The sequence below is a fragment of the Telopea speciosissima genome, chromosome 5 (genome assembly GCF_018873765.1).
Source record: "Telopea speciosissima isolate NSW1024214 ecotype Mountain lineage chromosome 5, Tspe_v1, whole genome shotgun sequence".
NCBI lineage: Eukaryota > Viridiplantae > Streptophyta > Magnoliopsida > Proteales > Proteaceae > Telopea > Telopea speciosissima.
In genome coordinates, this window is record NC_057920.1 from 69,749,242 (window position 1) to 69,893,420 (window position 144,179).

The following is a 144,179-nucleotide window of genomic DNA, read 5'->3' on the forward strand; positions in this document are numbered from 1 at the left end:
CCAACAAATATTGTCAATTCCACAAGGACACCGGCCACGACACCGAGGATTGTTATCAGCTGAAAAGAGAAATCGAAGAGCTGATAAAAGCGGGCCACTTGAAGCGATATGTCAAAGGAGGCCGTGAAGAGCATGGGGGTCGACGACCTAAAGAGCGCGATCAGAGAAAAGCCGAGCCAAGGCCCAAAAATAGGCGAATCGAGCGAGATGAAGATAAAGCCTGAGCTGAGAAGAAAGAGGACGGGTCCGGGCCGAGCAGTGACAAGGGAGCGCCCATATACACTATCCTCAGAGGGCCCGGGCAAGAGACTACTCGAAAGGCTAAGGCAAACGCACGGTTCATCAGAGTTACCAAGATGCCCACCAAGAAGCTCAAGCCAGCAGTGACGATCTCCTTCACCGAGGCCGACCTCGAAGGTATAAGTTTACCTCATGATGATGCTTTCGTGGTGCAGGTAGAAATTGTGAAGAGACCTATCCACCGTGTATTGGTCGATACCGGCGCATCCGTGGACCTTATGTCACTAGACACGTACCGATAATTTGGCTTCGGCGACAAAGACCTCAAACCGGAATGCACCTCACTTCATGGGTTCTCAGGAGCTGCCGTGACCATCAAAGGCTCAATCGACCTACTGGTCACGATTGGGCAAGCTCCATACCAGGTGACGATCCAGGTCAAATTTATGGCAGTACGGTCGGTAGTGGCTTTCAACGCCATACTCGACCGTCCTTCATTGATCGCTCTCCAAGCCATCATCTCCCCGACGCACTTGAAGATGAAGTTCCCCACTGAGAACGGTGTCAACGAGGTCCGAGGCGACCAGAAGAAGGCCCGGGAGTGCTATGCTACTTTTGTCAAGCAAAACAAAGGCAATGTCCGAGGAATGGCAATGTGCGTCGAACACCTCCCCGAGGATCAGCGGGATGAGCTTATCGAGAGGAGAGGACGACCCGTGGAAGACCTGACCCCATTTCATCTCAGCGAAGATGACCCAGCAAAGGTGGTCCAGCTCGGATCATTACTGAATGAAGATCAAAGGAATCAGCTCGGAGCTTTCTTAAAGGCGAACGCCGATATCTTTGCCTGGTCCGCTGTTGACATGTCGAGCATACCAAGGCATATAGCCAAGCACCGACTCCACGTAGATCCAAGCCGAAAACCAATTCGGCAGAAGAGAAGGAACTATGCCCTTGATCAACAAACAACGATCAAAGAAGAGGTGGAGAAGCTTCGCCGATCAGGGTTCATCCGAGAAGAAAAATTCCCGACCTGGTTGGCTAACGTCGTCATGGTCCCCAAGCCGAACGAGAAGTGGAGAATGTGTGTCGACTACACCGACCTCAATAAGGCTTGTCCAAAAGATGAGTACCCGCTACCTCGAATCAACCTCTTGATCGACGCCACGACAGGTCATGAGATGTTGAGTTTCATGGATGCGTATTCCGGCTACAACCAAATCATGATGCATGAGGAGGACGAGTCATACACGGCATTCCAAACTGACCAAGAAAATTTTTGCTACAAGGTCATGCCGTTCGAATTGAAAAACGTCGGAGCGACATACCAGCGGCTCGTGAGCTATATATTCTGCGAGCAGATCGGAAGAAACATAGAAGTCTACGTGGATGACATGTTAGTGAAGAGCTTGAAGGCCGAACACCACTTGGCTGACTTGGAAGAAGCCTTTGCCGTATTGAGGAAGAACCAAATGAAGTTGAACCCCGCCAAGTGTGCATTCAGCGTGAACTCGGGAAAGTTCCTCGGCTTCATGGTCCCTGTCAGAGGCATCGAAGCCAATCCGGCAAAAATCAGGGTCATCCAAGAGATGAGCCCTCCAAGGACGATCCAAGAAGTGCAGAGGCTAAACGGATGAGTGGCGGCATTGGCACAATTCATGTCGAGATCGGGCAACAAGTGCCTACCGTTCTTTAAGGCCCTCAAGAATATCCGAAACCCGAAGGACTTTATCTGGTCGGACGAATGCCAGCAAGGTTTTGAAGAGCTGAAGAAATATTTGGAGAACCTGCCTCTTCTCAGCCGACCCGAGCCAAAAGAGGAGCTTTAAGTTTACTTAGCCGCTACCCCCATAGCAGTCAGTGCGGTGTTGATTAGGGAAGAAAGTCGAACTCAAAGACCCATATACTACATCAGCCACGTTCTTGTCGACACCGAGACAAGATACTACGGGTTCGAGAAAATAGCATTCGCTCTTGTTACGGCCGTAAGGAAACTAAGGCCGTACTTCCAAGCTCATCCGATCGCGGTACTGACCAATCAACCACTCAAGAAGGTATTGCACAAACCCGACGTTTCAGGATGGCTGATCACCTGGGCGGTTGAGCTGAGTGAATACGATATAAACTATCATCTGAGGACGACGATAAAAGGACAAGCCCTTGCCAACTTCATCGTCGAATGCACAAGGCCTGACCTTGAAGTCGGGGAAGAAAAGACAGTAAAAGAGGTCGGGGCTACGGCTGACCCGACTTAGACCATGAATGTCGACGGCTCAAGCACCTTCGGAGGAAGCGGTGCCGGCCTGATCCTGGTGAGCCCCGAGGGGTTTCTGATCCAATATGCCCTGAGGTTCAAGTTTCCCGCCTCGAACAATGAGGCCGAGTATGAAGCCCTCCTAGCCGGACTTCGAGTCAGCAAGGCAATGGGCGTAAAGCGGTTGAAGGTGCGAGGAGACTCCCAACTCGTGGTCAACCAGGTCAATGGAGACTATGAGGCGAAAGACGAAAGGATGATAGCTTACCTGAGCTGAGCACGAGATCTAATTTTTGAACTTGAGCACTTCGAGATTACTCAAATACCTAGAAAAGAGAATGCCGCGGCTGACTCCTTGTCAAAGTTGGCCGAGGCCGACCTCCAATATCTGAGCCGATCAGTGTACATAGAAATCTTGGAGAAGCCTTCCTTATAAGAAGAATGTATAAAGCACATTGAAGAGGATGGGCCGACCTGGTTGGACCCCATTGTCAACTACTTGGAGAATGACCTGCTCCCGGAGAGTCGAGACGAAGCAAGGAAGGTCAAGATTCGAGCTTCCAAGTACACCATGATCGACGGAGTGCTCTACAAAAGAGCAATCTCGGCCCCTCTTCTCTGATGCCTTGGACCGAAGGGAGCTGAGTATGCCTTGGCCGAGGTGCATGAGGGAATATGCGGGAGTCACATGGGGGGCCGGGCTCTTGCATACAAGATACTTCGGCAAGGATTCTATTGGCCAAGAATGCAAGAAGAGGCCATGAGGTATGTGAAGACATGCGAGAAGTGCCAGCTGTTTACACCAATCCTAAGCCGACCAGCAACAAAACTGACCTCAATGCTGAGCCCAATCCCTTTCGCTATGTGGGGAATGGATATTCTCGGAGATTTCACCCCGGCAATGGGAAATAGGAAGTACGTGGTAGTGGCGATCGATTACTTCACTAAATGGGTCGAGGCTGAGCCCCTTGCAACCATCACCGAGAAGAACATGGAGAAATTCTTCCAAGATAAGGTCATCTACCGGTTCGTACTATCAAAAGTGCTCATCACAGATAATGGCACGTAATTCAACAACCTGGCCTTCCGAGAGTTCTGCTAACACTTCTACATTAACTTCTGACCCATCTCAGTAGCTCATCCACAAGCAAATGGACAAGTAGAAGTGTCCAACCGAACATTACTCGCCGGCATTAAGAGAAGGTTAGATGAGGCCAAAGGAAGATAGGTAGAAGAGCTCCCAAGTGTCCTATGGGCATATAGGACGACAGTAAGAACACCAACCGGGGAGAGCCCTTTTCGCCTCGCTTATGGGACCGAAGCCCTCGCCCTGGTCAAAATTATGGCATCGTCATACCGAGTGCTCAACTTTGATGAAAAGACCTATGAAGATGGATTGAGAGCCAACCTGGACTTCCTCGACGAAGTTTGAGAAAATGCATTACTCCGAAACATGGCCTACCAATAGAGGACGGCAAAGTACTATGACTCAAGAGTAAAAGAGCGGCACTTCCGTCAAGGGGACCTTGTCCTCAGAAAGCTTAGTGCATCCCAGCCAAGCCAGCAAGGGAAGTTAGCACCAAACTGGGAAGGCCCGTACATAGTCTCTAAGCAAATTCACCCCGGGACGTATCGCTTGCAGACTCTGGGGGGCAAGAAGGTACCGAGACCTTGGAACTCAGAAAATTTGAAGAAATTTTTTCAATAACTGAGCATGCTTGTATTCGGCTTCAGCCCCGACGTTTGATTCAATTAAATAAAGTCTTTCTCCACCACGTAACGTATTTGCAAGCTCCTAAATCAAAGTCGTAAGACCGGTCCTCATAGACCTGGCCGACCTCAAAGACCGGCCCTCATAGGTCGGCAACCAAGTTATAAGACCGGCCCTCATAGGTCGGCAACCAAGTTGTAAGACCGGCCCACATAGACCTGGCCGACCTCAAAGACCGGCCCTCATAGGTCGGCAACCAAGTCGTAAGACCGGTCCTCATAGACCTGGCCGACCTTAAAGACCGGCCCTCATAGGTCGGCAACCAAGTCGTAAGACCGGTCCTCATAGACCTGGCAGACCTCAAAGACCGGCCCTCATAGATCGGCAAGCAAGTCGTAAGACCGGTCCTCATGGACCTGGCCGACCTCTCAAGAGCAAACTCCCCCCTTGGCCGAGCCTAACAAAGTTTGAAACTAAGCTAAGGCATTACACTCGGCCAGGAAGGCTGCTCGGCCACGCGTCCACTTATATGATAGTCGGTCCAATCGAACCGATGGGAATGGCAAATTAACTAACCAAAGCGAAAATCACCTTGACCTCGGCCATAACCTCAAATGGAACAACATACACAAGGAAAAGAAGGCTAAGAATGCCGAGCTAAAACACTTGGATAAATTTTGGCAAAAATAGATTTTTTATTCAGTACAGGCCGACTGCTCGGCATGGTTACAATGAGGACAGTTCGGCCCAAAAAAAAAAAAAAAAAAAGAAGATAATTTTTTACATCTCAATCTCCTCGGCGATGGACTTAGAGGCGACCTCGGCGACATCCACGGTGATAGGCTCGGCAAGGGGGTCTTGGGGTTCAGCGTCAAGGGCGAAGAGGTTGGTCTGCGTAGGTTCCTCAAGGGGCAGAGCTTGGGTGACCTCGGCTCCCTCCTCATCTCCCAACTCCCCGGCAAAGGTAGTCGCGTCATCATCAAAACGTGAGAGATTGAGATTGGGGTAGACCGCCTTGATCTCGGCTAAGAGATCAGCCCGGCCTGCCTCAAAACCTTCGGCGTAGGGAGGCTTTCTGATCTCATAGCACACATCAGCGTACTCCTTCGATTGGAGATAGTTGCTGATCGCCTCGTCCCGAGCCATGGCCAGGTCCTCCTTGGCCTTCTCCCTCGCCTTGGCAAGCTGTGAGCCTGCAGAGCCTGGACCTTCTCTTTCTGCCTGATCACCTCGGCCTGAGAGCTCTCCACTTCGGCCTCAGCGGTAGTAAGCTTCTCTTGGGTCTCCCGACACCTTTGAACGGCATCCTGGTAGGCCTTCTTGCACTGGACGCCCAAGGAGTGGTTCTCGGTCAAGAGCTGCTCAAAACGAAGCATGGTCTCCACTACCTTGGCGAAGCCCTGCAAAAAAGTATGAGAACAAAAGTCAGGACAGACTACACAGGTCGGACCTAATCACAAGAGCCGACCAGGAAACTCACCATGTTGAAGTCCTGAAACAGTGTAGAGAGGAGCTCAGGGTCAGACAGTGCCTCGAGCTTCTCCCTGTCAGCCGGCAACCGACCTGCATGCAGCCATTCCTTGGCATGTGCGGCCGACGTCAATGCCGAGTCCCCTGGGAAGAGGCGCCAGGTCGGCCTCACAGGAACGTTGTTGGCCGAGACCCTCCCCAAGACATATCGGGAGATGTTGGGGGGTGAAGCCACGGGCGGAAGGATACCACTCGTCAGATTGACCGAGAGCTTCTGACGCTTGGTATCTTTCGGCGGGCTCCTCTCACCTTTTCGGCCCTTCCCTTTCCTCGGAGACGCCGCGGGGCCCATACTCTTCTCAGCCTCAAGGCCGACCACAGCGTCTAGCGGGCTCGACAACATGGCCTTGCCCTTGGGGGCCTTTGAGGACTCGCCCCGGGACTTCTCAGCATTTTTCTTCCTTTGGTCCGCTAGGGTCTCGGCCTTTAGCCGAGTTGTATCCATAGGGGGAATGTGGCCGACCACTGCAAGAGAAACCAAACGTAAAAAATATATTAAAAAAAAAAGAAATGAAAACTGAATAAGGAGGACAGCTCGGGAATAGAAACGGGCTCAGCTAGGGCTCCTACCCGGGGTCATGTGCCACCTTTTAAGAAACCCCTCATCCTGAAGCCGAAGGACGTCAAAGGGCGAACGCTGGGGGATTAAGTCAAGTGAGGTCAACTCATTCTCGGTTAGGGGCAGTACCCTATTGACGTAGTTCAAGTTCATCTCCTTCCACTCGGTTCGGAGAGGGCTGTTTGGAATGGAAGCGAAGAAAAAATGAGGCTTCCAATACTTATTGAAGGTCGACGTGCCGACCAGAAATTTGTGGCTGCCCAGGGTCGCACTCTTCCCAGATCGGCGGCTGAAATAGTACCACCCCTTCTTTGGAGACTTCTTCAAGAAAAAGAGCCGAGAGAAAAGCGCCATGCTTGCACCTCGGCCCATCTCGCAAAATAGGGCGTAGAAGCCGTACACGGCCAGACAAGAGTTCAGCACCAGCTGACCAGGGGACAGGTGGAAGTGGTCCAAGATCTGGTCCACCAAGTCGAGGACGGGGAGGCTGAACGCGTACTTGAAAGGCATCTCGTACAAAGCCACCTCACCGGGCCTGATGAAGCAGGCCATCTCCCCGGGGTTAGGAGCTCGGAGCTGAATGTCCTTGGGGATGGCATAGGTCATCCTTAGACAGTCGAGGTCGGCATCCGTGATCGTGTTTGGAATGGTGCCGATACTCCCTTCTTCAAGCTCAGGGGCGTCAGTGGATAAGCTGACCGAGCCAACCCCCACTTCGGACGAATCTCCCTTACTTGACTCCTCATCGGATGAGGACGACCTAGAGTTCTTGGCTCGGTCTATGGCGATTGGTTGGGCCGCGTGGTCGAACTCCAGGAGCAACGAAGGCTCGGCCACCTCGGCCTGACAAGGCTCCACTACATCGGGCTCATCCGAAGTTGAGCCCAACAAGTCTATGGTAGGAGAATGAGCGGGGAGCTCTCGGCTCGGACTCGCGCCCTCTGCCGCCCCGACGAACAGCTCGCCCATGGGACTACTACCAACTGACATACTGGGCGGAGAAGACTTACTGGTTGAAGAAGAGCTAAGGATGAGCTGAGCGCGAATGAAGCAAAGGCCGAGCTGATCACGAACCAGAAAGCACCGAGCGCTACCGAGCTGAAGAATCTGAGCTTGCCGAGAAGTCAATAACTTGGAGCAGTGAAGAATGAATAGTTAGGAGTCGCCTATTTATAACTCTTGGGTTGAACTGATCCAACGGCCTTGCAGAGCTCAGCATAATTCAACGGCCCAGATCAAAGGACGTTTCGGATTCCCGAGCCTGCCATAATGATTCTGCTAACGTGGCACTGATGCCCAACCGTCAGTGAATCCAAGCCCGCCCTAAGCCCAGACAGGGCTTAATTGGGATGGGATTTTCATGCCCAAGAACTGGGGCTGGGCCTGGGCCTGGGTTGAAGCCTTGGGTTGAGTTCGGTCCAGCCTAGCTCGATCTTAATATTATATAACTATATATTAATTATTACATATTACTCTTTAGGCTTTAAGTCGAGGTCAATCAGTGTCAATCTAGCTCTAACAAAAATCAAAGTCAATCATGGTCAACCCTACCTAATCAAGGTCAATCAGGACTAGACTGGGTAGGATGAGCCCGATAAGATTGGGCCTAGGTTGAGATATCTCAACCCGACCTCAAAACCAGGTTGGGTTTCAGCTGGGCTAAGAGGACTTAGGGTTCAATTTGAGTTTAAAAAACCTGGTCTGTTTCACCCCTATTATAAGTAAAGGATGCCAATAAGAAAATCTCTTACAAATAATCGAAAATGGCTTTTAACATTACAAACTTTCCCACCACATGTCATGCCATGAGCTTAGGAGTGGTGCATGCACTGCTTTCAATTACACCACATGATATGGAGCCAAGCTGAAGGCAGTTTACAAAGCTCTCTTAGATTTAACCAACCTATCTTTAATCTGTCCAAATAATTGGAGATGACTTGTTACAAAACCCCAAGTTGAATGACGAAAAGAAATATTTTGGCTTCTGCCAAGAGAATTTGGGAGGGGGGAGGGGGTTAAAAAAAAAAAGAAAATCTTATTAACTCTTGAATTGCAATTCTGGGGCTCACTTGCACTCTCCAAGGAATGCTTAAGAACATGAGGGGAAGTCCTTTGAGAGAGATTCTCAGCCTATAAATGATGTGGAGGATCAAATCTCACAAAAATCGTCAGATTTTAAGTAAGATTAAAGTGGTTTCATTGTCTATGGTAAAAAATGGAAAAACCAAATGATCCACTTAGAATAACTGTGGTCTTTTCGGATTAAAATTCAAGCTTGGACTTCTATAAATTTATGTTGCGTTAGGAAATCGCCGATGGGTCATTCGGGTGCCACAACCTGCAAAAGGACGTCAGTGACAAAAAAGAACCGGTGTGGTTCCGGCCTTAAACTCTCCGATGCCTAAGTTAGATCTCTCTCAGCAACAGATGAATTACTGGAATTCAAGATGGTTAATGGGGTAGAATACCTGAGTATTTATAGTTGAGTGTGGCGGTGTGGAGAGTCCTAGTGGGTGATGAGTGTGCTACGCTGGGTAGATTATCACGCAGTAGAGTCCTCTTTGGAAGTGTTCCTTGTGAGACGTAGAGTCCTAGTAGGGAAGAGGTTCCCTAAGCGTGTTCTTCACGTGTTGGGCAACGACCCTTGATGTTTGAGTTTGATTAGAATTATATCTCTTCAGGATAACGTCCATCTGGTACATATCCATGCTCCGACCTTTTAGTGATAAGATGACATGGACTTTGGTGGTGACGTCACAGTTGGACCTCGTTGGCTGGCGTGGAAGACTTGGTCCCTGGATGACCTTTTGAGGTCTATTCCTCGAATGGGCCTTGATGTAGCCTAGCCTGTGGATGATGACCTTTTGGGGTCTATTCCTCAAATGGGTCTTGACGTAGCCCGGCTTGTGGATGACCTTTTGGGGGTTTATTCCTCGTGTTAGGACACGTGGCATCTCGGGTTTGGCCCATGTATTTTTGGTTTATCAATGTATTTGAACGTTTTATGGGAAATTTGGAGCTTACCAAAGGGTTATGAGCAATGATATATGCAGATGGAAGAATCTAACTAGCAATTAAAACCCAAACTTTGACGTCGAATGGCCTCAGCTTGAAGTCTAAAACATGAACATCAACATCGAACAAGCATTAGATGCGCAATGGAAGTTGACACGAGCTGTTCAGTTAGTTTATAAGTGATTTCATGACTTGAAACTCTTATCCTCTCCGTTTCGATTTAATGATATGTTGTAATGTTTTCCTTCCTTTCGAAGATTACCAGAAATTATCATAAGATGTTCAATATCTTTTAATTGACGATGGTAGTTAGGCTTAGACAGAGTTGGGTGGGCTTATGTACTTTCTTTTGGTCTCAATGGATAATGGTATTTAGGGTCGTCACACGAATCAAAGATATAGAGATTGTTTCAAGGAATGCAAGGAGCAAAGGAGCAAGGTTGGCCAACTCTCACATTTTGGATGGACCAAAAAGGGCTTACTTAGTGCACAAGGCTCCCGCCATTGCGGGGTCTAGGGAGGGTCATAATGTATGCAGCTTTACCTCTGCTTTCATAGAGAGGCTGTTGGGATGGACCACCAACAACAAATCATGTGGCTAACCTAAGGAATGGAGGAAGGGTGGCCTTGCGAAGTGTTTAACTTATTATTAGTTTGAAAAATTACATGCACACCCCCCCGGTACTTTGCTTTAAGTGCAAATCGACCCAAGGTTTCAAAACGTGTACAACCCTTGAAATTTTGAAAACATGTTAAACTAACAGTCCATTAACCATACCACGTTAAGTGAAGACTTGGTGTTTATGGTGGACATGAAAATACCTTTTTACCCTTAGATACCCACTAACCTAAGCAGTTGGTGAAGAGATTTCCCTTCTTCCATCCTCTTTCCCACAACCCTAATTTGTGATTTTTCGAGTAACACAACCCTAATCTCTCGAATATACTATTAGGTTTCGATTGTTCAGGAATGATTTCTCTCTCTCTATATGATCGAGCATTTAAAAGATTTCATGGTGATTAAGCAAATTCCACTATTCGTGATTTCAAGTTTCTCTTTTTCACTGCTTACTTGCCTATTTGGATTGCCTTTGAGGAGTCCGGAGTTAGGAGTTCAGGACTTTGGACTCTGCTCTCATCTTCTTGGGTTGGTAACTGTTTTGAATCCTTCGAATTCTTGCCTCGCATAGCTAGTAATCATTATTGTTTCTCTTTGTATTTCTAATTCCATTGATTTCCAAATCCTTCTCTGAGACTGAAAATACATAGTAGTTGTAAGTTGTGACTATTGGACAGGTGGGGGAGGTGTTGGCACGGGGAAGGGGTAGGGAGCATGGTATGGTGGAGTAAGGTTGCAGGAGAGGGCAAGGCAGGGTTGCAGGGATGAAGGGCGATGGTGATAATTGGAGTTAGGGTTGAAAAAGGAAAGGGAAGTGATGTTGGGAGTAGGATTGAGAGGGATAAATTTGAAAATATATTTAATTTGGAGTATAAATAAACCAATAAGACACTCAAAACGTCCTTTTTAAAAGAATGGATACCTCAAAAGTTCTTTTAACAAAGATTGAGCACCTCATGTGTATTTTAGCCAAAAACCAATTTAGAAGACATCCCAAACGTCAATTTTGAAATCTAAGGTACCTTCTATATCCTTTTGTTAAAGATTAGGCACCTCAAATATTATTTACCAGTTTTATAAAATGGAGAAATTTAGAGAGGCAGAGCAGTCATTTCGTGCTACAATGTCTGAGTGAGCGCAGGGGCAATATAACGCTCTCTTTCCCAAAAATTAATTTGTCTTTCTCCCGCGAAAAAAGACGTCGAAATTTCCCTCCCACCGGTGTGACAATCATCCCACTCCATTACCTCCTTCGCCATGGGAGAAGGGAAACCGCCTCCCACTTTCTATCGCAACATCAAACAAAAAACCTCATAATTCTCAAATGATGGGAGGTGCATGGAAGGAGACCTCCATCTCATCGAGTTACTTAGATCACCAAAGGACCGTTTTTGTTTCTTTAGCGTGTAAACGGTGGACTTCCTGCTCTGGTAGCACTCCTCCTCCTCCTGCCCCTCTGAGCCAACCCTCTCTTTCTGCCTGTCTATCTCTTGCTTTGCACTTGTTCTTGTGGGATTCAATAATAGGTAGAGAAGGACAGAACAGCCATCACATTTTCTGGGTTCCATAGATCCAGCCCTTCTGACATTTTCCCTGTTGCTGGTGAGTCTCTCTCTTTCTATCTGGGTTGGCTACTTTGATGGTCGATAATAATCTCAAAGGTTCAAATTTTTTTTTTGGTCTTACTGAATTTCTGTTGTTCATTTGCGTCCTTAGGATTGATCATGATTTGGGGTTTTCTTGTTTTGTAGTTTTATTGCGTTTCTGTTAGTTTTAATTAATTGAGTTCTTGCGTTCTCTTGATTCTAGGCTAGAAGCCATGCACTTCTTTTCTGGGTTTCATGTTTCTTGAAGGGAAAAAAACAAGAAACTGTGATTTTAATGAATATTCGTTTGGTTGTGATTTTACAGTTTAGTTTTGATGAACTGGAGTCTGAATAGTGAACGGAATAAAAGCTGTGCAAACTTTTTGGTGTAGATCGGGCGGACTTGTGGAACTAGACGGGTATTATTAGACACCCAGAGTCTGTAGTGGCACAGCCTTGTGCTTGACTGGAGGAAGACTAGGCTTTCATTTGCTGCTAATCACTCAGTGCAAGCTGCTAAGGGTATTTTTTAGTTAGTATTACTAATCCTATTTGTTCTCTTGTATGGGAAGCTTGAAGAAGTGAGCTATTTTTTTTGTAGTCATCAACGCAATGGGAGGGATTTGCTCGAGGAGTTCCACTGTAGATAATGCTCCCAGTAGGAGTTCCCCTCTTGCCAATGGTCATCTTATTGAGCATGTGCCTCGTATGGCTTATCAGTCCCGTGAGTTGTTGTTGAAGGAGAATAACAATTTGACTCCCTCATCCAGTAGGGAAGGCATGGAGAAGCAGTTACGAGAATTTTCGTTTCCGGAACCGACGTCCAGTCCTTGTCATTATGAAAGCAATCTGGATGATATATTTGATGATGGGATATCACACAAATATAGATTAACCAAATCCAAGCAGGTGGCAGTTGCGAAGGTAGGCTCAAGACAAATCCTTTCACACAATTCTTCCCATTGACTTATCACTTTTTATGGCTTGAGCTAGCTGTTATATTTTGGATGAGCTTCAATAGTTTTACTAGAAGTAGCCTGTTTGCATTAGGCAGATCTTGCTCAGTTTGGTTTTACTACTGTGACCATCTATCTAAGCTTTTCTAGACAGAATACTTAATGTCATGAGAACGAGATTCAGATGCTACCATAAAAGCTTAGCTAATGCCAGTAGTTGCTTTAAGTTTAGCATTTTTGATTGTTAAAATAAGTTACACTATACTGAAAGATGTCGAAATGAGAACATAAATAACCCAATCTCTGTACAAAACCCATGTTACCAAGACAGCAGCCTTAGAAACAAACTGCTACATGAGAGACCACTACTTGAACGCGATGGACAGTAGCTTCCGAATCTGTAGATAAGATGAGGAAGTCCTTTTGAACTTCTTCAGAGGCAAAGATTGGTAAAATGCTTAAAATATCTCCCCACAGGTTGAGGAAGTTGTCTGTAGATAATGATAATATTGTTGTAAGGCTTATTTAGGATAGAGCATCCAATTCATAGACCATGGTTAAATCCTCTACATTCTTTACCAGTATTGACAAGGAAGAGTTGGGCTCCAAATGAGTTGCAAGAAATTGAGGTATTAGGCACCGAAGCAAATATTCAGCAAGCAGTGCATGATTAGGGTGGATAAGCATTGTTTTGGGGCTGTCCTTTATTGGTAGAGGAACATCCAACTAATTTTTTTTGGAGGCTTCAGAAACAGGTTCTTCAATAGGGAGGATGGTAAGCTTAAGAGTGACAGGAGTCAGATATATATATTTTTGATATGGATAACAGAAAATATGTTAAATCTGAGAATAAACAAGTGAGAGGAGAGACATCTAGAAATGGAAAAGAAGGGAAGAAGCGAAGCAAGAAACAGAGGGTAAAGGAATTGGTTCACCCTCTTACGTAGCAGAAAATGTACTACAAACGCATATATACCAATATCCTGCTATAAACAAGTAACCTCTAGAAGGAACCCTTCATGATTCCTGCTCTCCGCACGCCTCCCAACCTTCCCCTCATCTCATACCTTCTGACTAGATGATTTACTTTGGCTTTTCTCTCTTCTTCCTATTCCCAACCTCTACATCTTCTTGCAGCTCTCCCCTAGCCTTTGAATCTTTGTCAGTGTGATAGTTCCTTAGCCTCTCCAAGTCTCTAGAAAGATCAACATTGAAAATAATGGTTCGTGAAGGTTTGACCTTCTCCATGGTCTTAATATGGATTATGGATCTGGAATTCAGATAGGGTCTAATCCTTTTCCTTAACTCTCAGAAAGATTTTAGGGAAGGTTGCTTTTTCCAGGAAGTAAAAGGAGAAATAAAAAAGCAAAGAAAAAAATGTGTTGTTTGGCTGTTTTGTGGAAACAAAAAAGAAAATTGCAGGTGGCAGTATTGCATTTATTTCATCCCATCACTTCTTTCACTCTCCCACTTGCCTGTCTCCTCCCACAATTTCATATGCAAGGTTAGAAGTTACAACACTAAAGTTGGGATGACATTTCTCGAAAACTTGAACCTCTTTCCTCACTTTGATTTTCCAACCAAACATTTTCTCAAGTTAAAAATCACAATTACTGAATAAGTAATGGAAGAGTTTGTAAAAACTTGAACCTCTTTCCTCACTTGAACCTTTTTCACTTTTTTGTAAATTAAAAATCATAATTACTGAATAAGTAATGGAGAATTTTCCAAAAAATAGTAATGTTAACAGAAGTGGAAATGACGAGAACAAATTTTTTGAGATCCTGATCCTACCTAACTACAGATGGACTACGATGAGTCTCCTACATCAATTCACTTGGGCTGGAAGAACTTGAGCTACGATAGAAGAACTGCACCAATACTTTCCAAACTTGGTGGCTCTGCCCATTGTCAATCACCATCCTTACAGTCCTCTTATGCATTGTCACAGAGGGTAATGGAAAGATGCAATCTTTTGTTATTAAAGAAGTATTCATTTCAACCCGTAAGCTGTTCATAACTGAAGCAATAGGAATTGGGGTAAACAAAAGTCTGCATCTTTATTCCTGCACCCTCTCTTTGTCCGAAGACATTTTTATTTCATTTGGTTCCATGATGCGTGGTTTTATCTGCAATCATGAAAAGGTTGGTAGACCTTTCTGTTGCTTTTAAATGTTTCTGCATTGTTGATAAGCCTTCACAATCTAGCATGAGTGTTTCAGATATAATTTCAAGTGGTTGATGTGATGCAGTTAAGCGTAGGACTAATTGGGGATTTATGTAATATGATTTTTTATTTTTATTTTTATATATTTCTCTTTATTTTAGAGTCGTTAATAGCTAGTAGTGTTAGAGTCAAAGTTTGTTTCAGTTTCAGGTTAGGATTAGGATTTATTTACTTCTATATAACAATATGTATGCAGCGATTTTTTCAGTTGGATTTGATGAATTGAATTTATTTGAGTTGTTTATCGTTACTAGGTACGAGAGCAATACGTTGCGAGATCTGTCTTCTTCTTCCTTCCCGTAGCTGTTCTGTGCTACAACCAAACCCTCTTTGGCTATCGTTCTCTGCTCCCTTCTTTCTTCTTCACCCTTTATCAACTACTATCAGTCCTCTCCGATCTAACCCCCTTCATTCTTTAATTCTAGGCATTGGTTTCCTATTTATAGGGGATCTAGTACCTTCAATCTCAAGCCCTAAGATCCCTTAAACAGTGAGATTCAAAACTGCAACTTCTTGTTTCTGTTACACTTCTGGTAGTTGCAGGGTTTTTTGAAACAACCCATTTGGTTACTGGTTCGACTTGATCTTGGAGGAGTTATAAGGAAGCCCTCCTACGATACTTCAACCAAGAGTCCAAGGCCATGCCTGAGAGTTCTAATCAAATTCTTTCCATAGTTGTCAAGGTGGCAAGGCGACCCAAGGAGGTGGGCCACGCAAAAGGAGGGTGGGTGCATGTTAAGCTCTGGTGGCGCAGGCTAGGGTTTTGGCGTTTTGCGAAGTGACTGGCCATGGAGGGTCCTCCATCTCGGGAGGAGCACCCCCCTGATCCCTCTCCTTGTGAGGTCCCAGCGGGTGGCCCTGCTCCTTCGTTTGCAGCTGTGGTCTCGCGTTCTTTAGCCCCTGTTTTCTCTATAGGGCCTCGCGCAGTGATCCCCACGAAGAAGCCTTCATCCTTTTACGGTGGCCCTGCGGTGTTTTCTCCAAAGAGGAGATCGAGATGTCAGAGCAGGCCTTTGCGACCTCGCTGATCGCTAAATGCAGCCATGGAAGGCCCTCCCTGCACGCAATCAAGACTTATCTTCAGAAGTCCCTCTTCGTGCAAAGCGATGTGATCGTCTCGACGCTAGACCCGCGACACGTCATTCTGCGATTCTCGACACCGTCGGATTTCGTCAAGGTCTGGCTGAAAGAACAGGTGTATAATCAGGGTTTCCTGCTACGATTTCTTAAATGGTCCTCTGATTTCGTCTTAGGGTGGGAGTCCCCCCTCGCCCCGGTGTGGGTCTTACTGCCAGGGCTGCCGGTGAATTTTTACCAAGGAAACTTTCTGATTTCGATCGCCGGAGCGATAGGCAGGTTCCTGAAGGTGGATGGCGCCACCGCTGCAGCTACGCATACTGTGGAAGCTAGGTTCTGTGTGGAGGTTGATCTTAGGCGTGATTTACCATCGAAGATTTGGATAGGATGTGGGGCAGAGGGTTTTTACCAGAGGATAGTCTACGAAAGGCTCCTAGTGTATTGTACATGTTGTTCGAAACTGAGCCACGCAAAGGAGAGTTGCAGGAAGTCGAGAACTTCAAGCGCATCCAAGCCGAAGGAGCATCGTGAAGGGGAAGCTGTGCAGCCAAGTCTTAATGCCGACAGAGATGACAATGGAGTTTACATTCCTGCTGGGGAGGGATCTTCGCGAGGAATGGCTGGGAGGTTGGCTTTGACTATTCAGCGACAGGAGGGCACTCGCCGGGGGGGTCGTTGGATGCTAACTGGGCAGAAGGCGAGGGGTAATGCTGTGGAAGGGCCTACGGGAGGCTCAGGGGAGGAGGTTAGAGAAAGGGAGCACCAAGTACCAGTGGCAGCTCCAAGCTACAACGACCAGAGGTTAATTGAGGGGGTAAGGGATGATGGTGTAGTCCTGCCTGAGACGGAGAGGGGTTCGGAGACTCTGGTTTTAGAAGAGGGGGAAATTCCACATGTTGACGCTGTTCTCGACCGAGGAGAGGAGGATGTGGACCGTGACTTTACGTTGGTGGCGCAGGCTCAGGAGGGGCTGGAGTTGTGTTCTGAAATAGTAGCAGGGGATCTTCGACCCAGCTGCACTAGCGTGGATGGTTCGCAGTCAATGAGGGAGAGCTCGACACCTTTCTTCCGACAGAGGGACCAATCAAGGCGTACCAGGGACGACTCATAGGTGGCGGAAATGGCTGCACCCACTTTGGACCGTGAGGCTCTCTTGGAGAGCTTTAGAAGTTTTAACTCCATTCTCGCGAGAAGGGTCATGCGAACAGTTGATAGGCTGGGGGAGGTGGAAAGGGCGCCAGTGCCTGTGAGGGCGCGACCAGGAAGACGGTCCAGACAGGTTGCGGCTCGCGCTTTGTTGCTTAGTGCGGAGAAGTTCTACAAGAGGAAGAAGCTCAAAAAGGCCAGACGGGGAAGGACTGCCAGGGAGGGGCCTAGCCAGCGCATCACGAGATCCATGGGATCGGTAGAGGCTTCACAAACTATTCCTAGATGAATTGCTTATTTTGGAACGCAAGGGAGATAGGCAATAAGCCTACTTCAAGGCGATTGAAAGCCATAGTGAGTCAGCACAAGATTGACATTGTTGCAATTGCGGAGCCTAAGGCGCAGGCCACAAAGGGTCGGAGGATCATGCGAAGGGTTGGGTTAGACTCGATGCATATCCAGGACAGGTTGTGGATTTTTTGGAGGGGCTCGGTGTAGGTATCGGTTGTGGAGGAGCATCACCAGTTTGTCACCCTGGGGTGTGTGGATGCAGGAGTGGGGACTTTTTTTATTACATTTGTGCATGGCCTGTGCTCGGCCTTGGAGAGGAGGGAGATGTGGGAGAAGTTGGAGGCGTTTTCCAGATCAGTAGACTGTCCGTGGGCGGTGGGGGGAGACTTCAATGTTGTGGCTGCCCCAATGGAAAAGGCGGGGGCCCGGCTTGCTTGCTCTTGCTCTTGCTCATTAGAGGAGTTTGGCAACTTTGTGAATGGGGCTGGTCTCTTAGATGTTGGGTACACTAGCAGTGTCTTCACCTGGTTAAACAACCAGGAAGGTGCTAGGCGGGTTCTGGCCAGGTTGGACCGTTTATTGGTCAATGCGGAGTGGGCGGGTGCGTTTTCGAGGTCTAATGTTACACACTTTAGCCGGACCTGCTCGGACCATGCTCCCATTTGGATGTCCTTTGCTGTCAATCGCGACCGGTTTTTTTCTCCATTTAAATTCCAGCAGATGTGGCTTCTACATCCGGGGTTTATGGACTTTGTTAAGGGACAGTGGGGTAAGCCAGTTGTGGGCTCGCCTCTTTATGTTTTGTTCCTCAAGCTTAAAGCTCTTCGTGGTGCGCTACGTTTATGGAACAAGGAGGTTTTTGGTAACATCCATCAGAGGGTGAAGGAAGCGGAGGACACTGTCAGCAAGGCAGAAGCGGAGGTAGACCGCTGTAACAGTAGGGAATCCAGGGAGGCTCTTGCTGAGGCCAAGGATGCCCTACAAGGGGTTCTCCTTCAGGAGGAAATTTTTTGGAGGCAGATGTTAAGGGTAACATGGTTGAAGGAGGGGGACCGGAACACGAAATTTTTCCACTCCATGGTGAAAGTCAGGCGTAGGACGGCAAGCATTAACAAAATCAAGGGTGCAGATGGCGAGTGGATCTCTGATAATGATGCGATTTAGTCTGAGGCAGTGCAACACTTTTCAGGGATATTTGCTTCTCAGAGCTACGTGGTGGATGAGGGGCTGTTGTCACTAATTCCCAAAATTATTTCTGACTCTGACAACTCCGCTCTTATAGCTGTCCCAACCTTGGAGGAAGTGCGGAAGGCTGTGTTTGACTTGTCAGGAGACAGTGCCCCAGGTCCAGACAACTTCTTAGGGATTTTTTTCACGGCCTGCTGGGAGCTGGTGGGCCATGATGTTTGGGCAGCGGTGCAAGAGTTCTTCACAGGAGGGGTACTCCCAAGAAGCTTCACGTCTGCCAACTTGGTGCTCATCCCTAAGAAGGACAACCCCGAGGTAATGGCAGATTTCCGGCCTATTAGTTTGTGTAATTTCTCATATAAGATCCTGGCAAAGATTATTACTTCAAGATTGGCAGGACTCCTTCCATCCTTAGTGGCGGAAGAGCAAGGTGCTTTTGTGCAGGGTAGGTGTATTCATGACAACATTGCCATTGCCCAAGAGATGGTGCAAGAGTTGAATCGGAAGACAAGGGGTGGAAATGTTGTACTCAAGCTGGATATGGCCAAAGCCTATGACCGGCTGGAATGGGAGTTCCTCTGGTTGGTTCTGGATAGGTTTGGTTTTGGTGAGGCATGGATTTCTTTGATCAGGAAGACGGTGGAGAACTGCTGGTTTTCTATTGTGTTGGGGGGCAGGTAGTCTGGTTTCTTTAAATCCACTAGGGGAGTGCGACAGGGGGACCCCCTATCTCCGGCCCTGTTTATCTTGGCTGAGGAAGTGCTTAGCAGGGGTTTAAAAAGGCTTTTCGCAGAAGGGCAGGTAGCTTACTACAGACTTCCGAGGGGATGCCCAGGAATCTCACATTGCCTGTTTGTAGACGACACCTTATTTTTGCCAGAGGCTTGAAGAACTCCCTCAAGCAAATCATGGGCTTCATCACCAGGTATGAAGGTTTTTCAGGGCAGCTTGTCAATAGGCAGAAAAGCTGCTATGTGCTAGGGGATAAAGCCGCGATGGCTACAGCTTGCATGGTGGGGGTGGTCACAGGCTTTCCCAGGAAGGCCCTCCCCATCACCTACCTCGGAACTCCACTACATTCGGGCAGGATGAAGATTTATTTCTTTGATGGGCTAATTGAAAGGATTAGAAGTAAGGTGGCAGGATGGAAGGGAAGGCTCCTGTCTTCTAGCGGTCGCGTGACGCTCTTGAGGCATGTTCTCTCATCCATGCCGATCCATGTCCTGGCCACATTGGATCCGCCAAAGGTTGTCTTTCGCAGACTGTACAGGGTTTTTGCTGACTTTCTTTGGGGCAGCTCTAAATGGGGCAACTGCAGGCACTGGGTGAATTGGCAGAAAGTTTGTAGGCCTCTGGAGGAAGGGGGGCTAGGCGTTCGACTTCTTGAGGATGTGGGTCTCTCCCTCAGACTGAAAGGGCTGTGGAAAGTATTGTCAGGGCACTCTTTGTGGGGCAACTTTTTCAGGGCCAAGTACTTCAAAAACATTCATGAGTCTCTGACTGGGCCAGTTGGAATTGGTTCTAAATCATGGTGCAACACTTTGGAGTTCAAGGGGTTCGTGATGGAGAGATCAAGATGACTACTTGGGGCTGGCAATATCTCCTTCTGGCTAGACAATTGGGTGGGGGTTGGCCCATTGATTGACTTTGTGGACAATGGGCTTCTAGTGAATCTGAATCTGTGTGTCAAGGATGCGGTCGATGAGATAGGGAATTGGAGGGAGGACATTTTAGACCTTATCGATTCTGAGGTAGTAAGGACAGCATCACTCACGGGAATTTTGTGCTTTCAGACAGTGATGATGTTCTGGTCTGGACTCCGGCGAGTGATGGCCGATTCTCTTCTAGATCGGCTTGGAACCAGGTTCGGCACAGGGCACCTGGAATGGCCTTTGCGAAATGGATTTGGAACCAAACGGTGCCCCTGAAAGTAGCCTTTTCTCGTTGCAGCTGTTGATGGGCAGGATCCCCACTGATGATTCTCTGATGGCCCTAGGCATCCCTTTGGCCTCTAGATGCAATTGTTGTGGTCAGCCATAGAGGGAAACGATAAATCATTGCTTGGGCTCTGGCAACATGGCTTCTAAGGTTTGGGAATTTTTTTCACAGCTTCTCGACATACCCTTTCTGCCCTCTGAGGATGTCAGAAGCCGGATGGTGCTCTGGCAAGAGTTAGGGAGCTGCAAAAATCTTAGCGATTACATCATTGGAATCATGCCTAGTTTGATTGTTTGGGAGCTCTGGAAAGAGAGGAACAACAGAAGGCATGGGGAGAGGTGTCACAGTGCTTCTACCATTATTGAGCGCATCAAAGGTTGGGTTTGTGAGCTTGGCAGGCTGGAGTCCCCTAGGAATACTTTGATCCTATAATGCTTTGGAATGAAGGCCCCAGCTGCAAAGCTGAAACAGCCTCTTCCTATCTATTAGTGTCCCCCTTTCCATTCTGTTAAGCTTAATATGGATGGGGCCAGCAAGGGGAACCCCGGACTTGGTGGTGGGGGAGGGGTGATCAGGAATCAGAACGGAGAGGTGCTGGCAGCCTTTGCAAATTTCTATGGGGAATGCACTAACTCCATAGCTGAACTCAGGGCGCTCAGGGATGGCTTGAGTCTTTGCAAGGAGCTTGGTCTTGCAGAGGTAATAGTAAACTCAAATTCGGCGACAACGGTTAGTATGGTCAACCTACAGAGATGTAACTTATGGAAGGGATGGTACTGGTTCCGAGAGTTCTTGGGACTTATTGCTTGTAAGCTTGACCAGTTTCTCATCAACGAAGCCTGGCTCACCTCTTTTCCCCATTCCAATGCCAATTTCCTTCTCCAGGGGCTTTCTGACCATAGTCCCTGTCATCTCCTCATTTAGCAGTATTCCTCTTTCGGGCCAAAACCTTTTAAATTCTTTGACATGTGGACCTCCCACCCTCTCTATCTCCCTACCATTCTTAAAGCTTGGAACTCCCTCGTCCATTGCCACTCCCTCCCTCTCATTGCTTTTACTCGTAAGTTCAGACTCACCAAATCTGGGCTTAAAACCTGGAGCTCTGCCACCTTTAGCAACCTCCCCTCCAGAGTCTCTTCCTGCCGCTCTGATCTGGCCTCGGTGCAATTCCGGCTCCAGTTGGATCCGCTCAACCCCTTGCTGGCTGAGGTCGAAAGAAAGCTTACCGATGAGCTCTTCTCCCTCTCCTCTCTGGAAGAAAGCTTCCTTCGCCAGAAAGCCCGCATCAAGTGGCTTGAGCTTAGTGATTCCAACTTGGCTTTCTTCCATCACTCTCTGAAAGCCGGATTGAATTTCAACTCCATCACCCTGCTCATCGCCCGGGATGGCTCCCCTCTTACCACCGTCCCTGGCATTAAGGCTGAGGCGGCTTCTTTTTTCACCTCTCTCTTCAATCCCCCCTCCCCCTCCCTCTCCCATCCCTCCTGGCCTTATCAATAAATTTGTCCCCTCCTCCCTGTCTAACTTTCTTCTTGCCATCCCCTCTGATGATGAGATTACCAAGGCCATCTTGTCCCATAAGACCAATAAGGCCCCTGGCCCTGACGGATTCAGCATGGGGTTCTTCCTTAGTTGCTGGGATCACATCAAGGGCGATCTCATCAAAGCCATCCGCAACTTTTTCTTTAATCCCAGCCAGCTCGCCCAGGTCAATCAGACTTTCCTCTGCCTCATCCCTAAAAAAGATGGAGCATCCTCTCTCTCTGATTTTAGACCTATCTCCCTCTGCAACCTCCTTGTTAGCATTATTTGGAGTTCTTTTTTCTTTAGTTCAAGCTGGATCTTCTTTCTTTACTTATTTGTATAATCCAGCTTGAGGGGGAGTGTTGGAATATGTAATCCAGAATACCGTGGGGGGTATTCTGGTCATTTTGGGGTTAGTTTATTTATTATGTTATTAGGTACAGTCGGCAACATGGGTTTTAGTCCCACATCGCCTAGTTTAGTCTATTTGTAATTCCCCCTCTATTATAAATAGATGGGCTTACCTATCAATTAATTAATTCAAGTATTTTACAATTTCCATTTTCTCTTCTCTCTTTTCTTCTCTCTAGAGTTACTGGTTACAGGTCCTAGGTTTTCTACACTCCTATACAAGTTCATTGCCAAAATTTTGGCAAACTGAATCCAGCTTGTCATTCCCTCCTTGGTCAGCCCCAATCAATCTGCTTTCATCTCGGGCAGAAGCATTGCGGATAACATTATCCTCTGCTCTGAAATTGTTCGTGGCTTTGACCGTAAATCTCACTCTCCTGCTGTCCTAATGAAAATTGATCTCTACAAACCTTTTGACTCCCTCCGATGGGATTTCATGTGCAATGTGCTCTCGCAGATGGGCTTTCCCCCTCCTTTCATCCGTTGGATTTTTGCTTGCATCTCTACCCCCTCCTTCTCGGTTATTGTCAATGGCTCCCCCGCCGGTTTTTTCCATTCTAAAGCTGGAATTCGTCAGGGATGCCCTCTCTCCCCCTTTCTCTTTTCCTTGGCTTTGGAAGTCCTTTCTAGGAGCATCCAAGCCAAAATTGACCTTCATCTTATCTCCGCCCTCCCCAAGTGCAAGCAGCTCAACCTCACCCACCTGGCCTTTGCGGATGATCTTATGATCTTCTCCAAAGCCTCACCCTCCTCCATCTCTGCCATCATGGCCTCTCTTAACCTCTTCGAGAGTTTTTCTGGCCTCGCCGCAGGTGTATTCTTCCATTCGCTCGAGAGTGGCTTTGCATGGTCATAACTTTTCCTGGATGCACCACCTGCGATACCATTGGCAAGCTTGTGTTCGGCGCTACTATTTATCACATTTGGATGGAGAGGAACCTTAGGAGATGGACTTCCAAATCTCGTTCTTTTGACTTGATTTGGAAAGCCATCTCTTGGGATGTCTCCTCTAAGCTTAGTCTTTTGCCTCACAAGGCCTTTTTGGATTCCCCAAGGAACAGGCACATTGTTGTATCCTGGGGTCTAGATAGAGCTCTGTTACGCCCCCTTCCCCCCCTCTTTCCCCCCCTTTGTACATTCCCCCCCCCCCCAACGTTTTCTCCCTCTCGCCCCTCTCGGGCTTTGGTAATATAATTTTTTATTCACAAAAAAAAAAAGTTATCAAAAATCAAAATTAAGCCACATCAAGTCCTCACAAATAAACATTAAATCACATCAAGTCATAAAAAATCAATATTATGCCACATCAAGTCATCAAAAATCAATATTAAAACACATCGTCATAAAAAATTAACATAGAACTAGAAGACAGCAGAACTGAAGAAGCAAGCTATTGGAATTTGGAAGTGTGAAACAATCAAAACATACATTAGGTTTATACTGTTCTTGGACTTGGTCATTCTCTTGTTATACCTAGTCTCACATTTGGTTTATACTGTTCTTAGAAAATATAATCTTATCTATAAGTAATTACACTGCTCTCGATTTAGAGAAATGTTCTTGTTCTCCAATAAGTTTGATTAGTCAAATGAATTTATTTTTACATTAGACTTTTTGAATTAGGTAGAGCACAAGACCAGCTTTCCAACAAAACCAAGATTGCTTAAGTCTGATTTATATTGAAGGAGTTATGTTCCGGTCAAACCTTATTTGGTGTGTGCGAATGCTGTCAAAAATCGCTTTGAATGAAAATATTTTTTTTAGATATCCAAACAAATGAATATTTACTGCTCTTTTGGTTTTTAGCAATGTTTTACCATATTAATATTTATATCTGATCCGTACTTTCTTGCCCGAGTGGAGCTGGTATACTTGGACCACATCGAGTGGTACCTGGGTGAGAGAGTGTTACGGCAGTTTTGGATTGATCAGTCGGTTCCTGATTCGCCACCCCAATCCTTACATGCGTCGCGGACAGGTGGAGCTACTACATATAGCTTACTGGCCGCTATAACAAAGCGAGAGCGCCATACCGTAACCAAGGTTCGAAAACTCGGGTCTCGGTGCCAACTCGGACCCTTGAAAAACCGAGTCGAGTCGAGATCTCGGCGAGATCTCGCCGAGTTGTTGCACTTTTTTTTTTCTAGACTCGAAGCCTCATCTCGGTGGGTTTTAGACCTAGTTTGGGTCTGAAACTTGGTATTCAATCTATTTTAGGCCATTTAAACACAATGGCACTATCAGATTTTGCAAAAACTAAGTCCAAATAGGAGTTTCATTAGTAGGAAAGCGGGATGACACTTACTTATGCTAGAAACCGGAGCAGACAGACAAACACACTCATTTATGCCTAATATCATTTAAGTAAATGATATTGCATTTACTTAAGATATTATTCATAAATAAGCAAATACCCCCCTATTTGAATCCAATAAAAATAGTTAAAAAATAAAATTCCAAAAGGAAAAAAAGTCAACCCCCCAGTTCAAGAACAAAAACTGGATTTTCGGCGGTAGGTGCAATTTTCAAACTTTCTAACGCAACTGGATTTTGACAGCATTCGTGCACACCGAATTAAGTTTGACCGGTACATAACTCTTTCAATATAAATCAGATTTTAGCAATCTTGGACTTGTTGGAAAGCTTTGTTTTGAAAGCTTTCCAACAAGTCCAAGATTGCTAAAATCTGATTTATATTGAAAGAGTTATGTACCGGTCAAACTTAATTCGTGTCTTGCGAATCTGTCAAAATCGCTCGAATGGAAATAATTTTTGGACATCAAAACAAATGAATATTTTACCGCACTTTTGGTTTTTAGCAATGTTTTACCATAATAAGATTTATGGAATTTTTAGATTTGAGAAAAACCCCACCATTAGAAAGTTGAAAATTGCACCTACCATCAAAAATCCAGTTTTTGTTCTTGAACTGGGGGGTTATTTTTTTTCCTTTTGGAATTTTATTTTTTAACTATTTTTATTGGATTCAAATGGGGGGGGGTATTTTCTTATTTATGAATAATATCTTAAGTAAATGAAATACAAATACAAAAGCATTTACTTAAATGATATTAGGCATAAATAAGTGTCTGTCTTGGTTCCTGGCATAGATAGGTGTCTGTATACCAAGAATTTCCAGCAAGATCTCGAGATCTGGCACTTATGTAAAGGACCTAGATGGGCATTTTCCTATGTCAAACCGAGATCTCAGAGATCTCACCGAGAAAATGCATTTTTAGAATGCGTATGTGATCTCGACTCGAGATTTTGAAAAACCGAGAAACTCGGCGAGATCTCGCGAGTTCTCGAACCTTGACCGTAACAAGGCACCCAATGCCACCAAATCTTCAGAAACCAAGGCCACAGTCAAGAAAAAGGAAAAAACAAATAGGGTTTACAGGAAAAAAAAACCCTTCTCCATCTGATATACCAAGTGTGTAGGATTCTTCAATCTGACTGTGGTCTTTTTCAGTTCAAAATTTTAGATTTGAGAAAAACCCCCAGCAATAGGAAGTTGAAAATTTTACCTATTGCCGAAAATCCAGTTTTTGTTCTTCAACTAGGGGGTTGACATTTATCCTTTTGGAATTTTTTAATTATTTTGATTGGATTCAAATAGGGGTTATTTGCTTATTTATGAATAATATCTTAAGTAAATGTTATATTATTTCATTTACTTAAATGATATTTGGCATAAATAAAGGAAAAACTTGGTTAGATACCACTAAGGCGACAGTCGCCTAGGCCCCAAAAATCCTCCTGGATGCCTAGGCAGCGCCTAAGCAATGCCTTGACAACTATGATTTTTTCCTTTCATTGACGCTGGTTTGTGTTTGTGACAGAACCACAAACCACCAACCAGAAACTGAAGAAGTGAATACACACACAGGAATTGTGCTGAACCACAATGGACTCAGCTTGTGTTGTTTATCGTGATGCTCACCTTTATTTATAATATTCGGTCAACAGCTAACAGACTCCAAGTAGGAATCCTACTCCGAGCACAATCCTAGTTACAAACTAATAAGAAAAAAATAAAGAAACACAACCACATCACAATAGGGACACTCCCCCTATTGTGAGCACCAACTAATCCTAATAGTAATAGAGTACCAGTTACAAACTAATAAGAAAAAAATAAACACAACCACATCACAATAGGGACACTCCCCCTATCATGAGCACCAACTAATCCTAATAGTAATAGAGTACCACAACTTAACAATGTTGTCTTGAGGTAGGAGATGACTCCTCCTCTCTTCCCCTTCTCAAGGTTTTAGGTCTCGGTTTCGCCAGGCCACGAAACTGAGTTCTGATTCTCGGCGAGTTGGTGTATTTTTCCCCGTCTTAACTTGGTGGTGGGTTTCGGTGGCCATTTGGCCAAGATAGATCCTGAAACTTAACATCCATATTTTAGGCCTTCTAAACACATTGAAAACATTAGTTTTACAAATTCAAATACAAAAGGGTACTTTGATTTCGGACCCTAGGTTGGTAGTCTACGACGTAGGTGAGCTCTACCCTAGGCTATTCCACACAATATTTAGAACACATATAATTAAAGTAGAGGTGTAAAACAACTTAATTAAGAATCAAGAATTAAAAAAACGTTAAACCATAAACCATTTAAGCATTAGGCATCATATACATAATCATACATGGTTATTATGAATATGATCAAGCTGTCTGATACTCGTTTGTTAATAATTGTTAGAAACTTGGAAAGAGACATAGATTAAACAAATACAAGTGTAAGTGTGTAATAAGTCCTACCATTTGAGAGTAGCTGGTATTGAAACGAGTGTCGGGCCAGATCATCAAAACGACCATGTTGTTGTTGTTATTGTTGTCGAATCAAGCTCGTGACATGTCCTACCGTTTAGTTATTTTTCTACCTAAAACTGTTTTTGAGATGCAATGCAGCTCCCTCCCTTGATGTTGAAGTTTCAATCTTGAATCTCGAAGCTTTAATCTTCAGTTGATGTGAGATTTGCCAAAAAAAAGCACCAAAACCCTCACTTGGAGGTGTTTTTCCTTCACAGCAGAGCGAGAGAGGCGAGATTTCGAGTTGAGGTCGAAATCTCAACTCGAAATCTCGCCGAAACAATGCCTTTTTATATAGCCTTTGTATGGTCTGGTTTGACTCGAGATCAAGATATAGCCCGAGATCTTGCACAAAACTTGTATCACCTACCGTCTCGTCTCCAGACTTCTCGAAACCGAAAATTTACGAATCTCGCTGAGATCTTGTACTATGCCCTTTTTACGATCGGTTGGTTTCTTATTTTATTTCAATAGGTTTCCATTAATACCCCTCACATCTTCCTTTATTCTAGTTTTTCCACATTTTACGAACTCTTTCAAGTTAGTCCCTGAACAGTAAATACCAATCCCTATCATATCCTCTCATCTTTACTTACCTAACAACCCCTTGAAAATTCTGGTATATTATGAGATTGCCACTGGTAATTAGATTTGAGCTATTTGTTGATTGGGTGGGCCCATAAGCGATCCGAGCTGGGTTTCAGAACCCCGGATCCGCATTATGATGGTGTTCACAATATTGAACCTTTTATCTTTTAGAGAATGGGAAATACACCATGCGATTGGTTGACTTGGACTAAAATGCGTACCCAGTGCATGAGGCTCCAGCCACTGCGGGGTTTGGGGAGGGTCATAGTGTATGCAGCCTTACCCCTGCTTTCGCAGAGATGCTGTTTCCAAACTTGAACCTGTGACCACTTGGTCACAATGGAGCAACCTTACCGTTGCACCAAGACTCGATTGGTTGACTTGGACTGCTTTGTTGAAATCTTATTGTGCATATATTTTTAATAATTTGCTGTGCAACAGGTTTCAGAAGTGAACTCACTTTTGGATAGAGCTGGTACTGTCGGGCTTGGCAAGGCAGTGGAGCTCTTGGACACCCTTGGAGCTGCCATGACTAGTTTGAACCCAAGGAGTGGATTTATCTCTGGGGTGGCAACCGAAGGCAAAAAAATCTCTATTTTAGCTTTTGAGATTGCAATCACAATTTTTAAGGGTGCCAATCTTATGCAATCACTTTCAATGGAAAACATAAAACATTTGAAAGAAGTGGTACTTCCTTCAGAAGGCGTTCAAAATTTAGTATCGACAGATATGGATGAACTCCTAAGGATTACAGCTGCTGACAAAAGGTGGGTAATGGAATATTGCTAGTTTGTTTTGATGTTGACTTTATACTGTATTATGTTGCTTACTTACCTTTAAAACTGAAAGGTAATCTTATTGTTGATTTCATGTTTGCAGGGAAGAATTAAAAGTTTTTTCAGGGGAAGTTGTCCGTTTTGGAAACCGATGTAAAGATCCTCAGTGGCGCAATCTGGACCGTTACTTTGAGAAGTAATCTACATCGTTTCTTGCATGCTTCAGTTTTGGTATCTACTGCGTATTGTACACATTATTCATACTTTTTTCTTGTGATTCCTATTATGATCAGGCTGGGTGCAAAACTTACACCTCAAAAGAAATTAAAAAAAGAAGCAGAAGCGATGTTGCAGCAATTGATGACCTTGGTTCAGTATACAGTTGTAAGTACTTCATATATTATCAAACTGATCAACACTGGATGTTGTCAGTCTATTATTTATGTGAATGTATAATATTGTCTGTGTTGTATTGTGGTTTCAAGGCTATTATTGTCCAATAGGTTTTATATTGTGTTGCCCTAAGGGTACTATTGTAACTTGTTCTCACACCTTTATTATAAATAAAGAGGGCTTGTGTCTTATTGATATAAGTCACATTTCCCCAAATATTCCATCATGGTATCAGAGCTAGGAGAATCAACCTTGGGATTCGCGTTTCCTTGCTCATGAAATCCTAGACCACCGCTGCCTCTCTTTTTCTTTCTTCTTCTCATGCCGCCAACACCACTACTGACCACCATCGCCTACCGCCGCCCTCTCTCTCTCTCTCGGCCTAGCGCTACCGCCACACCACTGCCTCACCTCCCAGCCAGCTAAGAGCTCCTACCACCTTGCTCTCTTCCCTGTTTTTCCCTTGGTGGTGATTATTCTCCCACCAAGGGGTCTCTTTTTTCTCACCCATGACTTAAACATCTCCTTTTGTTTCTTGGAGATTTTCATGTGGTCATAATTTTTCTCTACCTAGTTTCCCCTATTTTTCTGTGATTAGCAGCCATGTCTGATGAATCTACTGCATCTACTGGACATGAAGGGGTGGTCCTGCAGCGTGAACGCGACTTCCCCTTATTCCCTACAAACTCCGTCAACCTTAATGGGAGTAATTATTTGATGTGGTTTAGATCCTATTCTCTTGCTGTGGGTTCCCGTGGTCTTTTTGGTCATCTTACGGGAGCCTCTATGAAGCCATCTACTGCTGGTCTTACTCAAATAAAATGGGAGACTGATGAATGTTTGGTAATGTCCTACCTTTTTAATTCCATTGATCCTGCTATTGCCCAGAGCTATCTTCTTCTTGATTCTGCTGCAACCATCTGGAAGGTTGCCAAGGAGACATACTCCCAGGTGGGCAATGATGCGTGGAGTTTTGAGATCTGTAGAAAGATTCACCGATTGCAACAAAAAAATCTATCTTTATCTTAGTACCATTTAACCCTGAGAGGTCTCTAGCAGACTTTGGATTTCTATGGGCGTTTCACTGCAAGTTGTGAGACTGACACAGTTGCCTTTCACAAGTGGGAAGATAAACTCCGTGTTTATGATTTTCTTGTTGGGTTAAACATGGAGTTTGATTAGATACGAGCACATGTTCTTAATAGGGATCCGTTTCCTTCTCTTGGGCTGGCCTATGCTATTGTTGCCTCTGAGGAGAGTCGTCATACTGCTATGGTACATTCTGTTCCATGGAGAGATCTGCTCTTTACACTGGTACACGTCCACTGTCCCATGGTGTTTCTCCTCAGGGATCTTCTGCCCGTGGGACTGAGAATCCCACTTCTGAGAAAGCTCCTGTGAAGTGTGATTATTGTGGGAAGGAGCGCCACACTAAAGACCGATGCTGGAAGCTTCATGGCCGTCCTCCTTCTCGTGCATGTGGCCAGGGTTGTTTGCCTGGGGCTGCTGCCCATCACACTACTACTGATGAGAACCCTAATGATGCACCTCTCTCTTTAGATGAGCTTTACTACCTACGGCGTTTGATGTCCAGGCTTGAGACTTCTTCTTCAGCGCCACCTGCCAGTGCCAGTGTTGTTTCTACCTCTTTTACCCCACAACCATCTAACTCCTTTACTCCTTCATCATCAGGTTTTCCTTTTGTGGCCAGTGTACCCTCGGTTGAGTCCATCCCATGGATAATTGACTTCAGGGCCACTGACCATATGACTGGGTCTCATTCCCATTTTTTTCAGTATTCTCCATTAGCAGGTAAACATAGATTTCGTATTGCTGATGGTTCTCTTTCCTCTGTTTCTGGTTAAGGATCCAACAAATGTTCCTCTAATTTATCTCTTTCTTCAGTTTTGCATGTCCCTAATTATACTACGAATCTTTTATCGATTAGTAGTCTCACCAGGGATTTAAATTGCAATGTTACATTCTTTCCTTCTCATTGTATTTTTCAGGACTTGGGGACAGAAAGTACGATTGGTTGTGGTAGAATGGATGGTGGCTTGTATTTGCTTGAGAGCTCTTCCTCAGCTTTGTCTACTGTTGCTTCTCTTCCTGGTTCCTCCACAACTGCTTTATCTGATCTTTCTACTTGGCACCGTCGGTTGGGTCATCCTCCCATTAGGACATTACCTAGACTTTTTCCGGATTTTATTAAACGATGTAACTTGAACAATTTTATTTGTGATGAAGCAAACTAGACATACTTATTCTATTTCTGATAATCGAAGTTCAGTTCCGTTTGGTGTGATTCATTCTAATGTGTGGGGCCTTGCCCGGTATATGTTTGTTTTTGGCTTTCATTGGTTTGTTACCTTTATTGACTGCTTTAGCCGCACCACTTAGATTTACTTGCTTCACTAGAAAAGTGATGTTTTTTTTCTTCCCGTTTTCAGTCTTTTCATAAGATGGTGCAAACCCAATTTGATGCCAAGGTTAAAATTCTTAGAACTAATAATGAGACTGAATATATGGAGGGTGCTTTTCAAACCTATTTAAGTGATCATGGGATCATTCACCAAACTACATGTGTTGACACTCCTGCTCAAAATGGTGTAGCTGAGTGTAAGAATAGGCATTTATTAGAAGTGGCCCGTTCCCTTCTGTTTGCCATGCATGTCCCTTCTCGTTTTTGGGGTGATGTTCTTTTTTAGCAGCCTATCTTATTAATCATATGCCTTCCTGTGTATTGGATAACCGTTGTCCCCTTGATCTTCTGCTGGGTTCATCCTCTTTTATTGTTTCTCCCAAAGTCTTTGGTTGTGTTGCTTTTGCCAGAAATCATCATGTGCATGGCAAGTTTAATCTTCGGGGTCTGCAGTGTATTTTTTTGGGCTATTGTGCAACCCAGAAGGGATATAAATTGGATTTGGATGTTGTGTCATGTGTATGACACAAAATTGGATATTGGATGTTGTGTACAACTCTGTTTTGGTTTTCGAATAGCAATGGGTAAGTCAAGACTAGGATCAGAAGAAAGCTTACCAAAGAGATGATTAGGAGTAGGACTTGGAGCAGGTATTGATTGTGTGGGAGCAGTGGTGGTGGTCTCTTTGTTCCAAGTTCCACGAGGAGGGAAGTATGTTCCTCGAGAAAAAGTCCAACTCTTTTGATTCTCTAGACTCCCCTTGGACTATAGGCTGCTCATTCTGTCCTTGCTCCTGTTCCTGACTAGTAATCCCATCCTCCAATTCAACAGAGACATCCTCTATAGTAGGCACATTAACATCCAAAGGAGCAATCAACGGGACCTCTTCATCACTTAGAACCTCCCCCTGGATAGGTATCGACGATGTAAAGTATGCTTCAGATCCCTAAAATACCACATCCATGGTGACAAACAATTTCCGAGTAGGAGGATGATAGCATTTATACCCCTTTCGGGGTAGCCGAGTAGCCAAGAAAGACACACTGGAGTCCTTTGGGGTCAAACTTCCCGTGAACATGGTGATTTCGGGCAAACACCACACATCCAAATACCTTGGGAGGCACAACAAAGGTAGAGGATCCCAACAGAATTTCCAAAGGGCAGCGGCCTCCTAAGACTCGGGAAGGAAGCCGGTTTATCAAATATGTGGCTGTAAGAATCGCATCATCCTAGAAGCGAGAAGGGGCAACCTCCAACAAATGCCGGTTCTTTCGCTCTGCAACCCCATTTTGAGCAGGAGTGTCCACAGAAGAGGTTTGATGAATAATTCCATGGGAATCCAGATAGGAGCGAAAGGCACCATCCATATATTCCTTGCCGTTGTCAGACCGTAAAATCTTCATCTTGGCATCAAATTAGGTTTGGACCATCTTATGAAATAAAGTGAAACAGGTAAATACATCACTCTTACTATACAACAAATAAACCTATGTCGTGCGGCTGTAACAGTCAAATGAAGGTGACAAACCACCGAAACCCAGAGGTGGAAACACATCGGACAGGGCCCCACACATCAGAATGAATCAAACTAAAGGGAGACAAACTTCTACTATTAGAAATAGGATAAACACTTCTAGTTTGCTTTGCCAAAGTGCAAGCATCACAAGAAAAATTATTCGGATTACATCGTTTCAATAAATTAGGAAAAAGAACTGATAAAACCCCCAATGGGGGATGGCCCAAACGACGATGCCAATTATTCAACTCAAGTAATGCAGAGGTGGGATCTGAAGACGGAGGCTGAGATGTCGAAGCTGCCGGTGAACTATCAAGCACGTACAGACCACCAACCACCTTACCACATGCAATCGTACAACCCGTGTCCAAGTCCTGGAACAAATAGTGTTTGGGAAAAATATGTTACTTTGCAATTTAAATCTCTTGTTAAGCTATTGATGGACAATAAATTAGTAGAACACTTAGGAACATGTAAGACAGATGAAAGGCATAGAGAACTGAACCGACCCCTTTCCCGATATAGGAGAAAGAGACCCGTCAGCAACTCGAACTTTGTGACGACCAGATAAAGGAGAATATTTGAAAAGAAGAGAGGAAGAACTTGTCATATGGTTGGTTGCCCCGGAGTCAATGACCCAAGAATCGGGTATGACCGAGGTGCAATTCCCACCAAATGGAATACCTGTGGAAGAAGTGGTAGACTGATCGGAAGGCAGAGAAACAGCCGAAGCAGCCAATGAAGGAGACACAGATGCCGAAGAAGACGTGTCCAAGCGAGTCATCATATCCCGGAGATTTTGCAGTTCAGCCACAACTTGTGAAAGAGATTGGTCGGGCTGCTCCTTAGTAGAGGCCTGATGGGCACGAGCATTGTTGGGCCGATTGGAACCACCCTTCCCACGTCCACGGGTATCCGCAGGGCGACCATGAAGCTTCCAACATCGGTCCTTAGTGTGCCACTCCTTCCCACAGTGATCACATTTAATAGGGTCGATCACTAGTCGGCCGATCACTACCAATAGCACGAGAAGAGTTCCTATGGGAAGAAGATTGAGAGCCAGAAAGGAGGGCCGATCGTTCTTGAGTAATGGGAGTAACCATGGTTGTACGCCTACTGTCTTCAGCCGAAAGAATTGCGTAGGCCTGCTCAAGAGTGGGTAGAGGATCACGATTCAGAATATTAGCCTTGATATGATCAAACTCAATATTGAGACCAGCCAAAAAATCAAAGACCCACAACCCATCTTCCCATTTCCGGAAAGCTGTAGTGTCAACATCACAGGTAGCAGTGAAGATGCCTAAAAAATCCAATTGCTGCCACATAGTGCACATTTGATTATAATATTGAGAGAGGGACAACTCCAACTGCTTGGTCGAGTGGATCTTTTGATGGAGCTCATAACATTGGGCAGCATTCCCAACCTGAGAATATGTGTCCTGGGCTGTCTTCTAGATCTTGGCAGCCGTATCAAGGAGAAGGTAGCGCCCGACAAATTCTTGGTCCATGGAATTAACCAAATAGGACATGACCAAGAAATTAAAATTCATCCATCGATCTTGTGCAACACCAGCATCGGGAGGCCTGACAGCAGTTCCAATGATGTAGCCAGATAGACCACGGGAACCAATCGCGAACAAGCAAGAACGAGACCACAAGAGATGGTTGCTGCCATTTAATTTAATGGGACTGGCTGGGAACGGCAGAAAATCTCGTTGCGATGTTCCATCAGGGCTAGAGGAAGCATAAGTGATCTCTGAGTTATTAGGCATGGTGGCTGGAAAAAAAATCTCAAAGACAGAAAAAAAATTGCCCCAAAAAAATAAAATTACTGCATATGGAGGCGAAAAGAGCCCTTGCTGGGAGTCAACTCACCACCAAAGGTGTAAAAGAGAAGGCGGCAAGGTTGGAGAAGGCTCTCGCGAGAAGGAAAGAGAGGCCGAGAGGGGTCGCGGGAGGCTGGAAGGGAAGGTTAGTGGAAGCCCTAGAGGGGTTGACGGAGTCTTGGAGGGGCTGGTGGAGGTCGGCGGAAGAGTGGTGGTGGTGGCGGAAGGCTGGCGGAAGGTGAGTGGTGGCCGGAGGTGGTTACGCTAGGACGAGATCACGAAAGAAAGAAATAAAAGGAAAAAGTTCATTGCCCATATTCCCGGATGTTTTTTTGGCTCTGATGCCATGTTGAATTCCGTGAATACTGGCTTGATCAGTGTGACCAAGGCCATGCTTTATTTATAATATGATAGAGAACATTCTAGAATAGGAACAAGGATACAATTATCCCTAGGACAATTTTACCCTTGAACCCATATTATAACACTCCTCTCATCTCCTTATTCTTCTCTTGTACTTTGTTCATTCTCTTATTCTTTTACACAGATCCTGGTTGTTAAGATCAGGTTTTGTCACATGGTATCAGAGTGATGAAGAAAAAGAGAAACAAAAAATCTCCATCAGATGCTGACACGCAGTTTCTCTTCTTATTCTGTCCTTGATGTAGTTCCGTGTTGAATCAATATGAAAATAAGGGCTTGATGATTTATCTCCTCTCTGTGCATGGGTTCTTTCTGTCTGCATATGAAGTTTCTGCTGATGATATATCTTCTCTGCGCATAAAGTTCTCTTGCTGGATTGGTGAAGATCAACACCTTGAGGCACCCCTGTTTTGGTTGCCATATTGCACCTTTTGGTACCCTTTTTTCTGAGTTATATATTACTTCTGGTGTGCTAATATGTTATGAGTAATATTGGTGGAGGATTTTGAGTAATATTGGTGGAGATTAAAATCCTATCCCTGATTTGCTGATATACTGCCACATGGGGCACCCCTGTTTTTGGGGACTTTTCTGGTCATCTTGTTAGAAGGCATGTAATAGGGGTAGCTTAGGAACTAGTCTCATTACTAGTTGTCTTATTATGTAATTCTGTTCTTTCTTCTTTATTTTCCTTGTACCTCCCTAGGGAGGTGGATGTAATTCTCTCCTTATTATGTTTGAAGTAATATAGGTGTATGGAGAAGTCTCTCCAACACAACCGTATTCACAACATAACATATTCTCTTCTCTTGACTCCTTCTTCCTCCAACTTCTTCCTCCTCTCCTACTTATCTCCCTAACCTAAATCTAACTTGGTATCAAAGCCTTAGGGTTTGAGAGTCGAATCTATCTCCTTGTTCCCATTCTTTTCTTCTCTTTGAAACCCTAGGGAACAAAGGGTTTCAAGGAGAAGCTCCATATGTAAGAAACCTGTTGAAAGGAGAATGAAATAGGTTTAGTACAAGTGTACAACCTATTCTCAGGTCTGCAACTACTATTTGAGCTTGGAGGAAGCTACTTGAATGTTTTTGAAGCTTCTCTAGCCACTGCTAGAGTTACCGCCTGCTCCATCTTGGAGTTTCTGTCTCTCTCTATCTCGGCAGGGTTTTGGAGCTTGGACTATGTCACTAGAATCGCCCAAGAGTGCTGGTGAAGACCCTTGTGCTCCTTCTTGCTACTTGGAGACTCCATAAGAGTACTATCCTTTTTTTGTGGAGCTCTGTTTTTCTGCCCAGGTAAAGCCGAGAATGCTCAACTTCTGGTTTTCTCATATTTGGACTGTAATACCCTATCTCCTTCGGTGAGTGATGCTTGTGCACAGCTTTTGTGAAGCAGTTTGAACTTGGTTGAGATTAATGCTATCTATTGGAATGTATTAGGGTGCAGTTTTTCAATTCTGCCTCTGTTTTTCCTTGTATTTGGTTCTCTTTGGGTTGAGTGTGCACTCCCCACTTGGATTGGTACCCAAGTATATGGTCAAGTACCATTTCCCTTACATGATGGTTGGTACAGAGTCCTCTGAGCTTGGTTCGGCTGATTCACAGCCCCCCTTCAACAGCTCCTCAGTTGGTTTATGAAAACACTCACCAACAGATTTCCGTTGTGAAGCTTGATGGTACTAATTACTTGGATTGGTCACATTCTATGAGATTTTCCCTTAGAAGTAGAGGAAAACTTGGATATATCACAGGTACTATCAAGACTCCTGAAGCTGGTTCACCTACTTTTGATAAATGGGAGACTGAAAATTCTACAGTTATGACATGGTTGATCTTCTCCATGAAGCCCGAGATTGGGAGAAGGTTTATAAGGAAAGAAACTGCCAAAGCTATCTGGGATAGTGTCTCTGTGGCCTTTGATAGAGTAGGTGACTCTGCCAAGGTCTATCAGCTCCATCAAAAAATTCACTCAATGAAGCAGGTGTTAGAGTTGTTAGTATTTCTGTATAAGGGTAGTTCTGTCACTGTCTTGTTATAAGACTTGACTTAAGTTGTATTTTTCCTTTTTTTCTTTCCTTATTTCCATTTACCTCCCTAGGGAGGTCAGTGTAATTCCAGAAGTTATTAATGAAGCTAATATGTGTGTTGAGATAACTCTCAACACATAATCGTATTTTCTCTCCAAACCTTCTTCTCTTATTCTCTCTTCTTCTTCCTCTCTACCTTTCTCCTACCCTACTTCTGTATTTACCTATTCAAAAATCTTAACTTGGTATTAGAGCAGTTCTTCACTGGTTTGAGAGTCGACTAAGGCTTGGTTGGTATTCTTTTACCTTTTCTTGGAACCCTAGAAAAGTAGAGGGTTCCATTAGAGGCTGTATTATGTGAAATACCAACTATACAACATTCTTTGGAGTTGCTTCTTTCAACCCAACAGTAATGGAGGGAGTTTTCCTGCTCGTGGAATGGATTTGAGGCCCTAGAAGCTGGACAGAGCATTTCCGCCAGCTGTAGAGTGTTTTGCTCATCTCCTCCTCAACTCTCTGTCATTTGGTATGTGAACTGCAGCTTTTGAATCGCCTAGGGGTCCTCTTTCAGACCCCCAACAGCCCTGTTGTCAAAAGTCCTTGATTGAGGAGCATAGCTCGATCCTTTGCTGGTTCTCTGTTATCGGCAGAATCTGTCTTTTATGCCTGTGAGTTGTTTTTTGGCAGAAATAGCATAAATAACTCTTGTTACTTGGTAGTATTACCTATTTCAGTGCACTTAACTATTATGGAGTGGAACCGAATTGCTTGTGAGTGTGGATTTCCCTTCAGTTGTTGGCTGAACTGCTATGCAACCTATTTCTTTGAGTTGGACTATTTACTTGGCTGTTTCCTTGTGATTGGGTAGAGTTGTTTTTTCTCCCCATTTGTTAGTTGTGCAAGTCACCATTCTGCTGTGTTGACTCTGTGTTGAGCATTTGTTTGGAACCACATCCACCATGAGTGGGAATGATTGTGAGGTCACTGGACCAACTGAGGTCGCTGGACAGCCTACTAGCAAGCCAAGTAGTTCTTCTCCAACTATGGTTTCTTTCGATCACCCCAACACCCAAATCTCTGTTGTAAAGTTGGACAATACCAACTACTTGGACTGGTCTTGTTCTGTGAGGATGTCCCTTAGAAGTAGGGGAATGTTGGGGTATATCACTGGCTCTGTTAAGGAGCCTGCCACTACTGATCCAAGATATCTGAAGTGGGAGACTGAGAACTCCACAGTTATGACCTGGTTGGTTTTCTCCATGAAACCTGAGATCAGTAGGAGATTTATGGACAAGGAAACTGCCAAGGAGATGTGGGATAGTGTTGCTAGGACCTTTGATCGAGTTGGTAACTATGCAAAAGTGTACCAAATTCACCAAAAAGTCATCAATATGAAGTAGGGTGATAGGAGCATATCTGATTACTACAACACTGTTATCGGCCTGTGGCAAGAATATGATCATTACAGGTATCTTCGCCTGTCAAACTCTGAAGATGAAGCCAAAGTTTACAAGAATCAGGAAATTGAGCGGATTTTTTCTCTCCTTGGTGGTCTCAATCCAGAGTATGAGCCCATTCGTCTGCAGATTTTAGGGAGGCTCCCCTTTCCATCCTTGGATGAAGTTTGCAGTTACTTGCAAAGTGAAGAAACCAGGAGAACAACTATGGACACTGTGCCATCTACTGAGAGATCTGCTCTTGTCTCTAGTTCCCACAAAGACTGGAAAAGTAGGGGGAAAGGCCAAGGGCCAACTCGTGGAGATTACCGTGAGAGATTTAAATGTGATCATTGTGGAAAACTGGGACACACCAAGGACAGGTGTTGGGATCTTCATGGATAGCCCCCTGGTATGCGTGGTGGTTCTTCTGGTACCCGTGGTGGCAAGCGAGGGGGAGCTAGAGCACACTCTGTCACATCTGAGCCTGCGGCATCTGTCTCCCAGCCTAGTTCTGATTCCCTTTCACAGGATGACATTGCAGCCCTTCGCCGGCTTATGTCTCACCTTGGAGGGTCCCCCACTGGTACTGCCTCTGGAGGTTCAGCTTCTTCTGCCTCAGCTTTACAGGTCTCATCTGCCCCGTCCACTGCTCCCACTTGGATTATTGACTCAGGCGCCTTTGACCACATGACTGGTATGTCACAGTTTTATGACTCCTATTCCATTTGCTCAGGCAGGGACAAGGTAAGGGTTGCTGATGGTTCCCTTTCCTCTGTCTCTAGTAAGGGTAATGTGAGAGTTACCCCGTCTATTTCCCTTGAGTCTGTCCTTCATGTCCCTGAGTTTGCTACTAACCTATTGTCTGTGAGTCACCTGACCAAATCCTTAAATTGTTGTGTCACCTTTTTCCCTTCCTATTGTCTTTTTCAGGATTTGGAGACAAAGAGGGTTATTGGTAGTGGGACTGAGAAGGGAGGACTATATCATCTTGAACCACGGTTACCGGAGCCATCTACTGCTACAGCTTATGTTTGTGGTCGGAGTGACCGTAGGACTTTGGAGTTTGCCATGCTTTGGCACCAACGCTTGGGTCATCCATCTTTTGCTGTTATGAGGAGATAGTTACCTCATTTGTTTACTTCTTTTCCTCCTTATGTTTTTCAATGTGAATCATGTATTTTTGCTAAACATTGTCGAACATCCTATCCTTAAAATGGGAATAGATCCACTGTTCCTTTTTCTATTGTTCATTCTGATGTTTGGGGCCCTTCCCCTACTACTTCTATGTCTGGTTTTCGTTATTTTGTTTCATTTGTTGTATGACTATTCTAGGTCTACTTGGACTGTTTTGTTGAAACAAAAGAGTGATGTTTGTGCTGCTTTTAAAGAATTTTATCGACTTATCAGTACTCAATTTGGTACTCGGATCCAAATTGTTAGGTTTGATAAGGGGGTTGAGTACATGTATGGGGGGCTCCAACAGTTCTTTACTGCTAACGGTATCATCCATCAACTGGCGTGTGTGGATATCCCCCAACAAAATGGGGTGGCTGAGGGAAAAAACTGCCACTTGTTGGAAATAACCAGTGGTCTCCTCTTTGGTATGCATGTGCCTAAGACTTTTTGGTTTGATGCACTTCTAACCGCTGCCTTTCTCATTAATCGGATGCCATCTCCACTCCTTGGCTCCAAATCTCCCCTAGCTCTCCTTTCTCCTCAATCCTCAGTCTTCTCCTAGCCTCCAAAAGTCTTTGGTTGTGTTTGTTATGTTCATGTCAACAAATCAGCCCGTACCAAGCTTGATCCCAAAGCTCTTAAGTGCATCTTCTTGGGCTACTCTGATTCAACCAAAGGCTATAAGTGCTACCATCCCCCTTCCCGAAGGCGACTTCTCTCCAAAGATGTCACCTTCTTTGAGTCTATTCCTTACTTTTCTTCCACTCAACATCCTGTTCAAGGGGAGAATGCTAACAGTGAACATGATGCCGATGTTATTCCATTTCTACCTCCATTACCTACCTCTACTTCCCCATTCTTATTTGATATTGGAAAGTACAGAGAAGTTCAGGGGGAGGATGTTGTTGTTGATATTGATGCTAGTAGTGGTGGTGATGCTAGCCTGGAAACAGAATACAAGGGAACAAGATTCAAAGATCATGTATTCACAAGAGGTGAATGCTTGTTGAAGAAGAGAGGAAAGCAACCATGGTATGTGATGAAGGGAACTGAACCCCGCCAAAATCCCTCTTTGGATCCACATCCTCAGTCTCATCCTCCTCAGCCAGGTAATACTTCTCCTTTTGAATTAGATCTTCCCATTGCTATGAGAAAGGGGAAGAGAGCATGTACTAACCCCATAACCTAGTTTGTTTCCTATGACTCTATTTCTCCCACAGGTATTGCCTTTTCCACTGCCCTTGAGTCTTCTTCTATTCCCAAAAATGTCACAGAGGCCCTGTCCGATCCAAAATGGATGCAAGCAATGTCCAAGGAAATGGTGGCTCTGGAAAAAAACAATACTTGGACACTGGTTGATCTTCCCAGGGGGAGAACTCCAGTGGGATGCAGATGGGTTTATACAATCAAGTATAGATCCGATGGTACAGTGGAAAGATACAAAGCTAGGCTGGTTGCAAAAGGGTATAGCCAGGTGTATGGTGTTGACTACCAGGAAACTTTTGCCCCTGTAGCCAAGCATAACTCAATCAGGGTCCTTCTTTCAGTAGCTGCCAACAAAGATTGGCCAATGTACCAATTAGATGTGAAAAATGCATTTCTTCATGGGGATTTAGCAGAAGAAGTATACATGCAGCCTCCACCTGGTTTCAAGTGTTCCTTGGCTGAAGGGAAAGTGTGTCTCTTGAAGAAAGCTCTCTATGGCCTCCAACAGTCTCCTAAGGCCTGGTTTGAGAGATTTAGACAAGCCATCCTGAAGAATGGTTATTATCAGAGTCAAGCTGACCACACCTTATTTATCAGGAGAGGTAATGGTACAGTTACAGCTCTCATTGGCTACGTTGATGACATTGTGGTAACTGGGAATGATGTGGCTGAGATAAACAGATTGAAGTCTTATCTGGCCAAACAGTTTGAGATCAAAGACCTTGGACTCCTGAAATACTTCTTGGGTATTGAAGTTGCTAGATCAAGGAAAGGAATCAATATTTGTAAGAGGAAATTTGTCTTGGACCTTCTGAAAGAGACAAGCATGATGGGGTGCAAGCCAGCAACTTTCCTCATTGATCCGAATCATAAGCTTGGGGATGAATGTGGATCTCCTCTTATAGATGCGAGCAAGTATCAAAGATAAGTTGGGAAACTAATCTATCTCTCCTTGACTCGACCAGACATCACTTATGCAGTTGGGGTAGTGAGTCAATTCATGCATGCTCCTAGGAGCGGACATCTGGATGCAGTGTATCGTATCATTAGGTACTTGAAATCCTGTCCTGGAAAGGGTCTTCTATTTGCCAAGCATGACCATTTGCAGATTGAGGGTTACACAAATGCTGATTGGGCTGGTTCAGTCTCTGATAGGAGATCTACTTCTGGGTACTACACTTTTGTGGGTGGTAACCTTGTTACCTGGAGGAGTAAGAAGCAACCAGTTGTAGCTAGATCCAGTGCGGAGGCAGAGTTTAGAGACTTGTCTCATTGAGTATGCGAACTTATATGGCTGAAGAGACTACTTCAGGACTTGGGCTTTGACACTAAAGGCCCAATGAGACTTTATTGTGACAACAAGGCTGCTATAAGTATTGCCCATAATCTGGTTCAACATGATTGAACCAAACATATTGATGTTGATCGACACTTCATCAAAGAGGAGCTGGATTCTGGTTGCATTTGTACTCCTTTTGTGAAGACAGGTGATCAAATAGAAGATGTTTTCACCAAGGGTCTTGTTGCTAGTCTATTCAGTAGCCTATTGAGCAAGTTGGGAATGTATGACATTTATTCTCCAGCTTGAGGGGGAGTGTTAGAGTTGTTAGTATTTCTGTATAAGGGTAGTTTTGTCACTGTCTTGTTATAAGACTTAACTTAAGTTGTATTTTTCCTTTTTTTCTTTCCTTATTTCCATTTACCTCCCTAGGGAGGTCAGTGTAATTCCAGAAGTTATTAATGAAGCTAATATGTGTGTTGAGATAACTCTCAACACATAATCGTATTTTCTCTCCAAACCTTCTTCTCTTATTCTCTCTTCTTCTTCCTCTCCACCTTTCTCTTACCCTACTTCTGTATTTACCTATTCATAAATCTTAACTGCAGGGTGACAAAACTATTTCTGAGTACTACAGTGCTTTTCTTAGTCTTGTGGAGGAGTATGACCACTACAGGGACCTTCATTTGACCAACCCAGAGGATGAAGCAAAGGTGTATCAGACTCTTGAAAAGGAGCGTGTCTTCTCTTTACTTGGTGGTCTGAACCCTGACTATGAGCCAGTTAGACTCCAGCTGTTAAGCCGGTCTCCCCTTCCCTCTCTTAGTGAGGTCTATAGTTACTTACAGAGTGAGGAGACTCGGCGGCTTACTATGGAACCACCACCAGCATCATCTCATGAGAGGTTAGCCCTCAATTCTAGTTCTTTTCGGGACACCCGTGGAGGTGGTAGAGGCCAAGGGCCTAACCGTGAGGAAGCTAGTACTGTGGAGACAGTTGGTGCCAGTGGAGTTGGGCGAGACAGATTTAAATGTGATCATTGTGGACGAACTGGATACACCAAGGATAGGTGTTGGTCTCTCCATGGTCGTCCTCTTGGTACACGTGGTCGTGGAGGCCGTAGAGGGGGCGCTCGAGCTCATTCTGTGATGAGGCTGATGCTCCACAGGATGACTCCACCTTTATGGATGCAGTGGTTCGCAGGGTCATGTCACAGTTGAGCACATCTTCTACATCTAGTGTGGCTGGCTCCTCATCATCCTCAGCTTTACAGGTCTCCACCTCGCCTTCTATCGCCGCCGATCTTGGGTCATTGACTCTGGTGCCCACAGACCACATGGTGAGTACGTCTCATTATTATGATTCCTATACCATTTGCTCTGGTAAGGATAAGGTTAGGGTAGCTGATGGCTCCCTTTCCTCCATCTCTGGTAAGGGTAATATCCCTCTGACATCATCTATTTCCCTCACTTTTGTTCTTCATGTCCCTAACCTTACACTAATCCTTTTATCTGTGAGTCATCTGATTAAATCTCTCATCTATTATGTCACATTTTTTCCTTCTTACTGTCTTTTTCAGGATTTGGTGACGAAGAGGATTATTGGTAGTGGACGTGAGGAGCAAGGCCTCTATCTTTTTGACCCTTTTTTGCCCACAGCTCAATCCTATGTGTGTGGCCGTAATGATAGTAGTTCTGTGGATTCTGTTATGTTATGGCATTGTCGTCTTGGCCATCCATCTTTTGTTATAATGAGGAAACAATTGCCTCACTTATTTTCTTCTATTGCCTCTTCTCATGTTTTTCAATGTGAACCATGTATGTTTGCCAAACATTGTCGGTTTTCATATCCTTATCATGGTAATAGAACTGTTGCTCCTTTCCATATTGTGCATACTGATGTTTGGGGTCCTTCCCCTACTACTTCTTTATTTGGCTATCGTTACTTTGTGTCATTTGTTGATGATTTTTCACCTGCTACATGGACTGTTCTTCTGAAGCATAAAAGTGATGTTTGTGATGCCTTTCAGAATTTTTATTCTTACTCAATTTGAGACTCGAATCAAAATTGTTCGATCTGATAAAGGGAGAGAGTACATGTTTGGTGGCCTTCAAACCTTCTTTACTACTCATGGCATTATCCGTCAGCTAGCATGTGTTGACACGCCCCAACAAAATGGGGTTGCTGAGAGGAAAAACCGCCATCTACTGGAGGTCACCCGTAGTCTCTTGTTTGGCATGCATGTCCCCAAGACCTTCTGGTCCGCGGCTCTTCTCACTGCTTCCTTTCTCATCAACCGTATGCCTACCAAGCTTCTTGCTTTCAAATCTCCCTTGGACATCTTATCTCCCAAGGCCTTTCCTTTTTCTCTTCCCCCTTGAGTCTTTGGTTGTGTTTGTTATGTGCATGTAAACAAATTTGCCCGCACTAAACTTGACCCCAAAGCTCTCAAGTGTCTCTTCCTTGGGTACTCTTCTACTACCAAGGGTTACAAGTGTTATCACCCCTCTTCCCACAGATGTATCATTTCCAAGGATGTTACCTTTCTTGAGTCTGTCCCTTTCTTTGTCCCTTCTCAGCATCCTCTTTAGGGGGAGAATTGTGGGAGTGAATAGGCTACTGATGATTTCTTCCTTTCTCCTCTACCGACATCTCCTTTTATGCTTGACATTGGAAAACTCAGGACTGTAGATGTGGTTGAGGTTGATGATCAACCAGGGGGGGATACAGAATTGGTTGTTGAAAGTGGTTCTGGTAAGGAGAAGGATTACCACATTACATACAAAAAAGGTGAAGGCTTGCATAATACAGGAAAGAAGACTTACTAAGAGTCCTCCTCAGATCCAGATCCACATCCTGAGATTCATTCTTCTCAATCAGGTGACATTCCTTCTCCTCCATCTGATTTGGACCTTCCTATTGCTGTTAGGAAAGGGAAAAGAGCTTGTACTAATCCTATATTCCAGTTTGTTTCCTATGATGCACTTCTCCTACAGGTCTTGCCTTTATTACTGCTCTCTCTACTGCTTCCATTCCCAAGAATGTCATTGATGCTATGTCTGACCCAAAGTGGAGACAAGCCATGTCTGAGGAGATGATGGCACTTGAGAAGAATGGTACTTGGCAACTTGTGGACCTTCCCAAGGGACGTGTCCCAGTTGGATGCAGATGGGTCTACAAAATCAAGTATAAATCTGATGGCAGTGTTGCGAGATACAAAGTAAGGTTGGTGGCCAAGGGGTACAGTTAAGTCTATGGAATTGACTACCAGGAGACATTTGCCCCTGTGGCCAAGCATAACTCAATAAGAGTTCTTTTATTTTTGGCTGCCAATAAAGATTGACCTTTATATCAGTTGGATGTGAAGAATGCCTTCCTTCATGGTGACTTGGAAGAGGAAGTGTACATGCAAACCCCACTAGGCTTCAAGATGCCTTCAGCTGAAGGGAAAGTGTGCCTCCTTAAGAAGGCTTTATATGGTCTCAAACAGTCACCAAAGGCATGGTTTGACCGCTTTCGACAAGCTATTCTGAAGAATGGATATTCCCAGAGCCAAGCTGATCACATTCTCTTTACCAAGTGGAGTAATGGTACTATCACAGCTCTCATTGTCTATGTTGATGATATTGTGGTCATAGGAGATGATACAACTGAGATATGTAAATTGAAGAGCTACTTAGCACAGCAATTTGAGATCAAAGATCTGGGTCCCTTGAAGTACTTCTTAGGAATTGAAGTATCAAGGACCAAGAAAGGAATCAACATATCTCAGAGGAGGTTTATTCTTGATTTGTTGATAGAGACAGGGATGTTAGGCTGCAAACCAGCAAACTCTCCTATTGAGCTGAATCACAAACTAGGAGAGGATTGTGGTCCTTCTCTTGTTGATGCGGGGAAGTATCAAAGGCTAGTGGGGAAGCTTATCTATCTCTCTCTGACTCGACCAGATATCTCTTATGCAGTGGGGGTGGTCAGCCAATTCATGCATGCTCCCAAAAGTGGCTACTTGGATGCTGTGTATCGCATTCTAAGGTATTTGAAGTCCTCTCAAGGGAAAGGACTGTTGTATGCAAGGCACAATCACTTGAGAGTGGAAGGTTTCACAGATGCCGATTGGGCTGGTTCCATTACAGACAGGAGATCTACCTCTGGCTATTGTACCTTTGTGGGAGGTAACTTAGTCACATGGAGAAGTAAGAAACAACATGTTGTAGCTAGATCTAGTACCGAGGCAGAATTTAGAGCTATGGCACATGGAGTGTGTGAGCTCATCTGGTTAAAAAGACTTGTTCAGGAACTGGGATTTGACACTGAAGGACCCATGGGGTTGTACTGTGACAACAAGGCTGCCATCAGTATTGCTCACAACCCTGTTCAACATGACCGGACTAAGCACATTGAGGTTGATAGGCATTTCATCAAGGAGAAGATAGACTCTGGTTGTATTTGTACTCCTTTTGTGAAGACTGGTGAGCAGTTGGCAAATATCTTCACCAAGGCACTTGGCTCTTCTCAGTTTAGTACTTTCTTAAGCAAGTTGGGAATGCATGATATATATTCTCCAGCTTGAGGGGGAGTGTTAGAAGTCATGTAATAGGGGTAGTTTAGGAACTAGTCTCATTACTAGTTGCCTTATTATGTAATTCTGTTCTTTCTTCTTTATTTCCCTTGTACCTCCCTAGGGAGGTGGATGTAATTCTCTCCTTATTATGTTTGAAGTAATGTAGGTGTATGGAGAAGTCTCTCCAACACAACCGTATTCACAACATAACATATTCTCTTCTCTTGACTCCTTCTTCTTCCTCCAACTTCTTCCTCCTCTCCTACTTATCTCCCTAACCTAAATCTAACTCATCTTACTTCCTACGGCACCCCTGTTTTTTGGGGTAATTTTCCAGCACCTGAATATTGGTCTTTGCTTTTGATCCAACCATTGGATTATGAGGTGTTTTGGGGTTTGTCTTGCTTGACTAGACGTAGTCATCTACCAAGTTTTGGTCTTCATACCTCGCCACAGTATCACTACCTGGAGATCCCTTCGTCTTTGCTTTCCCACCCAAGCCTTCCTCATTCATCGTCACATCCCTTCTTCCCCAGCCTACTCCCTCTGTTGGAATGGTTTTGAGGACATCCCCCATCTCTTCTTTGACTGCCCTTTTACCTCCATTATTTGGAAAAAAGCCCTCTCCTCCATTTGGCAACGCAACAGGAGACCCCTCCACTTTGACAGAGAATGGCTTTGGGTGGCTAACTCCTTCTCAGGGTCATTGATTTGTATCACCATTAGCAAGTTGGTTTTTGGAGCTGCTATTCACCACATTTGGATGGAGCGTAATCTCAGGAGATGGACTTCCAACTCTCGATCTTTTGATCTGATTTGGAAAGCCATCTCCTTTGATGTCTCTTCCAAGCTCAGCCTTGCTCATGTTCGTGCTGTCAGGGACACCCCTAGGAATTGGCATATTGCTGTCTTCTGGGGCCTTGACTTGCCCTCTATTTTTTCTTCCACCTCTGCGTAGGTTGGTTTGTTTCTCCCCCCCCCTCTCTTCCTTTGTATATTCTCTTCTTTTTCCGGCCCCCTCCTGGGGTTTGGTAATATATTTTATTCACCCAAAAAAAAGTTTTGGTCTTCATGAGCCCTTTGGATTGGTACATCTTACAAGTTCCAAAATTCTGGAATTTTTATCCCCTTGTGATTTTATGGGTGATTCAAAGCCTCTTGTGGACTCTATCTACTTTGATCTGATCCGTTGCTGCTATTGGTGCTATTGTGACTACTACTCTGGTTGATTGATCTGCCTTATTTCCTCTTCTTCCACGTGTTGTGCGGTTGGTATTATTGGAGATTATGTTCTCTGATTTGTTTAAATCTGACCTATCTGGGCTCTTATTTTCCTTCTGCTGGTCTTCTCTGGGCGTTTGTTACTGTTTTTGCTATTGCTGTTGCTTATTCATCGCCTTCTGCTGGTCTTCTCTGGGCATTTGTTGCTGTTGAAGACTTCTGGCCTGCAACAATGATTTGTTCATCTTTTACTGCTGCTCTTTTCTGGCCTGCAGTTTATGTTGCTTATATCGTTTGTTGTTATCTGGATTTCTTCTTCACGAAGAATATTCTCTATTGCTGCTGCTGGTGGCTAATGTATTTTGTTGGTGCTGCAACTGGAAGATATTTATCTTGTCGTTCTGTTATTTTCTGCACATCTTGGTGTGATTCTTGGTCATGGGCTTCTACAATCCATATATCTATCAAGTTTGGTTTGCTGGTTATGTCTGTTCTGGTTGTTCCAAGTTGGAGCCTAGGATATATATGCTCCGGCTTGAGGGGGAGTGTTAAGATTATTGTGTTTAGTTTTCAAAGTTTCTAGATGTTAGTTATGATCCTTGTTTATTAGTTGTGATTGCCGTTTATTAGTTATTGTCTATTGTAGATTTGTAGGGAAGTTTTTAGTATGTTTCTTTTCTTAATAGGGATTTATCAGTAATTACACATGAGTCTAGCTGTCCTTTGTTTGTAATTACAGAATTTGTTAGTTATAAATATATATGCTGGCTATGGTTTAGATTTTGAACCTGATCGCGAGTCTTATTTCTTCCCTCTTTTCTCTCTCGATTTCTCCTCTCCTCTTCTTCTACACAGATCTTGGTTGTTAAGATCAAGTTTTGTCACAATAACTAAAAGGGAGCAAATTTCATATTTTAAACAAGAGGCCACTTTTTAAATTAAAATAAAGTAAGAAATTCTAATTTATTTACATTTAAACCCCCCATTCTATATGTAATGCCTAGTCGCCTTGGCGTATTCCAACCGCTTAGCATCACCTTGTCGCCGTGACAACTATGGTCTTAGGATTAGCTCTCTACCTTTGTTGCTCTTGCTTGCTTAGAGCATTAGCACCTATGGTTGTACAGTGTAGATGATTTATGTGAAATAGCTATGATGTGGTTAATGAGAGACCTAATCTCCTTAGGTTTACCAGAGCCTAGGTTGTTGTTCAATCTATCTGTGGCAGGTACTCACTGTGTTTTTTATTTCTTTATTTTTAACTAAAAGTAACAATCCACACGAGGTAGGTTTCATAGTTTTAAGAATCTAAATCAAGGAAAATAAATGTTGCTGCTTTTGGCACAGGATTTATACCATGAGTTAGGTCCTTGTTCAATCTATCTGAGGCAGGAACTCACCTTGTTTTTTATTTTATTTTTATTTTAACTAAAAGTAACAATCCACATGAGGTAGGTTTCATAATTTGAAGAATCTAAATCGAGGAAAATAAATGTTGCTGCTTTTGGCACAGGAATTATACCATGAGTTGCGTGCCTTGGACAGAATTGAACAAGATTACCGGCATAAACTTCTGGAAGAGGATAATACAAATGCTGCTCAAAGAGGTGAGCTGACCTTTTGTTTCTAAGTTGTAGGATCTTCTGGATATGGATAGGTAGTATGGCAGAATGTCTGAGAACTTACAAGGTACTTTGATTCTCAGTAAACTTCCTGTAGATATAAGCATTTAATTTCCGTATGAAAAATATTCTCTTCTTATTTCTATATAATTTGTTTTAGAGGGACGGTCAGAATGTGGCAGTTGGAGTGTTTAACTCCATGTAAGTGGTAGAAGCAAGTATATACTCCTTTAATACATGGATTGTCATCAGTATGTACTAGAAAAATAAGTATTGAAGGAAAAGTGCAGGAAGCTGCAAGTTATGCTATGGGTGGCCTCCCTCCCAGCATGGCCAAGTCTGGTTTAACTTTGGATGTTTCACTTGTCTTTAGCTTGACAGAAATGAAAGTAATCCACAACAATAGAGATATTAGTGTGAGAACTGATATCTAAGTGTTCAGATACAGGTGAAGTTGGGAAGCTTCATTCTTCCACGGTATCATGTTATGCTGAATTTTTTTTTTTCCTATATAAAATACAGAGGAACAGAATAGAAATCCCTTTAGATGTCTATGTATCATTTATCATCTCCCGAATTTATGCTGAATAATGAATTTTAATATTTCTTTGATCACATCAATGATTTCTTAATTAATAGGGTAAATTACACGTACCTCCTCTGAGGTATGACCTAATTACACTTTTATCTGTGAGGTTTGGGAAATTACACGTACCTCCCCTGAGGTTCAAACTAAGTAACAACAACACCCAGTCCATTAACTGTACACGTTAGTTGCTAATGGTAGCAATTTTTAAGTCCTGTTATGACCAATATACCCTTGATGGGGTAAAGTGACAAAAATGCCCTTGCGTTGGGTTTGAAAAACATTCTACTGTTCAGGGTTTGAAATTAGGGGAAAATCCCAATTCTTCTCCTCTGCATGTCATCTTCCCCAAATCGTGACCTAAAAGATGACTTGCAGGATGGAAAGCAAACATTTGTCTTCTTGTTATCCTACTTCTTTAGTGCCCAGAACTTAGGATTAAAAAGTGTATCAAATTCAAAGACCACTGCTAACCCAAAATAGTAAAATAAAAATAAATTCAAAACCCACTTTTGGTTTCATCATTCCTTCGTTTTGACTGCTGAAGGAGAAATGAAGGCACATGGCCCTTCTCCGAATAATTCTTCTTCTTCTCACGATCTTTAAATTAGCTTCATTGCTCCGATTACCAGAATTTGATATGATTTTATCATCTATATATCAGTTACCTGGGCGGGCAGATAACGAGATCAAGAACTACTGGAACACCAGAGTTGAGCGACGCCAACGCGCAGGGTTGCCGCTCTATCCACAAGATATCGCAAGCATCTGCATTCCACCTCAATCAGAATAACCAGACCGGTCCTTCTCCATCTCCGCCACCCGCTCAGCATCTCTCAATGCCGCAACAACAGCAGAAGCCCAATTTCAGTTCTCCTCTTTTCCTGATCGATCCAGTAAATATTCCGGTGACGACCACCCCTCTCCTAGCCCACCACCCTGCCCCTTTTCTCCCTACTCCATTTTACAGATTCAAGGCGTTTCGGGACAACAAAAGTGAAGGATTCCTCTCCCCTTCTCTGCAACTTCTCCTCAACCAAATCCTCCTTCCCCTCTGTTTGGCCAGAGTCCCCAGATTCCCCTTTCACCATCACTTCAACTTAATTCCAGCAATTTCGACTTCAATCCTCCGCCAGCGATCCTGGGAACCTTAATTCCTTGTTTAGGCAAGGATGTGGGTTAGATTAAATATGGAAAGAAATGGAGAGGAGAATCGGGTGATGGTGGGATGAGGGTTTTTAGAATGAAAATGATAAAAAAAAAATGAAAGAGAATATGGATGAAAGGAGAAGTGGATTGGGAAGAACCATTTGAATATTTTTTTTCCTGAATCTGAATCCATTGAAGTGAATTTGCAGGTTTGGGGAAGATGAGTTGCAGGTTTTGGAGAAACGATTTGGGGAAGACGAGTTGGAGGTTTTTCAAACCTTAAATGATTTGGGGAAGAAGAGGGCATTTTGGTCAATTAAAACACAATTATAACCTTTTCAGTCACTAGTTAACTGACTGGATGTTTTTGTTATTTAGTTTGAACCTCAGGGAAGTACGTGTAATTTCCCAAACCTCACGGATGAAAGTGTAATTAGGTCATACCTCAGGTTAGGTTCGTGTAATTTACCCTAATTAATATTCATTTGGAAATGTCACTTATTGCATTTGAAGTAATCATCAGTGTTTTCAAATGCTTACATTGTTTTGCAATGCGTTATACTTGACTAAACTACAGGGTGCAATTCTTTATATGTGGAGTGTGAGCCTCATGTGCATCAAGTGATTAATAGATAAACATGGACATATTCATATGAATTAAAGGACAGTCAATAACTATAAAAAGAAAATGCATCAAATTGATTGGAATAGTTTTAAAAGGAAATATATTATGACTAATAGATACTAATAAATTTTGATTAAAAACTAATTTAAAAGGAAATGCCTAATAGCAGTCAAGTTTCCTTTTTTATTTTTTGGAGAAATCAAATAATAAATAAATTTTTTTTTAAGTCTTACTTTTCTGTGTGATTTATGTATGAAGTAGTGGAGTACCTGGTCCCCAACTTTTCATGGGGTGATGCACTTTTTAGTGGATGAACTTTTCAAGTTAAGCCTTTCAGCGTTTTTCTTAAGCACTTAGGTCAAAAGTAACCAAGACTCTAGAGATGAGCTTAACATGGATTATTTTTGGGGATAAATTAAGCTTCACATGGAGTTGAAACAAATAATGACTACATTTATTTTGTTTATTATGTAGGAAACAGCCTTGCAATTTTGAGACAAGAATTGAAGAGCCAGAGGAAGCATGTAAGAAGTCTGAAGAAAAAATCGCTATGGTCCAAGATCTTGGAAGAGGTAGCTAATTGGTGCTACTTTGTAGCTTTCCCATATGAAGAGGCATTTTGGTCCATGAATTGGTCCTCTTTCTACTGTGACTATAATGGGCCTAGTTTTGAATTTTGTTACTTATTATTTCAGACAAAATAGAGCTTTCAAACAATCTAATATAGTAACATCCCATTCGCTGCAGGTGATGGAGAAGCTTGTAGACATTGTTCACTTCTTACATCTAGAAATCCATGATGTCTTCGACGTTGCTGGTACTTATTTCTTAGATTTAAATAAAACTAAGGAAGATAGCTCTCTAAAAAAACCCATTTAGGTCACTTTGCAAGCAATTGCTAATCATGTTACCACTGACAATCCTGTGAAGGAATAAAATGCGATAATTGTGCAAATAGTGAGTATGGTCAAGTATGCAAGTCTTCATGGTCTTTATGCCTGTTTGCCATCTTGATCTGCAGGATCTCCTTTCAGTTGGAAGCCCCCAGGGAGTTGGAACCTTTATTTTCTCACTAGTTATTAGGAGGTGCTCAGACTTGCTTCATAGGAGACGACTTTACCAATTAGATTTGAAAATGTCTTTAATTTCATGTTTGGGTGGGAGCATTTTGTGCTATGCTGTATGATTGTATCAATCCATTTTTAGACTATAAATTTACATATCTCTTGCATATTTCTTTAAATATATATTTGTTTGAGAAGTTCTGATATTCTTCCCATGGTCAACTTGCACATGGTGATAAACCAGTGAAAGGATCTCAGACTAGTAATCAAAGATTGGGTTCTGCTGGCCTTGCATTGCATTATGCAAATATCATCACTCAGATTGATACACTTGTAAGTTCTCGGTGTCTGCATTGTATTTTATATCTGTAGTCCAGGTTTTGTTTCTATCTTGGAATAACCATCATCTTCTATGGTAATTTTCCTATTGGAAAAGGTTTGACAATGAAGGCTTGTTTGCATACAAGGATAACTCTTATTCTAATAGATTTTCTCCAGCTGCAAGGTGAACCTTGTTTCTGTGTAATACAATTTATCCATATCAAGCTCAGCAAAGTGCACTGTTTTGAAATGTGGTTCATTAGCCCTTATAAACCCATTAGAGAAATAATTCTTCATGTTTCAAGTCTCTAGAAAATGGAGTACGCACTAAGATCCTGCTACGTATGGTAACTTGTTTAGAGCTTGTTGACCTTGTTTGATCATTACAAGAATTCTGATTAGGGAATGGTAAGTTCCATAACAGTCCTGACTCCTGATTGGGGAATGGATGTTCCAATCAACCAGCCTAATTAGCTCTAGCAGTGAGCTGATGAAATTGAAGCTACGTCCATGTCGTTTGTGGATGAACTCCTCCATTTACTCCCCCCTTCCCACCCAATAGGTAACAGGAAGGACCTTATTAATAAAGGAGGAGAGGAACAACGGAGAGAAGCGGAAAGGAGAGGATAAAGCTCCCAGAGCACAACCAAACACCAAGCTGCACCGCCCAAAAACATCCCACCACCCTTACTGGCTGTAATACAGAATATGAAGAATCCCTGAGTAGACCCAACACCAGCCAACTGTAGAATCATCACCAAAATCCACAATGACGACCGGCAGCTGAACTTAAAAGAGAAAATGAAAGGCTGGCCTAAGCCTGGTTTTCCATTTTATCAGCCTGAATCTCTCTGCTGGCACATTCATTTAACGAATTAGGCCCTTGGTTTTGCTCCATCTAATAGGTTGCAAGGTAGGACCTGCACTTCCACTGTTACCTTGGTTTTGGTATGAGGATTATGGTTGTGGTTTGACTATGAAGCCTCCACTTCTTTTTCACTTTGTTTCCTGACTTCAGTGCTTTCATAGAAGTTTGAGGCATACTCATCACTGCTTTGGGAAAAAAACAGACTCATCTTCTCCCTCGTTCCAATGGTTGTCAAGCAACTTCTATTGATGGGCCCTCCTCATTCCTCAAATTCAATGCTATTGGTAATTGCCGATCCAAGTTTGAAGAACCATTAACCAAAATATCAAAAGAGAATTAATATGTTCAGATAGCTGAGCTTCTTGGTTCTTGCACAACTAAGTCCATCCTCTTGATTAGTAGATTTAAGTAGGGCTCACAAATGGTTGGATCCTTGTTGGGCATGCTTTATGTATGGAAATTGGATCTCGTCTCTGTTACAGGAATGCAAATAGGCAAACTATAGAGGCTATATTGTTTTTGCAGAAGTGTAAAAGTTTATTATATTCCTCCTGTCTTTCTTTCTCTTTTAGAATGACGTTGCCAGGGTTCTTCTTGAGCTTGTGATCTTGTTCTCCTCTTTATTTCTTAATAAACTATGTAATCATGTTTAATTGACCTTCAACTATCAGATGAGCTGTAGGATAATGGATATACTTTCTGTTAAATCATGTAGTGAGATTTTTTTCTGAGTAAACAGCTGATGTGATCAGGTTTCCCATTCAAGTTCTGTGCCTGCAAATACCAGGGATACATTATACCAATGCCTGCCACCTACTGTAAAATCGGCCTTACGGTCCAAATTACAGTCATTTCAGGTTAAAGAAGAGGTATTCATTGATTAAATAGTTCATCTAAGGCGGCTCTTACAAATCCGTTTTAATATTTCTCTAGTTGACACCATATCAGCTAGAGTTTTATTTATTTATTTTTTCTTTTCCAAAATGAACCTTCAATTTAATGGATCAGACTATTTATTTGTTGTTACTTTTTTATGACCTACTACTTTGCAGTTCACTGTTCCTCAAATCAAAGCTGAGATGGAGAAAACTTTGCAGTGGTTTGTTCCAATTGCCGCTAACACAATGAAGTAACATTTCTGGCCTTTACTAAAAGCTCCTTGTTTGAGTCTTATGTATTTATTGTTATCGCTATTATATCACCTTGTTTCTGTGCTTATTTGGTTGTTAATCCTTCTGTCTTCTTTTTGGTTGCAAACATTGTCAGAATCAGGGCCCGAAAGCAAGCCGGGCAAACCGACTTAATTCGGATAGAAACACTTCACCATGCTGATAAGGAGAAAGCCGATGCTTATATACTTGAATTGGTAGTGTTGCTTCACCATCTCATCATCCAATCGAGGTTAGGCCCCAGTTGTGGTGTAAAGTCTCTCAATGAATCCTCAATATGCTTTGGTACACACAAAACAATTCCACGGCCCAGACACAAGCCCAATGTTCCATCACCTGTCTTTACGGTTAAAGACCAGGAGATGCTGCAGGATGTGAATAAAAGGAAACAGACACCAGGAATAAGTAAGAGTCAGGAATTTGATACTGTAAAAACCAGGTTGAGCAAGCATAATAGGCTGAGCAAGAGTAGCAATCACTTGCCAACGAGTGGAAACAGGAATTCTTCCCCATTAGGAGGTCATCAGCCGTTCTTGTAATCGATTTGACATTTACTGGAACGAGGCTTTGGATGTCATTGACAGATTGGATACATAAGAAGTTTGTAACATCTGTTGATGTTCACGGAACAGACTAGGATGAGTAATAGACTGTATTGGTCCCATTTCTGGTTACTGGTACGAATTTGTGCTTCTGTGATGGGGAAAGATACTCATTGTGAGTTGTATTGTACAAGGGCTCTTGATTGTTGCACTGATTGGTGGAGTAGAAATCTGAAACAGTAGGTTCACTATATGTACAAAAATTGTGATCATTTTCATACTAATTCAATTTCATGATTTTGTTCCATCGTTGATGTCCAATTTCCTTTTCCTTGTGGTTTGAGCTCTGAATATCGGAATTTGTAGTCCCCTATTCTAGTGGTATAATCAAATGTTTATGTATAATTAGATATTTAGAAATCTAACAGAGTTGCATATAACTGAAGGAAGAAATGATGCTACATTGCTGCTCAAAGAAGAGCAAAGCACGGAGTGACAAGGTAGTAGGAACAATTCGTGAGCACCAGAGCTAAGGGAGAGGCCAGGGGTATTGGCAAACAGCAGGGAAACGGGAGGACTTGCAACACATACATCCATACCATAGGGCACTCTATAGCAGCAACACAACCCTACTAACCCCACAGGCATCGTCGCACAACAATGGTGAAGGTGTACCTTAGATACGAGCATGTGGCGGTATTTGGAGTAATAGCATTGGTTGATTCCAATATCAGCTACGATAGCACTGGCAAGCACCTCCTACGACAGCACTGGTGGCATAATCAAATGCTTTTTGTTTACTTATATATATATATTTAGATATGGGATTTTCTTATTGACGTCCCTCAAGGTGTCAAATGATTTGCCACCTCCTATGATAGCATTGGTGGCAAATCTTTTCATTTCACATGTATACTCAAAATATAAGTAGCAAGTTACAACTTTTGATAATGACATAATGAAGAGTCATTTTCAAATTATTTTGAAAACCTTTTTTCACTCTTGGAGGACAATCATGAAGAACATTTGATTGGAAGAGTTTTCAATAGATTGAAGAACATTTGATATAATATGGAATCATCGGGAGAAAGATTTAGACAAACAAGTATAAGAAGAGGCCAAGCATGCGTTAAGAGAATTTGAGTTGAAGACCTTTAACTTATGCAGATAAAAATTTCCTAGAAAAAACATCTAGTTTTGATTTGGATAAATCTATAGATCCCCCAACCAATCTTTCTTTCTACAATGACTAATAGGTGGGGAAGGTGATCCAGATTTTAGAACTTCTTAAAGAAGGAAAGTACATCTGTAATTATTCCACAAGGATTATCCTCCTAAGTCTAGTGAGCCATTTGCAATGTGAATTCTTCTTCCCAATTTTGAGAACAAAACTTTCACCAACTGAGGAAAGCTCTGTTTTCTTGTGGGTCTAACCTTGGGAATTATTATTAGTTTTTTTAAGGGTAAATTAAACGTCACCCCCTGGTTTTCAAACGAAACTCAAATCACCCCTTGATTTTTGAAAATACTCATCCGTCCCCCTCTACAGTAACGGTGTTAGTCTATTGTTAGTTATTGGTGTGAAAGGACTATTTTACCCTTGTACTAAAACATTAGAATTAAATTTACAATACTACCCTTCAAAATCTATGTTTGGATGTCAAGGATAGTTTAGGAATTTAAATTTATTTAACTGGTTGACATCATCACTTAACAACATAAAACTAACGGTAAGGACTAATTTGTCGTATTGGGGTCTAATACAGGGGGTGATTGGAGTATTTTCAAAAACCAGGGGGTGATGTGAAATTTATCCTTTTTTTAATATAGAATTATGGGAGGAGTTTTTCTAGTCTAGTGGTGGTCCACATAAACTTGCCACGATTTTTTTGTCATGTGGGAGATTGGATTGAATTGAATTTTTGTCAATTTGTAAAACCTAAGGTTCCCTGCTCACATATCAAGTTTTAGTCTCAATGGAGTTAGTTGTGTTGCTAAACATATTGTTGAAAAATTCAAGAATTTGATAGGGGTTTAAGGAATTATTGAGGTGGTGCATGTACAAGCATGAAAGGGTACGTGGTATAAACGATTGAATTTGGATAAAAAAATTTTACATCTGGTCTCTCCAGATCATCTCTAAGATTTCTTATGATTAAATTTACCATTTTATCCTTTCATGTGATTGAATTAGGTTCCCGAGTCCTGTCAACCTAGGAAACTTAATAAGAATTCCATGAATTAAGCTGCTATGTTTATTTTCTTAAACTAATTTTCTTGTTTTAAGCTGAAATTTGACCAAAATGAATGTACTCAGTGCACAGGGCTCCCGCCACTGCAGAGTCTGGGGAGGGTCATAATGTACATAGCCTTACCCCCCCGCTTTATGCAGAGATTGTTTCCAAAAACTCAAACCTATAACTACTTGATCACAATGGAGCAACCTTACCGTTGCACTAAGGTCCACCCTCTATGAGATATAAACATGAGGTCCTATATCTTTTTTTTTTGGATAGAAAAGGTCCTATATCAAAAGGTCTTTTTCCAAGTTTACCTTTTGACAAAAATTAAAATTTATGATGAACTAAACCATGTTGTGGATTAAGTTTTCCCTTTTCTATAATCTAGCTATTAATGTTGTTGTATTGTATTCATAGTGATCAATGACTTGAAACTGGCTCTGTCCGGAGTAATTGTACTCTTGTACTTAGTTCAAAATTCTACTAACTGTGAAAATGATCTTTAATTGAAAAAAAAAAAAAAAAAAAAACTGTGAAAAAGATCTTTGGATCAAAGTTGGTCTTGGGATTTATGCAGTTAACATCAACTATTTTTTTTTTCCCCATCAATTAAGATCTACAGGTATGATTTATTGTTTGTCTTATCAGGTCATTTTAATCAAAACAGGTTTATGGGAATGTTTTACTCTTGTTTTAACATATTTTTATTTTTAAATTCAAATCTAATCAACAGGTATGTTTCATAATCATATCGAATCTAATTTTAAATAATGGTTCTAGGTCAAGGTTAAGTGAGTCATGAATCTAGGTATTGGATCTTGGGGTTTGGTTTTGATTCTCAAGGGGTTGATTTCATAAAAAAATGTCATCAAATCACCTATAAAATTCTCTCCCTTGGAAATAGTATGGGAGATGGTTCTCTTAGCAAGCGGCAGAAAGGACTGCACCAATTAGGTGTGGTAGAATGGTTTCATACATAGGAGGGTAATGAGATCATCTCATGTGAAGATGAGAGAGATAAAAAGAAAGGGTGCTAGTGTACCCTTCCCTGATGGCTCAGAAAACCTTTTCCCAAATAATATATAATTAATATTACAATACAAACAAAAGCCACATCCCCAACCACATATAAAGATAAAGTGAAAGTTGGGTCAGGTTCAACCCAAGGCCTAAACCCAAGTCTAGTCTAGCCGACTTCAAGCTGGCATTTCTTAGTCCAAGCCCACTCTACCAATTAGGATTTCCCAGCCCAGGCTTGAGAAAAAACCAAAAAAAAAAAAAAAAAAAAAAAAGGGACAGGCCAAGTTCAGGGTCTGTTTGTTTCAGCCGAAGTTGCACCTGTAGAGGAGAGGCTTCAACTCCTTCAAGTCCAAGGTGACACTGATTGTAGCCTCTACTGTGTTTTGACCACCACTTATTATAATTGTCCCTGGTGTGTGTCATAGAGATTTTTCTATTCTTTCCCTGAAAGAATTACGCATTTCTCGTCCCTAGGGAGCCCAGTACGCCTAGGGTGCATCCAACCGTTGGGCTGTGCCGCATACATTCTTAGGTGTGCACCAAGATGTGTGCGGCACAGCTCAACCGCTAGATTCCCCCTGGGCATCGGGTTTTCTGGAGACGATCCTGATCCAAGAATTACCGAAAAAAACCGTGTGAGAAGATGTAGGCTACGCGGCTTTCCTAGAGAGATTTTTTCCTTTAAATTTTTTTTTACAAGTAACTAAATCTTGCTTTTAACATTAATACAGATTCTTCCACCAAGTGTCATGCGCCTTGAGCTTAGGAAATGTTGAGGCAGTTTAACCTACCTTCTTAATAAATTGAGAGCATTCTCTATGAGAAACATCTTGTAACTAAAACCCAAGTTAAGTGACGAGTGATAGAATTAAACTTTTTGCTTTTGCCAAAGAGGACAATTACAAGTGAAAGGATACGATTACAAGAAAGTATGGAGTCCTAACCTCAACACTAAACTAAAAGAAAGTGACTAGATCACCATATTAAGGAAGTTTCCTAGCAATTTAGCTCAATCACAGGGAGAGAATACTCGCCATCTGACCCAAAATAGGGGGTTAAAGCTCCATCCATCACAGCACAAACCCAAATTTATTGATATTTAACCAAAAAAAAAAAAAAAAAAGAGCAGAGGTTTCCCATGATGGCAAATGGGAAACCACATTGCGGGGAGATGAATCGTTCAATAAAAATCACATATTGATTGAAAAGAGAGAATGTCAATATGAACCCATAAGTCATTATGTGAGAGACCAAATGAATTTTCCCCACTTCGGCTTCATAAAAATATGATCCCAATCTAGAGTCTAATCCTTTGACTTTAGTTGTATGCAAAAAATCTTTTTATTCTCCTACTCTTTTTCAACCTAGGTTAAGGCAAGAGGAAGCTACACAATACAAAATTTCAAAATTGACAGAGTAAGAAGTATTAGATTAACCCCCCCCCCCCTCTCCCACAACGGAAAAAAAAAATGAATAACCAAACCCCGCAAACCTTAGCATTAAATTATTCAATGGACAGAGATAAAAAAAAAAAAAAAAAAAAAACCCAAAAAAAGAGATCTCTTGCATATTAGATTTCTTTGCTTTAATTGGTTCTTGAAATTAATCTAAGAAACTGTCGGATTTCATCATCTTTGGTGTCTCATTAAACCTAAAAAACTTTGGAGTTTCTAATATTCTTCCTCTTTCTTTCATAATATTAAAATTATTAAAATAAGATTGGGTTGGGTCGGGTCGGGCTTAGTTGGGCCTAGGTTCGACCTGACCTTGACTAAGGGCCTGGAAAATCCAATCCTGTCCGGGCTAAGTTGACCCTAATTAGCCCTGACCATGGGTAGGGAGAAAGGAGATGCAGCGGGTAGGCTAGACCGGGGAGAAGAAGAAAGAAGAAAGAAGAAAAAGAAGAAGAAGATGAAGAACAAAGGGATGAGCTCAGCTCATGGCCTCAACCCTGACTTGGCTTAACCCTAATTCAGGATCAGAAATTCCCAACCTTAACCTGCCCTCAGGGCCAAACTTGCACCCTTAATTAAAACCAAAACTAGCATTAAACCATTTATTAGTTTTGCTGGTTTCCGTCAATAATCATGTTTTTATTACTGTTTTTTAAATATTTGTATGTAAAGACTAAAACCGATTCAGCCCAATTGAACTGGATTTGTGTGTGTGTGTGTTGTGGGGGAGGGGGGGGGGGGGGGGTTGCAATGGAAGCATGTGTGTAGGTGGGATTTCTGCCTAGGTGCAGGAAAATTACCTCCTCCAATTCTCTGCCTGGCCAGTTCCTCCCAATGCCTGTAATAAGAAGGGGGAGGGGTGGACCCCACCCAGGCAGAGTGTTCGGGTAGGGGTAGAGTGGTCATTGCGGCCCTATTATTGTAGGCATTGAGCCGGGCAAGGAATTGGAGGGGACAAAGATCCCTAGGAGTAGGGGCTACACGACTAGGCAGCGCGATCTCTTGCTTGCCCCCCTCCCCCCGAGTCATTATTGTCTACGGTTCCTGATCGGTGCGGTTCCCTAGTTACTCTCATAAGAGGGGGGTGGGACCCATCCGGAGCTTCTGACCGAATAGTCTGTCTAGGTGGGGTCCACCCTCCTCTTGTGAGAGGAACTAGGGAACCGCACCGGTTAGGGAACGTACATACAAAAAAGAAGAGAAGTTAGGCAAAGAACAGTCACCACTGTTGGATTGGGATGTGGGATCGATTCGTGAAGACAAAGCAAAATGACGGAGCGTCGTGACCACCAAAGTTGTTTACGGCTTTTGCAATCTCTTGACACCTCTCTTGCCATTACTGGCCTTTAGAGTTACCAAAGATTTTTTTTTTTTTTTTGGTTTATCGATCACTCTACCTATCTCTAAACAATATTAGTCAGTTTAAGAAACATTAATTATTATTAGACAAGAAACGCACAATCTCCTCTTTCTACCCGCCTTCTTCTTCGATGATGGCAGTGATGATGGTGATTTAGGTTACTCTATGGTCTTTAAAATCTCTGCAACTATGGCATGAAGATTGCTTCTTATATGGACAGGTATGGTAGCATGCTATATGAATACTACAACTACGAGTGTTTACCCAATTTAGAATGTGCTCTACGACTACGTACGTAGGTCGGCAAACCCACCTGCCACCAATCCATCTCTCTCTCTCTCTCTCTCTCTCGTGTGCGTGTGCGTGTGCGTGTGCGTGTGTCTTTCACCGGGAGAAAGAAGTTGGGTCGTTAACCCTTATATTCTACCGACCATTACTTTTTGATTAATGGTTCCCTCCCTCCCAAGTCCAACTACCTTTAATTATTCTTATTATTCATTTGGAGATGAGTAAGCAATTAGTGGGTCTAGTGGTCTACCACTAAATCTGTTAAAATATATCACTCAAACACCTTCATGACCGACATTTCTGATTTTGATCCTCCGCTGCCGCTGCGGGTGTTGGGGCAATGGGTAGGGCGGTCATTTTGCCCCTATCTCTGTAATGCCACGGCCACACAGTCTGCAGCAGCAGAGAATCTAAATTCGAGTATTCCATATATCTCTCCTTCCTTCTCTCCCTTTGTCGCTTGCAAGTCATAAAATCTGTCTTTGTCTCAGCATGACTCTATCTGTCATTATCCTTCTTTTAATACTACTTAATTTTCTCTTAATAATTCCTTCAATACGTGCATACCCTAATAATAATAATATGTGATGAGGGATTAGTGGATTACGACCTTCTCTCTTCTCTCTTTTCCTATTTCACCCCTAAAAATATACGATATATAATAGTAATAATAATAACAGTAATAAATTATTATTGTAATAATAATAATAAAGAAACGGCTATTTCCAGTGGGGAGTCGGGTATTTAATTGTCTCATCACACCCCTCGCATTATCCCATCTCTCTGTCTTTTCCTAGCGTCTCTTTACCTTCTCCCTGGAACTTTTCTTTATATTCTCCTGTGTTTTAAAGATCAAGAATTGCAGAGCTCTTCTCTTATGGTTAATGGTGGCTGGTGGCTGGTGGCTCTCACTTTCTTATGATTGATGGGTAACAGGTTTTTTGTAATGAACGCAGCCACAAGGTCGAGACATGCAATTTGGGTTTAAGATAGATAGATCGAGCAGTGTCTTATACAAGTGCATCATCATCATCAAGCCCTGGATTTCCTCTCAACTGATCGAGGGCTAAGTAACTGCATCAAAGGCCGGCCGGGTCCCTTAAAGTTTCACATTTAATTGCTCCTTTCACATACCAGGTGATTAGTCAACTCCTCTCTCTCTCTCTCTCTCTCTCTCCTTCCTTCCTTCAATTTGGATCATCCATAAGATTTACTGTGTCTAAGAATATGACTAAGGGAAGGATTATATCTGACTCAAGTAAGAACATTGGAAAAATAAGTTTTCTAGGGTGGGTTCTTGCAAGTTGCAACCAGGGGTTTTCTCTTTTTTTTTTTTGGAAAATCCAATATTTATGTTTATCCTAATACTATTGGTTGGTAATTTTTTTTTTTTCTAAAAATATTAATCCATTCTTACAATCTTACCCACACATCTACTTCAAATCCCTCTATACTCGCCTTCCCATAATTCTACTCTAATACACTTTCTCATTCCATCCAACTAAGGTAGAGACATGATAAGGAAAGAGGAGTCAATGGGAAGATATAATCACTTTTTTTTTTTTTTTTTTTTAATTATTCCTCATATCTCTTTCTACTTCATTAGATTCCAATCTAATGATCCCTTTAGTTCCATCCTAATAGACGCACAAGTGATAAGGAAAGAGGAATGCTATTCCTCAATCACTTTTCTATAAGTTAGAGACTTGATAAGGAAAGAGGAATGGTATTCCTCAATCACTTTTCTATAATTCCTCAATATCTTTCTATATTTCTACCCAAAAAAAAAAAAAATCTTTCTATATATTATTACCATTATTATATATTTTCTCTTTTTACCAAAAAAAAAAAATAATCTCTTTCTACTTCATTAGATTCCAATCTGATGCTCCCTATTGTTCCATCTTAATAGAGGCACAAGTGATAAGGAGGATAGGATAGACAAATAGGTATATGGTGTGATTGGGCACATTCCTTCCTTTTAATTTTTTTGACTTATGGGTATTACTTTATAAGGTTTAAATATTGTTACAACCGGTTCATCACATGGGGTGTTCTGCTAATTGAAAAACTAATTGTAGAGTTCATCTTAGGAAAACTATTAAAATTTCCATACATTGTCTTAGCCTCCACAAATTTTCTACTTTTCCAACCCAACATGGCCTATGAATATGAGTCAATTACATGGTTCCTCTATTCCCCTTTTATTTTATATATTTTGGGAAAAAAAAAAATCTCTACTTGGTGGTGTTTCCTACGCCCTCTCACATGGGCACCATGAGATGATGCCTCTGCTCCTGAGTAGATACCCAGGCGTGCTCACCCATTAGTCCAGAAGCCATACGACCAAGTAGAGATCTTTTACCCTTATCGGTAAGGTTTAAGAAGCATATTTGAGAGATTCTGGGAAATATAAGTGCATCATTTAAGATTTTTTATGGAGTTTTTTTATTTTCTTATTCTTCATTAATTGAAGTAATGAAATTATAAAATGGAACTTGTACACATAGGTTATATAATATAAAATAGTATCTTCATAAACAATTATATTATATTCATTATGATGTATATGTTTGCTTTATTAATTATTTCTTGTCCCATATATGCATTGCACAAATTTTCTTGCTAATATGATCTAGTTAGTCATGATGTGTTCTTTCTTGTTGCCCAGTTTCAATTAAATTAATAATATATAATTTAAAACCAAAAAGAGTCTTTTCTTCAACCTTATTTGTTTATACTATGGAAGACGATCCAAGATATTAATTGATAGGTACCCATAAGCAGAAAATTAAATGTTCATTAATACATAGCAGGCCATGGGTTGTACGTAGAGAGTATAATATATAATAATAAATCATTTTATGAATGAATATATTCGCATATACTATTTTTTTTGGTATCCAAAGATATATAATGTTTCCCTTATAATATAAATTAATTAATTATAAATTTTAAAACTATCCATGTGATACTTTGTTTCCATTTGTCTAGTTTGCCCAAATATGCCTTGCACGATCATGGATAACTATTTAAATAAATTTTTTTTTCATAATAATAACAAAAAATAATAATATAGTTATCGATGTCTATTATTGCATGCATCTCACTCTAGGGATACTTCATTAATATTTCAAATTCTTAGGTCATTACTTACCCAATAACCAAATTTAATATGAATAAATCACATAATCAGAGTTAACTATCGATTTCTTAAAAATACTATTTTCAATTAGGTCGAGGGTGGGTCTTGGTGCAATGATAAAAATTGTTCTATTGCAACCAAGTGGTCATGATTTCGAGTCTGGTAAATAAGAAGTAAGATTGCGTATATTATGACCCTCCTCAGAATCCGCAATGGGCATAATTCATGTCTTCATGCTGACCATGGTGATCATGCAAGGGGCTCAATTGTTAGTGTGTTTGTCTAGTAGTTAATTGGTAGTTACAAAACACCATTTTATATATACACTGTGTTTGTGGTCCCATATAGAATCTTATTAAGGTTCATGGAATCTGAGAGCCAAGTATTGACATTGCACAGATTGGTTGATCCACATCGGTATCAGCTGCCACCAATCAAGAATGATTTAGAGAAATATTGGCCGGCAGATCCTACCTGGCAGGCCCCGTCCGGCGTGCAAGGAAGTTATTAGCATTTGGGAATTTTTGATTCATTCAACATGATCCAATTATATTTTTATAAAAAAAATAAAAATAAATATATAAAATAAATATATATATATATATATATATATATTTGTTGGGAGTAAGTTCCCTCCCAACACCCATGTGCAGTTTGGATAGAAGGAAAGGGTTGAAAAAGACGACCATGTCCTATAGGGATGGGTATTTAGGACAATTATTAAGGGGCAAACTACAGTGTTTCAGGTGGGGCCATGCCATTTTGATTTGAGCTGGCATTGTAGGAATCTTTATTCTATGGGCTGATGTTCTCTTTGTCACAGTGTAGCCTACGCCTAGACGCATGGGCTGCCCATTTAGGGGGGCAAAGTGATCATTTCGCCCACCCCCATGTGTCTGCCCGTAGGGGCCACATGACCAAGCAACGTTTTCTTACTCTTACATAAAATAAGTAATATAAAATATATGAAACAGATTTTCTGGTCTACCAGGGGTGGATACATTAGCATCCTCTCTTCTCTTCATATGAAATGACCTTGGTTCCCTCTCAATAGTGTGTCAGTTTTCTTTATACGTGGTGGTAGCTATTTAATAGGTTATGGAGGATTGGAAGCCTTTAATTAATTAATTTAAAAAAATAAAATTATAGATACAATTGGTCCAAATACAATTGCTTGACTAACAGTTTTTCCACAAAAGACTGAATCATTGGGCATTTTTTGTTAACAGTTGGAATGATTTAACCCTTATCTCATGGTCCCAATTACCCAGCCCGAGAAACACAAGAAATATAACTGATGTATCACCTGCCTAATTACAACCACCCCTTAACCAAGAGGTAGCAATGGGGAAGGCTCCGGTTAGGTAAACTTATACTCTTTGACCTTTTGGGTTGGGGACTTTGAGTGGGCCATGGGCTATTGGAATAATATTTTATAGTAGTTGAGTAGACCATGTAGGATATAGTTAATGGGTACCATGTGTTTGCGGTTTAGTTTTTTAAGTCCTTACCTACCCATTTTCTTATATGGTCTATTGCCTTTGAAATCCTTACCTTAACTTACACCCACCCCACCCCTCTTCCAAAAATAAATAAAAATACATCTAAATCTTTATATGTAAATCAAGCTTCATAGACTTACCACTTTCATACGAAATTATCAATTTGAGTGGAGGGTCTAGCTAGATGTTTACCTCATAGGAAAAGGTGGTGGGTCCTACAAGTGGCTAAAAAGAGAGATATATGGCCAGTAGGAATAGGAGTTTTACGTGGAGTTGAAGATTAGAAGTGTGTTTATCGAGCCAATCATGAGTTTCGTGCCGGTAAGAGTTTTACTTGCATTAGAAGTGAAACCTACCTTACCTCCTTTCTTTGATGATTAAATATTCTTCTAACATTCTCTTTTTCTTCACTCTTTATATACATTTCTCTTCTTCTTTATCTTCTTCTTCTTCTTCTCATTAACCAATCTTTTTCCTCTCATGAACCCTACTTGATTCAGTCTTGAGAAACAGAAAGAGATGAAGCCAATGTATTCGCTTATCAAGGAAGAAGACAATGCCAAGACTAGAGACATAGAATCATGTCTGCAGAAACCAATCTCTACAGCTAGAGAAGATGCAATCGCATCATCACCTTCCAAGAAACACCAATCAAAGCGCCTTGCATCGCTCGACGTTTTCCGGGGAGTAACGGTCGCGACGATGATACTCGTTGACCACGCCGGCGGTATATTTCCGGCGATCAATCACTCTCCATGGAATGGTATCACTCTTGCAGATTTCGTCTTTCCATTCTTCTTGTTTATTGTCGGAGTTTCACTTGCATTAGCCTACAAGAAACCGGAGCGCCGATCAACTGCAACAAAGAAGGCAATACTCCGGGCATTGAAGCTATCATTATTAGGGTTACTTCTCCAAGGAGGTTACTTTCATAGGGTTTTCGATCTTACCTATGGAGTCGACTTAGCAAAGATTAGGTGGATGGGTATATTACAACGGATTTCAATTGGTTATTTGGTTGCTGCATTATGTGAGATATGGTTAAAGGGTAATGAAGAAGATATGGATTCTAAGTCATCTTTATGGTTAAGATATCGTTTTCATTGGATTATGGCCTTTATGTTGAGTACAATATACTTGATATTGTTATATTACCTATATGTCCCTGATTGGGAATTTCAGATTCCAATTGATGAAGAAGGTTCATTGAAGACATTCACAGTTAAGTGTGGAGTGAGAGGTGATACTAGACCTGCTTGTAACGCCGTCGGGTTGATCGATCGGAAAGTATTAGGGATTCAACATTTATATACCCGACCGGTATATGCTCGGACGGAGCAATGCAGTATTAATTGTCCAGATTATGGGCCACTCCCTAGCAATGCACCTTCATGGTGTCAAGCTCCATTTGATCCAGAAGGTCTATTAAGCTCGGTAATGGCGATTGTTAGTTGCTTAATTGGACTTCATTATGGACATGTTATTGTGCATTTTAGACAACATAAGGAGAGGGTTTTAAATTGGATGATACCTGCTTCAGTTCTAGTAGTAATTGGGTTTATGCTGGAGCTTTATGGAATGCATTTTAATAAGGCTCTTTACAGTTTTAGTTACATGTGTGTAACAACCGGAGCTGCCGGAATTTTCTTGGTCGGAACTTATATTCTGGTAGATGTGTATGGGTGGCGCCGACCAACAATGGTGATGGAATGGATGGGGAAACATGCATTGATGATTTTTATCATTGCAACTTGCAATGTTGTGCCCCTTGTTCTACAAGGGTTTTATTGGAAGATGCCTGAGAACAACTTTTTGAGATTAATTGGGATTGGATCTTGATTGTATAAATTGGTAGGTTATTAATTAAGCCGTTGATCATCGCCGTTCCGGCATTGTCGCCGGAACTTGGTTATTGATTCCGGTTGGTAGGAGTACTTGGTACTAATACATATTATAAAATTTTCATATTTTAATCATCATTTTTAACATAGCTTTATATGTAATTGCTTGGCATCATGTGGCATGTTATTATTCCTTTACTTACTCTTCCAAACTATTGGAGAGAGTTTAGTATGTTATTGATGACTACTTTCTTGGGATAAAATGGTAGGATTCCTGCTTTTTAGGTAGGGAGATAATTAATTACTTTAAACAAGGACAATAGTTATCATTCCTTTTAAAGTAAATTGAGGATTAAGTTTGAGCTATAATTAGTTAACCACTTAATTAGTATTATAGTAATCAATTAAAGGTCACCAAAGTGTGAATGAAATGACTAATTAAAGTTATAAATTTTTTTTTTCACCAACCTTAATTACACACAAAACAGTCCTTTATTTTATATCAACATTTGACACCAGGGTTTTAGTAATTAGGCCGATACCGATCCAGATCGGACAGATTTACCCCTGTTTCTTCTGAAAATTTGATTTTAATAGGCTCAAATTTGACACATGATTGCTGGGGACTGTGGCGTACCTCTCACTCAAGAAAGCCATTCTTTCTATAGTGGGCTTCTTTGTGGGTTTTTTGCTTTATACATGCGCCTTATTTTGATCCATCTTTAGTCCTCAATTTGGTGTTTTGGGTGGGTTGCTCCTTTGGACGCTTTTCCTTTTTTGGTTGGGTGAGGGATGTGTGAAATAGAGGAAATCATAGAAAGGAGAAAGAGGTGTTTTGGAACGTCCAAGGAGGGGACGGAATCCTGTTACAGGGTTCAATTCAAATCCTTAAGGCTTTTGGTGAAGAGAACTCTTCAAATATATAAAGACACCAAAGATCTGAACAAACTGATGTGAGACTATAACTCTATAGTGGGTTGAACAAAATATTACCACCAAGATCTCGAGGAAGATTGGACTCCCTTCACAAAGAGGAACCCACTACCCAAACCCAAAATTAAGACTTACAAAGTAGTCAATCCAAGGGGGAACTGAACTAGCCGGCAGTCCAGATGGGGTGGATATCTCATTTCTCAGCCAAGTAGATGTTCTTAGCCGACCTAAGCCTTTTAGGAGAAGCACTGCAACATCGATCTTCAACATCAATACATATGTCTTTGATTATTGCTGGATTAATGCGGGTCTCGTTAATGAAGATACGAAAGTTTTTAAATTTCTTTCCACATATATATGAGAGTAGGGATCACCTTTTCTTCTTTCGTATCAGATTTTGGAACGTGATCTTTTGATGGTGTCATATATCCTTCCAGGATTAGAGAGTAGGGATTAATTTCGGACCGATCCTGGATTGGTGGATTAATACGGACAAGAGTAAAAATATATATTAAAAAAAAAAAATCAAATTTTCAAAGGAAACAAGGGTAAATCTGTCAAATCTGAATCTGTATCAACCGAGACCGATACCAATTACTAAAATCCTAGTGTCAAATGTTGATATAAAATAAGGAAATATTTTTTGTGTAATTAATGTTGGTGAAAAAAAATTATAACTTTATTTTGTCGTTTCATTCACACTTTGGTCACCCTTAATTGATCACTATAATACTTTGTTTTTTTGGTCGAAATATGAGCTATAGTATGTAGTATGTACTACAAAAGGCTAACTTGGCCGTTCAGCCAATGGTATCCCATGGTAGGTTTTAGTTACCAATCCACTTGAGCATCGAACAAAACGCTCTTCCTTGGGATCTTGGAAGGGTGACAGCACAGAAAGATCACGTTTCAAATTTGATACGCGAAAAGACACTCGAAGAAAAAGTGATCCCTACTCTCTAATCCAACCCAATTACGTAAGGAGCAATTGGGTGCAATTAGGATAGATCTCCACATGAGTGAATTGGTCTTTAGTGGGTAGGACACCTACCAAACATCTCCACATGAGTTGGTCTTGAAGCTCCATCTGTTCGCTAGTTGCTTGGAGTGAATATGTTTCATATTTTTGCTTATTTCACCTAATAGTATTGTACTATGTGGTCGCCGAAGATAAATACATTTCAAATTGAGTTCTCAGAAGCAAAAGTGAAAGGGAAGATGTATATTAATTCCACCTGCACAGCCTTGCATATTCGATGTGACCATTCCCATGGGGTGTGGGTCCCACACCTTAGGGACTGATCCCACACACCAATGGAGGGTTCAGATCCGTCCCCATGTGGGTAACAGATCTGAACTCATGGGCCACTTCTTCAATTCTTTTGCTAGTTTTACTGTTTTAAAACCAAAATAAATTAAAAGGGTACCCATATTTTAAGGGATATTAATAGCATATTACTTGCTGAACGTGTAAGTGCTAGAATAGGTGGGATCTGAGGCTGATGTTGACAAGTCAATTATTCATATGAGCAACTTTGGACAACTTTAATCTTCCGGATCAGCTCCCATTTCGCATACAATCTATCAGCGCAGGCACCATTATTAGAATAAAGGGAGAATGTTTTTTGTGCCTAAGTGTAGCCTGCGCCCAGATACATGGACAGCCTGTGCAGGGGCAGGGTAGTCATTGCACCCACCCCAATGTGCCTGGGCGCAAGTTGCGCTACGGCACAGAGGACAGCGCCCCTAGAATAAAATATTCTTATGGCCTTAGAAAATAGGACCAAGTTTTCTACGCCCATGGTGAACATGGAATCTCAACATCTAAGGATTTTATTTTTATTTTATTTTATTTATTTATTATTATTATTATTATTGAATAGAGTATATTAAAAGAAAAAAAAAAATTATAGCAAGTTAAAAAGGAAATAAAGGAGACACATTACAGCAAGAGAGACAAGGCTGCTATAAAAACATAATCTGAAGACCCCAAGAAGAGACCAATTAAAATCCTCTCAAATTCTTTGATCCCAGAATGCGGTGTTGTTCGGGGTTGAGAGGTCGACACCTGGTAGGCGCGACATCCAACTGTTCGAGGTCGATAGAGTCAGTTTTTTTTTTTTTTTTTTTTTCTTCTTGAGCTTAGCACCATTAGATGTCATGTCTACCAAGTGTCGAACTCTCAACCCGGAACTATATTTTTTGGAATTAGAGAGGATTTTTTTTTCAAGAGGAGACTCATCTAAGGAAAACTTAGTAGTATAAAATGTTTTAAACTCAAGTTCCCAACTTCTTGTCCCATATTGATTTTATTAGACTACACCGTCATGTGTCCATCGGTATCATTGCATTGCATTAGGAGAGGCTTTTACTCCATGAAAAATGTAGTCCAATCACATGATTATATCAACAACACAGAAGAAATTTCTCCATAAATGAATGAAAACTTAGTCCTGGATAATGGCATAAACTCATGTTCACTTACTTCTTGTCCACATATCACTTTTAGGACTGAGTTTCTCACACCCCATGGGTGTAGAGGGAATCTCCACATCCAATTCCATTAGTACCATTGCATTGCATTAGGGAGAGGTTTCTTGACTTCGTTGGTAGGAATGGGAGTGTAACGATATGACCCAAGAATCCAATCACGTACACATGGTCACATCACCGGTAAATAAGAGATCTCTACACTCCACAGGTGAAGGAAAACTCAGTCCTTGATTTTAGGCCCAAGAAAAATGGAACTCCAATCCTCTTAAATCAGATTAGGCATTATTAAATACACATAATAGGGAAAAATCATCAAAAGGTATAGATCGAGTTGATCCAAGACTCACAATTGAGGCTATCCTTTTGGATATTATAAATGATAATACTTGCATCAGGACTGATTTGTCGCCATGGAGTCTCAACCAATTGTATCAACACCGGCTTTACCAAATATTCCAATTTAATGGTATTACAGTCATGGTCCATTGTATCAGCCATGATGTTACGTGTTTGGACTGAATATTCCTTGCATCAAATCAGTTAGGAGTAGTTATTATTAACCTAATTAAATTATCTCTTAAGAGTTATCTTGAGAAGAGGATTGAGGATCTCCCAATTACACCATGACGTTCGACAGATGAAATCTAAGGTGCGAAGATCCAAATCCGGAATATCCTCCTCTATACATAACAGAAGATACAGCTAGGCGTGTTGTGTATGGATGGATGTGTTTGAGTCAACGTTTGGTCCAATCCTTTAAAAGTAACAAACAACCGCTTGGACTCAGCAAGGACGACCAGAAATGTGGACACATTTTCAGCCTCAAATTTTTTTTGGCCAAAGTATGAGATGGCTTAATGAATCCATCTTAGTTTGTTCCATGGCAAGAGGTTAATTAACCTTAAGAAATATTTGGATTACATGTTAGAATGAAGTAAAAACCAAAAAAAAAAAAAAAAAAAAAACACAAACCATTGCTTGTTCCTGATTTTCCTCTGTTCCTTATCCAATTCAGATTCTCTTTCCTGGGTTTTTTGTTCTTTGGATGGTGAAGGCAACCCAGTTCTTACCATTACAATTGAGGTGACTATCATTTCTCTTATCTCTTCCTTTCCCTATTAACATATGTTTTTGGGCTTCATGAAGAGAAAACAAGAAATATATATTAGGAAGGAATGAAAGAAAGAGAATTTAAGAATAACCCTATCAGCATTGAGGAAAGGTCCTTGGAGATAGAAATAAAAGTAAGTCCAAGGAAGAAACTGATCACCTCTTCTAATGGAGGAGAAGGAAGAAAAGGAAGTTGGAAGAAATCGCAACGTGTTGCTTCCCTAGATGTTTTCCGTGGATTCACAGTGGCGTTAATGATTTTTGTTGATCACATTGGTGGAATCCTTCCAGCCATTAGTCATTCACCATGGAATGGTATAACCCTTGCAGATTTTGTTGTCCCATTTTTCTTATTCATTGTAGGAGTTGCTATTGCATTAATGTATAAAAGATTGTCAAATAATAGAGATGTAGCAACTAAGAAAGCTTTAATAAGGACATTAAAATTGATACTATTAGGGCTTTTACTCCAAGGAGGCTACTTTCATGGTATCAATGATCTTACTTATGGTGTTGATATTAAAAGAATCAGATTGATGGGTACATTACAGAGAATCGCAATCGCGTATATATTTACATCTCTATGTGAGATTTGGTTCAAGGGAGATAGAGAAGTTGATTCAGGATTATCATTGTTGGTGAAATATCAATTCCATTGGATTACTGGTTTTGTGATTACTGTCATATACCTAAGCTTGATATATGGTTTATATGTACCAGACTGGGAGTATCAAATTCCTATTGCAGGTGGAGCTTCTTCTTCTTCTTCTTCTTCTTCTTTAGAAGTAAAGTGTGGTGTAAGAGGCGACACCGGACCTGCTTGCAATGCCGTCGGAATGATTGATAGGAAGATCTTAGGTATCAATCATTTGTATACAAAACCAACCTATGCAAGGACTAAGCAATGTAGTATTAATTCGCCGAGAAATGGTCCTCTTCCTCTTGATGCTCCTCCATGGTGTCAAGCTCCATTTGATCCTGAAGGAGTCTTAGGTTCAATTATGGCCATTGTTACTTGCTTGATAGGGTTACATTATGGACATGTAATTGTACATTTTAAAGGTCACAAGGAAAGGATATTGCATTGGATGAGTCCTACAATTGGTCTTTTACTAATTGGTATTGTATTGGATTGTTTGGGAATTCATGGTAACAAGAATCTTTACAGTTTCAGCTACATGTGTATCACAACAGGTGCTGCCGGAATTCTCTTTGTTGTATTTTATGTTCCGGTTGATGTGTTCAGGTATCGGTGGCCAACGAAAGCAATGGAGTGGATGGGGAAGCATGCATTGATGATTTACATTCTCTTGGGTTGTAATTTATTGCCAATTCTTCTGCAAGGATTCTATTGGAAAAAGCCTCAAAATAATTTTTTGAGATTGATTGGAATCAAAGCATGATTAGGGTTCTTTTGGCAAAGTTGATATACGTACCTATAGCCATCTACAATTGCTGCCAAGATTTGGTATCAATACTTGTATTTATATTCTTAATACGATATATTACTATTCAAACCCTCACAACAAATTCGTACTTTCTTCTCTTAATTATTTTTGTCTCTCTATTCATATAACTTGGATTTCTAAAATTTTATGGTTTGTATTGCAATCTGATCAACTTGGGTTGATCTGAAATTAACTTGACATGTACCCTGTACACAAAATTATCACCAATCTAGCCATAATGGACTGAGGTACCCCTCATGTCCAAAACCTGCCACAATGGACCGGGTGTCCTCAGGTCCAAAATTGGGGACCGAGGTTTGAGGTCTGGCGAAAAACCAAGGTCCATCCATAACAGACCCGGGTGTCCTCGGGTCCAAACTGGGGACCAAGGTCCGACCATAATAGACCGGGATGTCCTTGGGTCCAAAACCATGGGACCGAGGTCCAAAACTGGGGACCAAGGTCCGGCCAAAAAGTTGGCCCAAAATAAAAGGGGGGTCATCGCCAAACTTTACTCCTTCACACTCATTCTGTGTTCAAGGGAGTAAGAGGCATTTGATGTGCATAAAAATGGTCTACCAATCGATGACCTACACATAGTCATTGCTTTTTAGACCAAGTCAAAGTGGAAGACAGCCCTACAACTATTGTGAGTCTTCGACGGAGTCCTGCTCTGCTCTGTCCATCTCTCTTATTCTATTCTAAGCTTTTACGCGGCGGTCAAATTTCAACTTCAATACTCACCAATCAACTTGAAGTATTCACAATGTTTCAAATGAGTAGAACAATATTAATCTTGAAATTTGAGTTTTTAGGACTAACTTCAGCCCTTCAAAGCTCCACAAAAGTGTTCATTCTTGTGAGCACACACCACTTTGAATCACCAAAATCAAAGTTAAAATGGCCTGCATATTTTTATCATCTGAGAATGAGAAATTGACCTAGAATGCATACCAAATACAACATTAACCTTTTATATTTAATTTCCTTTAAAAAAAATTTTAATTGAAAAGAGATCCCAATCTTTTTTTTTTTTGTTTGGGAGAAAAAAAGAGATCCCAATCCCCTTCTTAGATATAGTAAAGGTAAGAAATTTTATGCCCCATTTGTTTGATGGGGACTTAGGTGGGGTGGCAGAATTGAGTCTGGACTCCAGATCCACCTGGCACATAATTCAAATCATGCAACCTCCTTAAACGTGGTCAATTACTCTGGGGAACTGGGCCGGGCAGGAAACTAGAAGGTCTTATCCCCTTGACTGTACATACCATATATGTAGATTTTCTTGGTTGTATCTTGTGGGTATTTACCATATTGATAGATCTTATATTCTGTATATATTTCGTAATGGGATCATAATGAAATAAAGCTGGTGCAATTGCATCTCAAGATCAGTCTTAAAGTGGTATAAGCCTAGTAGAGATTCTGCAATTTCTCATCATGACTGGGAAAGATTCTGAATCTTCCTCCTCTGCTGCCTCTATCCTTGTTTCTTCTCCATACTTTCTTCACTTCGTATGAAGCGTCTTATCAGAGGGGTTTTGTAAGTACTACCACTAAAGATAATCTTTAGAAACAGTTTTTATTTTACAAATTCTAATTTCTAAAGCCATAATAAAACTACCTCTAATACCTAATTTCTTGTAGCATCAGATTTTTTTTTTTTTAAATTAGTTGAGAGCATATATGCACGGTATAAGGAATAGTGGGTTTCAAATTAAAGTCCAGCCGCAAGTTTCAGAGGAAAATAATCCTCTTCAATTCCCTAAAAGTGTGCAATGCGGTAGTTCGGGGTGGAGATGTCGACACCTGGCAGCTCGGATATCCAACGATGCTAAGCTCGAGAAGAAAAAAAGAAAATCAATAAACTTGGATCATTGGATCGTTGGAGGTCCAAGCTGCCCTATCCTATCTTGGAAGGTAAAGATAAGGATCATATTCATTACAAGAAAAATGGAGGATCAGGATAAGGGGGCTTCCACATTTACCCCTCTAGGTGGGATAAATATATGTGGTTTAAGATATAATGTAATAATTTTGGGTAAGTCATGTATTACGTAATTTAATATACATATACTCGTTATCCATAATTACACAGGTATATATACATAGGCACATAAGCCCATAACTATTGGCCCATTCCTAGAAATTCTCAGTATTTGGTGGAAAAACATTATCAACTATCAAATTGTTTGAAAATATGAGATTGCTTTTAAGAGTAGAGACCATTGAAAATTTAAGGAAAAAGGCCTCATACATAATGGACTATACAGTTAGAATTGTCAATATATTTTACATGTGGCATATTCATGGTATTCGTATCTATGATCAAACAATTAGAGTGCCAAATCATTTTCGTCATATGGCTCAAAAATATAAGGCAAGTGGAAAATGAGACAGACGCTGTGTTGTCCCGAGCTTTTTTGGCATCTTTGAAAGGAGTGGCGACGCTTTGGTTCTTGAAGTTGAAGCTGAAATCGATCAATAGTTTCACCAAACTTGTTTTTTATTTTTTAAATAAGCAATTTATTAAAGATTAAAAAGGAGGAAAACAAACCTAAAGACAGATTAAAGGCAAAGAAAACTAAAGCTTAAAAAGGGGGAGTCGGTCCTAAAACATATTGGCGAGGGCAACAAGCACTTCGCTCACCCAAGGGAAATAATGGAATAAGGCTACAAGGGATCTGTGAGGTGCACTGAGGGGGTTCTTATCCTATTCGATCGTCGGGGGATCTCAACATATAAACCAGGTCGATCAAGAGTTACACGGGCCAAAAGAGCCTCCTCCTCTGGCGAAAAGGGAGATAGAATTTTATACAACCCCACTAACTCCTTCTCAACCTGATGTTTTTCTACCATCGCCTCCATTGCCTTAATACCAAGATTTGCTTTCTTTTGACTTCGAGTTCTGCTAATAACTGGAGTTGCCATATGGGAACCCACACGACCACCTCGAAGAACACACCTACGTTCATCATGATTAACACCTCCTCTTGATCAGATTGATCATAACCCGATCCACGAGAATCTGATCTTTGAACTGATTCCACCTCATTAGGCATATTTAAAATGATAGCCCCATCTTGAAAGTGAGAATTATGCACATTCGAACTCCCTCCCTCTCTTTGGTTCGACACCAAAGATTTACCTTGATGCCCTGTCTCAATAGTGCCATATCTCTCTCACACTTGGACATCATCCTAGTGGCTGAATTTTGAACCAACATCCAAATCCGAAACCGAGCGCGAATCCGATGCCACCTCATTATCTTCCAAATTTGAAAACAAAGGACCATTTACGTGAGGGCTAATAGAAGTAGTAACCACCACGCCTTTCTCCACTAAATCAGCGCCCAAACCGGCACTCACTCTGTCTCCTTCCAAAAAACCTCCATCCGATTGGATCTGATTAACCAAATTCCCTTCAACGGGATTCCTTCCCAAACTAGACTCCCCTACCCCAACGTCTCTCCTCTCAAGCCCTCCGCCACCTACAGATTCTGGCACCCTTGAAAGATCCGGCGAGATCTCCATTCCTCCGCCATTGGCAGAATGAGAAGAAGGTGGCCTAGCCAAAGAATCCTCACAACCATCGACTAATCTAGCATCTCCACCCTCTTGGCCGATCTGCTTCTTCAATGCCTTCTGTGCCTCCACCTCTAGCCTCGCTTCCGGCGACCCTGCATGAGATTGCGAAGCTGCCGCCGCATTGTTATCCAACATCAAGAGATCCGACTCGACTTCCACCGACGATTCAGCACCCAAAGCACCCAAGGAAACTAAAGTCGTGGCCACATTGTTGTCTTCCAACGTGATTTCATGTGGATTGGCACAAAGCCCACCACCATGAACAGTACCATGCAGAGAAACCATGTTGGTTTCATCAACTACACCACTAGCACCAATCCCCTTCCACCTCAACTGAGATTCACCATCCTGTAGAACCTGATGAATGTGCACAGCCGCATCGGACACAGCTAAGCGATCGTCTGGCTGAACAAGTTGATCACCCCCATCAGTCCCAACAGCAACGCCACTTAATGGCACTTGATCACTCGACTCCTGCCCCTTCACCAACGAAGGCTTGAACTTCTTCCTGCACACCTTGATCCCATGTCCTACCTTCAAGCAACCCCTTCAATAATGAGGTTTCTTTTCATAAACTATTCTATGGAAAAAGCCTTCCGAACCACAACCAATCCAAATCCAAATCCTTTCTTGTTGGAACCTTTGTCACCAGATTTCAGAGCAGTATACAGCAGAAGAAGACCGTAGCCAATCGTTTTGCCCTCAAGCAAAGGAAGGACGAGCAGATCAGCGATTTTCTGACGTGGTTCATGAATGTATTGCTAGATATTAGAAGACCTTAATGAGTCGATGGCATTCAATGCATTGCACAACGGGATAACCGACATAGAATTGGTCAAGTCGTTAGTCTTGAACCAAGTAATTACAATGCCTGAGCTGATGGAGCGATGCAACCAGCATGCTAACATGACTGAGGTACTTGCGGTTAGGACAAGAAACGAACTCATGACAGAGAAGATCAGAAAGATAGGCGAGACAACAGGAAGGATGATAAGAGATCAAGGTCGAATCGGCGATTCTGGAGATTTCTCATCATGACTGGAAAAGACTCTGAATCTTCCTCCTCCATTGCCTCCATCTCTGTTTCTTCTCCATACTTTCTTCACTCCATATTAAGTGTGTTAACAGAAGGGTATTGTACGTACTACCATTAACGCTAATCTTTAGAAATAGTTTTTATTTTACAAGTTCTAACTTCTAAAGCCATAATAAAACTATTTCTAATACCCTATTTTCTTGCAGAATCAGAATTTTTTTTTTAATTAGTTGAGAGCACCACATATGCATAATATAAGGAATAGGGGGTTTCAAATTAAATTCCAGTCGCAAGTTTTAGAGGACAATAATCCTCTCCAATTCCTTAAAAGTGTGTAGTGCAGCAGTTCGGGCTGTCAGCTCAGACATCCAACGGTGCCAAGCTCGAGAAGAAAAAAAATGGAAATTGACCTTCAATCAATCAGTCAGTCTCTGACCGTTTTCTGACAATTTTCGATCATTGACCCTTTTTTTAACCGTTTTTAGACACTGACCGTTTTCGATCATTGACCATTTTTTGACCGTTTCGATAATTGACTGTTTTTCTGACCATTTTTAGTTACTGACCGTTTTCTATCATTGATTGTTCTCTGTACACTGACTACTTGACTAAAAAAGATTTCGGTCTATTTTCCTATTGACTAAAATAATCCGAAAATTAGAGGTATAAACAAACACGTGGATGATGCGACATCCAATGGTGCCAAGCTTGAGAATAAAATCTTTAGGATTTAAGGCAATTAATAATTCTTAAAATTGCCTTGCCAACGTGGAGAATGGGATCTTTAGTATTTAAGACAATTAAATATTAAAATTGCCCTGCCAACATGGAGAATGGAATCTTTAGGATTTCCTACTTCTAAGCCGGTGAAAACATCTCTATCCACTCTAAAACTTTCCTAGGTTTAGGTTGAGAATGAGATCTCTTTCTAATTTAAACTTTCTTATCCAATTGATTTTAACATCAACGGTCGAGAGGGTTGGTTTCCAATTGGCTGATCATCCTTTTATTTTTTTTTTTCTTTTTGTTAAAATTACAATTTTTTTTTTTTTTTTTGCTAACGTTTAAAAAAAAAAAAATTGATGGTTTGAGATAATGTCATCCAACAAAGAGAGAGAGGATTGATCCCAATCAGATGATGAAGATGCTATGACTCTATATACCGGAAAAACAACACAAAGATATTATCCTTAATTGACACGTACAACTACCATTTATGTGTATAAATATGTATGAAAAAACAGTGATCTCTTTACCAAAGTTTGAAAGATTAAAAGAACCAGGAGACCTCAGAGGAAACATGAATTGTTTTTCCAATTCCTTTTTCAGCAGAAATGGCTGGCTTATGCTTGCTTTGGTATCTCAAGTGCTGATCTGTTTCTAATATTCCGTCTTTGAGAAATAATAAGGACACAGTCCGAGAAAGAACTTCCACCATAACCACAGGGTTAACGCCACTCCATAGTCCACTCAACCTGGAATTTTGTTCCACTTGAATCAAAGTTGGCACCCTACAGATTTCTAATGTAAACACTAAATTATTGTTCTTTGTTTTACTAAAAATTATGATTCAATTCACCCCAAAAAAATTTATGATACTGTTTTTATTCACACTACGACAACGAAAAGGTACCCTCCATTTGTTTCTTTCGTCTTCACTAGCTCTGCTTGCAAGACATGATTGTAGATTTCTAAAAAAGGAACGATTCCGAGGTCTGATGATTTCTTCCAACCTTGACCATGGAGATCTCCCAATGCTTTCCCTTGATTCGGATAAACCGAATCCGAACCAAACAATTTTGCAGAGCACGAACCCACAAAGACTTGAGAGTAGCGAAGCCAGCAACGATGAGAACTGCCACTGGAACTGGGGACTGGGGTCGCAGAAGGGGTTTTGCGATGGCGAGGTAGATAGATGTTACAGGGGCAGGGGCGGTGGCGGGGGTTGGAGTTGGTTATAGAGTGGGGTTTTGGGGACAAGGGTCGTGGGGAAAGAGGATTTCAGTGGTGGGGTGGGAGGGGGATTGGGGTTGGGGGAGGAAGAACAAAGGCAACAGGGTATGGGGTGGGGTGGTCGCGTGGGGAAGAGGACAGTTTGGGCTGAGATTTGCAGACAGAGGTGGTGAGCTGGGTGGGGGTAGGGGAACATGGCGGTGGCGACTGCGATGGCGATGGCGACAGTGGCTGGCAGTGGTGGTGGCGATGGGGTATAATTGTGGGGTATAACTGGAAATTTATAAAATGGTATCTGAAACATAATTTTTCAAACATCAGATACCCTATGTGTAGTTTCATCAAACCTTAGGTACCTTAAGTGTATTTCACCCTTTAATTTATTTAAATAATTACTTGAGGGTTAAAATGGACATTTTAATTTTAGATAGTAACATTACTTAACGTTAGGGGGAAGATTGATATTTTGATCAAGTATGGGATGTTTGTGACATATTGAATACTTACAGGGGGTGTCCTTGAAATTTACCCTACTTTTTATAATCTTGATCAATACTTATGACAACACTGAAATTACCAAAGAAAAATCTATATATCTCACTCTCTTTCTTCGGTCATTGAAGATCCAAAATCAAAAAGGAATTTTCACCAAAAAAACAAAAAATAAAAAATAAATTTGATAATTAGGTACATTTTTATGTTATTTGAGGCATATAGATTTTGCCTTGGGTCTGGCTTCTGCTTAAAATCAAAACTGCATGCACTCACCTGAAACATTGTAGCACTCCTTAGAAAATATCATAAATACCTTTCTATTTGATGGGTTTTTCCTAAATACTTTTCCTTCGCCCAAAACTGCATACAGGTGTCAAAGGGATCCCTCAACCTAAAAGAATATGTATTATCTAGAGAAAATCATTCAACAATGGTGGATAGCATATCACAGCATGACATGCCAATTCATTATTAATTCAAAAGAGGCCAGCCTTGAATTGGAAATATCCAAAAGGAAGAAGAAAAAGGGTCACAAACTCACAAAGTGGCCTAAAAAGATGAGAGAGGATCCATTGGGTAGTGCATTTGATGATTTCCTAATGCATTTGAAGGCCTTGAGTGACCCGTTTCCCAAATTTCCACCACCAGAAGTAGAAACTAAAAGCCTTTTGACCCTCCTCCCCACAAAACCATAATAAGACTCTTTCCCAACTTCCGGAAATCCCATCTTTCCCAGTAATACAATGTCTACTCACCAAACACCAACTTCAGTTCAAGAGGATTTTGGGTTCTGAAATTTTATTTGGCGAGGTTGGGGGTGGGGGTTTAGAATTCAATGGGTGCATCCTAGGTCAAAAATCAACGTGATCCTATCATTGTAACCATCCAATCTACCTAATATTTGTTGGATTTTCATTCTCTCAAGTGCGGTGTACTACCTAGTGCACCTTTAAAGTGCATCGAATAATGCACTTTTAAAAATCCAATGCACAAGTGAAGTGCACCGCACTTGAGAGAATAAAAAGCAATGCTGTCGAGATCTAATTATATTGACCAGTAGACGAATGTACTGGATTAGTGTGTTGCAATCATCTCATAAAGTTGACCCTTTCTTCGATATCCTTCATTCTTTATTCTCTAAAAATCCTAGATTTTATCGTGTCCAAATCAGTCTCCTTTGAAGGAGTTGAACATCCAGGAAAAAACTAATAGGCATCCAATTTGGTTGAGAATTGAAATAAAAAACAAAAATATGACCCATAATACTATCATGTGTCGGAGTTGGTATAGGTTGGAATTTTAAAAAGAATAGCTCTTGATCAACGTAGGTAATCAATCAGAAATGATGTTTTATAAATCAAGGAGACAATATGAAAGATTGGAGTTTTCACTTGTATCTGTCTTGGCCAGGTGATTTTTTATTGAATCAACTTGCTTCTAGTATTTCTTAAGATCTTGCATCAAGAAAAGTATTCCAACTCCACAAAACAGGTCCACTCATGGAAATTTTCAGCGTGTGGTTGAATAGAACTGATAAACAACACCCTACATGTGTGTGAATACAACAATAGCAAAATAGTATTATTAGCAAACCCATCCAATCGGAATAGTAGAGTAATAGTGAAAATTACTGAAGAAACCCCCAACCACAGATGAGAAACCCGCAATACTATGTGAAAGTTGCTCTAGCTACCTGACAGTTGGATTCTCCACAATAAAACAAAAATAACATGTAGAGTAGTGGTATGACAGATAGTTGTGATCCAACAACAAAGAATGAACTATAGACTGTCTAGAAAACTAGATAGTTAATCCAAAAGACAATAGTTGTGATTAAGATCTTAACAAGGACTGGAAACAAGTTGATTCAAAAAAAAAAAAAATCACCTGGCCAAGACAAATTCACCATAAAAGTATCCCAAATCCACAAAAACAGGTCCACTCAGGGAATTTTTTTAGTATATGATTAAATAAAATTGATAAACAATAACCTATATATGTGAATACAACAATAGTAGAACAGCATTGTTAACAAATACATCCAATCACAATAGCAGAGTACAAGTGATCCTGAAGAAACCCCTAGCCACAGCTGAGGAACACCCAATACTAAGGTTGATCTATCTGCCCGAGCTGAATTCACCACAATAACAACAAAAATAAATTTTAACAAAAATGAGAGTAGTAGTAGCAATTGCATGAACTTGACCCAATGTTATAGTTGTCAACACTCGCAATCTAAAAAAAAAAAGAAGCATTTTCTAACTCAATCTAGGGAACAACCTGACTACCAAGCGGATTGGGTTCACCAATAGTACAAAGCTCAACAATCCAATCCATATCCCAATTACATATGTATAAATTACATATGGTGTACTGGGAATCCACCAATGGTACGTTAGCCGACCATTGACAGTCTGATAGTGGGGTGTAAGGGTTAGTATGTAGAATGAGTAGCTGAATGCCATTGATGCAATGACTATCCACAAAATAACCCTAAAAACCCACACACAAAATTTGTTCATTGGCGAAAATCCACTAATAAGAAAGAAAATTATGCTTAAAGAAGAAAGAAGTCCTACAGTAGTTGACACCACCAGCCTGTTGAAAGCTTCCGGAAAGGGAGAGGCTAATCTCGAAGATCCGGCATTGTGTTCCAGAGTGCTTTCTTCCCATATACCGCCTGGAGGGTTGAAACCAATATTAAATGTTAATCCCACAATTACTGTTGCCACAACCATTAAGGAAGTATGATTCTTCTCCAACCAATTATCTTTCTCTTTGTTAGTATCCTTATCGGCGGTTCTTCCTTTTGCTATATTCTTTCCTAAGCCTCCAATTTCTGCTCTCATTGCTCCAGTAAGTTGAAGAGACTGTAAGATTTCCATGTCTCCCAATCCTTTGGACTTTGCAACAACACATCCAAGGCTGTAAACCCATATGCGTTCAACGCATTCACCTTAATTTGGGTGTTGTTGAGTAAAAAATTTAGGATCTGCAGATTTTGCAAATATTGAAATCATATGAGGAGAAGAAAGTGACGATAAATAATTCACAATGGCATCAAAATAGTGCACAGTATTGCCTTACTATATGAGGGTTTTAAAAGAAATTTATTCTAATTAACCATTGATATTTCAAAAGAAACAAACTCTCACTAGAGACATAATAATTCAAAGAATCATGACTCATGAAACAACTACTCAAGGCTTTTAACATGAAGTGGATTAAAATTTTTTGAAACAATCACATTGTTCATGCTACAACATTTAGCATCTCTTTGCCTTCACTCAATCCCCGCCTGATCATTGACACTAAACTATCAAACAAATATACATTGGCCTATTTGCTGATTCAGAACAGAGCACTTAATGTAAGGAGGAAAAAAATGAAATAAGGATGTGCAAACTCATGCCTTGATTCAAAATCAGTACTTTATTATCAGTGAGCAAAACAACTTACTTATGTGCAAACTTTACATAACCTACTTCTACAGTTGCTACTAGGAATCAAACTTCATTACTCAATTATCAGCTTCCATAAATACTTCATCCTCCTCAGAAAAAAAATAACATAACAGCTCAAAAATATAAATTAGACTAATGTTGAATTGAGTTACTGACATAGAAATCCCATCAAAACCCAAAACTTCGTCAGTAAGTTGGTTTCAACTTAACCATTCTAACTTGGATTCACAAAATATGGGTCTCCATTGAAGGATAACTAAACAAGCTTTCAAACTGTGACAAGATCCATCAAGCTAGTAAGTTTCATCCTGAAAAAATTGCCAAGAAAAAATTGATAGAACACTTGTGAAGACTTTGCTTATGTGCATCTTATGGGTGAGGCTTCTTATATTTACCAACTATGGTTCCATGCATCATGATTCATATGACCTTCATGGACAAGCTCCTGTGGAGTCAGTATTGCCACCTATAATTCCAATATGACTAATATCAAGAAATTTTTTGGCTTTATGAGTGGATGCTCTTTTATCTATACCTATGTGGCTGTAATGGGGTTAACTAACTCCTAACAGAATTGAATATAGAGAACCTGTAAATCTCAAGATCTTAGGGAACAAGGAACTCGACCAGAATTAGGAAACCATAATAGAAGGAACAGATCTATCTGACAGGTCTGAAACTTAAAGTAAAGGTCACTCTAGCAGGGGACTAGACCTGCAACGTTTACTATTTGATGTCTTCTCCTATTGTGTTCCTGTAATTTGGTTCAGAATGGGTGAAATTTCATTGTGTCCTTTGTGTAGTAGTGAAATGTCAAATGTTCCATAAGCACTGTTTTTTGATTTTGTTAGTGGTACTATTTTGTTGGGTAAAGATACTTTGAGCAAGTAGTCCATCTCAACTGTTTCTTTCTGATACAAGCTTAGTGTTTATCTACTTATAGCAGGAAACTCGATCATTTGAATCTAAACTAAACATGCCAAAGACTTGTTCTTTTCCCCCTTCCCTTTTCTAAACTCCTTGAGTGTCCCTATCATCCACAGTTTTGCTTGTCTTTGATTTCTCTTACAAACCCTTGTTTTCCTTATGTTGTTCTCTCCTTTCTCCCTTGCCATTGGCTTTACTTTTCCTCACTTCTTTTCCTTCACTCATTCCCTGGTGATTACAAAAAGTTTACACTTTGCTTCTGCAAAAACAACTCCCTTTGACACATGTGTAGGATGCAACAACTATCAAAAGACCCTCCAAAAAAAAAAAAAAAATTTGGTTTCTGGGATATGAAAATTGTATATTTGGTCTCTATTTTAGCCTTTAAGTTGTTTCTCTGAAACAAAGGTGTCAACTTATCCACAGAACATAACAGAACTTAGGCATCTCTCCATTGTGCTGGTTAATTCATGCATTTCTTTCCCCTACATATGCTCTTTATTTTAACTTCAGCCCAACTTATGTCAGATATGGCCCTATCTGCCCCCCACATAGTCAACTGCTCAGTTCTTCTTGGGTTTTCTGGCCTTAAAGCTTTCAGAATCAAACCTCTGTTGGCTTAACCTTGCCTAGACTTTCAAACTGGTGTCTGTGATCCAATTGGTACTAGGTTTCAAAAAACTGCTTTGAGGACTCTCATCCAATAAGGTGAAAGGAAATTCATAGAAAAGCCGAGTGTGAAGAAAACAGTCCACAACATGAAGTGTAAATACTGTAATGGATGGTAGGTAGGTTGGTTTATTGAAGTTTTGGATTTTCCAATAACTTGCTTTGTTTAGCTAGCAAATCAGAACTTAAGTTAAAACAGAATTTGATTGAACTAGGAACGTAGAACTTCTATTAAATATCTTAAGAGTTGTAAACAGAAAATGAAATTCAAGAACTAGAATGTAATTCGAAGGGAAGTATATATGGATGAAATTAATTTAAAAACTAGGACTTAATCCAATATCAAACAAAAAATTAGAAGAAAGTGTAAAACAGCAAAGCTATCAATCTAGGAGCCATGAAACCTTAAAGTCGTGCATTTCATACCTCTACTTGTTTGTTGATGACAGCAAGATGCAGGAGATTGTTACCATCAGCATCTTTCAAGTTCACGAACTCATCATCATTCACTGAATTCTCCAACAACTTGAGAGCCTCAAAACTATTGTGCTTAATGCAAAGATGTAAGATGGTCTCTCCTCTATCAGCCCGAACCCAACAAGCCTCTGGTTTAGCACTAAGTAACTCATTTAGGACTTCAATTCGGTCTCTCATAGCTGCTAGATGGAGAGGAGTTGTACCATCTCGATCACGAGCAAGGCACACAGTTGGGTTGATCAACAACAAATGTTTAACAATTTCTATGTGGCCTCTTGCTGATGCCAAATGAAGAGGAGAACGCCTTTGAAAATCGAACTCACCAGCAAGTTCGGGCTTCCAACTCAGAAGTTGTTTAACAAAACCAACATGTCCAAGCATTGCAGCAATGTGCAATGGAGTCTCCACAGACGACCCAACAACAACTCTATCGAATATAAGTCGATCTTCTAAAAATATTTCAAGCAAAGAACTTACATTTCCCTCTACAGCTGCATCATAAAGTCTTCTCTCCATTCTCCTCTGTGTTACAAAACAGAGAATAGTTCAAGCAAAGGAAGCTGAAGAGAAATTTGGGATCTCAATGGGTTTCAAATTGGTGAGAGAGGAGCTTATAGTTCCAGTGATCGAGAGACAAATAGTGTTGGGTAATTGTATTACAATTTCTAACAAATAATTGAAACAACACGAATTACAATACAATAGATTAAGCAGTAGAAACTAGGCTTGACCTTTGGCTGAAATGAGAAGACCAAAGCTTGGATTTGATGTAGAACCACACCCACAACAACTTGAACATGCTTGAGGTTGAGTCACACTTGTGGTGCTGCCTTTAAGGTAATTGATGCCTCCTACTGCCAAGGAGTGTTTTGCACCACTACCCCAAGATAAAACAACCTCCAACTAGAAGATGAAGCAGTCCTTCTAGTCCCTTGAAGGAGTCAAGAGCTTCAACACAGCAACCCTCTAACACACTTAGAAGAAAAGAAGAGAGAGAGAGAGAGAATAATACTCTTAGTGATTGCTAAGTATGGGCATGAACATGTATCCAAAGATGTCTCTTGCAAAGCAATTGGTTGGGTTTATATAGGCCCAAGACCAATCCTTGCACTTCCTTGGAATTCCCAAGAATAACCATCCACTTATGACCAAATTGAAGGCTAAGATTTATGGACATGAATATGGACATGAATTGGAGGTTAATTCCAAATTCATGGTCATTCCCCACTAAGGGTCATGAATGACCTTAAAATTCATTCATTCTCCACTAAGACCATAAATGCCTTAAAACCCCATAAGGGGTCATTCTCCACTAAGGACCATAAATGCCTTAATACCCCATAAAGGGAGAGACATCATCTATGGCCATGAATTGAGAAATCAATCTCATTCAATATCTTTGACCCACCTTCCCACTCATGATAGTGACCATGAATAGACTTTAGGGTACCCATAGAATGTTACAACCTTTGGAATTACTTCTTTGATCACATGGGTCCCACACCATAACAAAGCAATCAAAACATTTTGAAACTTAAAATAAAATAAAATATATATTAAATATATTTTAAATCTAACAAATAGCTTCCTGATCACTGGGCTTAATTTGCTTCTCCTATTCATGAGAGCATCCAGGAGACACATGCATATATGTTACAATGACGCTACTTCATTCATGCTTGAGAAGCTTGCTAGTGGCTCTGGAGCAGTGCTCTTAGCTGAGGGAGGTTGTCAACTTAAAGAAGATGGTCTTAGCGGAGGGACCAATAACCAACAATGGAGGTGTTTCAATGGCTCCTTTCCATTCTAATGGACTAACATATGTACTGTGCCCCCAAGTTCCTGCTTTGAGGAGTGTTGGTACAATTTGGATATAATCTCCATTTGCCATTTTTTAGGACTGATGGCGCCGCCTGAAGACCTTGAGGACAACTCTACGACTGTAGTCTGAGAGTGTATAAATCAAGCCACTACCCACCCACTCCTAGTTGAGGTTTAGGTAATGGATGTAAGGTAAGAAAGAAGAAGAAGATAGAAGAAGAAGAGAAGAAGAAGATGAAGAAATGGAGAGAAAGAGAATTCGGTGGAAAAGTTGTGTGTTAGAGAGAATGTCTCTCACACACCTATATTACTTCACTAATGAGAATAGAACAAATTACATACTCCTCCCTAGGGAGGTAAAAGGGAAAAAAGAGAATTACAACATAAGGCAACTAGTAAACTAACTAGTCCCTAAAATACCCTTACAACATATAAACTCTAACACTCCCCCTCGAGCTGGAGAATAAATATCATGCATTCCCAGCTTACATAATAGGGTACCAAACTGGAGAGAAGAGAGCCCTTTGGTAAAGATGTCCGCCAATTGATCACCTGTCTTCACAAAAGGAGTGCAAATACAGCCGGAGTCTATTTTCTCCTTGATGAAATGCCGGTCCACTTCGATGTGCTTAGTTCTATCGTGTTGTACTGGATTGTGAGCAATGCTTATAGCTGCCTTGTTGTCACAATAGAGCCGCATAGGATCATTTGCAGCAAACCCTAACTCTTGAACTAATCGCTTCAGCCATATAAGTTCACAAACTCCATGTGCCATTACCCTAAATTTTGCCTCTGCACTGGATCTAGCTACAACAGGTTATTTCTTGCTTCTCCATGTAACCAAATTACCACCAACAAATGTGCAATAACCAGAAGTAGATCTTCTGTCTAAGATGGATCCAACCCAATTAGCTTTTGTAAAGCCCTCTATCCTTAGGTGATCATACCTGGCATACAATAGTCCATTCCCTGAGGAGGACTTCAAGTATCTAAGTATACGGTATACAGCATCCAAGTGCCCAATCTTGGGGACATGTATAAACTGACTCATAACTCCCACTGCATAAGAAATATCTGGGCGAGTCATAGATAGGTAGATGAGTTTTCCCACTAATCTCTGGTACTTCCCAGCATCAACAAGAGGGGGACCACAATCTTCTCCTAGTTTATGATTTTGCTCAATAGGAGAGCTCGCTGGTTTGCAGCCCAACATCCCTGTCTCTTTTAACAAGTCAAGAAAAACTTTCTTTGACATATGTTGATGCCTTTCTTGGATCGTGACACTTCAATTCCCAAAAAATACCTCAAGGGACCCAAATCTTTAATCTCAAACTGTTGAGCCAAGTAGGACTTCAGTCTAGCTAACTCAACACTGTCATTACTAGTCACAATAATGTCATCAACATAGACTATAAGGGCTGTAATGGTACCATTACCACTCCGAGTAAATAAGGTATGGTCAGCTTGACTTTGAGAGTATCCATTCTTTATAATAGCCTGCCTGAACCTCTCAACGGCACCATCAGACCTATACTTGATTGTATAGATCCACCTGCATCCGACTGGGACTCTTCCCCTGGGAAGATCTACTAATTTCCAAGTACCATTCTTCTCAAGAGCCATCATTTCCTTAGATATGGCTTGCTTCCACTTTGGGTCAGACATAGCTTCAGTGAGATTCCTAGGAATGGAATCAGAAGAAAGAGCAACAGTGAAAACAAGACTTGTGGGAGAGAGAGCATCATAGGAAACAAACTGGGAAATAGGGTTAGTACAAGCTCTCTTTCCTTCTCTAACAGCAATCGAAAGGTCTAAATCAGAGGGTGGAGAAGGGATATCACCTGAATAAGGTCGGTGGAGCTCAGGATGAGGCTCCAAAGAGGGCTCTTGGCAGGTCTTCTGTCCTGTATTATGCAAGCCTTCACCTCTTTTGTATGTACTGTGGTAATCTTTCTGATTACCAAAACCATTTTCAACAACAACAGCCCCTTCTGTTTCATTGGTAGCATCATCACCTGAATGAGGATCAGTATCAACAACAACCCCTTCTTTGTGTTTTCCAATATCAAACAGAAATGGAGAAATAGGCAAAGGTGGATAGAAAGGGATAGAAGCAGCCTCTTCATTTCCACTATTCTCCCCCTGAAGAGGATGATGAGAAGAAGTAAAGCTAGGAATAGATTCAAAAAAGGTAACATCTTTGGAGAGAAATGTCCTTCTGGAAGAAGGATGGTAGCACTTATATTCCTTGATAAAGGAGGAGTATCCAAGAAAAATACATTTGAGTGCTTTGGGGTCAAGCTTGGTCCGAGCACATTTATTGACATGGACATAGTAGACACACCCAAACACCTTAGGAGGAAGAGAGAAAGCAGAAGTTTGAGGAGACAACAAGTCTATAGGGGATTTGGAGCCAAGAAGTTTAGAGGGCATGCGATTGATTAAAAAGGCAGCAGTAAGAAGGGCTGCAGACCAAAAAGTCTTAGGAACATGTATGCCAAACAGGAGACTCCTAGTGATTTCCAACAGATGACGATTTTTCCTTTCTGCCACCCCATTCTGTTAAGGGGTGTCAACACAGGCAACTTGATGGATAATGCCATGATCAGTAAAAAACTGTTGAAGCCCCCCATGCATATACTCCCCCCCTTTATTAGAACGAATAATTTGAATGCGAGTATGAAACTGGGTACAAATGAGTTGATAAAATTTTTTAAAAGTATCATAAACATCACTTTTTTGTTTCATCAAGTAGGTCCAAGTGGACCTGGAATAGTCGTCAACAAAGGAAACAAAATAACGATAGCCAGACAGAGAAGTAGTGGGAGATGGTCCCCAAACATCAGAGTACACAACATGGAATGGAACATCAGATCTATGATCATGATAAGGATAAGGAGAACGACAATGTTTGGCAAATAAACAGGGTTCACACTTAAACACATGGGAAGAAGGAATGGAAGAAAACAGGTGGGGTAATTTTGCCCTCATAATACCAAAAGAAGGGTGACCCAAACGCTGATGTCACAACATAACAGAGTCAACATTACTATTGTCATTACGCCCACATACATATGACTGAGCAGTCGTAAGAGAAGATGGACCTATATCAAGAAGGTAGAGCCCCTTTTCCTCACGGCCTCTGCCAATTACCCTCTTTGTCACTAAATCCTGAAAAACACAATGAGATAGAAAGAAAGTAATAGAGCAATTCAAGGATTTGGTTAGATGGCTCACATATAGGAGATTAGTATGAAACTGAGGAATATGTAGAACAAAGTCAAGAGAGAGAGAGATGAAGTAACATGGACACTAACTTGACCAGAAATGGAAGAATAGGAACCATCAACAACTCTAACCTTTTCCTGACCATAATAGGTAGAGTAAGAGTCATAACACTGAAATATGTCGGTCATATGGTTAGTGGCTCCAGAGTCAATGACCCACATTGAGGTAGTAGAAGAGCCAAATGTAGAGGCCTGTAAAGTGGAAGCTGGTAGTACTCCAGTGTCTGTCTGTAGTCCATATGGAGGTCGCATAGGTGTATCCTCAGTCAACAAGGTGCATGCTCTGGTTCCCCCTCTTCTGCTGCCTGGTATACCAGGAAGATAACCATGAAGTGTCCAACATCTCTATCGCGTATGTCCAAACTTCCCACAGTTGTCACAGCGGAACCTATCTCTGTCATTTTCTTGGGTTGGACCCTGGCCTCTTCCACCAAGAGCTGACATAATGTAGGAATAAACAAAGAAAAGGAAATGATACTCAAATCCAATGGGGAGTATATTCTCAACCCAAAAAGAAATTTTGAAACACTGGTAATTGCAGTCCAGGTAGCAAACCAAGCTAATACTTCAACAATATCCAATTCCACCATATGCTTCAAAGTATAATGGCATCATACAACAACACAAGAGACTCAAACAACACACCTCACCAACACCAAGCAGCTGAAAGTATCACATACCATCTAGGTTGGTAGCTCCCTTCTTCACCAACAACACCTTCTATCCATTATAAAACAACCCATAATCTTGAAACAATATAACTCAGTAAATAAAACCCATAAAAAAGGTTCAATACAGTAGTATATCACAAAAAAGTCATTATTTCAACAACTGGCAACATTATAGAGCATCACAGTTTGGAATAGTAGAGAAAGAATGCTAGATATCACCAGCTGAGCCTATATAGGCTTGAAAGTAGACTCCAAGGTGACTCCATAGGACCTGATTTCATCTCCAACGACCTTGGATGAAGGAGAAACAAGAAAAACTTTCCGAACAGTGAGTTTCTTGAGCGCATAAAAAGTGAGTTGTAGACCTTGGGCTTTCCTCCTTTGCAACCAATGTTTTTGGGGCTTGAATGGGGACCCTAGGGCGACTCCAATGGGCCAGGTCTAAGCTTCAACAAAGCCAAGATGAGGGAGAACAAGGGTTGTTTCAGAAAAAGAAACAGTAATTTCTCGTTCTGTTCACAAGCGATATTCAGGTTGTCTTTCATTGATTTGGGCTTCAAATAGCCAAGTCTTCACATGAAGACCTATCTTAGTGCTTCCATAGGCTTCATTAAGAGATATGGCATGATTTCTTCCAAGTTTTCACATATCAGCCTCTTCCTTGGAACCCCTTTGTAACCTAGGGTTCCAAAGAGAGGGAATGGATGTAAGTTGAGATTTAGATCCAAATAAAAAATGTGACTCGCTCAAACCAGAAACGGAGGGTGCTCTGATACCAAGTTGAGATTTAGGTAATGGATGTAAGGTAAGAAAGAAGAAGAAGATAGAAGAAGAAGAGAAGAAGAAGAAGATGAAGAAATGGAAAGAAAAAGAATTCGGTGGAAAAGTTGTGTGTTAGAGAGAATGTCTCTCACACACCTATATTACTTCACTAATGAGAATAGAACAAATTACATACTCCTCCCTAGGGAGGTAAAAGGGAAAAAAGAGAATTACAACATAAGGCAACTAATAAACTAACTAGTCCCTAAAATACCCTTACAACATATAAACTCTAACACAACATATAAACTCTAACACTCCCCCTCAAGCTGGAGAATAAATATCATGCATTCCCAGCTTGCATAATAGGGTACCAAACTGGAGAGAAAAGAGCCCTTTGGTAAAGATGTCCGCCAATTGATCACCTGTCTTCACAAAAGGAGTGCAAATATAGTCGGAGTCTATTTTCTCCTTGATGAAATGCCGGTCCACTTCGATGTGCTTAGTTCTATCGTATTGTACCGGATTGTGAGCAATGCTTATAGCTGCCTTGTTGTCACAATAGAGCCGCATAGGATCATTTGTAGCAAACCCTAACTCTTGAACTAATCGCTTCAGCCATATAAGTTCACAAACTCCATGTGTCATTGCCCTAAATTTTGCCTCTGCACTGGATCTAGCTACAACAGGTTGTTTCTTGCTTCTCCATGTAACCAAATTACCACCAACAAATGTGCAATAACCAGAAGTAGATCTTCTATCTGAGATGGATTCAACCCAATCAGCTTTTGTAAAGCCCTCTATCCTCAGGTGATCATGCCTGGCATACAATAGTCCTTTCCCTGGGGAGGACTTCAAGTATCTAAGTATACGGTATATAGCATCCAAGTGCCCACTCTTGGGGGCATGGATAAACTGACTCACAACTCCCACTGCATAAGAAATATCTGGGCGAGTCATAGATAGGTAGATGAGTTTCCCCACTAATCTCTGGTACTTCCCAGCATCAACAAGAGGGGGATCACGCACATTACATGAAAAACAATGGTGGGTGGGTGGGTTTTTGGGTAAGGAATAAGGATAAGGGGATTTCCCATTTACCTTTCTAGGTAGGATAAAATATGTAGTTTCAGCCTTTCAGGTATTATGTGATCTTTTTGGGTAGTCCAGATTTAGGTATTGATAGGCACATAAGCCCAACACCCTTAGCCCATTTGAAATTCCCAAACCTCAAACCCAAGATGCAAGTCTGTGTAAAACTTACTCTTTGAAATTCTCAGTATTTGATGGAAAAACATTATTAATTGTCAATTTGCTTGAAAATATTACCATTGAAAAATTAAGGAAAAAGGTCCCACATATATATATATATATATATATATATATATATATATATATATATATATATATATATATATATGTCAAGACCAAAAGCCCATGCATGCACCTAAGTGAAACCATCAAGAAGACCATTTGGTTTTCGTTTGAACATGAAGGCTGGCTCTTTTCTTTTAAAGCCATATGATGTGATATGATAATTAAACATGAGTATTCTACTATCTTTTTTGCGTATATCTCCACTTTTTAATTCTTTAGGCCAACATTTAATCCTGCAGGGAGGCTCCTCAAGTGCTCAACAACCAGTCTGCCAAAACAAAGATTAGTACTTGTTGCATTAATGGCATTGCTGCTGTTAATTTACCACTTTAGAATGGAGGCCAGAGAACATGTTCACAGCTTTTTCAAATATGGAGTGAGGAGGCCGGACTACAGAGGCATGGTGTTTGGGGCTTAATTCTGACGCTTCTTATGTGCCGACTTCAAGTTGCTAGTGATTTAGCTAAAGATGGTAGTAACAGTACAACCTTGGAGGAAGGTGAAGTGTAAATGACTTACCATTTGGAGGTGTTATTGGTGAAGCCTGATTTTTTATCAAGATATGTCGTTGGGATCTTCGGAGGGCCATTTCGTCCTCAAAACAATCTCGGATTGCTGAAAGATGGCGTACATCCCCGCCAAATACAAGGAGTTGTGTTGGGCTCGTCGAGATCTTCGAAACGGTATATTTTGAGATATACATTATGTTTTGATCCAACCCTGTCCGATTTGGCAATTTCTGGGTCCAGGGGATAGGGTGGTCATTTTTGCCCCCATTTAGATGGAATGGAGGAAATTGAGGGGCAGGCAAATTGAGGGGATAAAGATCCTTTGAGGAATCGGTATCTGATCTCCTGAATTGGGCTATTCATATCGGAATTGGTAGACGACGATATGGATTCCGGGGCAATCTCGTATCTGTGGATTGGTAAGGATTAAGGGTAAAAAAAAAAAAAAATCTATTGTAATCTATAAATACCATATATCGAAAATATACAGAGACAAAACTTTTCCAACCCAACACATCTTGCTTTGTTTCAATCACCCAAAGAAGAGAGAGAGCGCGAGAGGATAGATCCCAATCAGATGATGATGATGCTATGCTCTACATACCATAAAACAACACAAAGATATGAACTTAGGTTTACATGGCTCCCACTAAAATGACCCCAAAAATTATCTCCTCCAGTTCGCTACCCGGCCCAATTTCCCAGCCCTCTAATAAGGGGGAGTGAACCCCCAGTCCTTGTTAGGGGGACTGAGGAATTGGGTCGGGCAGGGAACTAGAAGGTCTTAACATGACACTTCACGCCATCAGTTTCATAGTTGTACAACTTGTACTTGTATCTTCCCAGTTATGGTTATCTTATCCCCTTGACTGTACATACCATATAGGTAGATTTTCTTGATTTGTATCTACTAGGTATTTACCATATTGATAGATCTTATATTTTGTATATATTTCGTAATGGGATCATAATGAAATAAAACTAGTGCAATTGCATCTCAAGATCAGTCTTAAAGAGTGGTATCAACCTAGTAGAGATTCTGGAATTTCTCGTCATGACTTGGAAAGATTCTGAATCTTCTTCCTCCGCTACTTCCATTCTTGTTTCTTCTCCATACTTTCTTCACTTCGTGTGAAGCGTCTTATCAGAGGGGTTTTGTACAAAAATTTCTTTTTGAAGTATGAAAATTTCATTTTCCTTCCCTTTAATTCCCATTGCAACCAAACAGAGCCATTAATTCTCATGAATGAACCCCCACTGCTTTTTGGGGGTTAGGAATGTGAGAGAAGATTCCGTTTATGCTTCCGATTGATGAATCACTATTCACTTACAAACATAATATTTAGATGAAGACTGAATTTGTAACATATACCACAAAAGTTTCAAGAAATTTCTACCAAGCTTTTCAATAAAGAACAATAAATTCACGATTCTTTTCTTTTCCCCTGTTTTTTTCTGGGTTTTTCATGTTTTTCTATAGTTTTTTTATTTATTATTTTTTTAATTTTTTTTACTAACCAGTATGTAAATTTATTATATGTAAAAATAAAAAAATAAAAAATGTGACTCGCTCTGACTAGGTTTGATCAAGCCCAGTCATCAAGCTTTTTGAAAGGCGAGTCAAGTAAGAATACTTAGTTTTCCAACCATGCTCTAGATCGAATTACAAAAAAAAATCAATGAAACTCACCTAAGAGAGAGAGAGAGAGAGTCAGTGGTGTGAATTACAATTGCACAGTTGCAGATGATATATATTGAATTGATCCCAACCCATGGTTTGAGGATTTGGAATCTAATTAATCAAATCGGAGGATACTCATTCCATTTCCTGCAATCTTCTTTTGAATCGTTCGTGATTCCCGTTTGATCTTTGCTTTTTTCTTTCAATTGATTATTTATTCAAATAAAATAACAAAAAAAAAATCAATAGAACTCACTTCTTTTAGCAAAGATCCAAGTCTTACTGATTGAAAAACTATAAAAAAAATATATAAAATTTGGAAAATCATCTTCTTCCATTATTTTTTAATTCCGGATTTGAATGAATCCGAGTCAATGAAGAAGGCCTATCTCATATTCAATTCCGGGTTATTGAACCTTGGTCTCAACGCCAAAGCTGAATAGTCCACATCAGGGCCATGCAATCAACCCGGCCTTGACGACAAAATCATACTTTAGTTTCTAAAACTATAAAATAAGAAAAAGGTGAAGTGGTCTTGTGTTTGAATTTAGAGTTGAAATTACACTATCGAGTGTACAATTGTTGAATTCTTCGCATATCTAGCATTGGATAATAATTGCTGTTCTTGACTTCTCGATTTCGTCGATCCATCATCTTAAATGCTCATTTTGTAATAATAGTACTGTGCTTCAGGGAATTCTCATTCTTTCTTGGCCAAGTGATAATAAAAACAGTAAGTGATCTGCAAGTGAAAATGGAGAAATGAAGGGAAAGGGGGGAGAAGTGAGGGGTGGGACAGGAGCAGATGTAGGGTGTGGTTGTTCGATTTTAGGGAGGATGGAATGGACATAGTTAAAATAGGAAAGGGGTGCTGTTCTCTGTGCCGCAGTGTAGCCTGCGCCCAGGCACATGGGGGTGGACACAATGACTAGCCTGCCCCAGGCTGCCCATGTGACTGAGCGCAAGTTGCACTGCAGCACACAGAGAACATTCTCCCAATAGGAAATGTCTTATTTATGAACAAAAATAATCCACAAGATATTTCAAATGTCACTTAAGAAGAAAAAAAAATTTCTTCTGTGAAGTCCACACTCCAGCTCATGAGGATTAACCAACATTTCAAGCCACCAAGACTTTCGCAACTTTTAAGGGAAAAGGGTAACAATGAAGTAGAGCAAAGGGTGTTGAAGAGTTGGGTGTAGGGATTTTTAAGTGCAATGAGAACCGAATCATTTATTGAACAATTTTAGTTTCTCAGTTTTTAAACAGTCTCAATCACGTTTTAGATATTTGGTTCCTTAATGGTTTTCCGGTTTTACACCAAATTTTATGCTTGTTGAATGTACTCAACAAGTCCCACTAAAAAGGCCTAACCAATGTCATAGGCATAACCAATGGACTACGGCCTTAAGATATTATACCCTGAACTTTGTTAGGACAAACTCTGACCCTAATCCTTTTTTGTATGATGTAAATACGTTTCTGGCAATATAACTCCTGGTTTTTCTCATTAAAAAAAAAAAACAAAAAAAGGTCCCATTAAAAAGGACATGATTCTAATTATTACTCTTTTTTTGTATGGTAAAACATGCTTCTAATTCATAGAGAAGCCAAAATATTCATAGAAACATTGAATACTATTATACTAATGTATTTGAATGAATCCCACCCAATTATTTTATTACAAATTTAACATGTACAGTTATGCTAATCCATATTTGACTTTCATTGTTTTCAAATTAGGCAGCAATCTATTATCTGAAGGCACTAATGGTTAATTATTGCCATTACATATTACTAGTATTTATTTCAGTTTAGCAACGGTTTAAACGATCCAATTTGATTTTAACCATTTAATTAAACGGTCCCAATTTTAAAATAAAATCGAACCATCTATTAAACAGTTTCGCGGTTTTAGTGCAAACAACTCGTTTCAGTTTCGATAAACGGTTTCGATTTGATTTTGACACCCTTAAATAGAGGTAGAGAATGATGTAGCAAAATAGAAAATATGTCTCCTTTATGAACAAAAATAGTTCATAATGTCACTTTTGAAACTTAGATAATGTAAATATTATTTTTTAAAACATTGAGTACCTCAGGTGTAATTTACTAAAAACACATTAGACAAATTCTTTTAAGCATTGTCATTTTTTATTTTTCACTGTTCGAATAAGAGTTTGGGATGATAAGAGAACAGTAGTAGGAGAAATTGAAAGTGAGGAGATTGGGTTTGAAACTAGAGAGGCATTCGACTCAATAAGATTGGCCGAGTGTATCAAAAAAGGGTGAGGATTCTCTGAGCAAGTAGGATACACAACACCCTTTCACATTCTTTTTTAAATCAATGTTTCTCTCTTTTCAAAATAATTAACATAATATTATATGTGAAGAGGTGCAGTGTACGCCTTAGACTTAGAGAGCTTTTTTCCCATAAAAAAATTTCCATTTTTTAGGAACCAAGGTCTCACTAGATATTAGCAGAGGAGCCCAAACAAATTTGCCATTGTGTTTTTTGAGAAGCTGATCTTACTTCTTCCCATCAATAAGAGCATCATAGTTCAGAGATTGAACATATTCCATTATTAAGTCAACACATTTTGATTCCAAGCCAAGATTGATCATCATTTGCTTCAGATAACACCGTTCATGTCGAGTTCAATGGTCAATTGACCTTTTATTCCTTTAAGACCATTGATCTCGACATGAGCAAGGCTTAGAGGAGCATCATATAAACTTCAAATGCTATGATCCAATAGAAAAACCACAATGATTTTGAGATCGCTTTAGCATGGGTGATGTTATGACTTATCACTGGGAGATTTACGCACCTTAAATCAAGGAGTGAACACAAGAGAGGGACAGAATTGGACTCCGTGGGCAATTCTCCAATGTTGGAATCAGAATCCGGACAAAAAGATAAAAGTTTGGAATCATTAGAGAGCAGTAGTAGGAGAAATTCAGTTTGCATCGACTCTCCAATGGTTGATTGACTCATCCACTCACTAGACTTGAGGAGGGCGAGGTTCGGAAAAACAAAAATTCTGATTTTCCATTTCCAACAATTGTCACACGTGGTCCAGGGCATTAGAGTAATAATAGCCTTACTACGGTTGACCCTGGACCCCGAATCAACATCCTCTACTTCCACCTGTCCCTACTTTCGTGTGCGATCTACACACATGATAGGGGTGTAAATGAATAGCCGAAACCCGTTTCCGTATCCGTGTCCGTATTCGTTTAGCACTGTCCGAATCCGTCCGAAAGCTAAACGGATGCGGATACGGATAGGCTGTAGCTATCCGAAAAGCTATATTTACATGTAAACGGATAAAATATCAGATCCGTATCCGTGTCCGTATCGGTTTAGCACTATCTGAATCCGTCCGATAGCTAATCAAATGCGGATGAGGATGCGGATGCGAATGCGGATATAGCACTATCTGAATCGAATCCGATCCATTTACAGCCCTACACACATCGAAGCGTGCAAAGGCCACCTTACCCCTGCCTGAGCGCTACGTTACCCTCAACGTTTCTCAGTCGTTTCAACATTTTTAAGACCACTTCAGTGATGACACATCTCAGTCAAACAAACATTTTCTTGCTTTTATCTTTGCTCTTCCGTTCACCCTTTTTGAATAGAAAGTTTGAAAAAAAGGGCTAATCGCTTTGGTGTCGTCGTTCACGGCCTTTATAAGGCATTTGGTTTCGTCATTCTTTATCGAGCAAAATGACCATGGATTGCCTGGACACAGCAGAGACCTTTGCTTCGGCTTTGGAGCTTCTTCTGAAAGCAGCTTCGATGATACCCATTTCCAATTATGTCTATGGGTTCATTTTTTTGGTTCTTATTTTCCTCTATGAGTATTTAGAGTTTCATCTAATTGCTGATCTTCTGAAAGGATTGAGAGGAGATCCTGTGTCTTTGATATTCAATTCTAGCTCGGAGATATATGAGGGTGTAGCTTCCAAGTGTAAAATTCTTCATGGAAGGTACTTTTTGTTGTTAACTAATTAGTAATTGGATTTTGGGTTTGGGTTTTTAGTTTCTAAGTTATTAGTTTTGGATTAGTTTTTTTTTTTTTTTCCCTGTTTAACTTGTTAAAAATTTCAATTGTGCAGGTATTTAGCTACTCCATGGCTTTCAAGTCCTCACTTGCAGACTCTGTTTCTGCATGTCTATGGCTGTAGGCCCCCTTTTTTCAGCTACAGAAGGTGAAAACTCGAATTTCATATTAAATCTTTATTTCTGTGCTCAAAAGTGTTGGCTAAAATAAATTTAAGCTGGAATGTTTGGGAACTGTTGATTATTTGAATTTGATAGTTTTCAACTTCTTACTTAGAAGCAAAATCATTGACGGGTGAACAAGTGCGTAGCACACTTGATAGCTTGTGGTGCGCAAAAGAGGTGGGCTCTCGTTCTCGTATGTGATTGTACAAGATTGTGCTCCAACCATCCGGATGGACATCCATTCATTCACATACGGGATGGTGAACCCAACTCTGCATAAAAGCCCATTGCTACCAGGAAGTCTCGGGTTCAAGCGTCCTGATTTACATCTTCCCTCCCCCTTACCTATACAAAAAAAATCTAGCTGACCCTCACTGCTACCCTTCTTTCCGTCAACTTGGATCTTCTACTACGTGCTGCCCGTCCTATCGTCGTGCATCCTCACACAGGCAGCGTGCAATGACCGCCCTAGCCATTGCCTGAGCACCCTACCCAGAAGCACCCTACCTAGGTGGGGTATGGCAGCCGTTATGCTACTACCAGTGTGAGGAAGCACTATGCGATTACCCGTGTGAGGAAGCACAGCGGTAAGTCAGGCAGCACACAGTAGAGGATCTGAATCTTCCTTCAATGGGAAATTATTAATAAATAATAGACTCCATAGTTGATCATTCCGCATGGTTGACTTTCAATGTGTGCACACACTTTAATCAATTACTTTTTGGTTTATAATTCAATTGGATAGCAAATAGCTTTAAAAAATAAAGGTAAATTACACATGAGGTACTTGATGTTTACGTTAAAATACCTCATGTTTAAAAAACTATGTTTGGGATTCTAAAAGCACAAACGGTTTTAGTAAATATTAACAAATGATGATGAAATGATCAAAATATCCCAAGTTTTAGTATCAATTAAAAAGTTTCCAATTGGAATGATATGGTTTAAAATCATCTTTTACATTTTTTGTAACCTTTGATTTGGGCAAGACGAGCAACGCACAGTAGAGGATCAGAATCTTCCTTCAATGGGAAATTATTAATAAATAATAGACTCCATAGTTGACCATTCCGCATGATTGACTTTCAATGTGTGCACACACTTTAGTCAATTACTTTTTGGTCTATAATTCAATTGGGTATCAAATAGCTTTAAAAAATAAGGGTAAATTACACATAAGATATTTGATGTTTACGGTATCTACGTTAAGGTACTTTATGTTTAAAAAACTATGTTTGGGGTTCCTAAATCCCAAACGGTTTTAGAAAATATTAACAAATGATGATGAAATGATCAAAATATCCCAAGTTTTAGTATCAATTAAAAAGTTTCCAATTGGAATGATATGGTTTAAAATCACCTTTCATATTTTTTGTAACCTTTGATTTGGATTATATCCATTCGTATAACATTTAAATCATAGCAAATATCATGTTATCGACTCATTTAAGATTACACTATCAATAGCTTCAAAAGAAATTCAATTGGAAGTATAGGGTTCAACTATTATGTTTTAACATTTTCAAATGTTTGATTTGAATCGTGACCATTTAAGATTTGCAATCCATGGTTCCTATTTAACAAATAATATTGATTCTCAGGCAGATGTTCCGCGCAGCTGATGGTGAAACTATTGCTTTGGATTGGCTACTGAACTGTAATGGTATGCCATGGAACTTTCCTTATATTTTTAAATTAAGTAAATCAGTGATTGTTTGAAGGTCCAATGGAATTGGTATCAAAATGAAATTTTATTCTAATGCAAAATCTTAGACTTAAAACAATATAGATTTCTTTTAGTAAACTTATTTGCTCCTTCAAAATCCAAAAATTTCCTGATTTCTAGTTTTCATTGAACAAATAACTCTTAGCTGTTGTAGCACCTCTTAGCTTGTTGTTTGCTAGTTGTATGTGATCATTGATTAGAACTTTGTAGGATTTCTGAATTAACTCCCCCCCCCCCCTTCCTTTATACCAAACAGTGTGTGGCAGAAGTTTCATAGCTTTGCTATTGCAAATTCATTAGATTACACATACTTCTCTAATTTTCTGTCTTCATACTCTTCAGTTTCAAAAGAGAATTTCCGTGAGAATAATCCCATCTCTAAAGATGATTCAACCCCGATTGTGGTAGTAATTCCCGGCATATCAAGTGATTCTTCATGTGCTGTAAGTCTTCTGTTTTACATCATCGGCCCTAATATTTTACTAGTCATGTTTACATTAGGACTATTTATTCCTCTTGCTCACTTACTGTTTAAACATTGTGATTTATATTGCAGTATATAAGGCATCTGGCCTTCAAGATGGCAAAACGTGGCTGGAATGTTGTTGTTAGTAACCATCGTGGACTGGGTGGAATTTCACTTGCTGTAAGTTTCGTGCTAAAGTTAGCCTCTACTATCATATGTTGTTGAGTGTTTTCTTATTATAGGCTTCTTCAGAAACAGTGGTCCGTTAGGTAGGATTTTGTTCACTCAAGCACTTATTTGTTGAGGAGAAACCGATCCAGTTCGAAGTTGTTGATGTTTATACAAGTAGAAAAAACAGCCATGTAAATGAAAAACATTGCAGAATAATCTTCATTATGGCTTCACCTTTTTTAAATCATAAGTTCATTATGTTAGTCCTCATCCCATTTCATTTCTATTATTAATATGAAATCTTTGTATATTTTTGGGCAGTCTGATTGCATCTATAATGCGGGGTGGACAGAGGATATACGCAGTGTTGTTGACTATCTTCATCGAGAATATCCACAAGCCCCTGTATTTGTTGTTGGAACAAGTCTTGGGGCCAATATTTTGGTATGTAAATTCTATCGATAATTTGGTGTAGATTCAATTTAGCTGAAGTCTTAGCTATAAATTGACGATGATCTCTAGCATTACTTAGATTGTGAATGCTCGAAGAAGCAACTTCTCTTATATTTTTTCAGCATCCATTGCTTCTAAGCCTGACAATGTACTTTGAAATTGGAATTTGATTACTGCTTTCAGGTAAAGTATCTTGGAGAAGATGGGGATAATACTTCCATTGCTGGGGCTGTGGCCATTTGCTCTCCTTGGGACCTCTTGGTTAGTGTGTGTTTTTATTTGACTTAAATGACATTGAAGGATTTTCAGACCTGCTGATGGCACATTTGATATGGGTTGTTCTTATATGTTACAAATGCATTGCAGGTTTGTAACAGGTTCATTTACCGCAGGCTTGTGCAAAGATTCTATGACAGAGCTCTTACCGTTGGACTGCAACGTTATGCCAAATTGTATGTCCATTTGGCCTTCTTACTTTAGTCTTCTCATATGAAATCTCTTATCCATTGGAAGGCTGTGATTCAATTCAAGTTGATAGTTGTAGCTATTGTTCAGTCTTCTGTTCTCAATGAGTTGGTTATTTAATTTAAAACTCTTTGTGATCCATCTTTGTTTTGCTTGTATTTGTATAACAATTTCTAAACATTTTCCTACAGACATCAGCATGTCTATTCTCGGCTAGGCAACTGGGAGGGCATAAAAAAGGTTGCTTCTTCTTTTTATGGTCTTTGAGAATTTACGCATCTTCTAGTGATATCTGTTTTTCTTCAAATTTCTGATGGTATCTTGTTATGATTTCATCAGGCACGTTCTGTTCGAGAGTTTGACAACCATGGTACATGTCTGGTTGCAAAATATGAGGTATAAATCAAATACTTATCAAATACTTGGCCTACTTCTCCCACACTGTTTTCCTATATATGTGTTACTGAAAATAGGACCTTGTTTCCTCAGACGGCGGATACATATTATAGGCGTTGTAGCAGTGCTAGTTATGTGGGGAATGTCTCAGTGCCACTCCTCTGCATCAGTGCATTGGATGATCCTCTTTGTACAAGGGAAGCTATTCCATGGGATGAATGCAGGTATAACCCTTTTTTTTATTTTGTTAAACATTTCCCATCTTGCCTTTGACCTCAGTTCATGAGCATCTATCTTACTTGAGTTTTCCTCTTTCGTAGGGCAAATAAAAATATTGTCCTTGCTACCACAGAACATGGAGGACACCTTGCTTTTTCCGAGGGTCTAACTGGAGATACTCTTTGGTATTAGATAAACCCTGTCTTTGCAGCATTTTTCATTACCAAGTAATAGTTGATTTGGTTATTCAAGATTGAGGGAATCATAATCAGATAAGTTAGTAGTAGTTATATTTTCTTGTATGAAAGTAGGCATATTCCAGCCTCATCATTTATATGATGTGCTTGTATTCACCTATGAGTGTAATACATTCATTTATAAAGATTCAACATCAAATTCTTGAAGGAGTTACCATTTAAGACATTCTCCATGACTGTCAATAACTTGATTTTTGTATTAGATTACCATCTATTACTTGAATTCCTTGACATTTATGATTATGGTTGGTTTTCTCTCTTGCAGGTGGGTAAGGGCTGCTGATGAATTCCTTGGTGTCCTACATGATAGCCCATTTATGCATAAACAAAACAAGGTACAGAATATGTTCATTGCCCACTTGTCAGTTGTAGAATAAATAGTAACATATATAGTTAAGGACAATAGGAATTTTGAGAAATTTGATGCTATTAGACTGCTCAATCATGAAACTTTGATGAGACTATGTCCGTATGTGATCTCTTATCCTATCTACAATCAATACAATTTAAAGATGATTTTGACCACAACCTGTTTGTGAAATTGCAGACACACTGTTCTTCTTTGCACCCTGCCTTAGAATCTTCAATTGATCAAGGCCCATACCCGAACGTTATCGAAGATGGTATGGTGGCTGCAATGGGTAATGAGCAAAAAACTATAATAGCAGAAGACTTATCTGATAAGCAGCAGATGATTCATGAAAAGAAGAACGAAGACATGGTACTTGTACCTGATGTAGAGCAGTGTGAACATGAAACAGGGTCCAAGACAGATTCCATGTATGATACTACTACCCAACCCTCTAGACAAGATAGAGAGAACAGCCTTGATATCAAGTATCCTCATGACATAACTGTTCCTATGAGGCAATGCTTAAATCAACTTTCACGACGTAATAGATCAATGTGGGCGCTTGCATACATTGTGGGTTCAGCTCTTCTCATTGTCTTCAAGAGGAAGCTAAAATGTATCTTTCCAGCAGCATGACTTAAAAGATAGAAACTGCTGTTGGTAATGTTCAGTGATCTATAAGTTTTGATAATTTTTTGTCCATGTAGATTATTGTGGACTTCTCAAAATGATATTACAAACAATAAAAGCCTTCATCTCTTGTGTAGCATACTTCTCCTAATTCTTTGTAACTGACAAATAGGAACCATCAAACATATGAAATAAGAAAAATTCTATTGTAAGATTCACAAATGGTGAGGTTTGTGGTGTTGATTAAACTTTGCCCAGCATGTTTTCAAGGTTGTTCTGAAGATGCTTCATTTATGTGAACTAACCTTTTTTTCCCTTTTGATAAACTTCATTCATTTATCATTTTGTGGTTGTAACCATTCAGTTTGGTTTCTTGGAAGCACAGTAATTGCTTTAGCTGTTTATAAATATCCATGGTTTTCTTCCATATGATGGATGGATTAATTGTTTATTTTTATTATTGACAACCTGTTTGGTTGGAAGAGAAATAAAATTTCATCTCCACTGTTAAAGTGGGGTGGAATTAGAAAATTTTTTCTAATGTGGTGCTTGGTCATGCTCAATGTCTATTTTTTGTTTGGGGAAAAAGATGCTATTCTATATAGTTTGGCCATAAATATTGTACATCGCTTAACCACGGGATTGGATATAAATGGGGAATCTACAGATCGTAGTAGTTTGCCAATCTCTCTCACTAACATATATATGACACAATTTCATTTCACAACACAGCCAAAAAAAAAAGGAACTTCACTTGGTTGGCCTTCTCTTATGTTGACGAATGCCTCCTAATAAATTAAAGGGAAAAATATCGAATTCTGTCCAGGAGAGTGGCTTATGCCAGCAATCCCATGAGTCTCTCTCTATCCCGTTTGAAAAGACACTTCAAACCCTTTGTATTGAGGAGGAGAGAGATAGACAAATGAGAGTGTTGGTGTACGTAGGCCACGGAGGCCACACTCTTGACAAAAAAACTACTTTCCTAAACAAAATGATAGCATATGAACAATGATTTGATTTTATCAAAAAGAAACTTCATAATTATTGAGACAACGGAGCCTAACACACACTGTGCGTTCCCCCAAGTCATATCTTTAAATAATTTGATTACCTATCAAATTAATTAAGGGATAACCTTGCAACACACTTTCCAACTTCTTAAGAGTCCACCAATGACAACTTACAATTCCTTTAACCACAACCACCCTTTAATTTGCTCTTAAACCAATTAATCTATAACTGAACAATGATTCTCTCAGAAAAACAGGGGAAAAAGCAATAGTACTTAATAAAAATAGATTCCTCTTATGAAGTTTTAAAATTTCAATAAAAGGCTCCATGTATGATATGGTTTTTCGAAACTAACTAGCTTCCAACTGCATCTGTCAAGCCTTCTTCTGGATTGGTATCTTAGATCTTATCATCTCTGCAGCCAAGTCTCAAGCATTCCAGAATCTGAAAAAAACAAAAATCATATCAAACTTCAGTTTTGATTTTTGTATTTGACAAGAGACAAAAAGAACAAAAAGAAAAACAAAAAAAAGAGGCCCGAGCGATATTGATGGAAGTACCTTCCTTTATGGGAAAGGGGTGGTGGTGGGTACGCCGGCGGCTGCTCCAGATAAGTTAGCAGCAGCAGCAGCAGAAGCAGAAGGCATGGAAGAAGAAGGGGGGATTTTACTGGTAGGGCGTAGAGAGAGGGGGGCACCAGATGGTGATGGTGATGGTGATGGTGATGGTGATGATGATGGTGGGGGCCATGTAAAGAGAAGTTTCAAATGGCTGTCACCGATATAAATAAATAATCCGTCGCGTGTTACAACCCACCGACAGTCGAGACTAATGAGACACCACTCATTTATGCTCATGTCGAAATGCCCATCTCTTCGAGGTCCTCCATATCCATATCCATATCCATATCCATATCCTCCTCCCACATTGTTGTTGTTGTTGTTGTTGTTGTTGCTGCCTTCCCGTTGCATATCACAATAGAACAGCGTAGTTTCCCCGTTGTTGGATAAGAAAAGTTCATTCAGTATCCATTAGGCACGAAAGCTGTACCTTGTCAAGAAAAGGTCAAATTTAAAAAAGAAAATATAATTGCGTATTAGATATAATTGCAGAGGTGTCTTTTCACATGGGAAAGAGAGAGATAGACTCATGGGAGTGTTGGCGTAAGCCACACTCCCGGACAGAGAACTTTTTCCCTTTCATTATTTACCCATTTACTTTTCTAGGTAGGATAAATATATAGTTTTAAGTAATATTTTGAATAATCCATATTTACCCAGGTATTCATAGGCACATAAGCCCAAAACTCTTAGTCCATTTGAAATTCCTATCCCTCAAGGCCGAAGCCCAAGATGTAACTTGTAAGACAGCGTAAAGGTTACTTATAAATTCTCGGTATTTGATGGAAAAGCAATATCAATTGTTAAATTTGATTCAGTTCTGCTGGATCAGTTGCCAGAATCGGATCAGAATTGACATACCAATTCCGGTCCCAATAAATTCCTGGTTTTAAAACCTCGAACCTATCCACCATCTACACACTTGCTAAAAATCAAATGTTAAATCCTTTTCATGCACATATAAAAAACAAATGGTATGTGAGGCATATATATAGGGGTGTCAGTGGGTGGGGTTGCATTGGGTATTTTAAAACTCCAGCCTAATTAGATGAGCAAGTTTGGCTCTGTTGGCCCGAACCCACCCTGGCCTGCCCTGAGCCTGAACAGGGCTTGGGCAGAGATACTTGGTCTTGAGGGCTGGTCAGGACTGAAAATTTCTGGTCCTGAGTCATGGTCGGGCCAGGCTTGGGAAAATCCTGGGTCAGGCTGGATTGAGGGTATGTTTGGTCCTAGCAGGGCATGGCCGGGCTGGGTTTGAGTTTAGGTTAAGACTCCTAAGATTGCACTAGGGGGTTTACGGCAAGCCCAACCCAGCCTGGCCCATTGACACCCCTACACTCATTTTCTTACCCCTTCTACGGTTTAGAAAATCGGGAATATGGAATATCGAATCGATGAATCAACCGATCCTGATTGGATTCGGCTGGCCGTGAGCCGTGACCAATTCATAATTGAAACAACGGACCCTAACACACACTCTGTGTTCCCACAAGTCATATCTTTAAATAATTTGATTACCTATCAAATTAATTAAGGGATAACCTTGCAACACACTTTCCAACTTCTTAAGAGTCTACCAATGAAAACTTACAATTCCTTTAACCACAACTACCCTTTAATTTGCTCTTAAATCAATTAATCTATAACTGAACAATGATTCTCTCAGAAAAAACAGGGGAAAAAGCAATAGTACTTAATAAAAATAGATTCCTCCTATGAAGTTTTAAAATTTCAATAAAAGGCTCCATGAATGATATGGTTTTTCGAAACTAACTAGCTTCCAACAGCATCTGTCAAGCCTTCTTCAGGATTGGTATCTTAGATCTTATCATCTCTGCAGCCAAGTCTCAAGCATTCCAGAATCTGAAAAAAACGAAAAAAAAAAAACAAAAATCATATCAAACTTCAGTTTTGATTTTTGTATTTGACAAGAGACAAAAAGAACAAAAAGAAAAACAAAAAAACAAAAAACAGAGGTGCGAGCGATATTGATGGAAGTACCTTCCTTTATGGGAAAGGGGTGGTGGTGGGTACGCCGGCGGCTGCTCCAGATAAGTTAGCAACAGCAGCAGCAGAAGGCATGGAAGAAGAAGGGGGGATTTTACTGGTAATGCGTAGAGAGAGGGGGGCACCAGATGGTGATGGTGGTGGTGATGGTGGGGGCCATGTAAACGGAAGTTTAAAATGGCTGTTACCGATATAAATAAATAATCCGTCGCGTCTTACAACCCACCGACAGTCGAGACCAATGAGACACCACTCATTTATGCTCATGTCGAAATGCCCATCTCTTCGATGTCCTCCATATCCATATCCATATCCTCCTCCTACATTGTTGTTGTTGTTGTTTTCCCATTGCATATCACAATAGAACAGCGTAGTTTCCCCGTTGGTGATGAGAAAGTCCATGCAGCATCCATTAGGTACGAAAGCCGTATCTCGCTAAGAAAAGGTCAAATTTAAAAAAGAAAATAAAATTGCGTATTAGATATACTTGCAGAGGTGTCTTTTCACATGGGGAAGAGAGAGATAGACTCATGGGAGTATTAGCGTAGGCCACATTCCCGGACAGAGAACTTTTTTCCTTTAGTTATTTATCCATTTACTCTTCTAGGTAGGATAAATATGTAGTTTTAGGTAATATTTTGAATAGTCCATATTTACCCAGGTATTCATAGGCACATAAGCCCATAACTCTTAATCCATTGGAAATTCCTATCCCTCGAGGCTCAAGCCCAAGATGTAACTTGTAAGACAGCGTAATGGTTATTTATAAATTCTCAGTATTTGATGGAAAAGCATTATCAATTGTTAAATTTGATTCAGTTTTGGTGGATCAGTTGCCAGAATCGGATCAGAATTGACATACCAATTCCGGGCCCAATAAATTCCTGGTTTTAAAACCTCGAACCTATCCACCATCTGCACACTTGTTAAAAATAAAATGTTAAATCCTTTTCATGCACATATAAAAAACAAATGGTATGTGAGGCATACATATAGGGGTGTTAGTGGGTCGGGTTGCACTGGGTTTTTAAAAACTCCAGTCTAATTAGGTGTGCAAGTTTGGCTCTGTTGGTCCAAACCCACCTTGCCCTGTCCTGAGCCGGAATAAGGCCTGGGCAAAGATACTTGGCCTTGAGGGCTGGTCAGGGCTGAAAATTTCTGATCCTGAGTCATGGTCGGGCCGGGCTTGGGAAAACCCTAGGTCAGGCTGGGTTGAGGGTATGCTTGGCCCTGGTAGAGCATGGCCGGACTGGATTTGAGTTTAGGTTAAGACTCCTAGCATTGGGCTAGGGGGTTTAGGGCAAAGCCCGACCCAGCCCGGCCCATTGACACCCCTACACTCATTTTCTTACCGCTTCTACGGTTTAGAAAATCGGGAATATCGAATCGATGAATCAACCGATCTTGATTGGATTCGGCTGGCCGTGAGCCGTGACCAATTCGACACGTCGATTAAAGCTGAGAAATACTAAAATCGCTAGGATTATTGGGACCGATTCCGGCATCGGCAGGACCAATTCAATCCCCGATTCCGTCTGTTTTGAGACACTGACCCCTTTTCTATCTCCCCACCGGCGCCGAGACTTCCCGCCATCGTCATTTGACACGAAGCAACCACAGCGGACCCATCAACGACACCATACTCGTCAGATTTCGAACACAAACCGATACCCATGGCAACCTCATCAGCAACTGGACATCAGGCAACGGCTGTACCTCCTCATGGCACGGCGGCAGGGTCATTTCCCTCTCCCTCCCATCCTCGGACCTTTAAGCCCAAATCGACTCTCTCTCTCTCTCTCTCTCTCTTTTGGACCAGCTCTGCCTTCTCCACCTCCACGGCAACCGCCTCAACGCCTTCATCCTCCCTGTCACCAACTGCTCCAAACTCGAGCTACTCTACCTCCTCCAACAACGTTTTCTCCATCGAAGTCCGTACCCACATTGGCTCCCTCAAGCGCCTCCTCAAACTCCACCTCTCCGAAAGCACAATCTTCACGGCCCTATCCCTGCCTCATCTTCAACCTCACCCTCTTTCTCGAGAACACGGCGTATGAAGGGTATTTTGTAACACAGGGCAGGACCACCCAATCAGCTTCCAGAGCTGTACAGCACTAAAGCACACAACAGACAAATATTCGGAATTGTGAGTTAATATGATTTTCTGTTCCCAATTCTCAGGCGACAACTTTCCATCACCTGTACCCAATTACTTGCAATGCTTAGCAAATACAAACCTAACCTAATTAAAAAGAAGAAGAAGAAGAGAAACAAACAAAAACAAATCAAACCTCTATATCAAATACTATAATGTTCAATCCCCATTCTCCATAATAAGGAGCCGAAACTCAATCCATCGCCAGCGGAGTCAATTAAGCGATGACAACCTACCCTTCAATCAAACGACGAGTTGTACGTAGGAGAAATCATTTTGCAGTGACTAGTTCGACTCACTAGATTTGAAGGAGGGTGAGGTAACTAAATCAGAAAATCTGATTTTCCATTTCCAACAAAACTCTTGTGGTCTAGGGCATTAGAGTAATAGCGTTAATGTGTTTGACTCTTGGAACGTTGGACTCAACGTCTCTCAGTCATTTGAACATTTCTAAGATCACTACAGTGACGACACATCTCAGTCAAGCATTTTCTTACGTCTTACTTCCGCCTTTCTCATTGCTCATCCGTTCATCCATTTTGAATAGAAAGTTTGAAAAAACTGGCCAAACGCTTTGGTTTCGTCGTTCACGGCCTTTTAAGGCATTTGGTTTCGTTGTTTCTTATCGAGCAATGGCCATGGATTGCCTGGACACAGCAGAGACCTCTGCTTCGGCTTTGGAGCTTCTTCTGAAAGCAGCTTGCTTGATACCCATTTCCTCTTATGTCTTTGGGTGCATTTTTCTGGTGCTTAATTTCCTTTATAACTTTTTAGAGTTTCATCTGATTGCTGATCTTCTGAAAGGATTTAGAGGAGATCCTGTGTCTTTGATGTTCAATTCCAGCTCGGAGATATATGAGGGTGTAGCTTCCAAGTGCAAAATTCTTCATGGAAGGTACTTTTTCTTTTATTAATTAATTATTTTTCTAATAAATTCTAACTAATTAGTCATTGGATTTTGGGTTTGGGTTTGGGTTTTTATTTTTGAAGTAATTAGTTTTTTTCCCCCCTGTTTAACTTGTTAAAATTTTCAATTGTGCAGGTATTTAGCTACTCCATGGCTTTCAAGTCCTCACTTGCAGACTCTGTTTCTGCACTTCTTTTGCAGGCCCCCTGTTTTCAGCTACAGAAGGTGAGAAATCGAATTGCATATCGAATTTTTATTCCTGTGCTCACAAGTGTTGGCTTTATATACGATAAAGTGTCAGTAGTTGGTACTCAGCCCTTTTTTTTTTTACCCCGAATATTACCTGGGACCCGGGCCAGCTCCTATGATTTTATTAAAGATCAATCAAAAAATAGGAAAGAATACAAGGGGGGAGGGGGACATACCCGCCTTACCCCAGCCCAAAAGATATTAAACTCATAACTCTCTAGAAAGGAAACCAAGAAAGCTCGCAGCCCTTACAAGCAACCCCAAGCAAAGGAATTAACACAGGAAAACCAAGAGCATACTCTCTGGTAATCCGCCGAAGATCCAGAGGGAGATTCATCTCCCTACTAAAATAAATATCAGAAGCCGATTCACAAGCTAAATTGGCCAACCAGTCTGCTGCCTTGTTCCCCTCTCTAAAGGTGAAGGAGAGCAAAGGCCTAGTAGACTCAATGTGGTCCATGATCTCCTGTAACCAATACCAACCCTTCCAAAGGCTATACCTTTGTTGTGACACACACCTGAGAGTCACCTCAGAGTCGGAGTTAACAATACAAGTTCGCACAAAGTCTCAAACCATCCCTCAAAGCTCCAAATGGCACTTTCAGATTTTGCATAAACAAAGTCCAAATAGGAGTTTCACTTAGTGGGAAACCAGGATAGACACTTACTTATATCAGAAACCAGGATAGACACAGGACAGACACTTATTTATGCCTAATATCATTTGAATAATACTTAAGATAATATTCATAAATAAGCAAATACCCCCTATTTGAATCCAATAAAAATAGTTAAAAAATCAAATTCCAAAAGGAAAAAAAGTCAAACCCCTAGTTCAAGAACAAAAACTGGATTTTTGGCTGTAGGTGCAATTTTCAACTTTCTAATGTTGGGGTTTCTCTCAAATCTAAAAATTCCATAAATCTTAATATGGTAAAACATTGATAAAAACCATAAGTGCGGTAAAATATTCATTTGGTTTGATGTTCAAAAAAATATTTTCATTCAGAGCGATTGTGACAGCATTCGTGCACACCAAATTAAGTTTGACTGATACATAATTCCTTCAATATAAATCAGATTTAAGCAATTTTGAATGATTACTTATTATGTCTGTCTGCATATTTGTTGGCCAATATTTTCCATATAGATGGTAGTTTGTGACATGACTTCCTAGTCAGCAGAGCTTCTTGCTTAGTGCATAATATACAGTGTGCTTAAGATTTGCAATCCATGGTGGTTCCTATTTAACAAATAATGTTGATTCTCAGGCAGATGTTCCGTGCAACTGATGGTGAAACTATTGCTTTGGATTGGCTACTGAATTGTGATGGTATGCCATGAAAATTTCCTTATATTTTTAAATTAAGTGGATCAGTGGTTGTTTGAAAGTACAATGGAATTGGTAGTGCAGGCCATTTATTTTCCTCAAGTATAATGAAATTTTATTCTTATTCAAACTCTGGTCATTCTTCAGTGAATCTTTGGTTTTAATTTTTATAACATGCTAAACCTTGTTGTTGATTTTAAATCAATGTGTGGACCATGATGTTGTTTGTCAAACTACTCCAAGTATCCTATTATTATTATCTGGTTATCCCTTCCATTCTAATTACCGTGGGTGATTGCTAGTCCATGTCATCATTTTCTAGAATTCCGTTTATTCTCTATGATTTGATTGTATTTTAGTCCACTTTTATAAAATGGGAAAATTTACATAGGATATATTCTTAAATATCTAGATATTAATCTTCAATACATGTGGTGCCTTCTCAAGTGCAATTGTTCTGGGATGCAACCTTCTGTTACTTTGTTCCAGTTACAAGGTATCAGTTGCTATTGTAGCATGATAATAAGCACCCCCACCTAGGGGGAGTTCGTAACCTTAGACTTAAAACACTATAGATTTATTTTAATAAACTTATTTGCTCCTTCCAAAATCCATAATTTACTATTTCTAGTTTTCATTGAACAAATAACTAAAAATCTTGCATGGCACTGTTAAATTTGGAAAGGTCAATACCTCAGGTTATTCCTACATTTGGGCCCCTGGAAGAGGGGGAGGAGGGGGGGGGGTTAGGTGGTCTTAAACTAAAAAACTGCAGATTTCTCGTAATGACCTTATTTGCTCCTTCTAGAAGCCCTAACTTTCCTAATTTCTAGTTTTCATTGAACAAATGACTAAAAACCTTGAATCCTCAACAATGTTAATTTGAAGAAGCCTATAGCTTTGGTTATTCCTACATTCTACCTAAATGCATTTTTTCCTTTATAATTCATTTTGTGCCATAAAATCTTTATATTGTAATTGTTCCTAATTCTAGAGAATGATGCAGCTGTTTAGAAAAAATATTTCTCATCTAGGCAAACCCTTTTAATGATTCCAGATGCTTTACTTGTAGGGGGATAATATATTCCTCCCCCCTCCCCCAAAAAAAAAGAAGGTGATGCTTTCTGGTACTCAAGGTTTTAAGTATCAGTATCTGGTATTGTATCGGAGGGTTGATTTTAAGAGACATATCATATTGAACCAGAGGGACGCAAGATACGCTAAAGATACACATAGAGATGGTCAAGATACACTTTTGAAGCATAAAATACTATAAGTAAGCAATTTGTAAAATATAAATGTATAAAAACTAAGAAGGAGAACAAAGTACGCCGGGACAAGGGCATTAAATTGATTATGTATAAAGGAGGAGGTTTTTTACATGTACTAATAGTCTATCCATAAAAACTTTTGGGCTGGTTCAATCTCAAATGGGGAAGTGTTTTCAGTTAAATGAGCAACCAGGATGATGTTGTACACAGACTAAACATACGTGCAATACTGACCCTAGTCGAAATAGTGAAGGTAATGCGACTCACTCATGGCAGAATCACATGTACTGCTCTGGATTGGTCAATGTCGGCATGGTACTAAATTGTGGTTGTGCTTGACATATCCATAACTTCCATACCTCGAAGAAGCCCCATGTCCATAGCCTGAAGAAGCACCTGAAGAAGCACCACCGTGATCCTATCATTTAGATCGAGGCCACGCTTATCCTTCTCACTGTAAAGCTGTGGCTTTCAGTAAATCCGTGACTGGTTTATGGTCATCTGTGACTTGTATAAGCATTTTGTAGTCCTTGGGTCAATGACTCAGCAATGTTTGAAAAATCAAAGGAACATAACAGAAATAACTGGACCAACAATGAGGAAAAGTTCCATGCTGTTCTGGACGATGGTTGGTAGTACTATAAAGAGTCTAGAACCAGTTTAAAAATAATTGTAACTCTATATTTCATGAGGCCAAAAGAATCCTTTCTGCTAAATAGAATTATTAAATGCATTTTAAATAGCTGACTAACTGATTTTAGTTTGTACGCTTCCCTTGTGCTTTCAGCCTTCGTCTTTCTGCAATAGACATCTAGGATTAGTCTTTCTGAAGTGTTAAAGTCTGTCAGCATATGATGGCTCTTAGTTGCTTGACTCTCTATGAGAATGGACCTATTTTTATTTCCAAGCAGCAGTTTACTATGCATGTTTTACATGGATAAGCACCAACCTGTAAGTGTGTCATGATGTTTTTCTTTTTCCATGAAGTTTCATGTAATATTTCAGAAGTCTTGGTCCTCTTCTTCCATCCCATCGCTTTTTCTGATGCATTCGTCTGTGGATTTGTTCTATTATTTCTATTTGGTTGATGATCTTCCAACTCCCATGGACAGGATCACTGATCTTTCACAGCAAATTTGTTCTTTACTGATATTTAAAACAAAAAGTACTTTATTGTAAGATCCATGGGGATGTTCTTTTTGGCCAAGTGGGGATGGAAACTTCATAATCGGTTTCATATCTTTAAGTTTATCTTATACTTCATTGGTATCTTTGTTCATAAACACAAATTTATCTTTTGTTTATTTACTCATAGTAAAACTTTCCTTTGGGGATTGTAAGTTTTTCTAGATTTCTGGTGCTTATGGCTATGGAGAAAAAGTATGATACTTTGGAAAAGTGAAATGATATCCTTATCTTTTTTCTTTTTTAATTGACACAGATTTAGCACCTCTTAGCTTGTTGTTGCTAGTTGTGATCATTGATTTAGAACTTTGGAGGATTTCTGAATTAACCCCTTCCCCTCATTATACCAAACACTGTGTGATAGAAGTTTCATAGCTTTGCTATTGCGAATTCATTAGGTTACATATGGTTCTCTAATTTTATGTCTTCACACTCTACAGTTTCAAAAGAAAGTTTCTGCAAGAATAATCCCATTTCTAAAGATGATTCAACCCCTATTGTGGTAGTAATCCCCGGCTTATCAAGTGATTCTTCATGTGCTGTAAGTCTTCTGTTTTACATCATCAGCCCTTTCCATGATTTTGTCGCCAAGTGGGTTCAGTGCTTCTAGGATTTGCAACATTTCATGGTTACAATTTGTCCTAGTAAGCAGATCAAGAAACTTCTTTACCCAACCATATCAAGGGATTGTTTGACTTGGTTGTTGGAATAACATGTAAGGGTATTTTTGGGAACAGTAATGTAATGTGTATGGAATAGGAAAGGAATTAGACTTATATATGGGGGCAGACTTTTAATTTCTGTTTTTTATGGCAAATAATATATAAAGGAGACAGGCAGTGGTGAACTAACCAATCTTCCATCTCTTTCTCAATCATCTTCTTCTTCTCAACCCTTTCACTTGTAAAAGTTATGTTGATAGTTCCTAATTTGAAAAGTAGTCAGGCTGCCAGTTTATTTAAACTTTGGGGTATAGCTGGTAGGGAAATTCTTTGAGACCAGGCAGTCCCTGGTAGCTTTTTTTTATCATTATTGTTATTTTTTTACTGCTTCAGATCAATGCTCATTGTACCCTTCCTATTTTTTAATATTTTACTAGTCATGTGTACATTAGGACTATTTATTCTAGTTGCTCACTTACTGTTTCAACATTGTGATTTATATTGTAGTATATAAAGCATCTTGCCTTCAAGATGGCAAAACGTGGCTGGAGTGTTGTTGTTAGTAACCATCGTGGACTGGGTGGAATTTCAATTACTGTAAGTTTTGTGCTAAAATTTCCTCTACTATCATATGTTGTTGAGTGTTTTCCTATTGTAGGTTTCATTAGGTAGGATTTTATTTGCCCAAGCACTTATTGAGGAGAAACTGATCCAATTTGAAGTTGTTGATGTTTATACCGGTCGATTGTAGAAGAAACAGCCGTGTAAATGAAAAACATCACAGAATCTTCATTATGGCTTCACCTTTTTTAAATCATAAGTTCATTGTATCCCAAGAATGCTTTTTGTGCCAAGCTCATATTGGTTTGTTAGCCCGATCATATTTTGCATCTCCTGTTTACAAATTTATGCAGATTTTTTGGGGAGGGGGGGGGGTGAGGTGGGGGTTTATTGTTGAAGTCATGCACTGATACATGATTATCAATGAATTTGGATTATGGATTCTTGTTCGGTTATTATTATGGTTTCAATTTTTTTTTTCTTGTTCAGTTATTATTATTATTAATCAACAGGGTGTCTTACGGTCTGCAGATTGAGTTAAGTTAGTCCTCATCCCGTTTCATTTCTATTGTAATATGAAATCTCTGTATATATTTCTGGGCAGTCTGATTGCGTCTATAATGCGGGGTGGACAGAGGATGTACGCAGTGTTGTTGACTATCTTCATCGAGAATATCCACAAGCCCCTGTATTTGTCGTTGGAACGAGTATTGGTGCCAATATTTTGGTATGTAAATTCTGTTGATAATTTGGTGTGGATTCAGTTGAGCTGAAGTCTTAGCTATAAATTGACGATGATCTCAAGCATTACTTAGACTGTGAAATAGCTCCACCATCTTTTTAGATTTATTTCCCTCTTTATACAAACATCAATTTTGTAATGAATGTTCAAAGCAGTTCTTTAATTCTACTTTTATTTTGTTCTTTAACTGTGTCATGTTACCTTTCTTCTTTCTGAAATGCATTACTGTTAAGAGTTATGTAATAAGGGTAGTTTGGATACTAGTCTAGTATCTTCTTTGTCTTGTGTTGTATTTTTCTTGTTTTACCTTTTACCTCCTTAGGGAGGTGGTTGTAATTACTATTTCATATTAGTGAATCAAATAGGGGAGTGGAAACAACTCTCTCCATTATTCGGTTGCCATCTGTTTCTCTCTTCTTCTCTTCTTACTTCCTATCTTCTCCTCTTATCTCTTGGATTAATCTTATACCATTTCCAACTTGGTATCATAGCACTCTCTGATTCTGGTTTGAGAGTCGTTCTACAAGCTCACTGTCTTCTCTCCCTCTCTTTGGACCCTAGGTTACAAAGGGGTTCCAAGGAAGGGGCTCCAACTTGAGGGGGAGTGTTAAAATAATGTAATCCTATCTGATAAGGGTATTTTTGGGTTTTCCCTCCTAGCTGATTCCTAGTTAGTATTCCTAATTAGATCGGCAATGGGGAGTTTTCCTAGTTTGAGTCTGAATATTTGTAACTCTTTTTCTTATAAATAAAGGGCTTGGTGATCCCTGTTGATCACTCAAGCATTCAGTTATAAGGGCTGCTAACAATAAACATCCATGATCTTTCCGAGGATTGCCTATTAGGCGTAATGACTAGCGAAGGTGTGGAGAACCTGGTCTCAACTCCAGGATTTCCGGGATCAAATTGTGAATGAACTTGACAGGAGATCTGACATCCATAGTGGCACCAAAGCTGATGAATTGTATTTGTTCTCAATACCATTGGAGTCTTCTCTGTCTTGGGTACAATGGGAATCCTAAAAACAATGCCTCGTCTACAAATTCAACAATTCTGTGTCAGGTACACCTGAACAATTCACCTTCAATAACTCTGCGTCTCAGCCCAAAATCCCTAGAGAAAAAAAACTTAGGTTTCCTTATATACATCGCCTTAACGAAATCATATACACGCCTAAAACTTGAGACTTGAACTCCAAGCTTTAAGAGGAGAAAGAGGTGACCTACGAATCAGTGAACACAAAAAACAAACCAGTAATTAACCCAAATCAGAATAATTTCTAATCATAGTTGACAAGTTGTTGCCTAGGCGTCCAGGCTCTTTGTCCAGGCTCTTTGTCGGTTACGCCTTGCGTCCAGGCCCCCATCCTATGCCTTGAGTCGCCTAGACATCGTGTCATCTATGTTTCTGATTGTCAATATCCTGATGTTGCTAATACTTGAGGGCACAGGATCTACACGCTTTAGGTGTGTAATGGGATCTACATCCCAGCCAGTGGGAGCACAGGAGGGGGGTGCAGCACAGTCCGCATATAGGGCTGCCCACATGTCAGGGAGGAGAGAGTGTGTCAGGAGGAAAGGGAGGTGAGAGGGCTGTACCCACCGGCAGTGTGTACAGCCTTTTCCCAATACATAAATATATATTTTCAATAACACGTAATAATTTTTTCATTTTAATCAGAACCTTTGAAGAAAACAATGATGAAATTTCCATCCTCTCTATATCGAATTATGATATGCATGAAATCCAGTTTTTATATAGTTCTGTTTTCTCTCTCACTTTTCAGACTTCATGATTTGTCCATTCCCTGTGATACATCCAATATTCACCGGGCCAATCAACGACCGCCACGTGTCACAGACGACCCGCTCCATAACCAAGGGGAACGAACCGGGGTCCCAGCACACGGGCGCGGCCAGCACCCAGGCGCGGCCACCACTCGGGTGCGGCCTCACCCAGGCGCGGCCATACATCCGGGGCGCAGCCTCACCCAGGCGCGGCCTCACCTAGGCACAGCATCGTGGGCACGTGAGGTGGGGGCTACCCACCTATGACCCGATCGTATCGCTACAGACTCATGTCACCACTAGGACTCTAGGCCGCCGCTTAGAAGTCACGTCACCCAGACGGATTCAAGCACCAAGGACGTTATCACCACACGCGGGTATCTATCCACCAAGGATCTTGATACCACTAGGACACTCCCTCCCGCGGGGAGATGATCAATCAGGATAAAGCCCCGTTACCCAGGGCCTTTATCCACTCAACGGTACAATCGCCATCAAACTGGGACTCTCCACACCGCCATACGTTACTATAAAAGGCAAGGTACACAACCCCATCAGAGGACATCTAATCTCATATTGAATAATCACTATTCATCTGTTTGCGCCAGGAGATCTAATTTTGGCATCAGAGAGCCCCAGACTGGGACCACACCGGTTCTCTCTGTTGACCCCTTGGTCCACTTGCAGGTGACGGCACTCGCAGGACCGCTCGACGATTTCTTGACGCAACACCCTGTTTTGCTAATAGATACTGTTCTAGACTCTGGACACAGAGAGCAAGAAAATTTCACAACTGGTTCATGGTTGAAATATTTAGAGGACGTTTGATAACTCTCCAAGAAACACGTTTTTCCGTTTTTCTGTTCTAAGAAACGGAAAAACATCCCAAATAGTGTTTGATAAACTTGTCTCGTTTCTATTGGTTTTTGAAACATAAATTAAAATTTATGGGCCAGAGAACGGGTTTGAAGAAACAAGTATGACTTGACTTGTTTTTCTGTTGCTTGAAACAAAAAAACTGAAACTGTGCTTGATAAAATAAGGAGGGGGGGGCGGGGAATCGTTTGCGATAAAGAAGAAACTCAGCGCCATCGTCATCCTCAAGCTCCTCCAGCGGCTTCCTCAAGCCTGCAACTCGCCATCGCCATCTAGGGTAAGAAGAAACTCAGCACCATCGTCATCCTCAAGCTCCTCCAGCGGCATCCTCGAGCTCCAGCGCTTGCAACTCGCCATCGCCATCTAGGGTAAGAAGAAACTCATCCCATCGTCATCCTTAAGTTCCTCCAGCGGCATCCTCTAGCTCCAGCGCCTGCAACTCGCCTGTTGCTTTCTTCTTCTGTATCGCCGCCGCCTCCATTCCTTTTCGTCATCCACCACCATTGCAAGAATCCAGAAGGGCCCCTTCTGATTTGTTATCAGAGCTCTAAACCCTCTTCTATTTCTCCATTGAAGGCAATATGTTGCAGAAACGAAGCTGTTTGTTTTACTGATCACCGTCGTTCGTCCTCCCTTGGTATCTAGACTCTTTAGGCGTTTTCTCTGGTTTTCTCCTCCGTTTCTTTATTGACCCATTACAAAATCACTATAACAATGTAAAAAAACACCCCCACAAGTGAAAAAGGTTTTCCATACTATCGTTTCTTCTTTTATTCCGTTATTTTCTCTTGCAGGATACAAGTGCGAGCTCTGTTCCTTTACTATCGTTTTTCCTCTGTTCCTTTACTTTTATTTTAATATATCTCCACCAACGAATCATTTTGCCAATCTCTATCTTTTTGGCCTCTAAATTTCTGAAAGGAGAGATTACTCTTCCTCTGCTTCTGTTGCTCTAAGATTGGATTTTTGTCCAGCCTTAGTGTGTTTAAGATCTCATTTGGTTTTGGTCTACCTCCACTTCTTAACTATGCAAATATTTTTTTTTGGACTACTGCAGTGGCATTGCCTATATGCCTATTGGCAGTGTTGCTCGAGAAATTCAAAAGCAGGCCTTTTTTTGCTTCTGTGCGGTCTCAGAGTAGAAGATCAAGGGCGTTAGATCCCCATATGATACTTTTTTTTTTTTTTGGGTGGATTCACATCTTAGTCTCTATTGGCCGCAAGTGGGGAAGAAGAAGAGGAGAAAGAAGACGAGTTCTTACCCCATCATTTTTTCCGTTTCCGGAACAGGTTTACCAAACACCCCAAAAACTGTTTCTCAGCACAGAAATGGAAAAAGCTTTTTCTGCTGTTTCTCAGTACAGAAACAGCAGAAAGGTTATCAAACGGTGCCTTATTTGTTCTAATTTATTTGTCATGACATGCACAAAAAACATCCGAAAGCTATGTGGCTTATGTAGGCGGTTAGGAATACATATCTATTCTTGGGTACTCTTCCTTTCTAGGACCTTATATATGTCTCTAGTAATTAGTTCCGAAGTTACAATGTGTTTAGCTGTTGATACGACATTGAATGATCTTCAGACCTGCTGATGGCACATTTGATATGGGTTGCTGTTGTATGTTATAAATGCATTGCAGGTTTGTGACAGGTTCATTTACCGCAGGCTTGTGCAAAGATTCTATGACAGAGCTCTTACCATTGGACTACAAGGTTATGCCCAATTGTATGTCCATTTCTCCTTCTTGAGTCTTCTTACATGAAATCTCTTATCCATTGGAAGGTTGTGATTCAATTCAAGTTGATAGTTGTAGCTACTGTTCGATCTTCTGTCCATAATGAGTTGGTGATTTAATTTAAAACTGTTTATGGTCCAGCTTTGGGTGCTTGTATTTGTATAACAATATCTAAACATTTTCCTGCAGACATCAGCCTGTCTATTCTCGGCTTGGCAACTGGGAGGGCATAAAAAAGGTTACTTCTTCTTTTTATGGTCTTTGGGAATCGGCTGATCTTCTAGTGATATATAATGAGTGCATGAACAAAACAGGATATTTACCAGTTCGGGAACTAAATGATGTGTAATCTATCAATTTGTTTGAATGAGCTATTGAATAGATGAACTAGTTCAGTCCTCAATGCATATTTGAAGGGGAAAAAAGGAACTTAATTCATGTTTTGGTGGGTGAAAAGCAAAACTTATGCTCCGTCTTTGCTAAAGAAAAATAGCATTCTCGGGTTTACACATGATGTATCTGGATGGAAAAGAATTGTGTATATCGAAGATTTATCTGAGTCATGATTTAATTTCTGTTTTTGCTGTGAGATACTTTAGTCCATAATAAGGTACATTCATTCTCTCATGGACAAAATATGAGCTCTTATCATTCTGTTCCATTACTTCATTGCATACAACATCCAAGTTGCATTGTAACCAGGGAACAAGATTACGTGGGACAGTAATTAAAGATTTATGCTTGAGTCAGATCCTTCAGCTCTTGGGATGCTCAAGTTGCTTTCCTTCTTGCCTTTCTATAAAAGTTGCAAAACATCAAATAGTTATCACTTGTCATGGCATTGCCTAGGTGCGTCCTAGGTGACAAGGTGTCCAGACATATCCAAGGTGACCGTCTAGGTGCCCAGACAAGTTTTAGTTAAAAAATGGGGCGAAAAGGGCAGAAAAGGGGAAGAAGAAATGGTAAAGAAGGGGAAAAAGAAGAAAAGAACTTGGAAACATACCCTGAATGCTACATGTTTTACTGAAGTATGGTGCTCACTTTAGGCACCTTGATCTTGTCTAGGTGGCAGTTTGCAACTGCCATGGCTCCTTGGTGCCATGACAACCATGAGTTTTCAGTAAAATTAATAACTAGTAGAAGCTTTATGTGGATTGCTAAATGGTTATATTTTAAGGATCCTTAGAATTTATACTGACTGTTACCTTTTTGTCGGGGATCTTTAATATATTTTCTAGGTGAATTAATGATTAGTTAGGAGTTTCATGTTTCTTCGAAGGAATTCCTGTTCTTTAATTTTCCTTTCCTGTTTCATCTAGGAGTTGATCCTTTCTTCTAGGATGTTAAGACCAGATTGCCAAGATAGGCAGGAAGTACCGTTTAGTGTTAGCAGGTAGGAAACCAGATTTTCTGTATGTTTTGGAGATGGAAAGTCATATTAACTTGCATAAATAGCCCCAAAATAGTCAAATGTTGGGTGAAGATTTGGAATGGGATGATGGTTATCGGTGTTTAGTGTTTGGAATGCATGTCTTTTTAAAATGAATTTAGCTTTTACTCATACCAAAACAGGGGGCAGGACGAGTAGCATGTCCGAAGATCATCATTTACTTTAATAGGATTTTCTCTCTTATTTTTTCAAAGGTGTAATGGGATCATTGCAGTAACTATAGACCATCAAGGTTATTCAGTTTATTGTTGTCCTGTTGTAGGATTACTTTATTTACTAATTGTTAATAGGATTTTTCATTCATTTCATGTGGATTAAGTGTATAGTTTACTTCTTTTTCTTTCTGTTCTTATTTGATAAATAGTTCTCTTGGCAGGCTGGTAGCAAATATTTTTTCTAAATAAACATGGGACAAAAACATTTTCAGTTTATGATAGGGACTGGGGAAATACCAGGCTGTGCTAGAAATGGAATACTGAAATTGAGAATTATTTAATTAAACTTAATTAATGTCTGTTTTCCTTCAAATTTATGATGGTATCTTGTTATGATTTCATCAGGCACGTTCTGTTCGGGAGTTTGACAACCATGCTACATGTCTTGTTGCAAAGTATGAGGTATCAAATACTTGGCATACTTCTCACACACTGTTTTCCTATGTGTTACTGAAAAGAGGACCTTGTTTCCTCAGACGGTGGATACATACTATAGGCGTTGTAGCAGTGCTAGTTATGTGGGAAATGTCTCAGTGCCACTCCTTTGCATCAGTGCATTGGATGATCCACTTTGTACAAGGGAAGCTATCCCATGGGATGAATGCAGGTGTAACACTTTTTTATTTTATTTTTTAAACTTTTCCCATCCTGCCTTTGACCTCAGTTCATGAGCATCTTACTTGAGTTTTCCTCTTTTGTAGGGCAAACAAAAATATTGTCCTAGCTACCACAGAACATGGAGGACACCTGGCTTTTTCCGAGGGTCTTACTGGAGATTCTCTTTGGTATTTTATAAACCCTGTCTTTGCAGCATTTTTCATTGCCAAGTAATAGTTGATTGTTCCAACAGATTTGGTTATTCAAGATTGAGGGAATCATATTTAGATAAGTTAGTTGTTGTGATATTTTCTTGTATGAAAGTAAGCATATTCCACCCTTATGTCAGTATATGCTGTGCTTGCATTCACTTATGAGTATGTTATACATTCATGCATAAAGCTTCCATATCTAATTCTTGAAGGAGTTACCATGTCTGTTAATAACTTGAATTTGTATTAGATTACCATCTATTACTTGATTTTGACATTTATGAATATGGTTGGTTTCTCCTTTGCAGGTGGGTAAGGGCCGCTGATGAATTCCTTAGTGTCCTACAGTCTAGTCCGCGTCCACTTATGCATAGACAAAACAAGGTGCATAATATGTTCATTGCCCACTTGTCAGTTGTAGAATAAATAGTAATATATATAGTTAAGGACACTAGAATTTTGAGCATTTGATGCTATTAGACTGCTCAATCATGAAACTGATGAGACTATGTCAGTATATGATCTCTTATCCTATCTACAATCAATGCAATTTAAAGATGATTTTGATCACAAACTCTTTGTGACTTTGCAGACACACTGTTCTTTGAACCCTGCCTTAGAATCTTCAATTGATCAGGGCCCATACCTGAACGTTATGGAAGATGGTATGGTGGCTGCAATGGGCGATGAGCAAAAAACTATAATCGCAGAAAACTTATCTGATAAGCAGCAGATGATTCATGAAAAGAAGAACGAAGACATAGTACCTGATGTAGAGCAGCGTGAACATGAATCAGAATCCAAGACAGTTTCTATGCATGATACTACCCAACCCTCTAGACAAGTTACAGAGAGAAACCTTGGTATCAAGTATCCTCATGATATAACTGCTCCTATGAGGCAATGCTTAAATCAACTTTCACGACAGAATAGTAGATCCATGTGGTTGCTTGCATACATTGTGGGTTCAGCTGTTCTCATTGTCTTCAAGAGGAAGCTAAAAAGATATCTTTCCAGCAGCATGGCTTAAAAGATAGAAACTGCTGTTGATAATGTTCAGTGATCTATAACTTTTATGTAATATTGTGTCCATGTAGAGCTTCTTGTGGGCTTCTCAAAATGATATTACAAACAATAAAGCCTTCTTCTCTTTTGTGTGGCATACCTTTGCTAATTGTTTGTATCTGACAAACACAAACCATCAAATATATGAAATAAGAAAAATTCAATGGTAAGCTTCACAAAGGTTGGTGGTGTTGATTAAACATTGTCCAGCATATTTTCTAGGTTGATCTGCAGATGCTTCATTCATGTGAACCTTCCTTTTTTTCTTTTGATAAACTTCATTTATTCTCTTGTGGTTGTAACAATTCAATTTGGTTTCTTGGAAGCATAGTAATTGCTTTTACTTTTTATATCCATGCATGGTTTTATGTCATATGATGGATGGATTAATTGTTTATTTTTACTATTGACAACCTGTTCAGTTAGAAGTGAAATTAAATTTCATCTCCACTGTTACAGTGGAGTGGAATAAGAAAATTTTCTAGTTGGGTCCTTGATTCAGCTGATTGGAAGTAAAGTTGATGTAGAAGAGTGGAATTGAAATGAAAATACTTTTTGCTCTGAAAATCAACATTTTGTTGGACTTGTGGCAAAGTTTGGCAGTGTTCAGTGAGTTCGAGGTGTATATGTTGTCATTGTTGGCAATAGTACATTGGTGATGGTGTTTGAGAGGTGCTTGGCGTGTCTGAGAAAATCCAAGGGTGTTTTGGTAATTGTGCATATGTTCTAGCGATGTGTACAGTGTTTTGTTGTGTTTTGAACTTTTGATGCCCAAGGGTATTTCAGTAACTTTTTGCAGGACTCTGGTATGGTAGATGATGTGTTTGGTGCTTATTGATGAGTTTTGGATGCATTCAGCATGTGGTTTACATGAGATTATGCATGGTAGCATGTTGATGAGTTTTGGATGTTTATAAGGGTGTGAGGCCCACTAAGGGCTTAGGTGGTTTGATGAAGTGGCATCAAGATGTTAATATCTGTGTGAGGTGGCAAGAACCGCAAGATACAACGCCACATGGCCTTTGGCTCAAGCCCAGCTGGGCTGGAGAGGATCGGAGGTTCAGATAGGCAGCAGCATGGCCACCAGGCCCCATGCACGCAGCAACAGGGCCACAAGGTCAAGGCTGGGCGGCAATGGCTCTTCTGTGTGGCAGCAACAGGCCATGTGGCAGGCAAGGGGCATGGCCCCGCGTGCTGGGCAGCATGACCCCCCACACAGCTAGGCGAAAATTCCATGCCTTGGAAAAAATCTGAGGTGTTTTTCTTAAGCACAAGCTACTGGTAGTTAAATTCGAGATCCAGGGCTCACAATGAGCCATGTGGGTGAAATGCCAATCGAATGAAGCGTGCAGTGGCTTTTCCGTCGGGTTCTTGCGTGCGGACTCCCATTGGTTACGTGTGTCAATATCCCGGTAAGCCACGTAACATCGAGATAGCATTTACCTCGATATTCCCTTGCATGAGCTGTGATTAGCCACACAGATATGCATTTATATACAGCACTACATTAAACAACTTGTCAAAGCTCACTTAATTCGGTGATGCGCTCGTCGCACTCGTGCCCATGCAACTTTCAGTACATCCAAATGCTTGGAAAATTAATCTTTTTGTAGAATTTGTCTGTTTAATAATGACTCATCCGAGTCAAACCTGATTTTTCAACTATGGTTTAATTAGACTATTTCCATTCACTAATAATAATAATAATAAAAAGAATAATCAACTGGACCTGAAATGATAGTTATACCACTTTAGCAGTTGGTATTTTTGTTCCTTAGTGTGAGTCTTTGTTAAAGCTCTAGGAAAGGTACGAAGCCTTGCACGAGACTTTTCTCGAAAGACCATGACAAGATTCGACTTCCACTAGGGGAATTTTTAATTTGCATTTTGCTGTACAGAAATAGGGCTGAATTTACCTTAAGAGATGGTGAGGGCTTAGTTGAAAAATATTATTACCGTCTAATCCGTTTAACTGCCTCATTATCCGTTCCCGTTCAATTCCGTTCCGAACTTACTAGCAAGGGTGAGGAGAAGGTGAGGAGAATGGCCAGCACTGTACTTGGATGCGCATCAGGGAACAGTGAAGGGCATTTTTCGACCTCCAACATATAAGGTAGGGAAGAGGAGGGGGGGAGGGAGTGATGATGATGGTAGATTTGTGAGGTGAACCCTTCTCCACAGTGAAGGAAAACTTCCACCAGAAAAATATATGTAAAAGTGTAGATTATGTAAACATGGTTCTTGGCCAAAAGGCAAAAGTCTCAGAGGAGGCCAGCTCAGGTTCACATACGAGAACATTCTGGTATGCCCCCAAGTCCATCATAGTTGCTATGTAGCAGCTACAAAGGACTCACATTCTGAAAAAGAAGCTAGGCAGGCTGTGAATCCAGCATAAGTCCTCAGGGATTGGTCTTTCTTTTAGGTCATTCTGTTTGAAGTGAGAGGTTGATCATCGGGTTCTCTCTCCCTCATTGTAATTGGGATTTTTATCCTGTAGATCAAGGTCAGATGTCAGAACCCAGGTTCTTTATTTAACAAGCAGAAACACCTTTCATCGAACAAAATAAAATAGCAGGAAAATCTGTTTTGGCTCAAAGTTGACCCATGGATAAGGAAAAAGCTGGGTCTGTCACTGAAGTTTATGACCTCTTCCACTCGTCCAATCCATTAAACCATTTAACTCTGTTCCTAAGAATAATCTCAAAGCCAAACATTCTGTATCCCACAAATAAAATCCACATCAAGAGTAAAAATGAAGAAGATCCAAAATGTGTTCAACAGTTCCCATTAGTCTTCAAATTGAGTGCCCTCACACCCTTCAAATTGAATGCTAAAGTATTTTAACTAGAAACCTGGGAGAGGCAGAGGCCAGGTTTAGTTTCCTCAATGAGTCAATCGGTTAATCCCCCAAAATCTTTTTAATGGTTACACTGGCTAACATATATGTAAACAATGACTAAAGTACACTGCTGCATGATGAAGAAACTACCTATCTTGGATAACAGAAAAATTATACGACATCCAAATAGTTTGACTGCAACCCAAGCAAAAATTTTGTGAGCGAGCGAGAGAGAGAGAGAGAGAACCATAGAGCCCCAATATTGCCAGCAACTAAAATGGATCTAGTGAGCACGGGTCATCTTCACTTTTGGCATTGCCTTTTTCATCTGACGTGCTCGCTCTTTTGCTTCCTTTTTGCGAAGTGCTTCTCCACTGAGCTTCACCTCAGCCTCTTCTATCTTTTTCTTCTCTGCCTTCCTTTTCTGCAAAGCTTCCTGCCTAGCATTTAGATGCTCTTTGTAAATCTCTTGGGCAACCTTTGACCTAGCTGCTTCTGTTTTAGAGCGGACCTGAAGTCACAAAAAAAATTAAGTAAAAAATCATGAATAGGACCAACAAATGATCAAACTAATGGCAGTCTGAATAGAAAGGTAAACGAAAACACACCTGCGAACTGACTTTGTAACGGCCAATCAAATCAATGTAGTATGGTACAAGAGCCACCAATCGGGTCATGTCAGCCATGTGCTTGGCATCTGGAAGAGCAAACTTGAAATATAGCATTTTCCTGTATGTGCCCGAGTGTTGATCAGAAAAATGCATCAACATGAACCCTTTTCCAAATTTCTCGAATGCTTTATCACCAAAGACCTGTGTATAAAGATTAAAACGCAAGTGAAAGTCCAGAATTAAACATTGTATGCTGGCCAGAATGAAAATAAAGAGAAACCATGGATGGCGAACTCCAAATATTTTGCCAACAACCTAATCAGGTTACATGATAAAGTGATATGGTAAGTAAAACCAAGGTTTTAAGTATTGATAAATATCTACCATATTGGACTGATAGGTATCTCTTTTGGCCCTTACAAACACACATAATTGATACATAAAAAAACACTTATATACAGAACTGTATCGACTGTATCGAATTGATCGGAATGATTGATATTCCATTACAGACCGATACACTCGATACATAGGCTGCCATAAAACCCAAGAAATCCCAGCTTTTAAATAAAAATTCTTATTTTTTTTGGCCAAAAGTCTAAGTAGTGATCCCATCTACACCCAAAAAGGGGAGCAATTAAACAAGTAAAAATTTGCATTAAAACTCATCAATGTAGAGTTCAAACATCAAAGCAACAGCCTGAATGGGAAGGGGAAATTATATTTTCTTGAATCCTAGTTTTCCTTCCTTGCTTTCGCCAAGTATCACATCTAACTTGGAAAAGTGACCTAGGATCTATCCATTATTTATATTAAAAAAAATATAAATAATAGTGAACTTATGAGGAAATTCAAGTTCCTTGCTTTAAATGCAATATTCTCCTATATATGTGCTTTGTCTTGCATGGATCTATGATTCCTATGATTTTTGGAACTTTCTGCATTTTTCACTAATTTCAAGAAATTAAAATAATAATAAAAATATGATCAAGGATTTAAGTATCGGTATCGGGTATCGTATCGGTCAGGCGATTTTAAGAGACGTATCGTATCGTAGCGTATCGGAGATACGTATCGATCGATGCAGAAACGCATGAAAATGATCAAAATACAAATGAAAATACACTTTTGGACACAAAAAACAATATAAACAAGCAATTTGTGTCATATATCATGCATATATCTTGGTACAATAAGACCACCCAATGTCTTGTTGTCGCGGCATCGTCCTAAATACCAAACAAAAGTAGATAACTATATAAGATATGTATTAAACAATATTCAAATCCACACATCAATAATTTATACAAGTATAGACAGACATTATGATGCATGTCATGCATTGCATCATTTTCATGTATTTACTACCTAGCAAAGTTGCCCTAAACAATATTTAAACATTTTTATATTTTCTACAACTAATTACACATTATTTAATTTTTCAAATAATGAAAAAAAAATGACATAATGTACTACATATATGAATCTAACTCTTCTCTTCTATTTCAGCCAATTATACATTTTATCAAACTATAATGAAAGAGTATAGATGGAAAAATCATGATTTTTGATATTTTTTTAAGTATTTTATAAATTCAGAAAATACCCAAAAAATTAAAAAAAAATACAGATTTTTGGGTAAATGTATAATCTTGTTGGGATGGCATAGATCTATACATAATGTACTACATATACTATATACATTAGCATTTGTTTTAAATTTAAGAAGAAAATAAAAAAAAAATCATTTTAAAGAAGGAATTTTCAGTTTTGGGTAAAATATGCCAAGGAAACGTGGATTTGAAGTCAAATATTTGTAAATGTATACAAAGAATGCAATTTCTATGTTAGTTTAATATATTCATTTTGATTCATACCAAAAATTAAAGATTTAAGCAAAAGAATCAAGTTTTTTTCAAAAAACTTACCTTTCCCTTCAAGAACAGCTTTTGATTTCAAATGTGGGCTGTTAGATGCACCAAATGATGTGATTTCACCAGCGTTAGGGTCGTTTTTGGCAAAGGATTGAAAGCCCTCAACAAATCTTACCCAAAAACCAAGTTTAAATGTGTTTTTTGAAGGGTTTCTCAAAGCTGGAAAGAGGTTTTTTCCGGCAGCCTGCTCAAAGTTCGACTTTCTGGTTTTCAGAAATGAAATGGACATGTGGGTTTTAAGTAACGATACGTATCAAGTCGTCTCGATACGTATCGATATGTAATAACGATACGTATCGAAACGTATCGAATCGTCTCGATATGTATCGTTATGTATCGGTCGATACATATCGAGACGACTCGATACGTCTCGATACGTATCGCTTTTTTAAATATAACGAAATAACATTTTTTAAAACTCTCGGCTGTATCGATACGTATCGTATCGTATTGGTGCATCTCGATCGATACGTCTCGATACGATCGATATGTCTCGATACAGTCGAGACATTTGCATTTTAAAATAAAAAAAGATACGTCTCGGCCTGTATCGTATCGACCACGACCGATACCAAGACGTATCGGCCGAGACGATACGATACGGTCCAAGACTTAAATCCTTGAATATGATACATTTTAGCATTTTGGATTTTCAAATGGTCAATATTTTTCTTAATCATAGTTGTCACGACGTCTAGGTGACCCAAAGCGTTAAGAGGGGCCTCGATGCAAGGCGACAACAAGTCACCTGCCTATGCCTAGGTGTCGCCTAGGCGACGATTGACAACTATGTTCTAAATAGGCATGTCAATAGATAGTTTTACGTTCTTGAATGATTTAAATGTTCAATTCTTCCCAATCCTTCGAATCTTTTTATATATTGATGGGAAAATGCAAAACACATAAATAGGGTTTTTTTTTTGCCCCCCTCTTCAAGTGATCTGAAATTTAAAAAACAAAATGCATACTTCGGCAGATTCGGATAATCTTGAATTATTGTAATCCATAGTTGTCTAGGCGCTGTTTTTTTATATTTGTATTTCATTTACTTAAGTTATTATCCATAAATAAGTAAATACTGGATTTTTTGCGATAGGTGAAATTTTCAACTTTCTAATGTTGAGTTTTTTTTCAAATCTTGAAATTCCATAAATCTTAATATAGTAAAACATTGCTAAAAACCCAAAGTGCGGTAAAATATTCATTTGTTTTTATATTTTAAAAAAAAAATCATTCAAAGCGATTTTGACAGCATCTACACACACCAAATAAGGTTTGACCGAAACATAACTCCTTCAATATAAATCAGATTTATGCAATCTTGGATTTGTTGGAAAGCTAATTATGTGTTCTACCTAATACAAAGTCTCATGTAAAAATAAATCATTTGATCAGTCAAACTTCTTAGAGAACAAGAACATTTTTCTAAATCGAGAGCAGTTTAATTACTTATTGATAAGATCATATTTTCTAAGAACAGTATAAAACAAATGGACATTTTGATTGTTTCAGACTTCCAATAGCTTGCTTCTTCAATTCTGCCGTCTTCTAGTTCTATGTTGATTTTTTATGACTTTATGTGACTTAATATTGATTTTTGATTACTTAATGCGACTTAATGTTTATTTTTTTTATGACTTGAAGTTGCTTAATATTGATTTTTTATGACTTGATGTGGCTTAATGTTGATTTTTGATGATATAAGGTACATATTGTAGCATACTAAATAATGTTAGAAAAGAGGGAAAATAAAAAAAAAAAATAACACTTGGGTGCCTTGCCGCCTAAGCGCTTAGACACCCCTCCACCGCCATAGGTCGCCTTGCTGCCTTGCCACCTTGACAACTATGTCGTAATCTATAAAGTGTTGTTCTGTTTGTTGCTAAGTGCTTATTATTAATAAATACATGTTACCTAATGTTTGTTTAATATGTTACTAAAAACTAGTAGAATGGTTAATATGTATATTAAAAAAATACTTAGTAACTTGTTTATATGTTAAAACTTACATATCGCTTACTTGATTTGGACCTTTGAGGTCTACTTTTGGCTAGTACACTAATACAACAACAACAACTTAGCTTTATCCCAACTGAATGGGGTCGTCTACATGAATCCTTGTGAAGGCGAGATATAAAAATTAAAAGAAAAGAAAATGAACACAACAACATCAACTACAGACCAGTCTATTCGATGTCATACTTGAAACAAGACCTAAACTATGCATGTCTTTCCTCACCACTTCTCCTAGGATTATTTTAGGCCTGACCCTAGCTCTTGTAGAGCCTTCAATCTGAATCAAATCACTTCTCCGAACTGGAGCATCTGAAGCCTCCTTTGAACATGACCATGCCACCTCAGACTACTTTCTCGTAGCTTATCTTAAATTGGGGTTATACTCCCAAACCAGCTCTAATATGTTCATTCCTTATTTTATCCTTTCTAGTTTTGCCACTCATCCATCTCAACATCCTCATCTCCGTAAAGCTTAGCTTATCTATATGACGCTTCTTAACTGCCCAACACTCGATGCCATATATCATAGCCGGTCTTATGGTTGTTCCGTAAAATTTTCCTTGTAAGCTTTAAAAGGATCCGTCGATCACATAGCACTGCAGATGCACCTCTCCACTTCAACCATCCTACTTTAATCCTTTGTGAGACATCATCTTCTATATAACCTTCCTTACTGATGATTGATCCTAGATACCTAAAACGGTTACTTTGTTGAATCTCCACTTCATCAACTTTCACCCCCACTAAAATTACATAACATAATACTCTGTTTCCGTCTCCATAACTCCAGTTTGGCATTAATGCCATCTTTTGTCTCATCTATCAAAACAATATCATCAAAAAAAAAAACATGCACCAAGAAACCTCTCCTTGGATGTCTTTGGTTAACTCATCCATGATAAACACAAACAGTAAAGGGCTTAAAGTTGATCCTTGATGTAACCCAACTGTAATTGGGAATTCTCTACCTTGACCCGCCACGGTTCTTACACTAGTCACCACACCATCATACACGTCTTTAATTATGTCCACATGTTTACTTGAAACATTTCTCCTCCGTAGCACATGCTAGATTAAATCTCTAGGAACTCTGTCATCAGCTTTCTCTAGGTCAACAAAGACCATATGGAGATCCTTCTTGCTCTCTTTATCTTTCCATGAGTCTCCTAAGTAGGTACATAGCTTCTATTGTGGATTTTCCTGGCATAAAACCAAATTGGTTCTCCGAAATAATGGTACCTTTTCTCAGGTAGATTTCAATAACCCTATTCCATAATTTCATAGTATGACTCAATAGTATTATGCCTCTATAGTTGTTGCAACTTTGGATGTCGCCTTTATTTTTGTAGATTGGGACCACAATGCTTCTCCTCCAATCATCTGGCATTCTCTCAATGCACATAATCTTATTAAACAACTTAATTAACCAAGAAAAGCCATAAATTTCTATGCTCTTCCATACTTCAATTGGGACTCCATCTAGGCCGGGGGCCTTGGCTATTTTCATCTTTCTTAGTGCTTCTTTTACTTTAGAAACCCTAATTTTACGTATATACATCCAACAGGTGACTTGATGTGTAGTGCCTTGTTCCGGTCCACTATAACTCGGATTGGTTTCATTAAGTAGGCTGTAAAAATAATGGTTCCATCTCTAATACAAAAATTGATTTCCAAATCGTCTTGCTTAATTGCTTCTTATTATTTATTAGGACTTGACGTTGCACTTGCAAATAAAGATTTGAATAAAATTAAAAAAGATTCCACTAAGACTCGGACAAACTAAAATTGGTTAGATAACATTATTAATTGCTTATTGATGGTGCATTATGCTTAAAACCACTAGTTTTGCATGTATTATGAGCATATATCCATGTGTATCAAAGCATATCTGAAGCATATCCAGTGTCTCTTGCGTTTCTCTGATACGTATCCGACATGTCTTTTAAATTAGCTTTCCGATTTGCTGCCCGATACCAGTGCTTTAAACCTTCGGTAAAACAACTGTTTTTCTGAAAAACCTAAGAGACATCAGGGTAAGAAGTTCTATTGCATTAACCAGACTCTATAGTGAATCATTCAATCCAAACAACATATTTGTCTGATAAACTAAGAACAAACTAAATATTCCCAGTGTTGCAATATACACCACAAAACATATATAAAGGGGATCAGTTTGCATGGCCCACCAGGCAAGCTTGGTTGGGTGGCTTTCCTTGTGACATTTGGCAGCTTAGCAGCTGCTCAAATTTAGTGGACATAACCAAATTACTGTTTATTCATGTGGTAATTTCAGCCAAAACAAGGTTTACTACATGGCAAAAATTATGCATAGGGATCCAGCAGATGAGGCCAACTCAGTTACCGCAGAAGATTATAGCATAGATAGGCATTTTGTATAATCACTAGTGACATTGGCACCAAGGTTCCCGGTTAGCGACTCCAGGTCTGGGGCACTGGCTTATCTAGCACTAATCAAGCCCCAGAAAATGGTCAGAAAAATCAACCACCCATAAAAAAAAAATGGCAAAAAAATTTTGGTACCGAGGTCTAAACATGGCATCTTTGGACGAGCATACCTCATCTGCCACATGGAAGAATGATATGGCAATTCCTAAGTTAAGTATCTAGGGAATGTTATGAACTGGTCAAATGTCAAATTTCGGACCCAAAATTCAAGAATATGCGTCAGTCCTTGTATAGGAATACTATCTCATATATGTCGATGCACCCTCTTAGTTGTCCAGGTTCTGTTTTGCCACTGGGTCAACTTCGAAGGGATGAAACTTGATATGTGAGCAGAGAACCTTGGGCTACCTGTGAACAAAGTTCCAGCCCAATCTGAGTTGTCATGTGGCATAACTAGGTGCCCCATCTAAAGGTTCCATGTTTAGGCCTCAATACACAATAAATAAAACCAATAAGGTAAATTTTTTGGAGATTCCATAGGAAGTGTGGTTTGGTCATAATATTTTCCAACAACTAAATGAGAATGCAGATGAGTATATGGACACTAGCATGGGGAAAAGGGAAGTGACTTTATATCCAACAGAGATATAGGCATCTAAATCAATATACAAATCATGCTTCTTAATTTTGGCAAGCCTGGTATCATTTTCTAGTATGTACAGTATTTCTATTCTACTATACTTCCTTCACAATATTGATTCGATGCAAAATACGTATCAAACTTTGCGATCATTCAACATAAGAGCTGAATCACCAAATTGTGTTAAGAAATTGAATATTGTAAATCATGAACAAAGAGAGAGAAACATGTGCTACCCTGTGATGCAGGTTCATGCTTCCTAATTTTGGCAAGCCTAGTATCATTTTTTAGTATGCACAGTATTTCTATTCTACTATACTTCCTTCCATAGTTGTCATGGCATCGCAATGGCAACGCCATGGCGTCCTGGCGCTGGAGAGGGTTGCATGGCGACCTACGCCATGGCGACCCTCTTTGATTTCTTCTTCCTGTCTCTCTTTCCCTCTTCGATTTCTTCTTCCTGTCTGCGATTTCTTCTTCCCTCTTCGATTTCTTCTTTCCCTCTTCAATTTCTTTCAATTTCTTCTTTCCCTCTTCGATTTCTTCTTCCTGTCTTCTTTCCCTCTTCGATTCTTTCGATTTCTTCTTTCCCTCTTCGATTTCTTCTTCGATTTCTGAATTTTCTTCTTAAAACTTGAGAAACAATAGAGAAAAAATAAAACATGGCTTGAGTATACATCTATAAACACATTAAAAATAGAGAAAATAAAAAATAAAACATGGTCGACATGCTCACCATGGCAACGCCATGGCGGGCGACATGTCGATATATCGACGTGACACCCCTCCACCGACTTGGATCGCCGTGACGCCGTGACAACTATGCTTCCTTCACAATATTGATTCGAAGCAAAATACGTATCAAACTTTGCGGTCATTCAACATAAGAGCTGAATCACCAAATTGTGTTAAGAAATTGTATATTGTAAATCATGAACAAAGAGAGAGAAACATGTGCTACCCTGTGATGCAGGTTCATCATAGAAATTGGCTTATTTCTTTAGAAATAGGCCTAGGGTTGGGTTATATACATGTTGGGCCTTTGTTCCCAAGGGTTTCTATTTATTAGGCCACTTTAATGAGCCTAAACTAGGGGTATATAGGTTGCATACGGGAATAGCCGAATAGCCCAATACTTAGTTTATTTTTCTGTTTTTTAAATTGAATCGGTTCAAATTGGTTGCATCCAATTGGTTCAATTTAAGTGATCATGTGACTTGGTTAAGTGGTCATGTGATGTAAGCTGGGCTGGATTAGGACTCTATAAGTCCAGCCATGTTTTGAGTCTATTTCCTTTAATATTCTAGTTTCCTAGTCAATTTCAATTACCTAATAGATTAGGGATAGGGTTAGGCCTTTCCTTTTTAGTGTCTAAGTCTATTTTTGAGTCTTCTATGTAAGTTTGTAAGGGAAGCCAGCATTGAACACGAATTTTGATTAATAAAAACTCAGTTTTATGCTTGCTGCCTTTGTTGCTGCTATTGCTCCCTTGTGTGAGTGTTGCCTTGTGGATCTCAAGGAGCTAAGGTGAGTGGACTCTCACGACTCCTTGCATCTGTCCAGTACCGGGAGGTTCTTCTTCTTCTTCAATCAAGCTTCTTCAAGCTGCTGCTGTTGCTGCCTTTGAAGGAGATCAAACTAGTAAGTAATTTTAGTTTCCTGCATATATCCTTCCCCTCTTCATCCTCTAACCTAATTCATCCTTTCCCATAGACCCAATCGGATCACTACAGCCAGCTTTCTGTCCCCTCCATTAAACCTACAACTAATAGCATTCACCTTCCAACCATCAGATCTGTGCCAAACTTCCAGCAAACATCCCTCCCTCTCCCTCCTACACTCGATCCCAATTTGAGTCCCATCTAACCATCTAAAACCTAGTTTTCAGCCTAGATCCTTAAACCTAAAACCCGAAACCCTAACCCTAATTCTGCAGATTTTCAAACTTAACCAAATCCAATTATTTTTATCCCATAATAACCCCCTAGAGCTGCATATTAAACCTATATAAGACCCATTCCCAAATTCCCATCCTAAACCCTAGAATTAACCTAAAACCTAGTGCTGTCCATTCGAACCAGCAACCCCTTTTGCTATTGATCATGTTATCTGGCTCCTAGTAGGTCTCCTACCTACGTAGGACTACATTACCCTGGCTAGACAGTAGTTTCACAAGGCAGCCAAATGATAGATTGGAGCAGCATAAAACGCAACCTCTCTCAACCCAGAAGATATGGTACCAAAATTTTATCACATATGCCCTTTTAGCAATTTATATAAAAATTGACCCCGGAAAGTGAAGCATACATCTAAAAAAGAAAAGAAGGTAAGTGGTCAGATTTGAATTGACTAAGTTGATAACTTGGTCTAGAAACGTGACTTAGACCAGACTCACTGCTTCAAACAGACGGAGCAAGACTTGGTTGAGGAGCTCTGACCTGACCTCAACCACTCGTATAGCAATGAAACCATTTCAAGTTGCCAAAAGTGGAGCACAACCAATTGAAGTTTACGATCCTAACAGAATGGAGCATCCAACACCTTGTCTTCGACCCTTATTTTGTTTGCTTCCTATCAGAGAGGTTTCTCCCATACTGTTTCTTAAATAAAATACCAAATCTTCACTGAACCACCCCCACCCCCCAAAGAAAAAAAAGAGAGACCTGCAGCTTACCCAGTTTATAGAAGATAGACAGATACTAAATTCCCAACATAACATATTCACGTGCAAATCACCCAAATACACAAGGCATGACTTGATCTGGGAGCACTTTGATTCTTGGCAGGCCAACCTGATCTATTCAGAGGCGTAAGTAAAAAAGTGACCTTATTAGCAGAAGCCAGTTTGTCATTCCTTTAACACTGACATGAAGAGAGCTTAAAACCCTTTTCTTTGTAGCCTCAATCTTGAAGCATATATTTAACATACTAGCTTTCTATCCGAGGCATAGATCTAAAGGTAGACCAATTAAGTAGATAATTTGATTACTAGTGGTTTAAGCTATTTCTAGTCACGTTAGGAGTCATATTTTAGCCACCATTCAGGCACACAAAATTAAGAAATAAAGGCTTTCTTGCAATCTTGCTTGCTGGTTCTGTGGATTTCAGACTCTACTCTTGTGGGATTCAAGAGTGTGTGCTCAGTGGATTCTGAGTGTTACCTCTATGGATTCAGAAGCAGGGCTTTGGTGGATTCCTGATTGGTTGTCTCTCTAACTCTATTCTCTTCTCTATCAAAACAGGTTAGATTTCTGAACTTTCTATACCTGTAGGTACCTGTTTCTGCCTTCTTTTAGTTCTGTTCTGCTCTAATTCTCACATTATTTTTTTGGGGTGATAGAGAGGCCCCAAGGAGTGTTGAACTCAACTCATGACCTCTTAAAAGCATAGCCCACAGTTTCAATAATTTCAGAAATCCTAGTTTCTCTAGGAATCCAAGTCTACAATATAGTTCTATTTAAGTAGAGTTCTGCTTTCAGTTTCTTTACAATTTTGACTATGTTTATTTGTCCTAGTTCAGGCTGGATTAGGTCTTTATAAATTCAGTTCTGTTATGATTTGCTTTTCTTTATCTTGTCAGAGTCCTAGTTGATTTAGGACCTCCAACACAGCTGGTCAATTGCGGGGTTGTTGCTCAGTTTTTGAGTTTTTTTAAGTATTTTAATGGCTAATTACGTAGCTAGTTTGGTTACTAGTTGGTTTAGGCTATTTCTAGTCATGTTAAGAGACATAATTTAAGAGTCCATATGTTTTCAGGCACATGAATTAAGAAATAAAGGCTTTGTTGATTTCTGGTTCTGTGGATTTCACAACCCCACTCTTGTGGGATTCAGATGATCCTCAGTGTTGCCTCTATGGATTCAAAAGTGAGGCTTTAGTGGATTCCAAGCCTGCAATCAGGTGGATTCCTGATTGGTTATCTCTTTGATCCAGTATTCACTATTCAGCCACAAAGAAGAGGAAGAAAAGACTTTTTTGTAATTTGGGTTGGTTCAATATTGATCAGTCCCTAGTTCAAAGCCAGTCCTAATTAATCTTAGTCTAATGAGTTAGATAAGTAGCCTAATGGGTTATATCAATCATGGGCTGGAAACTTTCTATTGTAATGGGCCTATTTTGAAAAGCCCATATATGAGGAATAAGTGGCTCACACGAATTTAACTAGTTAGTTGTATCTAGTCCCCTAAAGCTGTGATGGCTTGGGGTGAGACGACTCTTCAAGTTATATCTCTTATCTTACTTACTTTTTCATTATTATTAACATGTCTCAATTATCGTTGTATTCTCACCTCCCTCTAATCCTGTCTATTGAGGATTTGGATTTTGTTGCAAGGACTGAATCAGGATCCCATTATTTGGTATCAAAGCAAAGACTAATGGTAGTTCTAATACTCCAAACCAGATCCTGAACTCCATAGCACAAGTAATTTACATGTTGAAGCAATTGACTGATCATATGACCATGATGGAATAGCACTTTGATTCCATATTTACTCGGAGTGATAGACGACCAGTCCAATCGATAGCCAATAATACCCATCAGAATATTAACCGAACAGCATTTAGAAACACTCCTCCGTCAACTTTTGAGGAGCCTGTGCAACCATACTTTGATCAAGGCACCCGCAGCGACGCCAAGATAACACTCACAAAGTGAAGATGGAGTTGAAAGAGTTCAACGACAAAGAGGCAGTGCTTGACAATTCTAAAACGGAAGACCAACAGATAGAGGATTCTCATGTAAAAGTCTATGGTGAAGAGAAACTGATGCAGACTACACTGGACTGACCCAAACCCGTTTGGGAACCCAGATGGAGTTGAACCAGGTCCAGTTTGAGTTTTTGGAGTCTAGTAGGATATTTTAGGAGATTTTTATTTATTTCTATTTTGGGGTTAACATGCAATATTTTATTTTGATAGCTTAAGTAGGAGGCAACTACTAGGATTTATTGTCCTAATTAATTTGAGTTTTCAGATTAAAGTAGGTTTCCTATCATGTTGGGTTTCTTTTTTATTTAAGTACATGTAACCGTGCAATTAGAACTGAGATCTGAAGAATGGAAAAGTGAAGCGTTTGTGAGTGCCTACGTGACCAGAGTGATTGTGAGATCTTCTTCTCCCCCCCCCTCTCTCTCTCTCTCTCTCTCTCTCTCTCTCTTCTTATGCAATTTCCCCTCTCCCCTACAACTTTGATATCCCTTATCAGATTTCTCCCTACCCTAACCGCCGGCCCCCCACCAATTTGGTATCATAAGCTTCCCCCCATATCTTTACTGTGTTACAATTCTTTCACAATAAACAGTAAACAAACCCTCCGTTACAACCCCATCCCTCCCAATTGTTGCAACACCCCATCTTCCTATTTCCATCATCACACACACAAAAAAAATATAAAATCGACTCTGTTGAAAACAAAAGTCAAACCGAAACCCAACCCTCCCCTACGTTATCAACTTCCACCCTCTTTTCGATCTCGACTGAAAACCCTAACCGCAACCTTTGACCCTCCCCTTGATTCCCAGAAACAAACTCCCCCACTCAAGCCCCAATCCCTTCCCTCCTGATTCCCTTAGCAACCCCTCCCTTTACTTTTGCTCCATAGCTTCGATTGGACCCTCCCCCTTCTAGGATTTCAGCGAGTGAAAAAAAAAAGTAGAGAAGAGCTAGCGAGAGACAAAGAATCAAGAGAGAAAATATATATATATATTTACATTAGGGGGCAAATGTGAAACTTTGACAAGGGTATTCTACGTTGTGCCTAGGGTTTAACCCACAAAGGCACATTAACATTCTAAGCCCGGTTAAGGCCACATTTTCCCTCTAATGTATAGATGTGACTGAACTGAAGTAACATACATAATGTCCGTTTGCTAGTTCAGAGTAAAACAAAGATCGACAATATTCATCCGATGATCTACCCATTTGTTGGAGCCTCTCTATGCATATGTACATAACCATTCCAGTCATATGTCCGTCTGTCATACTACTATTAGTTTTTATGGGCTTAATTAATTATACCCTAACCTATTGATGTGGGTCCATGGGCATAAAACCCGGTTTGAGACCACTTTGAGGTTAATGGGGGTATACTAGTCCTTTCCATTGTGGGGGTGGACATGGATTAAGGTTTTGTATTATAAATACACGGTAGTCGCTTGATCTCATTTTTTGTTCTTCCCACCAAAAATTTGAGAGGTGCAAGTGAGACAAGAAGAATGTGGAAGATCCAAACCAAGGTTTTTGTTCATGTTCTTCGTGAAGAACTCTACCAAGTCTTC

At 40.3% G+C, this 144,179-nt stretch overlaps 4 protein-coding genes and 2 pseudogenes across 5 annotated transcripts in view; 5 read left to right on the top strand and 1 right to left on the bottom strand.

The window, feature by feature from the left end:
• The first annotated feature begins 11,922 nt into the window (after positions 1-11,922).
• Positions 11,923-55,991, top strand: LOC122661907 (annotated as a pseudogene).
• An 11,528-nt stretch (positions 55,992-67,519) lies between these two features.
• LOC122661213 (heparan-alpha-glucosaminide N-acetyltransferase-like) lies at positions 67,520-68,820 on the top strand. Its single transcript, XM_043856552.1, has one exon. It carries the CDS (start codon positions 67,606-67,608, stop codon positions 68,740-68,742), a length of 1,137 nt encoding a protein of 378 aa, XP_043712487.1. The 5' UTR covers positions 67,520-67,605; the 3' UTR covers positions 68,743-68,820.
• A 4,583-nt stretch (positions 68,821-73,403) lies between these two features.
• LOC122662419 (heparan-alpha-glucosaminide N-acetyltransferase-like) lies at positions 73,404-74,689 on the top strand. Its single transcript, XM_043858047.1, has one exon. It carries the CDS (start codon positions 73,535-73,537, stop codon positions 74,681-74,683), a length of 1,149 nt encoding a protein of 382 aa, XP_043713982.1. The 5' UTR covers positions 73,404-73,534; the 3' UTR covers positions 74,684-74,689.
• A 26,465-nt stretch (positions 74,690-101,154) lies between these two features.
• LOC122662263 (phospholipase ABHD3-like) lies at positions 101,155-107,064 on the top strand. The gene is made up of 14 exons (XM_043857844.1): positions 101,155-101,443; positions 101,573-101,665; positions 103,283-103,344; positions 103,750-103,850; positions 103,964-104,053; positions 104,366-104,488; positions 104,681-104,758; positions 104,864-104,949; positions 105,154-105,202; positions 105,302-105,358; positions 105,452-105,582; positions 105,679-105,762; positions 106,100-106,169; positions 106,382-107,064. Exons 1-14 carry the CDS (start codon positions 101,181-101,183, stop codon positions 106,820-106,822), a joined length of 1,728 nt encoding a protein of 575 aa, XP_043713779.1. The 5' UTR covers positions 101,155-101,180; the 3' UTR covers positions 106,823-107,064.
• Positions 107,065-113,177: 6,113 nt separating this feature from the next.
• LOC122662264 lies at positions 113,178-127,614 on the top strand (annotated as a pseudogene).
• Positions 127,615-130,229: 2,615 nt separating this feature from the next.
• Positions 130,230-144,179, bottom strand: part of LOC122661277 (uncharacterized protein At5g49945-like) — a 42,150-nt gene continuing 28,200 nt past the window's right edge. For both annotated transcript variants that reach the window (XM_043856626.1, XM_043856625.1), the window contains 2 exons: positions 130,903-131,106; positions 130,230-130,805 (listed from right to left, as the gene is read on the bottom strand). In XM_043856626.1, coding sequence (XP_043712561.1) covers positions 130,578-130,805; positions 130,903-131,106 — 432 coding nt within the window. In that variant the 3' untranslated portion in view covers positions 130,230-130,577. The remainder of the gene's footprint in view (positions 130,806-130,902; positions 131,107-144,179) is intronic.

Coding starts and splice junctions, on each gene's coding strand:
- LOC122662263 (XM_043857844.1), top strand. CDS start 101,181: ATGACCATGGATTGCCTGGACACAGCAGAGACCTTTGCTTCGGCTTTG. Junction 101,666..103,282: donor CCTTTTTTCAGCTACAGAAG/GTGAAAACTCGA, acceptor ATTGATTCTCAG/GCAGATGTTCCGCGCAGCTG. Junction 105,359..105,451: donor GTCTGGTTGCAAAATATGAG/GTATAAATCAAA, acceptor TTGTTTCCTCAG/ACGGCGGATACATATTATAG.
- LOC122662419 (XM_043858047.1), top strand. CDS start 73,535: ATGATTTTTGTTGATCACATTGGTGGAATCCTTCCAGCCATTAGTCAT.
- LOC122661213 (XM_043856552.1), top strand. CDS start 67,606: ATGATACTCGTTGACCACGCCGGCGGTATATTTCCGGCGATCAATCAC.